General features: G+C 49.6%; 1 protein-coding gene across 1 annotated transcript; it reads left to right on the forward strand.

Moving 5' to 3' along the window:
• Nucleotides 1-2239: 2239 nt before the first annotated feature.
• BMP7 (bone morphogenetic protein 7) lies at nucleotides 2240-87634 on the forward strand. Its single transcript, XM_065921742.1, has 7 exons — nucleotides 2240-3186; nucleotides 35920-36112; nucleotides 59886-60034; nucleotides 76819-77016; nucleotides 81908-81984; nucleotides 83822-83932; nucleotides 85622-87634. The coding sequence occupies exons 1-7, from the start codon at nucleotides 2769-2771 to the stop codon at nucleotides 85769-85771; spliced, it is 1296 nt and encodes a 431-aa protein (XP_065777814.1). The 5' UTR covers nucleotides 2240-2768; the 3' UTR covers nucleotides 85772-87634.
• The last annotated feature ends 55709 nt before the right edge of the window (nucleotides 87635-143343 follow it).

Below are 143343 nucleotides of genomic sequence, written 5' to 3' on the forward strand. Positions count from 1 at the left end.
ACGGTGCCCATCTGGGGCACTCCCCCTGGACCCTCCCACATGCCCCGTGGGAGTGTGCTGTGTCCTGCCTGAGAGAATCCATGGCCGAGCACTGCTTCCCCTCCCACCCCCAAACCACATGCAATGTTCCTGCTTTGTCTCCCCTGACCTGGAAGCCAGCTTCGTGGTGGAGGCCACCGTGTGAGCTTGCTCTCTCCTGTCCCCTCCAGCCCAGCACTGTGCTGGCACCAGGATGGGCCTCATAACTCACAGGGCCCAGTGCAAAATGAAATCAGGGCCCCTTTGTTCATAGATCATGAAGAGCTGCAATATGGAAACGGGAAAGCTTTAAGACACGTGTGAGACCCTTCCTACCAAGTCACATGACCATGAAGCCCACCCTGCCTGACCCTCAGGAAGTACTCAACAAACCTTTGTTGGAAAAAACAAGTTGATGGACGAATGCAGGTGGAGCACCTTACTGACAGGTGGGCAGAGGCACAGTCCTGGGCCAGGGGGCCCGGGACCTATTCCATCTCGCAGCCTGGGGCCTGTGTAACAAAGCCAGGATGCCACTTGAATGGCTAGGACCTGCAATCTTGTGTTTCTCTTCTCCTTACTTGGCCTCCGCCTTGCCTACCTCCACCCATGTGGCCCCTCACGCTGCCATCTTGTCCAAAAGCCCCCAAAGAGGGCTGCATGGTAGAACCACCTCTCCTTCAGAAAACTCAGAAGATCAGGTTCCTTTTGATCAGTCCTGTAGCTTTCTGCCTCCCCAAAGTGAGGTTTAGCCAGACCCTTCCCCTCAAAGGAAACCATTGTCCCCAGACTCAGCCCTTTACCTTTCATCCCAGACTCCCTATGGTCACCCTTCACCTAGCCCATCACCTGGGAACCACTGATTTGTGGGTTTGCCCTAGTCGCTCAGACGGTAAAGAACCTGACTGCATTGCGGGAGACCCAGGTTCAATCCCTGGATTGGGAAGATCCCCTGGAGAAGGGAATGGCTACCCACTCCAGTATTCTTGCCTGGAGAATCCCATGGACAGAGAAGCCTGGTGGGCTACAGTCCATGGGGTCACAACGATTCCGACACGACTCAGCAACTGACACACTCCTTGGGGCAGGAAAGGATGGAGGTGAGATTGAACTTGACCCATGGTGCTGCCATTCTGGGTCAAGAGTGATTTTGCTCCTGGTTTTACAGGTGAAGAAACTGAGGCTCCAAAGAGCAGTAGTTCACTCAAGGTCCCACCACAGTTCTGAGTCGTGTGGGGTGCCAGTGAGCCACGCTCAGTGTGAGCTGGGCCCCAAGTGGGCAACTGAGTGTCATCTGTGGGATGAATGAATGAGGGGAAGGAAGAAGGAAGGCCAGGAGTGTGTGACAAGGTTTATGGCTCAAGGTTTATGGCCAGGCCAGCTAGTCTCAGAAGTGGGGAGGAATTCTCTAGCCCACAAAATTTCAATCACTCAACAATCATGACTGTGTAGCAACAGTGGCTTCCAGGCCCTGGGTTCAAGGGCATCTGAGAGAGCACGGGCCTGGGCCCCCGGGGAGCTCCCTGGCTAGTGGGGAGACAGGACAATAAAAACAGGACAAATAACTCAAACAGTCATTCCAGACAGGGGAGGGAGGAGGAGTTAAAGAAAACAGGTGTGTGGGGATCAGGAGAGGAAGGAACCTTATCTGCGCCGGTCTGGGAGGAAGTGGCACCTGAGTGGCACCTGGAGGTGGAGGGCTGGCCGGATGGCTGGGGTGGGGACAGAGACAAGTAAGGAAGAGGGTTCAGGCAGAAAGACTGGCAAGTACAAAGACAAACTGGCAACAACTTCAGGGAAGGATCAGCGTGTCTGGAGTAAATGGAAGGGGCAAGAGGGGAGAAGGGCTCAGGTGCCACCTCCTCCAGGAAGTCTTCCTCATCCCCGAGCTTCCTCTGCTCTCCTCTAGCTTGTTCCACCGCAGCGCGAATCCCACGGGTCCCGCTCAGGCCTCCTACCCTGCCTGGACCGCGAGTCCGGAGAAGGCAGGGCCAGCTCGGATTCCTCTCTCCGCATCCCCGCGGCGTCCGGCCGGGCGCTGGGCACCCAGCGCGCACTCAGTAAATATTTGTAGAGCGCACTAGAAGGAATGAATGAACCCATTGGGCGCCGCTGGGGGGAAGGCGGGGCCGAGGGCAGGTGGGAGGCCGCGGGCGCGGGAGGGGCCCTTGGAAGCCCGTCCTCCTCCCCCTCCTCCTCCTCCTCCCAGGCCCCAGCGCGTACCACTCTAAGGCTCCTGAGGCGGCCTCTCGTGCGATCAAGGGCGCGCGGGGCTGGGCGAGCGACCTGAGGCCCCTGCTCTGAGCGCCGGAGTTCGGAAGAGGGTGGGTCCCTGCCGCTCAAGAGCAAGAGCGCGAGAGGAGGCAGAGGAAGGAGCGCCCGCTCGCCAGCCGCCTCGCCGCCTCCCCGGCACTCGCTCTCCCGGCTCCTGGGTTTGCTGGCTGCTCCTCCCACCCGCGCCCGCCTCCTCGCTTGCTCTCTTGCTCGCTCGAGCCGGCTTTCCAGCCCCGCGGTGCGCCCGGGCGAGTGCGGGGCGAGGGGCCCCGGGGCCAGCGCCGAGCCGGGGGCGGGGGTCCAGGCAGAGCGCAGCGGGTCGGGGAGGGGCCATGTCCGGCGCGGGCGCAGCGGGACCCATCTGCAGCAAGTGACCGAGCGGCGTGGACGGCCGCCTGCCCCCCTCTGCCACCTGGGGCGGCGCGGGGCCCCGGTGCCGGGTGCCCGGAGCCCGGGTCGCGCGTAGAGCCGGCGCGATGCACATGCGCTCGCTGCGCGCCGCGGCGCCGCACAGCTTCGTGGCGCTCTGGGCGCCGCTGTTCCTTCTGCGCTCCGCCCTGGCCGACTTCAGCCTGGACAACGAGGTGCACTCGAGCTTTATCCACCGGCGCCTCCGCAGTCAGGAGCGCCGAGAGATGCAGCGCGAGATCCTCTCCATCTTGGGCTTGCCCCATCGCCCGCGCCCCCACCTCCAGGGCAAGCACAACTCGGCGCCCATGTTCATGCTGGACCTGTACAATGCCATGGCGGTGGAGGAGGGCGGCGGGCCCGACGGCCAGGGCTTCTCCTACCCCTACAAGGCCGTCTTCAGTACCCAGGGCCCCCCTCTGGCCAGCCTGCAAGATAGCCACTTCCTCACCGACGCCGACATGGTCATGAGCTTCGTCAACCTCGGTGAGTGGAGGCGGGAGGGAGGGGGTGCGCGTCTGGGTCAGGAGTCGCTTTGGGACAGGGAGGGGGCTGCTTCTTACATCCAGCCCGCCCATCTCTCCACTCTTGGTCGTTAGCGAAACTGCAGCGCTTGGCCAAGGGTCTCCCACCCCCCTGCCTTAGTGAACCCCTAGCCGCGCGCGCCGCAGGTAGGGCGAGCAGTGCTCATCTGGCCTGTGGGAGTTTGGGGGGAATAAGGACCGGTCTGAAGCCCTCTCTGGGTTAAATCGGTGGCCGCACCTCTGGGGCAGGAGGCGCCGGGCGGGCCGCGGCTCAGTTCAAAGCGCGGGGCTCGGTCATGTGAGCCGTGCCCGGCCGGCTCGGCCCGCGCTACCTGGATTTAAAGGGCCCTGCTCCGCGAAGCTGCCTTCCCGCCCTTTCTGAGCCCCTCTCTGCTCTGCCCGGCCCTGGCATCGCGGGCGTTGCCTCCCATCCCGGCCCTGGCTAGCCCTACCTGTCTCCTCCCGGTGCGCCCGCCAAAGCGTGCAGCGCGCCCCGGGCGCCTCGGGGGCCCCTTTCCTGACCGCTGGGCTTCCCGCTCGCTCTCAGCTCTCCTAGCTGGAGCTGGGGGAAGAAACATGGCCATTGCGACCTTTCTATTTTAAATATTTAATGATAGGTTCCGGACCGGCAGAATCCATTTTCAGCGTTTATCACGTGTGGCGCGCAAACCATGGCTTTCGGCTAATGGGTGGCGAGGGATCTCCCAGCAGACGCCGCCGGGGTAGGCTAGGGGACCCGGCTTCTGACCAGAGCCCCGACGGCCCCGGGGATCCGAGGCTGACGCTGCGGGGGTGGGGAGGGGGGCGCGGTGCTCCCCTTCCATCTGTGCACGCACAGTCCCCAGGCTTGCTCAAACTAACCCCCGACTGCGCGGTGTAGGGCTGATGATCAAATATTTGGTTTCTGAGATAACACGCCCCGATAGCGCTGTTTCCTGAGCCGCTTTCATTCTACATGTGTAACTTGCTGCGAAAATACGTACGAAGTCAAGACAGCAAACTCACGCCCACCGGCGCTGTGTCAACAGGGAAATAATGGTCCTAAAGCCCCTCGCGGGGCACCCGGGGCATGGATGGAGGGCGGCGGGAAGCGCGGATCAACCTTAGCGCTTCTTGCACCAGATAAGGTCCCTGGAGTTCCCGGGACGCCATTGTCTGTCCTTAATAATAGCCCCAAATCAAATAGTGAAACGAGTTTCAAGGAGAGCAAGGGGTGGGAGGTTTAGATGCCAAAGTGACTTCAAGAAAGTTTAAATTATACTAGGCAGCTTGTTAGAATGAGGCAACCCCATATGTCCTGATTTAGAACCATCTCCAAGATGTATGAGGTGGAAAAAAGCAAGGTGCAGATCAGTGAGGTTACATACCTGCGGTATATCATCCCTTCCCACTGGGAAAGACACCCTGAACTGGAAATAGATTTCACTGGGGGGCGGGCTGGGGGGCTGCCCTGGCGGGGTGCGGCAGGGCAGAACTGGGTTGGGGCCTTAGGGATTGGGAGTTAAGGCCAGATTTTTTTCATTGTCTGTACTTCTGTCTGTGTGATTTTTTTGCCCCCCCTCAATGTGTATTTGTGACCTATACCAGAAACTAAAGAAAAATCCCAAATATGTACATATAAATACATAAGTTAAAGCAGAGCTCTGTAGCCATCCTGAAGCCAGGGGTTAACCAGGGTCCTTTCTCTGGCTGGGGATTTATGGTATCTTTTCTGTTCTGTTGGGTACCGGCGACTCTTGGTGAAGGCAGCAGGTCCCGATGGTGGCCTTCAGAGCCTGGCTGAGGTCATTCGAAAGGTATTTGTAAGCCCCGGTTTCTGTGGAGGGCTCTGCAAACCCAGTGCTTTAGAAAGGACCCTACTACTTACGGATCAGCAGCCTGGCCAGACCCGGGCTCCCCCCATGCCAGAAAAGGACCAGGTTGTCAACTGGACACCCCTGGGAAACTCGGGGCAGGGCTGTTTGCTCCCCCGTGGCGGTGGGGAGCAAGCTGGAACTTGTTTGGGAAGGCCACAGCTGGGTGGTTTTCCTTCTCTGGCTGTACACACACCTTTCAACCCGTTAGCCACATTTCTTTCATCTTGAAAGGACAAAGACTGGCTTGTCTGAGCCTCTTAATCAGTCGGGCTGGCTTTGGGCTTTGTGGGACAGTCCTGACTTTCTCAGGTCTTGCTTTCTGGAACATCACTCCAAATTAGATGGCAGAGTGGCTTTTAACAGAGTGCCCTGACCTTGTTTTCTTTCTTTCTCGGCCCCTAAAACTCGAGGTAATTAGTTGGATGAAGACCTGGACGGCAGTTGGGCAAGACGCTTCCTGTAGATGTTTCTATGGTTGCCCTTTAATTTCTGCTCCGTAGCAGCATGGGAACAAACCTCTGATTCCTTCTGTTCTGTGGGGGTTCCGAGATTCTGCTCAGGAGGGGCTGGGGTAGCAGTGGGGTTGGCGGGAGGCATGTAGGAGACCTGCTTGGAAGCTGAGAGAAAACACACGATTTTTCCTTGGATTGAAGTTCATATTGACCTGTAACATACAAAGTTTTCTAAAGGAGTGTGTTTAATCTCACACTTTACCTAAAAGTGAGAAAATGTCATTTGTTCATATGCAGCTACCTCTTGTTATCATGCAGGGGATCCGAGGGGTCCGTTGGGGATTGTCGACAGAGACCTTGAAGGCAGACTGACCTTCTCCACCACCCGATCCTTGCCCCAAAGCTCCCTCCTCCTTCCACCACCCTCTTCTCCCTCACTGCATACCCCTGCTGTCCTGCAGTGCTTGGAGGATTCAGCCTGAATTCTGAAGGCTTTTGCAGACCTGGTACATTTCTTCTTCCCTCCGTCTGCAGCCAGACTGGTTTTTGTTCCTGCAAGTCATACTCCTCAGAATTCAAGCTTTTTGCCAGGCTGGAGTGGGATCTAAACTAGAGAGGGAACCAGAGGAGGATTTATGACAAAACCAGGTGCTGAGAATGAGGACCTCAGACCGCACCTTGTGACAAAGACCAGCCTGTACAATAAAGCCCGTGTAACGCTAGCTGAGCTGCCAGACGGAGACTCGCATCTTCCCAGCCTGGGCCTCTTAAGTTCAATGGCGAGATTTGTAAACTGGTTTGGATTAACAAGCCCCCAACTCCTCTGTGTAGACTTAATTTTGGAATTCAAAACAGGCTACCCTCTCTTAAATTGTCCCCAGGCAATGTGAGTTCTGCAAACCGAATCTGGCTATAGCTGCCCCCCCACCCTCTTTCTTTGGAGAAATTCAGCAACTTTTTCTGGAATCTTCTAAAGAAACCCCTGGCACTGGGGGTGTGCGGTACACGTCTGTCTCTGGTCCGGGTTATGAAGGAAACAAATTTGTTTCATCTTGGAAGTTAAGGTTGAAAAAAAAAAGGAAGTTGGGAACCTGTCCTTATTGGGCTCAGGGTCTAGAAGTGGCTTTTGTTAATGTAGCTGAGGCACAGGGAGAAGGCCGTTCCGTTTTACTTTTATTTTATACCATCTGGCGATCCTTTTTGTTGACAAGTGTTTGGCATTAAGATCTCTCCTTTTGCCCCTTCAGAACAGGCCCTACCACTGTAGAGTATTAGAAAAAGATTCAGTTACAGTTTAAAAATTTCCTTCAGGGAGTGCTTGCCGAGGGAGCACGGGCTGCAGGCACTCGCAGCTGTAACCTGGCTTGTGTTAAAATTTGGAAAGGGCTGTCCCGCATTCCAGCGCTCAAGTGCCGGCCCTCACTGGTGAGCAGCCAGAGGTTAATATAGATGTCACCCAGCCTTCCCTCCTTCTCTCTTTCTCTCTTTTCTGCACAGCGCCCTCGCTATAGGAGCGCACCAACAGCTGTGTTTTCAGTAACCCTTTCAACATCACTTCTTTTAAACCTCATTTTCCTGCTTATATAAATCAAAGATCTTCTCTCCCACCCTCCTCCCAAGGATATATGTGACCCAGATTTGAACTTTTTGGATCGTCTTTGTAGTTCCCTTCTGGAATCAGAGCAGGTTAAGGCCAAGCCCTGGATGCCAGCTCGCGTGGCTGTTTGTGGTTTTGATTCCAGAGTGGTTGATTCCAGAGTTGTCACTCGGTTGCGGGGTGGCCCTTGGAGGGGCTGAGAGAGGAGACCTGGAGAAGCAGACGGGGGTTCTCTGTGTGCACAGAGAGAGGAAACAGCTTCTGAGATGCAGCTCCTGTGAGCTCTGGGTCGGGGCCTTCCATCGCGTCGCTGCCTGTCAAGCCTCTGCCGAGATAAACACAGCTGGTCCGCGATCCCTTGACCACCGGCGTGCCTGCGATGTGAGCGAATATCACATGTCCGCTGAACTCAGAGAGAGTGATGACTTCATTCCAGGGAGAGCCTCATCTAAGTTGATTGATCACCCCTATCGCTTTAATATCATCCCCTCCTCCATTGGGTAAGGTCATATTTGGCCCATTGCGAGAATCAGAGTGTCCTAACACTCTCCCCGTCTCCACCCTTCCCCAGCCTGCCCGTCCATTTTAACCAGCTGGAGATTTTGAATGGAGAGCCCTTTGGACCAGGTGGCTGACCCTGTTCATTTTTTGGTGACCACCTCTTCAGACCTTGCTGGGGGCTGTCAGCGTGGCTGGTTTGTGGTGGGGGATGCTGGAGTGCTTCGCTTTAATTTGCTCTGGCAGTGTCACCGGGGTTAGGGCGCAGGCAGGGATGTGTGGGACCTGTCATGTTATTGTCAGAAGGAATGTGAGGATTAGCCTTTAAAACATGGCAGTGGGAGAACACTGCAGCTGTGTACACTTATTATAGAAGATTTAAGTCCCACTGGTAAAATCAATATATTGAATTGCTTGACCCTCTGCTTTTAATTAGTTTCAATCAAATGCGCCGGTGTCATTTTGCCTCCTCTCGCCTTCCTGGGGTGAGGAAATACCAATATTTACATAGAAACTGTTAATTTGTGGTGCAAAGGAGAATGCATTTAGCTTTGCACACCCAAATTGCTCCGACGATGTGAAGGATACCAGATCAGCGTGGAGGCGAGCGGCGATGTCACCTGGGTGTGGGACCGGCCACATCAGGGATGTTTGCTGGCTGACTCCAGGATGTGCTCGCAGGTGCCTGGACCCGCAAGCGCAGCGTGAAGGTGTGAGTCTTTCAAGAAGCTAAAGGCTGACTCCGCAAGCCAGACATGCCGCGATTCACCCCTGCCCCCGTCATCTAAAATCTTTTCTCTTAAACATTCTTACAGAACTGTGAAGCGGAGCGGCCACTGCCTTCCTGGTTGTTTTGAGTCTGTTCTCCCAGCCTGCTGGGTCCTTTGTACCGGGCAGCTCAAGGCACAGTACTTTATTTATTCCAGAGCTTCAGAGGCTTTTCTTTCCAATTCCTGAAACAGTTTATAGAGGAAGGGGGGTGCTTTCGCTGCAAATGATCCCATGTACAACCACAGCTATTATGTGAACCGTTCGGTATTAGTTGTGTGTTCAGCTGCAGTTGAATTCTGGGTTTTGCAGCAAATGGCATTTGACAAATATTACTTGACAAAAAATGTGACTCGATATTTCTTAATGTGGAACAGATACTTCCCAGTTAACCTTCTGTGGGGAAAAGTTGCCCAAACCCGACGTGAAATGGCAATGTAGATGAATACCAGGGCTGCCTCTGTGTGTTCCCCCCCTTCTCCAAAGTGGAGTGTTTATGATTTGGGGGGATATTAGCAGTGCATGAAGCTTGACACTTATTTATGTGGAACTCAGAGTAGCATGTGCGATGCTGTCCTTTCAACATTTGTGTCGGGAGGCATTGCTGGGAGCCGAGAAAAGCCTTAGCTGATCCGAGTGGAGTGGATTGAATTAATGACAACTCTGAGAGCACCAGTTTTAGGGTAATTGCTTTATTGTTTTGGAGCCAGGGTGCTTATAATCTGGTTCCTGTACAAACATGTTTAACGTGTGTTAATGCATTTGCAAACCAGAGCCTCTCAGCACAACGCTGCTTTTCATTAATTGATGTCGGTAGCATGGTACAGTATTTCAAAGAGCTGGCCAAGTATAAACTGTGTTTCCAATTTCCTTCCTTTCCTGTGTTTGGAATGCCAATGTTAATTTGTTCCCATGCAGGAGCAGGGGCTGCCAACTGCGGCTTTCTATAAAGGGCTTCACGGTGAAGGCTTCCAGCCCTCACTGATGCTTGGGGCTGCCTGGCCAAGTTTCCTGACACTTTGCAGCTAATTCTGGGTGATATATGGAGTGGGGGGCTGGGGGGCTTCACTGCCCTGTAGCGGAAGTTCCCGGTGACAGCAGAGGGTGTGACTTGGCGAGAGAGAACGGCACGGCATCCACACTGATTGTCTTTAGACACAGCTTAAACCCCTGTGTCTGTTTCCACTATGGTTGCATTTTAGCTGTGTGACCTTGAGCAAGTTACTTAATGTCTCTGAGTTTGTTTCTTCATTTTAGAAAGCTGGATAGGCATTTCCTCCACAGACCCTCATAAAGACAAAATCAAATCTCGTATGGGTAGAGTCTGGTACACAGTAGGTGCACAATAAATGGTGAACCTTGTTTCTGTTTTGGTGGCCAGCTCACCATTCACGTTGGTATAGTAGTCCAAATTTCAGTTTTTAAGTACTTGATCTTAAAATACCAAGATTAAGCCAAGATTAAGCCACCCATATTTTTTTAGAGATATGAGGAAAATGGCCCTAAAGATGTACATCTTTGTGTACACCTATATACCCCTCACACATTCATTTTCTTCTTTAGAGATCAGTGAAATTGGAGCACCCCAGACTTATCTATGAGGATATGTAGAGTCTAATGCTGGGGCTTCCCAGATGGCTTCTGCCAGTGCAGGAGACCCTGGTTTGATCCCTGGGTTGAAAAGATCCCCTGGAGAAGGAAATGACAACTCACTCCAGTATTCTTGCCTATGAAATCCCATGGACAGAGGAACCTGGCGGGTTACAGTCCATGAGGTCACAAAGAGCCAGACACGACTGACTGAGCACACACACAGAGCCTAATGCTGACTTGCTCTAGATTTTAGCATTGATGGCTATTTAAAAATTTTCCTCCTAGGGCACCTGAAACTTGATTGAGGGCTGCACAGGAATTGTCTGCACTGTCCTTGCAACATTCCTGTAAATCGAAAATTATTCCAAAATAAAAACTTTTTTATTTCAAAAACTCACATTACTGACATATTTCTTCCCATCCCTTCCTGGAAAGCGGTCAAAGTACAAATTGTCTTTTCCTTCGAGGGAGTGACAAGCCGAAAGCATTCATTAACAGACCGGTGCAACTTCCCCACTTTTTATGGGAGCAGGTGCAAGGCTGCCCCCACCCCATTCCCCCACCTAGGGTTGGGATAACAAATCCCCAAGTGGATTCAGTGTGTTTGGAAGCCTCTGGAGATCAGTGGATGGCAGAAATCTCCAGGGGCTGAGATGCAGGGTGGGCTTTCTCATCCAAGTTTTCCCATAAATTCTCTTCAGCTCTTTCCACACCATTTGAAAACTCTTGACTTAGCGAGTATTAAGGTTTCCCACATCTTTGAGGTCACGTGTTATTCTTTCACTTCTTTATCTCCCCAGAGTAGCTTTCAAGTTTCAATCTTCTGTTGTCTGGCTTAATTAAATTTGGCTGTGAATAAAAACTTGCAGTGTTTCCAAAATTGCGGACTTGCATGTTTTTAAATGTTGAAGTTAGGCCTGTACCATCTTGTAATGCCAGCCTCTCTCCTGCTTTCATGTAGTTTGGAAAAAAAAAAAAAAGAACCCAGGCACTTGGCATGGCCGTCCACCTAGAATGGTCCCTGTGCTCGTCTGTCCAGTAGTTTAACCACACACTCAAAGGCAGGCGGGTTATCTGTGGTTTCGATGACTTGTGTTCTGGCCTTCGATAAAGGACTCTCCTCTTGACTGTTTTCTCAGGCATTCTTCCTAGCCTGCTCTTGCCTTGCCCTGCAGAATTCTCATGGCGCAGAAAGTGTTCAGACATCGGCAGTTTGTGTGCATGAAAGATGTAGAGCTGTTCTAAGGCAGTGTCTTCTGAGTGTGTGTGTGTGTTTTAATATTTATTTATTTGGCTGCGCTGGGTCTTAGTGCAGCATGTGGGATCTAATTCCCTGACCAGGGATCAAACCCAGGCCCCCTGAATTGCAAGTACAGAGTCTTAGTCACTGGACCACCAGGAAAGTCCCCCTGAATGTTTTTTAATACTGAATCCCTACTAACAGATCTTTGAGTACACACCCAAAGTAGAAATAGATCATATAATTACTCCTGTTTTAGGGTGGTTTGTACTTTATAAAACAAAGACTAAAAGAGAAATCTAAGTAGGAGGCACTAAAGATAAAGAAATACAAAATTCTGATGTTCATTAATACACATTTTAACTAATGCATCATTAGTAATTAGTGCAAAGATTGCAAGTTTAATTCATTAGCAAGACAAATGTAATTTTTGCTACCACTAAAATTTTCAACGTGATGGAGTTTGGTCTTTCAAAACTTGCAGTTTAGCAGTTTGGAGGCAGCAAGCTAAAGGTCTGGGCCTAAATTTTGATTATTTTGATCCTTTGTCTAGTCGGCATCAAGAGTTCACAAAGAACCCCACGAATCTTGGTAGCTTGAAACCACAGAGCCTTGTTGGTTCTCTTGTTATGGGTGTGTTGTGGGTTGGCAGGGTGCTGTGCACATCACCTGGGAGGGAGGATGCTCAGGACTCCAGGCTGATAGAGCTGCCACCCTCTTGAATGCCACCCTCTTGAATGTCACCAGTTATAGTACCAAAGGGAAAGATAGCATGGCTTGTCCATGGGCTTTTCATTATTCCAGATGGAAGCAACATGGGTGCTTCTGCCTACATTTCATTGGTCAGAGCCTGTCACATGGCCAGACCTGACCCAAAGTGGCAGGAAATGACAGTCCCACCCCAAGCTTGGAAAGAGAGAACTGGGAAATGGCACTTATGATGAGCACACTGTTGTAAGTGAAGGTGCTCTAACCAGATGAAATTATGGGACCGGAGCAGGTGAAATGTTGGCTGCCTTACTGAAACAAGGTCTGTATTTTTCAATCTCATCCACCAGTTATGCAGAGATTTTTTGAATCCACATCTTCCCTGACATCCCTCAGTTCTTGAAACTTAGTTGAGATTATGCTGTTTCCCGCCCCGTGTCCCACTGGATCCCTCTTACCTACCCTAAATCCTTGCACCCCGTTTTGGAGAACAGTGTTTCTGGAAGCGTCCTGATCACTGAAGTATTCACGTGGTTGGACAAGAATAACCACTTCTCTCCCTTCTCTTGTAAAATGACTCGCCTCTTTAGGACCTGTCTTTCAGCAAAAGCACGCTTCAGCTGCCCTTGGGTTCACTAGCCAGAGAATCAAGGAGCCTGACTCTCCTCTTGGCTCAAGAGGTTCTTGCCCTCCTGGCTGGTATTTGTCCAGGCTCTGTGCAGGTGACTGACTTGTCATGAAGTCCGGCTTTTCCTTCAGAGGCACCTCCTTGTGCAGGCAGGGTCTCCAGACAGGGTCTTGCAAAGCTGAATCTAGAAACTAAATTTCAGAGACTCCTTCATTATCTAAATGCATCGCTGAAATAAATCATAGTGATAACGTGGGAGGGTTGAGATCTTTCTGTAGCGCTAATGGATTTATAACAGCCTCCCTTATCAGGTTCCACTCTCTCTGGTTCTGCATAGCAAGTCGTATCAATCCCATTTTAAGGAGGAAGAGGCTAAAGGACCCCGAATTTACAGAGCTCATAAGTGGTGAGGTTGGCCTTTGAATCCAGCTCTTGCTGAATGTAAACCCATTCACGCTTTCTTCCGGGGGCTCAGTGGAGGTGTGTGAAGGGCGGAGATGGAGCATAAGGGCAGTGGTGATGAGACCACCAGAACAGCCTCCCAGCCCTTGACCTTGACTTTGTGGTTCTGTGCTCTGAAGAGGAAGATAAAGATAAGCAACTCACACCTTCCCCTTCGTTCTCCACCCTGCTGTGGAAACCCCCCTCTGTTCCGTCTCTGTGCATTAAGAATTATTGACAGGGTCAAGGGCCCTGAGTGCCTATGTGCTGCAGTTCCTATATGCACCCCACAACCCACTGATGGGAAAATTCCAGAGGCAGCTAGGGGCCGATATTTTAATAGCAATACCTCAAGACACAGTGTGGAAAGGAGGAGGTAGTTTTTACCACATGTACGGAAATAAATATTGCATACTGATTGTAATAGCATCAAATCAGCATCAGTCTAAATGTCCTTGAGCGGCAGATTGGAGAAATAAATTTGTGATAAATTTATTTATACATGTGTAATGAAACAGAAGGGAAATGCAAGAACTCCTTTTTTTATGTATCAACTTAGACTCAAAACAGAGTGTCAAGAGAGAGAAGGCCAGTTGTATACGAGGATGTTTAGCGTGTAAGCATTCCTCATGGTGTCACAATGGACACACACAAGATCACTGGATAATACTGTCTATAATTGTTGGGCAAATGCATATATGGTAACATTATGGAAACACGGCCACAGAACTCACACCAGCCACCTTTAGGGAGACAGGAAAGGGATGGGATTGGGGAGAAATTTTAAATAAACTTCAACTGTTTTGGTTGTTTCCTTTATGTTAATAATAAGACTGGACTCCCCCTGCCAAAAAAAGAAAAGTAATATTGGATTTCCCTGGTGTCCAGTGGTAGCCAATGCAGGGGACAGAGGTTCGATCCCTGGTCTGGGAAGATTCTACATGCTGCGGGGCAGCTAAGCCCGTGCCCCACAACTACTGAGCCAGTACTCTAGGGCCCGCGTGCCACAACTATTGGGCCCACAAGCCACAACTATGCCTTCACACTGTAGCGCCTGAGCTCTGCAACAGGAGAAGCTGACTCTATGAGAAGTCCATACACCTCAGCTAGAGAGTAGCCCCTGCTCTCCACAACTAGAGAAAGACTGCCCAGCCAGAAAGACCCAATGTGGCCAGAAATAAGTAAATAAATAATTTTTAGAAGCAATTTAAAAAAATGTGTTTTAATAATAAGAAACCATTGGGAAGTGCAGTGTGGTATTCTGGATTGGATCTTGGAACAGAACAAGGACAATAATGGAAAAACTGATGCAATCTGAAAAAAAATTGGGAGTCTAGTTAATAGTAATCCATCCATGTTAAATTCTTAGGTTTGACAAGTGTCCCATAGTTATGGAAGATGTGAATCTTGAGGGAAGCTGATTGAGTATGCACGAGAACTTTACACTGTCTTTGCAACTTTTCTATAAGTCTAAAGTTTTTCTAAAACAAGAAGTTTACAGGGGAAAAAAGGAAGCAACCATGATATTGACTCCTGCTAATTCTTGGTTGTTTGAAGGCAGGAGGAGAAGGGGGCAACAGAGGATGAGATGGTTGGATGGCGTCACAGACTCAGTGGACATGAGTTTGAGCAAACTCGGGGAGAAAGTGGAGTTTCGGGGAAGGACAGGGAAGCCTGGTGTGCTGCAGTCCATGGGGTTGCAAAGAGTCGGAGACAGCTTAGTGACTGAACAGCAAGTTTTTAATTGTGGGTACCTAGATATTAGTTATGTTTTCCTCACATTCAGGGCTTCCTTGGTGGTTCAGCACCAAGGAAGAATCTGCCTGCAATACAGGAGACATGGGTTTGATCCATGGATCAGGAAAATCCCCTGGAGAGGGGGATACCGGCAACCCACTCTAGTATTCTCACCTGGAGAATTCCATGGACAGAGGAGCTTGGCGGGCTACAGCCCATGGTTTTGCAAAGAGTCAGGCACAATTTAGTGACTAAACCACCACCATCCTCTGCATTCTTCTCTGTGATTACATTTCTCCAAGCCCCAGTGAACCAGAAACCTCTCCCACTGGATACAGAAGAGTCCTCGCTGGAAGCTCAGCCCTGAGGTGGCTCTTGGTGTGGACCCAGGGAGCTGTCTTAGAGTGTGCTCCGGATATCACGCACCGAAGACCAACAACTCATCAATCCACAGAACCATTAACCCGACGGTGCCTCAGCCAGCAAATGAAAGCCCCACGTGGCAGTGTCCTGAGACCTCTAAAACTCTCTCTGTCTCCCTTCGAGGGATGCCCTGTGTAAAGCAGTCCTCTGTTTATAAGCAAGAAAGGGTGTGGGAGGGTGGGACAGATCAGGTCTTTCAACGCTCTTCTTGGTCCTGAACTTTGTGAAATGCACCTCGCCGCCCACCCCCCTGCCCTCCCCCCACATCTTCCCCTTCTCAGGTTCCTTTTTCTCACTGACTTGACCTAACATTTATCGAGGGAGAAGCCTTTAAAAATGGCAGTAGGGGCCTCAGAACCTTCCAGGGCTAGTAAATGTTTATAGGGTGGAGGCACTGGTTGGTCATTTCCTTTAGGAGGAAACAATAAATGAAGCTACTTGCCTTATACCTACTTACCCCAGAGCTCTTAATTGTCTTAATATACTGGTGGGGGGATGGGGAAAGGGGATCCAGAAATCTCTGGGTCTCATGTGCCTCAAACACCTTAGGAACTTGGAAGCGGCCTTTTCAGGTAGCTTTAGAGCCGAGTTTCCAGCCTCGGCACTGCTGACGTTTTCAGCTCACTCTTCCCTGTTGGGAGGAGGGTGTCCTGTGTGCTGTAGTAGAATATTGAGAAGCATCGCTGAGCCCTACATGCAAGCTGCCAGAAGTTGTGACAACCAGCATGTTTCCAAACATCTTTCGGAGGCGCCCTGCGGGAAATGGCCCCCGATTGAGAACCACTGGTTTAGGCTTGATGTTGTTGGTTTAGTCACTAAGTCGTGTCCGACTCTTTTGCGACCCTCTGGACTGTAGCCCACCAGGCTCCTCTGTCCTTGGGATTTCCCAGGCAAGAATACTGGAGTGGGTTGCCTTTTCCTCCTCCAGGAGATCTTCCTGACCCAGGGGATCGAACCTGTGTCTCCTGCATTGGCAGACGGATTATTTACCACTGAACCAACCAGGGAAGCCCTGGTTTAGGGTACCTTTCCTCAAACTCGGAAATTGGCTTGGGAACTTTTGCTTCAAACCTATCTGCCCGTGGCGATGAGTTAGGGCAGGACTGATGGATTATTTTCCAGTTAAAGGAAGACAGATTGCAATCAAAATGTGAGCCCTGTTCTGGGATCCCAGCTCTGCCTGGATTTGAAACACCCTGGAGACAAAAAGAGGTCAGATCTTTAAAGTCTCCCGGGAGCCAAAATATTTTTATAGCACCTTCTGCCCAATGATACTAAAAAATGATTGAACACACACTTAAAACTGGTCTCTCTTAGTTTCCTTTCCCCAACTTTGCTCTGGAGGAAATAGGGCAAAACTCTCTCTCTTGCGGTTTCCCTGGTGGCTCAGATAGGTGAGGAATCTGCCTTACCATCTGGCTTACCAGTACTGGAGACCTGGGTTTGATCCCTGGGTTGGGAAGATCCCTTGCAGGAGAGCATGCAACCCACACCAGTATTCTTGCCTGGATAATCCCATGGACTGAGGAGCATGGCAGACTACATACAGTCCATGGGGTCGCAAAGAGTCAGACATGACTGAGTGACTTTCGCTATTCATTACTCTCTCCCTTACCTTGTTTCCCTCCAGCAGGTAACTTGCCAGGGGCAAGGGGTTGCCGGGAGCACAGAAGCTGCAGTTTCTATTTCTCAAGACAGTGCAGAGCTGCAGTAAATCAAGTGGGGAGACCTGCTAATTTTTGTGCAGCCTGTGAGCAAAAATGACTTGCTCATTTTTTAAAAAAGAGTGGTAAAAGAAGACTATTCCATGATGTGGAAATGAGATGAAATTCAGGCTCCAGTATCTATAAAGCTTAATTGGGCCTCGTTTTGTTTGCGTCTTGTCTATGGCTGTTTTCATACTCCATCCACCGAGTTGAGTGGTTGCTACAGAGATGGCACAGTCTAAAGCCTAGAATATTTTTTATCTGGCCCATTATAGAAGTTTACTGACTCCTGCTTTAGAACATCAATAACCCTCTTCCTGGGGAAAGGTAACTAGTAAAAAAGGAAAAACCCTGAGTTTTATCTACCTCCTTTGTTTTCTGTGGACATCCAGTGATGCACAGATACCCTTTCTCTTCCAGGATGTTGGAGGGTCTCCTCCAAGTTTGAACAAACTCTTAGTTAAACAGATTGCTCCTTTGAACACTTTCTGGCATCTCTCATGTGGGGCGTGCATGCATACATGCTAAGTCCCTTCAGTTGTGTCCAGCTCTTTGCAACCCTATGGACTGTAGCCTCGATAGCCAGGCTCCTCTGTCCAAGGGATTCTCCAGGCAAGAATACTGGAGTGGGTTGCCATGCCCTCCTCCAGGGGAATCTTCTCGACCGAGGAATTGAACCCTTGTCTCTTACATCTCCTGTGTCGGCAGGCAGGTTCTTTACTTCTAGTGCCACCTGGGAAGCCCCTCGGGGGGGCGGGCATCATGAATTCCCATCAAGGAGATCAAGTAGACTGCACAGCTTTTCCTAAATTTGCTTTGTTCCAGCAGCCCCCTCCCCATCCTCTTTTTTTTTTAAATATCCTAAAACATCTCAGGTGGTAGCCAAGACTAGCTCTGGGGTCGGACACAAGTTAAATCCCACCTCTGCTACTTGTTAGCTCTGTGACCTTGGGCGGGTTATTAGACTCTAGGTCCCCATTTCCTCCTCTGGGTTCGTGTTGGCGCCTGCCTCCCGGGCTGCTTGGAGGATCTGTCCCCTCCAAGGTGCAGGGGGGGCAGTGGGGAGCTGAGCACAGTGCACCCAGGGCAGCAGGTGACCCATACGTAACATTAGCGGCTGGTAGCGATGCTGTTACTTACCAGGCCAAAACTCAGACCGCTCTGGAGCTGGCCGGCCCGTGCAGGTCCTTCTGCTCCTTTGCCTGGCATGTGGGGTGGTGGGATGCACCGCCGCCTTCTTCTGGGGGTGGGAACTGCGTAGACACGTATCCCACCTGCTGAGCGCTGTGGGACCTGGGGTCAGGTGGTCCTCCCTTGCCTGGATGCCCTGTGAAGTGCAAAGCTGGTCTCTGTTGACTGAGCACGAGGCAAACCAGGAATCTGGCCTTCTTATTACGGATCCTGTTATACTAGAAAGTTGCCTCTTGCTGATGGTAATCAGTGTTTATAGATGCGGAGTTTGAAGGAAACACCCGATGGTCAGGACTAGCTTTTGGTAAGCCCTCCAGCTTAGGACACAAACACGACTATGGACAGGCCTATTTTAAAAAATGAATAATAAGGCTTTTATGGTAAAATTATACCTTTTTTTCTGAACTCTGTGTCAGACTTAGTGGCATTTCCTGTGTGTGTGCTAAGTTGCTTTAGTTGTGTTTGACTCTTTGCGACCCCATGGACTGTAGCCCGCCAGGCTCCTTTGTCCATGGAATTTTCCAGGCAGGAGTACTGGAGTGGTCTCCTCCAGGGGATCTTCCTGACCCAGTGATCAAACCCGCATCTCTTATGCCTCCTACATTGGCAGGTGAGTTCTTTCCCACTAGCTCCACCTGGGAAGCCCAGCATTTCCTTGTCTCACCTCATTTTTTGAGGTGATTGACATTTCTCCACCTGAAGTGAGGACCTACCCATATACTGGTCACTCATCAAATAGCACGATTTCCACATTTATTCTTATGTGTGAGGAAATTGAGGCTTGGGGGTGACAAGTCACTTGCCCAGCTTTGGGGACAGCAGGCCTGCCTGGCTTGGAGTCCCAGGTAAAGGTGTGTGACCTCATGCGAGTGACTGAAGCACTCAGGTGCTCCGGGCCCCAGCTTCTGTCTTAGTTGCCTTGGGCTCCCAGAACAGAACAGCACTGCCTGGGGAGCCGAAGCATCACATACTTATTTCTCACAGGTTTGGAGGTCCAAGATCAGGGTGCCTGCTTGGCTGGGTTCTGTTCTGTCTCTGGCTTGTAGACGGCTGCCCTCTGGCTGTGTCCTCCCAAGATGGAGAGAGAGCTCAGGTCTCTTCCTTTTTCTATACGGGCTGTCGTGAGGATCTGGGAAGAGAGCTGAGCATGGTGCCCACCGGGCAGCAGGGGCCCCACACGTAACATTAGTGGCTGGTAGCGATGCTGTCACTGGCCTTTCTTCCCAGCCCTTCATGACCTCAGCTAAACCTCATCATGGCCCAAAGACCCCACCTCCTAACACTCTTCTGTTGAAGGTTGGGGTTCCACATATGAATTTAGGGGGCACCCAGGGCTTCCCATATGGTGCTAGTGGTAAAGAATCTTGTTGCCAATGCAGGAGATGCAGGAGACCCGGGTTCAATCCCTGAGTTGGGAAGATCCCCTGGAGGAGGAAACAGCAACCCACTCCAGGATTCTTGCCTGGAAGATTCCATGGACAGAGGAGCCCTGGCAGGCTTTAGTCCATGGGATCGAAAAGAGCCAGACACAACTGAACATGCATACATGCATGTCAATTTAGTTCATAGTAGTTTCTCTCTTACGTGGGCTTAGGGCCCAGGGCATCAGGGATTAAATGGGATGAAGGCAACGATCTCTCAGTAAATGGGGGCTGCTCCTGGGACTACCTTTGGAGCCCAGACTGGCTGCAGAATGTCTTCATGGTCTTTCTGTGATGGCCTGATGGCCTGATTGGTCCTCATTGTGGATGCCTGTCATTTCCTCTCCAGGTCCAACTTAGTCCAAACATTGAAGACTCTGCATTTTCCTAAGTGGGCTTCCCTGGTGGCTCTGTGATAAAGAATCCGCCTGCCAGTGCAAGAGATGTGGGTTCAATCCCTAGGTTGGGAAGATTGCCTGGAGGAGGAAATGGCAACCCATTCCAGTATTCTTGCTTGAAAAATCCCATGGACTTAAGAGCCTGGTGGGTTACAATCCATGGGATCCCAAAGAGTTGGACAGGACTGAGCAACTGAGTACATTCACCTAAGTAGTTTCACATTTGAAAAACTATATATTATTTATTCATCTCCCATTATAGATTTTGTCAAGGCCTAGACATTTTGAAAGTGTGATGCTGCATTTGCCCTTTTGTAGGGGCTAGGCTGAAGGTAGTGGGTCAGATAGAAAATGGGCAGAATGAAAATTACCCTTGGAATTCCTTAGGAAGATGCCAGTTTGGAGATGGACACACTCTGTATGTTAAGTCCCTACTGCTGGGTTTTCTTCCAGCACTGGGATAGATCGTGCATTGGGATAGACTGTGCTTCTTCCATGGCACATGAGATGACACAAGTAGCTTTAGTGTAGTAAACACTAGCACCACTAGCACCTCTTGCATGAATAGGAAGTACTGCAAGATATATGCCTCCCAAAGGCTACTCCTTGCTTCTGTGGATAGGAGTGATGTCTCTTTTAGGACTTGTTCTAAGTCACAATACACCTGCCTAACAGTGGCTTCAGCTTTGAAAGCATATCAGTATCTCCTATAACAGCAAGTCTTCAGTGACGTGATTCCAAGTTTGGGGTAGCAGCTCAGTGATATCATCCAGGAATCCGTGAACTTTCCTCCTTGCCTTCACCATCCTCAGATACCTTATGGCTTACCTCACAGTTACAAGATGGCTGCTGCAGCCCCAGACATCACATCTTCATCTACTCCCACATGCAAGGCAAGAGAAAGGGGGAGGGCCCAAAGAGCTCTCCTTGCTTGCCAGTCTCCTGGCTTTCCCTAGAAGACGTCTCTGTAAGTCCCCTGGCCCAAACTGGTTCACAACGCCTGATCTTGCTGCAAGGAAGGATGGAAAGGTATGACACTGGCTTCTGGCCCACACAGTAAGAGGGAAAGTGTATTGGAAGTGTTCATTGGGTAACCACATTCAAATATTAATGATCTAAGTTGTTTATCTCTCCCTCTTTGTTTTTTCTATCTCTCCCTCTTTGTTTTCTGGGTTTACACAGGTTATTTGCACATGATTTGACTCAACTCTGCCCTAGGCACAGAAAAATTGGAACCCTAAACTGGTTGCTTCCCAAGTGGCACAGCGGTCAGAAATCTGCCTGCCAATGCAAGAGACTCAAGAGATAGGGATTCAATCCCTGGGTCAGGAAGATCCCCTGGAGAAAGAAATGGCAACCACTCCAGTATTCTTGCCTGAAAAATTCCACAGACAGAGGAACCTGGCAGGCTATAGTCCATAGGGTCACAAAGAGTCAAACACAACTGAGCATACGCTCAATATATTGCTTCCATATTTAACAAACTGGTTGCAAAGTCTCCATATAATAGTGTGCCATGGTGAATATATACAGAAAGTGGGTTGCATGTTGGCATTAATTCAACCAGACTCTTTGTAGCCTTTGGAGAGACTAGTTTCTCTTTAAACTCAAACCTGTGAGTAGGTGCACCTCTCTCCCTGACTTTGAAGACTCTGTGGGATTCTGGCCAACAGCCAGTTGTTTGCTGAAAATAAAAACTACTTTATCACCATCTCCTTAGACTAGTAGCAAAGGTCTTGAAAGTGATCTGAGATGGTCAGCATCATTGTCCCCTGGAAGGAAGCAGAGGCCAGGTAGGGTTTGGGCTGAGTTCTGCTTGTGGGCTAGGAGGCTTCTATCTCCTTCTGGAAAGATGATGAGCAGATCAAGATACTTAAGACATTTTAAGAATCTGTGTCATTGTTTATGAGCCGATGGTGGAGAGCTGCTTGGACCCAAGGCCTGCCCATCCTGGTTGAAACCCTGTTTGTATCCTGAAAGCCTGTAAGAACTATTTCCAGTAAGTGGGTTCTGGGCACATGGGTTACTTCTGCTTGTTTCCAAGAGAGATGGAAATGAGAGACCTCTGGTTGGAAGAGACGATCAGGGGGAAAGGATGTAGAGATATTTTCAGAAATTGTTTCTGGGCAGTGTGTGTTTGGTGTGAATAACATTATATGCAACAGAATTCTTTGGTTGCAGACAAAAAATATATCTTCAAACTAGTTTAAGGACAGTAAAAAGAAAATCGATGCGTGCCTAAGACTTGAGATGACTGATGCTGAAGGTGAAGCTCCAATACTTTGACCATCTGATGCAAAGAGCTGACTCACTAGAAAAGACCTTGATGCTGGAAAAGATTGAGGGCAGGAGGAGAAGGGGGAGACAGAGAATGAGATAGTTGGATAACATCACCGAGGCAATGAACATGAGATTGAGCAAGCTCCTGGAGACAGTGAAGGACAGGGAAGCCTGGTGTGCTGCAATTCATGGGGTTCCAAAGAGTCAGACTTAGTGACTGAACAACAAGACTTTGGAAAGGACATAACAGCAACAGATCCTTAGAGAGTCCAGAGGTTATTCACTCTATGTCCATCATCTCTGCACTGAATAGCTTCCCTGTGACCTCTCTGCCTCACAGTATTCCCCTGGTAGCCTGCCTACTGGGAGAAAGATGCCACCCACACCAACTTGTATTTATGGCTCTCTGGCTAGCCACATATTTGCCTTACCAGCTTCCCTAGTGGGTTGGAATGGCCATGAGATGCTGGTCTAACCAGTGAGAGACAAGAGGAAATCTGCTGGGAGTAGAAAGGGGTGGGAGGTGGTTTTGAAAAATATGTTGCTTCCTGGTGAGTGACAGATAAACAAAGAAAACACTCTATCCTTTTTTGCCTTTTCTTACCTTGAATGTGGTCCTGTAAAGATGGGATGTTTGGAGCCATGGCAGCCATCTTGTGGCCCTTAGGCAACAAGCCTAAGGACATCAACATGCAGACAATGGCAGAGCAAAAAGATAGAAGAAACTTGAGTTCCTGAGGACTCAATTGAGCTACTGCACCCAATTAAAATTCCTGGTTAGGGACTCTTAGACAGCTTGAATTACATGTTCACTCATGAATCAGTCGGGTCTAGAAGGTAGACCATGCTACATAAATAAAGTTTCTGAGAGTTACCCTTTGGCCCTTTGTGGCCGGATTGGGGAGTTGGAAGCGTGTATACTATCCAATTATTGCTTAGTCATAAAATTAATAATAATCTTAGTAGCTAACATTTGTCAACGGTGCTAAGCACCCTTTATCCTCTTGGCCTATATTGCTTATTTAATTCCCATAAGAGCCTTTTCAGGTGAGGGCTATGACTATCCCCCCTATTTTGGAGACTAGAAAACTGAGCACAGAGAAGCATCAGCTGGCCCAGAAAGTGTATTTGAATTTGGGAGTCCAGTTACTTAATCTTGATCCTGAGCTGCACCTCAGGCTTCGAGGATGGGTTTAGAACAAGTGAATAAACAGCTTTGCTGTCGTAGGGTCACAGATCAGGGCAGTAGGATGCCACACAAGCATTTCCCAATTATTTGCTTTGGTAAAATCTTCCATTTCTTTGATTATTGATGCTTCTGAAACCAAGAAGTCTTAAAATTGATGAAGGTGGGGAGTTCCCTGGTGGTCCAGTGACTGAGACTCCATGCTTCCAATGCAGGGAGCCTAGATTCAATCCCTGGTCAGGAAACTAGATTCCACATGCTGCAACTAAGAGTTCAAATGCCACAACTAAAGATCCTGAGCTGCAACTAAGACTTGGCACAGCCAAATAAAAAAAAATTGATAAACATGTTAGTGTCTTTTCCCCAAAGAGTTGGTATGAAATTAATCACACGTCTTAAATTAGGGGAACTATGGTGACAAATATTTCTTGAGTAGAACTGGAGATGGATATAGCCAGCTGATACATATTATTAACAAAATTTTATTGAAGTGTAACATGTGTACTGCTGCTGCTGCTGCTGCTCAGTCGCTTCAGTCGTGTCCGACCCTGTGCGACCCCATAGACGGCAGCCCACCAGGCTCCCCCATCCCGGGGATTCTCCAGGCAAGAGTACTGGAGTGGGTCGCCAATGCCTTCTCCAGTGCATGAAAGCGAAAAGTGAAAGTGAAGTCGCTCAGTCATGTCAGACTCTTTGCGACCCCATGGACTGCAGCCTACCAGGCTCCTCCTTCCATGGGATTTTCCAGGCAAGAGTACTGGAGTGGGGTGCCATTGCCTTCTCCAAACATGTGTACAGAAGTGCACAAATCTAGAAGAGTTACGAATTTTCACAAAGTGAGATACTTTCAGACACTCAGGTGTCTGAGTACCAACGCCCAGATGCAAGAAACAGAACGTGACTAGCTGCCAGAAGCCCTGTGGCACCCTCACTCATGGGCAGCTGCTGTCCTATGCTCTAGTGCCATAGACTAGTTTCGCCTGTTTTAAATCTTTATCCATTTGATTGCACAGTAGTCAGTCAGTCTTGTCTGACTTTTTGTGATCCCATAGACTGTAGCCGGTCATGCTCCTGTGTCCGTGGGACTGGAGTGGGTTGCCATTCCCTTCTCCATGGGATCTTCCTGACCCAGGGATCAAACCCAGATCTCCTGCATTGCAGGCAGATTCTTTACCCTCTGAGCCACCAGGGAAGCCCTGTCATACTTCTTAAATCCTACTAATCATTCCCATTGAGTTGGAAAGATGACCCCTATTCAGACCTGATTCATGTAAACTGGACACTCACATTGGAAATCTGTTTGCAGTTACATTCAACAGACGACTCACACTGTAATTTCAGAACCATTGTTTGGTTTGATCTCTGATTCTCCCTCACTTACCAGAAATAGTTTCAAGGGACAGCAATGCAGTTTTCAGGGTGTTTTGATAGTTCAGCTTGGGAAGACAAGTTTAGTTTGTTAAAATGTGAGCATGAAATGAATGGTCTTTTTTTTTTTTTTAAGATTTTAAAAAATGTGAACCATTTTTAAAGTTGTTATTGAATTTGTCACAATATTGTTTCTGTTTTTTGTGTTTTGGTTTTCTGGCCATGAGGCATGTGGGAGCTTAGCTCCCTGACCAGGGATTGAACCCATAACCCCTACACGGGAAGGTGAAGTCTTAACCATTGGACCACCAGGGAAGTCCTCTGAATGAGGGTTTTGGTTTGCTGGCTCCTGCCAGACTCCGCCTGCTGATCCCCTGGACTGGCTTCTGCACGTCTCTTGATTGTCCTATTTGCAGAAATGGAAGCCGATGCCTCGATAATGAGAGTTTTGCTCCAAGTATGTGGGGTTTTAGAGAAGACTCTTATTTTGAAAGGGAGATGGGAGCCCAGCATGAAGGAAACGCAGAACAATCTCTTCCTTAGCTGCACCTGCACTGCTCAGGCCTAATGAGTTTAGGTTGATGGAACCCAGACCTCAGGAAGGATTATAAATTCTCATTTGATTTGATTTGCCTCTAAAATACCTTAAACCAGCTGTGCCTGCCCAGCTGACCCAGGAGTCTCTGGCTGCTTTGGGGGAAGGTCTGGGCAGGCACCCTCCTGTCCTGGGGGAGGGGGGCGCGGGCTCCCGTGGTTCCTCTCCCACCCCAGCCACTCCTGGGGCCTGCTCTAGTCTGGCATGTATCCCTGCCGTGTCCCATGATTGCTGGCCTCTGTCTCCTTGCATTCTCACCACGGCCCCATAACTGGGGGCCTCTTTGTGTCCCCATCTTATTGAAGGGGAAGCTAAGCCTCCTGGAGATGGGTTCGCAGGTCCCAAGTCACTGCTGGCAGAACCCAAGTCTGAACCCAAGCTGTCAGGCCCCATCTCAGCCCCAATTCTCTGCTGCTTCTCCAGCTGAGCAAGGCCACGAGGGGCTTTTCTACCCTCCTAAGGGAGCCCAGCTTCCCTGGTGGCTTAGTGGTAAAGAGTCTGCCTGCCAATGCAGGAGACGCAGGAGACGCAGGAGACACGGGTTCAATCCCTGGGTGGGAAAGATCCCCTGGAGAAGGAAAGAGCAACGCACTCCACTATTCTTGTCTGGGAAATCGCATAGACAGAGGAGCCTGGCAGGCTACAGTCCCTGGCGTTGCAAAGAGTCAAACATGACTGAGCGACTGAGGATGCATGCACGCAAGGGAGCCCAAAGGGAAAATTTCCCAAGATTGTTCACTAAGAGGACTTCCCTGGTGGTCCAGTGGCTAAGACTCTATGCTCCCAACGCAGGGGACCTGGGTTTAATCCCTGGTCAGGAAACTGGAACCCACATGCTGCAACTAAAGATCAAAGATCTTGTGTGCTGCAACTAAGATCCAGCACAGCAAATAAATATTTTTTTTAAAAAAACTTGTTCACTAAGATACTTGAGAACTTGCCAAGTGTCAGACAAGTGAGTGTGGTGGTTGGAACAGCAGAGAACAACAAAATAGTCACAGTTAACATCATTCAAGACTTTCCTATGCTCCAAGGACTCCTCAGGCGATCTCTATTCTAGAAGTTCTCAAAGTGGGTTCCTTGGACCGGCACCATCAGCATCTCCTGAGAGCCTGTTAGAAATGCACGTTCTTGGGCCCCACCCCAGATCTCCCGTGTTCGAAAGACTGGGAGTCAGTCCAGCAGTCTGTGTTTTAACAAGCTCCCCGGTGTTTCTGGAACACACTGAAGCTTAAGGATCCGTGGTCTGTTTTAATCCTATGCCAACCTAGTGAAGTCAGGGTTACTCTCCTCATCCTCACATTTGACAGATGAAGAGTAACTTGCCCAAGTGCTCCATGGGTGACAGAGCCTGGATTCAAACCCCATCCTGGCTCCACGTTCAAGCTTCGTACGCCCTGTGCCTTCTCCCAGGTCTTACTCTAGGAATCAAAAGCTAGAAGACAGTTAATAAACAGGTCAACAGGCCAATCAATCACAAACGCAGAGCATGAATTCCTAGGAGGGAAATGAACAGGATGGGAGGGGAGGAGGTGTTCAGGGAGGGTGAATGGCCCGCTCAGTGGAGGGGAGGGGATCTCAGTGCTGTGCCCCTGCCCCCGTGACCCTGCCCCGTGCCCTGAACTTGGTGGGTCTGATGATTATCCAGCCTCAAGTCACTCACCAAGTGACAAGTTCCCAGGTGGCCCTGTGACCGGGGCAGGGTCATCATGCCTGTTTTTCAGACAGAACTGAGATCCTGGGACCCATCTGTGTCCACTCCAGGCCTCTCCCATAGCTCTGGAATTAAGTTCCCCCATGCATGTGTGCTAAGTTGCCTCAGTCATATTTGACTCTCTGCGAGTCTGTGGACTGTAGCCCTCCAGGCTCCGCTGTCCATGGGATTCTCCAGGCAAAAATGCTGGAGTGGATTGCCATGCCCTTCTCTAGGGGAGTCTTTCTGACCCAATAATGGAACTCTCGTCTCTTGCATCTTCTGCATTGCAGGCAGATTCTTTACTGCTGAGCCACGGGGGAAGCCCAAGTTCTCCCTACTTCCATGCAATCTCTCACCCTGGGAACTCTCTAAGGAGCAACCTCTGGTGTATCTCTGAGAACATGTATTTGACCCTTATTAGTGATAAGCTCTATATTGTCATGCTGCTATCAGAAGCCAGCTCACTGATGCCACAGAACCATGCTATCCAATTGAAAGTTCCACCATGATTGAACTTTTCTGTATCTGCTGTCCAGTATGGGTGCCCCTGGGCACAGGGGGCTGTTTCCATTTAAACCAATTACTCTGAAAGAAATGTAAACACTGCCACACCAGCCACATTGCAAGTACCCAGTATATACATGTCATTAGTGGCTACCATACTGAACAGTGAAGGTGTAGAATTCAAGTTTAGGTTGAACCACATATAGGTCAAAATCGATAGAAATTTCCCAACTCTTTATGGTACAACCTAATAGAAGTGAAGATTTTCCTGGTGGCTCAGAGGGTAAAGACTGTGTGCAATGTGGAAGACCTGGGTTCAGTACCCTGGTTGGGAAGATCCCCTGGAGAAGGGAATGGCAACCCACTGCAGCATTCTTGCCTGGAGAACTCCATGGACAGAGGAGCCTGGTGGGCTACAGTCCATGGGGCTGCAAAGAGTGCAACAAGACTGAGTAACTGACACACACACACAACAGAAGTGAAAGGGAACTTCAGAACAATTAAATCCTTTCCTTTGTTACAGAGGGAAGAACTGAGGTCCACTGAGCCTGAGGTTCCACCTAGACAGATGAGAGCCCAGTTGGGACTGAAACCAAGATTTCATGAGGCTTGTGTGTCTGTTAGCTCCGGGATTCTCAACTCCGTCTGGTTGGCAGTTGGGGCTGGACCATCCCCTGTAGTTCAGAGGATGTTTAGCAATGTCCCTGGCCACTACCTTCAGCTGCCAGTAGCACACACTCCCTAAATTGTTACAGGGGATGAATGGGGGGAAGAATGCAGGCATTCATTGCCCAATAGCCCTCGGGGAGGGTAAGGGTAGGACAAAATTGCCCCAGGCTGAGAATCACTAGTTTAGTCGAAATAGTAACTAGTTTCCATTCTTTCCCTTCATTTTCAATTAGACAAGGATGGAGAGGGAGTGGAGACCTAGAGATCCCTGAGGGTGGGTTCTCCCCTGGGGAGATGGGGTACTCATGGGGGATGGGTGTCTGCCTTAGTTTACAGTGGAAAGGTCGATGGAAGCTTATAGCCCTTTTTTCTCTGCAGCTCTACCAGCGTCTGGGGCTTTTTAGGCAAACAACTGGCTTCAGCCCTAGAGATAATTAAACCCATCTTTTCTCCTTCTCTCCACCCCATCCCCTAAACCCTTTGGTCCATTCAATTCACAATGATAACATTGTTCGAGCAACAGCGCACACATGTTGACACCGGCGTGTTTAATCTTGCGGTACAGTGATTCCCTGCCCCACCCCCACCCCACATCTGTGCGGCTGCCACGCTTATGACAAAAAGCCTGGCCGCCAGTGGGCTCGCCTCCGCGCCCCCCGTCCTGGGATGCGGCCCCCGGCATCTAACAAGGAGGCAGTGTCTCTGAAGACCCTCTCGGAGCGCCCGGCGCTGGGGCTCCAGGTGGTCCTATTGGCAGCCAAAGCATTTGGTGGAAAGTTCGAGAGTTGAAGAGGCGGTTCAGGGGAGACAATGCTGCTTGTGTGCCCTCTGCCAGGCGGGGCCCGCCTCCTGATTTGGGGGGCTGGGGAGGGATGATGGGGAGACGGGTTAATGCTACCCTACCTTCAAGCTGTCAGCCTCCCTTGGGGTGACTCTGGCATGAGCGAGATTTACAAAGAGGGACCTGAGCAGGATGCAGTCTTCACTCTGAATTTAGCTTTTAAGGAGATTACTGTTGTGATCATGTCATGTGTGTTGAGAGCTTGAAGTATACTTCAGGGAGGTCTTTTTTCTTAATTTTAATTTTTTGGTCATACTGTGCAGCATGAAGGATCTCAGTTTCCCAACCAAAGATCGAACTTGCGCCCCCTGCAACGGAAGCTCGGATTCTTAACCACGGGACTGCCAGGGGAGTCCCAGGGGTGTCATTTTTTTTTTTTTTTATCGTCTCCATGGCTAAGAGGGTGGCAGTGGTTCCTGGCATGAGGGAGAGAGTGTGGCTGAATGGGGAAGTATTCAGACCAGCTGTGTGGCCATAGGCAAGCAACATTACCACTCTGAGCCTCAGTGTCCTCATCTGTAAAATGGACACAATACATGTGCTTACTTCTGAGCAGGGAGTTTATAAGAATTTGAGGAAATGTGTGTATGTGTGACATGTGATGTTGCATTCAGGCCAGTGGGAGGGCTTTTATACTGGTGACCATCTACCTCCCATCATTAAGACAACTACTATCAAAGCAGATCATCAGAAAATAAAGTGTTGGTGAGAGAATGTGGAAACATTAGAACCCTTGTGTGTTGTTGGTGCCTGCGAGAGTGCTCAATCACTGAGTTGTGTCCTACTCTGAGACCCGTAGACTGTAGCCCGCTAGGCTGCTCCGTCCATGGGATTCCTCAGGCAAGAATACTGGAGCGGGTTGCCATTTCCTCCTCTGGGGGGATCTTCCTGACCCAGGGATCGAACCGATGTCTCCTATATCTCCTGTGTTGTAGATGGATTCTTTACTGCTGAGCCACGGGGGAAGCCCTGCATTTTTACCATGGTTAAAAATAAAAATTTAAAAATGATGGCTCTTACCTAGCTTGGGATTTGGGTGAGTATCAGAGTTATAATCCAAGTGAGCTTTTATCAGTTTCTCTCCTCTAGCAGGTCATCAGGGCTCTCTCCCTCATATTGGGCAGTCAAGAAATTCTTGTAGAATAAATATAGTGGGGGGGGTGGAGCAGCAAGGAGACCTCAAAATATTTTTGTGGCAGTGTTTATCATTTTAGACTTTTACGCGATATTGCTTTTCACTGTGTTTAGGACCCTCTCCTCTCTTCTTGTGTAAGAGCAGCAGAGTGTATCAATGCTCGTGTTATTAAGAGAGCATTCTCCTGTAATGTTCGTTGCTATGCCTGTTCACTTCGCCAGAGCTCCCGATTTATGGTATGCCTCTGGCGGCTTTTTCAAGCTCCTTAATCTTGTCATGTACATCTTGGAATGAATGAAGAGCCATCATCAAATTTCACATCCTTGAAGCTGCAGCACCGTAAATCACTGGTGACAGCAGCCATGGTAACATCAGCTCCAGTGAAGCTGGCGTGTGCCAAAGTCTTTGGAATGGATCACATCCCCCTAGGACAGGAAGGAGATGGGGTTGAAAGTATCAGAGTGAAATCGGGTTCGGGGGTAGGGAAACTGGGCCAGGGGATCCTAAGCCGTCAGGGGTCTTTGAAAACTCAGCTTTAGTTTCTGGTTATATTGTGGACTTTGGTTCTGCTGGTTCTCAGAGCCTTTTGAAAGGGGTTCAAGGGTCTGCCCCCGGCCCATAACTGGAGCTCTGTGGTCCAGACTGAGCTCCTGCATGAGGAACAGACTTCTGATGCTGGACTTGCAGTTTTTACTTGGAAAGTATCCCTTTGCTTGTACAGTTTTGGGTCCCCTCTCATAGATGAGCGGCATCTTAGGGAACAGTGAGAGGATCGCATAGTCTGGAAAGTTAACTAAGCTTTTTCTAAAAACCATAAAGTTTTTGGAAGGAGCAGCTGGGCCATTAACTTGATTACTACTGTTTATCAAGTCTTCTTAGCCCTGGTGGGGAGAGCTGCTCAAGGAGGGAATGGAAGCAGCCTTGTATGGGCGGACCATCCCCCCCCGCCCCCCCCCCCCCACACTGCTCCATGATGCAAATGTCTCTCATGTGCAGCTGGCCACAGTCATTTTGCCTTTTCTGCATGGCTGTCTTGACCATGACCATTGCTTGGGGTCTCTGAGCGGCTGATGACCAAATCCCGTGAATGGTCACCCTGCCCCTGTTATCCGAGTCTGGCCACAGGCTGGTCATCTTATCTTGCCTATCTCTAGTCCTGCTTCTTTCCCTGGACTGAGCTCTTCCCATAGTTGTGTTCTCCATCTCTCATGCAATAAGTGGTCTGAGGCCACTACATTTTTCTCTTGTGTGTGCCTTTCTCCCACAAAATGTGATCCATAAAAGCAATTCAATAGTCCCCAATTGGACTCTCAAACCTCCAGTCAACTCTCCCACTTGGATTTCCTGCAGGTCACCTCGAGTTCCTGTCTGCCTCCACAGGTGTTTTCTTCCTTCCTGCTTCACCTGTGGGATTCTTCCTCCTGGTTACATCCACTGCTGGCATTACTGGCCACCAGGCACTCCAGGCTAGCACTCGGCGGCCCTTCTCCATGCCCGTTTCTTCAAAATGCTTACCTTTGACCAATCTTTGATTTCTGTGCATTCCCAGTCCTGCTTCAAGGTGTTTACCCCATAGAACTGTGTTCACCAAAAAGCAAGAATGTTCATCCTGGCTCCAATTGTGATGGTCCCAGAGTGTAAACTACCCAGATGCCTGTAGAAAAGTCAGCTGTGGCCTGTCCATTCAGTGACATCCAGTACGGCAGCTGAATGAGTGACTTGCTGCTCCACGCAGCCACAAAGCAGGTGGGGGGCACACACGGTTGATCAAAGGACGCAGATGCAGGTGGGGAAACCCCAAGTGGGCAAAGTGAATCTGTGCTGTCGGGTGTTTGCATGGCGGTCACCTTTGGGGACAAGTGAGGGTCTGGTATTAGGGAGGGGCCCTGCGGGGTGTCTTTGGTGCTAGTCGTAAATGTGCTGTGCTGTGCTCTGGGGGCGTTTGCGTTGAGAAAATTCACATTACTTCATGAACACTTAGGGCCTGTGTGCTTTACTGCGTGTATGCTATTTTTAAAAATTGTTGACTAAGACTAGTGGGGAATTACACGAAGATCAATATATTGAATCCAGTAGACTAATGGAGCCCTACTAGGCGTCAGGCTGTGCAGGACAGTGGAGGTTCAGGATCGAGACAGTTACTGCCCCTGGCCCCCGAGCTGGTCAGGGGGTCAGCTTGTGCTTATACATTATCCACATCTGAAGAAAGCAGCTTTCACAGTGGATGGCCACCTGGACACCCCCACTATTACTTGGACATGTTTCTTGCCCGTCCATTTCCAGCTGTGTATATAATTGGGCAGGTTTTGTGGGTGGCTCAGATGGTAAAGAATCTGCCTGCAATGCAAGAGACCCTGGGTGGATCCCTGGGTCAGGAAGATCCCCTGGAGGAGAAAATGGCAACCCACTCCAGTATTCTTGCCTGGAGAATCCCATGGACAGAGGAGTCTGGGGAGCTCCAGTCCATGGGGTCACAAAGAGTTGGACATGACTGAGTGACTAAAGCTATACTATATGTAATTGGGCTTGGTCGTTTTGCTCAGAACTGCCTTGGTTGCAAAGGACAGCCACCTGACTCTAATTAACTTACAAGGGTCCTGTTGGAAGGATCTTCCTGGGCTCACAAATTAGAAGGACTGAAACCCTGAACTTCAGGAAGCGTGGGGACCACCAGGCCAGGGGATTGAACCTGGAAGGCATCCCCCTCAATTCTGAACTCTGTCCTCCCCATCCAGAATCTTCTTTCTCACAAACCAGCTTTCTCTGTGGGGCAGTGTTGATGAGTGTCTGCCCAGGACATTGCATCCTTAGAGTTCAAGGCAGAGAAAACAAACAGGACTCTTTCCCACCAGGTACCAGTAAATAAAAGAAATCCTGTGTTTGGCCCAGTGAAGGGCTCGTTCTCTCCCATCCCCCAGCTCTGGAGAAGGGGGTCATGGGACAAGATGGTGGCTCCCTTGGGACCATGTGGCTTGATTGGAAGAGCCATGATGAGGCTCTCCAAGAGAAAGAGATGGTGTGGATGTGGCACCTTCCGGTGACATCACAGTGAGCTGTGTCCCGACACGAAATGATCCTCTAGGGAGCAGGAGAAATGCTATATCTTCTATATTTTTTCTCACGTGTATAAGAATATCTACACATCCTATCCCTTCTTCAGTGGATCTTCCTGACCCAGGGATCGAACCAGGGTCTCCTGCATTGCAGGCGGATTCTTTACCATCTGAGCTATGAGGGAAGCTCCATAAGGATGCATGGTATCTGTTTATCTTCGTGTGTTATTACGTATTGACGATGCATATTGTATTGGTGTGCTTGGTCGCTCAGTCGTGTCTGACTCTTTGTGACCCCATGGATTGTAGCCCGCCAGGCTCCTCTGTCCATGGGATTCTCCAGGCAAGAATACCGGAGTGGGTTGCCATGCCCTCCTCAAGGGGATCTTCTCGATCCAGGGATCAAACCCAGGTCTCCCACATTGCAGATGGATTCTTTAGAGCCAACAGGGAAGCCCATAGTATGTGTATATCAGGGTGTGCATACCCCTAATTTTTAGTGTGTTAAATATTGTTCTATTCTGAATACTTCCACTTAGGTACCTTGTAAATGTTTGCTGCCCTCTGCAAGTCAGCAACATGAGCTGCTTTTGGTTATCATAATCCACTTGTGCAGAGGACACTAATTTAGCGAGGGGCACACTTGTATGTTTTGTGTGACTGTAAATGGGAGGAGAAACCCCAGATGCTAGGAGGAGGCACCACAGATGCTGAGAGGAGGCACCCCAGATGCTGAGAGGAAGCACCCCAGATGCTGAGTGGAGGCACCCCAGATGCTGAGATGAGGCACCCCAGATGCTGAGAGGAGGAACCCCAGATGCTGAGAGGAGGAACCCCAGATGCTGAGAGGGGCAAGACACTCCTGAGTGATGCCTGGGGATCAGACTTGACCTGAATGTGGGGCAGAGGTCTTGGCTGACATGGCAGAGGATCGAGAGAGGAGATAACCCAGCTGAGGGGCCTCCTTTTCTTCTACCCTTTATTGACAGCTCAGAATTTCCCCTTCCAGGGCCAATTTTGGGGTAATTATTTCAGGCTTTTGTCAAAGGACAGTATAATTAATTGGCTTTGGGGACCATCATGAGGCTGGTTACTGTCAGGATGGTTTTTCCATAATCCAATTTCTTTGGATTTGTCTTTTGGTCTCAGGGATTTGGATCCTTTTAATCTTTTGAAGGCGAAAGTTCTATGTTCACGTGTGTGAGCTCTCTGAGTCAGTGGTGTTTTGGAATACAAAGGGCTGTGGGAGAAAAAAAAAACTGGATTCCTATATTCTGGGTTTCCTTAGGTAGCTTTTCTCAATGGACTCAGGGACATATCAACTCTGGACATTTATTTTAACTCAAGTCTTGGGTCATCAACTACAGTGATTTAACAACAGAGTGTAAAGACAAAATTTTCTCCCTAAAAGAACAATTTTCTCCCTAACAGTTTCTCCTGCCCTAACAGTTTAGTGGTGACTGTTAAACTGTCTTGATCCCTGAGGTTGATATTGGGTAGATTTCACACTGTGGAGTGGTTTCCATATAAAATGGAAAGCTTGAGAAGATAAGATTTGGGATTTGGTTTGAACTTTGAATTAGTCACTGCTCTTCTTTTAAGAAATGACTATTCTGACTTTGATAAATCACCAGATTCTGTGGGTTTCAGGAAGAATAGAATAATGTCATGGTTCATGCCTCTCATTATCTTAAAATAATTGATGAAAGAAATTCTCTTAGAAAGTCATCCCAAGGATCCTAAAGAAGTTTAGTTGGACAATTTATTCATTTATCTTTTTAAAAAAGAAGGCTTATAACCCTGGCATCTTAACTGTCTTAGCAGTTAAAATGTGTTTTGTTTTGAACATTAAAAAAGTATATACACCTGCTGCAGCAAACTGTATTTGTGATTGTATGTCTGTTTTCTTACTTCATTGCCTGTGATTTTAGTGATTGTACCTGTGTTAATATCATGCTTATTCAAACATTTCTTTTCCATTTGATCTATTGTAATTTTTTCAAATAACACTATCCTAACTGAACCATGTAAATACTTGCATGCACATTTTATTTCTTTTATGGTGATTGTTTCTCTCAAAGCTCATTTGAGAGGCTCTGTAACTATGACAAACACAGTTATTTTCCATTTGCCTGGCTCTGTCCTAAATGCCGCCTCCTGTGATCTTCCCTATGAGAAAAGGCCAGTGTTAACCCTGGAGGAAGGGGCACACACAGTGGTCAAGTAACTTGGCTAAGATCTCAATAGGCACAATTAATACTTGGACTCAGGCCACCTGGCTCCTGGGAGTATAAAGGTTAAGAGTGTGGGTTTCAGAGTTCAGCTACTCACCTAACTTGTGACCTTGGGCAAGTTAACTGGCCTTCTTGAGCCTCAGTTTCCTCATCTGTAAAATGGGGCTAAATCCTGCCTCCATGTTCTATCATGTGATGGCCAAGAGTGCTCAGTGTGAGACCCATCACAGAGCACACGATGGGCAAACATATATTATTGTACTTCTGGGGTCTTCAGCTGTCTTCATTTGAAAACTGGGGGTCCACACCCCCATTCTCAGCTTGGCCTGGCCTGGAACAGGCAGTCATCACCGGGGGTTGCTGGTTACGGGCAGGTCTCTATCAAGCATAGGCATAATGCTTGGACTCTGAGCTGGAGAGTGAAACCCAGTCACTAATGAACTCTTGGTGCCCATGTGTGTTTCCTTCCCTTCCCAGTGGAACATGACAAAGAATTCTTCCACCCACGCTACCACCATCGGGAGTTCCGGTTTGATCTCTCCAAGATCCCAGAAGGGGAGGCCGTGACTGCAGCTGAGTTCCGCATTTACAAGGACTACATCCGGGAACACTTCCACAATGAGACATTCCGGATCAGTGTCTACCAGGTGTTGCAAGAGCACTTGGGCAGGTGGGTACCATCCTGGGGCCTGGGCGGGGTCCTGAGCTCCTCCTGAGAGGAGGCATGGGCTGTCGTGGCTACTTCCCATGTTATTCTTGCTGTTGTTCAATCACTCAATTGTGTCCGACTCTTTGCGAATCCATGGCCTGCAGCACCAGGCCTCAGGCTTCTCTGTCCTTTACTATCTCCTGGAGATTGCTCAAATTCATATCCATTGAGTTGGTGATGCCATCCAACCATCTTGTCCTCTCTTGCCCCCTTCTCCTCCTGCCCTTGATTTCTCCCAGCATCAAGGTCTTTTCTAATGAGTCGACTCTTCACATTAGGTGACCAGAGTATTAGAGCTTCAGCATCAGTTCTTCCAATGAATATTCAGGATTGATTTCCTTTAGGATTGACTGGGGGAGCACCAACCACATGCCAGGCTATGTAACTTTTTTAGAGAAAGTGTATGGTGTAGGTTGGGCATCCCTGGTAGCTCAGTGGCAAAGAATCCACCTGCCAATGCAGGAGACATGGGTTCAGTCTGTGGGTCAGGAAGATCCCCTGGAGAAGGAAATGGCAATCCACTCCAGTGTTCTTGCCTGGGAAATCCCATGGACAGAGGAGCCTGGCGGGCTACAGTCTACGGGATTACAAAGAATCGGACACGACTTAGTGACTAAACAGCAACAATGGTGTATGTCGCCATTTCTTAAAACTATCACCATCAGCAGGTTGCATTAGAAATAGGGACAGCCAGGGGAGCCTGGGGTTGTGTGGCCCCCTACGGATATTTATGGATCGTCTGGGTCATTGTGTCTTTAGGGGGATGAAGAAGAGGAAGAAGCATTTTTGACAGTCTGCCTATCTCCCACGCATCACTGAAACCCAACACGTGATGTAAGGCCACCAATGAAAGTGGCTGTTTGTAATGAAATGTTTAGGGGATAAAAACCCACAAATGAAAAATAAACAGGCAGAGAACTCTTAGCCTTCCAAGAATCTTGAGGTCAGGAACCGGAAGCTTCTGTTGAAAGACTTTAATTTCTTGAGACCTTTTAGTTTTGTTTCAAAGTCCTCCAAGGGGTGAGAAGGCTAAGAGAATGAGCTGGAACATTCCCCTAACAGGGACATTCTGAAGTTCGGAGGTGGACGCGACCCAGGTTGTGCTACCCGGTGGCTGACTGTTTGGACATCTTGGGATGTCAGACCTCTCCCTCCCTACCACTCATCATAACTAATGGAAGGAAGACAGTGTGGGTGCCTCCCTTCTGCTGGACTGTCCTGGCCTCTTCAGTGGGAAAGGGAACCTGTTAGCACATTTGACTTGGCAAGCACTCTCACTTGGGGGGTCATCTTAAATACTAGAAAGCCAAGTTTTTCTTGAGTGTTTCCAGTGTTTTGCCTTAGTTAACTGTCTCTGACCCCAGTTTCTTGAGTTCTTTCAAATCAGCAAGTTTATTTGTGCATTTAAATATTTTTACAAATAGTATCTCATCATGCAGTGTCTCCTGCACCTACATCTATCACTAAACCTTGATGATCTTGACAGTGAAACTTGTCAATCCTTCCACACCACTACCCGGGGGTATCCTTGTTCTTATCATCACCATGCATCTCCCATCGTGCAGGTTGTGCTAGAAGGTATTTAGCCAATTGCCTGTGCGCACATGCTGAGCTCTCAATTTTTATGAATTATAAACAGCGTGGCCTGTGTGGCCGACACTTGCCTATCAGTCAGATACAGTTCTAGAAACAGAATTGTGGGGTCGAGGGCCCACATGTCAGTAACTCTGATAGATTTGACTGAACTGTTCTCTTTGGAGGTTATGTCAGTTTATACTCCCACCAGCCACACAGAGGAAGCCTGTGGCCCTATGGACTCCTGAACATGGTCTTATCAAACCATTCTGGTCTTTGTCAGTCTGTTTGATGGGTGACAAATGGCATCTCAGTGTGGACTATATCTGCATTTAATCCCCACTTCTCTGCACTTTCCTGTGCTGCCTCCCTGCTGGAGAGGATGGCAGACCCTTCCAGCAGGGAGGGAATGTGGGTGTGGTTCCGGGCAGGCAGCGACAGCCTTGGCAGTCACCTCCAAACCTTGCTGAAGGCCCTCAGAGGCCCCAGTTAACCCTGGCAGGCCGGACCCCGGCTCCCAGACCCAATTACAACAAGAAGCATTGACTTCATTCCCCAAGGGTGACATATGTTTGCTCTGTACGCTCACAAAGCCTCTGGGGCTCTTGAACAAGAGCATATGTTTGACTTTCTTTTTTTTTTTTTTTTAGTGAAGGCTGATGTACTGGGGCAAGGCAGGTACCCAGAGGCTATTGGTTAATGGCACTCTATCAGTCCATTTGTGCAAACCTTGAGCCCAGCTCACGCTCTGGGCTTTCTGGCAGGCTCCCCAAACCGGCCTCAGAAACCTCCATCAAGAGGTTTAACCTCAGGAATGTGGCTGCCCCAACTGGGTTTGGCTGAGCAGGACTGAAAGGGTTGATTGGTGTCGCCTGGGTGGCTCTTCCTCTAAGATCTACAGGCAGGAATGTGCTCCCCCTCCCTGGCCGGGTCGTTGGGGTCAGCTGGGATGCTACTGATGTGGGTGGAGCTTGTTTCAGGACTGGAGTGTCCTCAGGCACTGCCCCTGACGTGAGAAGCACCCCAACTAGCACCCTAAGCACCTGTGGTGCTTGTTCCCTCCGGACCACGTGCTGGGAAGAGCAGCAGAGACTCAGTGATGGCGAGGCGAGGCGGGTGGGCACGAGCTTCCCCCGCAGGACACAGAGGCCACTGCATTTGGAGAGATCTATGGGAGCCCAGCCACTCGCTTATTCAACCACCGCTATTAAACCACTGGGATAAATCAGCCCAGCTCATGGGGGCAGGGACCTACCTTGTCTCAAAGCTGGGCAATTTTTTATTTTCGATTTTTTTTTTTTTAATGTGGCTGATGGTATTTTTTTTTTTTGAAGTCTTTATTGAACTTGTTACAATATTGCTTCTGTTTTATGTTTTGTTTTGTTTGGGCCATGAGTCATGTGGGATCTTAAGTCCCAGAGCAGGGACTGAACTGTCACCCTCTGCACTGGAAGGCAAAGTCTTACCCAGTGGACCACCAGGGAAGTCCCTGTCGAGCATTTTTAAATGCCCTCACAAAGCGCCACACATGGGGTGGCTGGGAACAATAGAAATGTGCTCTCTCACAGAGCTGGGGGCCGGAAGTCTGAACTCCGGGTGGCAGCAGGGCCGTGCTCCCTCTAACATCTGCAGGAACGGATCCTTCTTTCCTCTTCCAGCTTCTGGAAGAGGCTGGCTGTTGACTGCGTCCCTGACTCTCAGCCGCGCTGCTCTGGTCTTGCCTCTGTTGTCACATGGCTCTGCGTGCCCTCTGCGTGCCTCTCTCTCTCTGATAAAGAGACCAGTCATCTTGGCTGAGGGGCTGCCCTGCTTCAGCATGGCTTCATTACTTACCTAATTACATTCATAAAGACCCTAATTCCAGAGAAGGTCCCAATCAGAGGTCCCGTGGTAGGACTGGTGTGTATGTTTGTAGGAGATACAGTTCCATCCATAATGGGGTGAAGAAGATGGGCAGTCAACAAGTTAGCAAATAAGTAGACCCACTGGCCTGATAAGGCAATTTGTGTTCCTAGATGGCTTGTTGAGCTGGGGATGTTTGAATGACTAGAAGGATCTGAACTGTAGGGGCCACCGTCCTGAGGTGGAGACAAGCAAGCGTGGGTTGTTGGAAGGACAGAAGGGAGGCAATGATGCCAGGGAGGGGCGGGCCACCAGGTCCTCGCTTAGATGAAACACAAGCCTTTGGCTTCCACAGTGGTTGTTGGCAGCTCCTCGTCTTTCTGCCTGTGTCAACCTGCTGTCTTCGTGGGCACTGTCGTAGTTTGAAGTGGCCACCTCCTCACCCCTGCCTGAGATCTGTGGGGTGAATCCGGAGGCCCAGGAAAGAGAGAAGGCCTGAGTTCCTGTGGTTGGAAAAGGAATGGGCAGGACAGCTGTCAGTGACTCTGTGGCCAGCGTGGCAGGTCATCTTGATGAGCAGCTCAGCCATAGGCCATCTCTGGGGATGCTTAGCCCAGCGCTGGGTTCCTGCCTCAGAGGCCTTTGGGCTTTGCTGGGAGACCAAGTTTCCTATCAGCAAGTGTTTGAGCAGCTGCTGTGTGTTGGGCAGTGGTGGACGTGACCGGACCCCAGTCCCTGCCCCTCAAGGAGGTGACATTCAAACAGAGGAGGCAACATAGGATGATGCAGCAGGTGCAAAGTATAATGTAGAGCAGGGAGTGGACAGAGGCAGCCAGCGGGCAGGAGGGGCTGCTTGCTTTGGACTTCCAAACTTCTTATCCGTAGTACTTGAAAGAAAGAAGCAAGGCCCTCATTCTCCAAAAGATAAAAGGTTAAAAATTGTTTTTAAAAAAATTATTGACTTTTTTTCTAGGTGGGTTTTGTTTTTGAATCCAGAATCAAAACAATTCTATGACCTAATTCTCCAGGTGGGAAAGCTCAGTTCTTTAAAGTGTAGATTTGGGACTTCCCTGGCAGTCCAGTGGTTAAGACTGTGCTTCCACTGCAGGCAGCATGGGTTCCAGCCCTGATTGGGGAACTAAGATCCTGGATGCTGCAAGGCATGGCCAAACAAACAAACAAACAAACAGAAAACAACAACCAGAGTATAGATTTGAATCCCGACACTCCGTATCAGCGTGGCCTTGGGAAGTAGTAACCCCTCAGAGGCTCAGCTTCCTCCTCTGTACGATGGGGATGATAACTGAACCTACCTTCCAGGGTTGTGGTGAGGATAAAGGGAGCTGACAAATTTACTCTGAATATAGTAAGTGCTCAGTGAAGGTTTAACAGATATTAGAAGCATCACCATCACTGTCACCATCCTCACCACCATCACCACTACCACCCTCACCACCTTCACCACTACCATCCTCACCACCTTTATAATCCTCACCACCATCACCACTACCACCCTCACCACCTTCACCACTACCATCCTCACCAGCATCACCATCCTCACCACCCTCATCATCTTCACCATCAACACCACTACCATCATAACCACCATCACCACCATCACCATCCTCACCACCTTCATAATCCTCACCACCATCACCACTACCACCCTCACCACCTTCACCACTACCATCCTCACCACCATCACCATCCTCACCACCCTCATCATCTTCACCATCATCACTACTACCATCATCACCACCATCACCACCATCACCATCCTTACCACCTTCATAATCCTCACCATCACCACCACTACCATCCTCACCACCATCACCATCATCACCACCACTGCCACCCTCACCACCATCACCACTACCATCCTCACCACCATCACCACCATCACCACCACTGCCATCTTCACCACCATCACCATCATCACCACCACTACCACCCTCACCACCATCACCACTACCATCCTCACCACCATCATCACTACCGTCATCACCTTCACTGCCGGGAATGCAGAGACCTGCTTAGGAAAGCGAAGGACTCCAGGTTTTGGGGGTGGGACTGCCATTTCCCTCTATGCTAAATCCCTTAACTCTGCAGTGTCTGATGGGGATGAAGGCCTGAGCTTGCTTGGAAGTGGAGCCCTCATTTGCTTTTCCCCAACCTGGGTCGTGCATCCTCTTCAAGCTGAAGGCCTTTGACTGATCTGACCCTGAGAGAAGCCCTGTTCCCGCCGCCCGCCACCTCACTGTGTAGCTGCCTGCTCCCTCTGCTAAGGGAGTCGTGGCCTCCCTGACACAGACCGCCCAGCTGCGTGGAGCTTGGAGCTGGGACATCTGGCGAGGCTCTGCCTGAGCTCCAGGAAAGCCCTCGGGGTGCTGGGGATTAGCCGGCTTTGGGTCGGCCTCAGCATCTCTCCCCCTGTGGCAGCCACTTTCCACAGAGTCCTCTTGATCTCTTGGAATCCAGATTAAATTCCGATAATGAGCCGAGCTGGAGGCCTTCCATGGCCCTCGGGCTCAGCTTGCAGCTGGAGAAGCGTGTTGGGGCCGCCCTTGGCCTGCTGTAGGGAGAGTGGGGGCAGAGAAGCAGGTCTGGGGAAGGTGGCCTTGGCTTCAGAGGCCTTGCTGGGGAAGAGGTGTGGCGGGAGGTGCTAAGGGATTAGAGTCTTGCCCTCCTTTTCTGAACCCTGGACCAGGGGCTGGGCAGTGGGGCTCAGCTTTCAGGAGCTGGTCCCACTTCTCTCCCTTTTGGCTCTAGCTTTGGTTCCAACTCAGGGCGAAGGTGTTGGTCCCGAAAGCTCACAGGTTTCATTTGTGGAACTTGGACGTTTTCCAGCCTTCCCCTTCCCCTCCCCTCTCCTTGTGGGTCCACACTTTGTCCCCGCAGCGCTGCCCCACCTGTAGGAGATGCAGCTGGTCAGTGAGACACGGGGGGCAGCCGGCCAGCAGAATCCCCTCATGGGGACTCCGTCACTGCCAAAGTCAAGATGAAACTGGCAGCTGGATAAAAAATGTCCCTCGGTGTGTCTCAGGGACTTTGGCTGCCAGGAGGGTGACCTCAGAGGGACACGGTGAAAATGCATGTTCCAAGTCAGATGGCTGGGGTGCGGCCTGAGCTTCTGTGTGTCTGACAAGCTCCCAGGGGAAGCGATGCACAGAACTGGGAGAGGAACTGCTGGGGGAGAGGACGTCCCACTGTTTGGGGGGTGGGAGTTGGGTGTGGGCGGAACACTGCAGTCTCCATGCCCCGGGGCAGCCCCAGGGTGCTGGGTCATCAGACCCTTCCCAAGTCTGTCGTGTCAGGACTTGGTAAGGAGACTGCTTCTTATCTGACTTCAGTCACTGTGAGCAGTGGACAGAGGGACACGGTCGCATTGCAGGGCGCTTCACCTTCATTGAGGACCTTGGAGATGACCCTGCAGCGACTTGATATCCCCATTTCCCAGGTGTAGCGACTGGCTTAGAGAGGGGAGGTTATTTACCTGAGACCCCACAGCTCCAACAGGGCAGACCTGGGACTCAGCCTCAGGTCTCTTGGATTCCAGGGCTCGCGTTCTTGGTCACAGCAGCACCCTGGAGGAAAGAGGCTCAAACAGGGTGACTCCAAGTTCCCGGCTGTGGTCCTGACCCTTGGCTGTTCATTAGAATCACCTGCATAACCAGGCCTCCCAGGCAGCTCAGTGGTAAAGAATCCGCCTACCGATGCAGGAGACGCAGGTTCGATCCCTGGGTCAGGAAGATCCCCTGGAGGAGGAAATGGCAACTCAATCCAGTATTTTTGCCTGGAAAATTCCATGGAGAGAGGAGCCCTGTTCATGGGGTCGCAGAGTATGTTAACACTCAGTCGTGTACTGAGTATGCACAGTAGCAATAGCCGTAACCTGACTCTGGCTACAGTGGGGTTTGGGGTGCAGCTGGGCGTCAGGATTTTTTAAACTCCCAGGTGGTTCACTGGGTAGCCCAAGCTGAGAACAGTTGTCTGAGCTCTCTCTTCTCCCTCCTCTGTGGGCCGTCACACGTGCCCAGGAGAGCAAGTGGGAGAGACTCCAGGCCCCCAGACTCGTTCTCTTTGCTTGGTCTCTCAGAGAAGACTGTCCCCCTCCCGAGTGTGGCTCAGGCCCTGGTTGACAGCTCAGTGGCACAGGGGCAGGGGCAGGCTGAGTGGAGAGGTCCTGTCGGGCTCTGGTTGTAGAGGCTTCCAGGAGCTCCTGAAGTTTTCTTGCTCCCACAGAGGGCCTACGTGCCTGGTTCTGCGTCTCCTGGCTCTCACCTCGCACCACAGCACCTCCGCCCCAGGGCGTGAGCTCTGGTTTTGAGCTATTTTCTTGGGAGTTGCTGGTTCAGCTCCCCAGAGGGCAAAGAGGGAGCACTGGCTATCCAGGCATGGCTGGAATGTCCTAGAAAGTCAGGGGACAGTGGCCTGGTCCAGGGCACCCAGGCACTCCTGGTCGCCTTTCTCCAGGCCCCCCTCCAAATCCCTGCACAGAGCAGCTTCAGCAGGACCCAGGGGCCCTCAGAGTCTACTCACGTGCCTAAAGGGATTGTGCTGGAAAAAACCTGCATCCAGCGGTCCCCCTGCTGAGTGGACACCAAGCTCGGTCCAGCTGAAGTTGTGCTGGTCAATCGCAGTTGGCCTGCCTTGCTCTGCAGCCCGGGACCACTTGTCTGTTGGCCCTCTGTCATGTGGGCTAGGGCAAATGTGGGCCTTGATGTCTTTTAAAATCTTTGTGTCTTCCATTTCCTTTTGTAACTCATCCCCAAACTGGCTTCACAGGGGAAGACACAAGTCAGTGGTGGCAAATTCTTTGCATCTAGTGCTTCCAAGTTGCCCCCACCCTCTCTTAAGTCCTCATGACATCCTCAAGACATCTTATTCTCCCATTTTGTGGATGGGGCATAGAGAGGTCAGATGACCTTCCCGAGGCCACACACTAAATGTGGAATTCAAAACCAGGCATCAAGTAAAATTTCACGTGCTAGGTCCACCCCCTCCCCCCGACGTCCTCCACCCCCCCCCACCCTCCCCAGAATTCTGATGTAACACGTCCGAGTATCCCCAGAGTGGACTTGTTCCCTGTTCTTTCCTGCTTCTTTGAGGATCTGAGGGACCTTGTGGGAATCCTGTCATCTGTTCAGTGTGGGTGGAGACTCCTGCCCTGCCTCCTCTCCCAGGACGATGCTTTGCTGGTGTGGGAGTCCCCAGAGTGAGCAGGTGGCAGCTGAGACACCTTTCTGGGAGAGAAGATTACAGATAGAGATGCTGAGGAACCTTTGTAAGGAGTTTCTTCTCTGCCTTGTTCCTGTCACTGCATGGATTGAATGCTTAATGAATGTGAAGGTCAAGGTGATCAAGTGTCCCATGAGGCAGCCCCTTGCAGACCCACCTCATAGAAAGGGCTGCTTCTTTACATCTTGTTTGTTTGGCCGATGCCTTCTGAATTCGCCATGTAATCTGCACGCTCCGGTCTGGCTAACACCTCTCGGAACTGAGGGAGTTGTCTGTCTTTGCCCGACGGTGACGATGACAAAGCTGATTGCTCAGAGCTCGCAGTGTGCTGTCACTGTCCTCCCATCCCAAGCCCCTAAGGGAAGTACCACCATTCACCCCATTTTGCAGGCCAGGGAACTGAGGCGCAGAAGCAGGTTAGGGATTAAGGAAAGGACATTTGTATCTGTCCCTGATCATATCTGGTTTTCCTCCTTGGCTGGTGGATACACACATCCCTTTCTCTTCATGGCAATCCTAGGAATTGGGTAATGGGAGGGAAACATTTTCTGCACAAGGAAACTGAGACCGAGAAGACAATAGAGCTGCCCCGCTTGTCTCAGAGATGCTGTCTGGACAGTCAGTGAAGACCAGGGGCTTGGGATCCGCATGGACTTGGGTGACTCATGAGCCCCCATGAGCCTCACTGGGCCTCAGTCAAGATCTGAGGGGGAGTGTGGAGACCATCGTGGTGGCTCAAGAGCAGAGCCAGAGACAAACTCTCCATGAGGACAGGCATCTGGTGTGCTTTGCTCGTTGTTCCATCTTTTGTGCTTGGAACCTGGCGTACAGTAGGTGCTCAGCAAGACACATAAGCATGAATGGAGCTAGAGGGATCTAGCCTCCTAGCCATGGGCTTCCTGAATGGACTAATGGTAGCAACCTTTTTCACGAGGAGTCTTAGCACCAGGCGCAGGGGCTGGCACAAGGCTATGTGAAACAGGTACCTGCTGGCGTCCCTCTCTCACTTCCCGAGCCTCTAGCCTTGGGCTCATCCATCCTCGCAAACCTTCCAGTGCGTTCTCTCTTCCAGAACTGAAACCCGAGAACACCTCTCTTGCAATCTTCCTTCAGCATCTGAGCCCAATTTCCAAAAAGTGAAAATTGCCCATAATTATAATACTTTTCGATCCCAGGGAAGTTTCCCTGTGATGATTATAATTATATTATTTTGAGTTAGTGTGCCAGTGGGTACCCAAGGGTGTGTTGGTTCTTGTTTGCAAGTAGGGGACATGTCAGCCTGTGTGCCCTGGCCCCGGGTTCCCTATGCTGGAATGAATTTTGGAAGAATGGGCTTCAGTATTGGGGGCTGGCTGTATAACTTGATCCCGGTGCTTTAATTCCAAAAGCACTTCATACTTGGACCTCTGCTCGTCTATAGGAGTCTGTTTTTCCAAATGTATTAACATCTGTGTTTCATATCAGGGCCTGTAATTGCTTTAGCCTTTTTGGCAGGAGACAGAGAGAATTAATATTTTTCAATTTGGTCATGAGCGGTCATCTGTAGCTGGGAAGAAAAGTGCCTGCTCAGATGTGAACTCAGCAAGGATGGGAAATGCAGGCTCACCAGGAAAGGGATGTTTTAAAGGAGTCACCATGACTAAGGAAGCCCTTGGTTATTTCAAGTTCAGGGTGGAAGTTGGCACTTGGGTAGATGCTCAGAGTACTTCCAAACATTGGCTCCTCCTTTGTCTTCCAACTGCCAGCCCGCAACAGCACCATTTTCTTCTTTTCCCTCTATAGTACCCAGGGCTTTGGGCATTTGGAGGCAATTGGAGGAGCGGATCTTCCCTGGTGGTCCAGTGGTTAAGACTTCGCCCTCCACTGCAGGGGGTATGGTTCAATCCCTGGTCGGGGAGCTAAGATCTTCCACGCATATGCATGTGTGACAAGTTGCTTCAGTCATGTCTGACTCTTTGTGACCCCGGGGGACTGTAGCCTGACAGGCTCCTTTGTCCTGAATTTCCCAGTCAAGAATACCGGAGTGGGTTGCCATGTCCTCCTTCAGGGGATCTTCCCCATCCAGGGACTGAACCTGCATCTCTTGCCTCTCCTGTACTGGCAGATGGATTCTTTACCATTGTGCCACCTGGGAAGCCCAACCACGTACATGAGTTTGGTGCATTTGCTGTATTTAAGGAACCAATGTTGATGCATTATTATTATGAACTGAAGTCAATAACTGACCCAGATTTTCTTGGCTTTTACTCAGTGTCCTTCTGCTCTAGGTCATCACGTGATGTTTGGTCATCACGTCTCCTTAGGCACCTCTTGCCTGTGGATTTCTTATACCTTGCTTTTTCCTGGTGACCTTGACAATCAGTCAGCTTTAGACAGAGCATTTAACCATAATTCTCTGCTACTGTTGCTTGTCTGTCTCAACCTTACCTCTTTCAAAATCCAACTTGACACCCGTATCCTCCAAACCTGCACACAGGTGGTCAAGATCGCCGGGTCCTCAGCCTGTGGCCTCTGGGGCCTTCAACCATTGCACCCCTGGTGCCTGACACACATGCTGTGGTTCCTCTTCTTGAGTGAAAACTCAAGATGATGAGATGATGAGAGCCTTTAAGGGAGTAGGATTTTAAATTTTGGGGGCTCTTCCTCAGAGCCTAGCTAGGGACTTTTTAAAGATGACACTTGGGTCCAAAAGCAGATGTCTCATTTCCCCTTGATGCTGTGGGTAAGGGATTTGGGCTTAATCTTTGGCTCCAGGGTTGGGTCCACAGGCTGGGGGAATGGGGGTGCGGGATGGTTTGTGAGTCAGGTTTTCAGGTGGGACAAAGGTTCAAAGGAGCAGCTCCCAGAGAAGCCAGTCCTTGTTGAAGGAAGAAAACTAGGGTGTCTCCTTGGAGAGCATCTTCCAGCAGAGCCCTTGGAGAACGTCTCCCAGCATTACACATGTAGGGCGGGCTTCCCTCACATGTCAGTTGGTAAAGAATCTGCCTGCAATGCAGGAGACCCCGATTCAATTCCTGGGTTGGGAAGAGCCCCTGGAGAAGGGAAAGGCTACCCACTCCAGTACTCTTGGGCTTCCCCTTGTGGCTCAGCTGGTAAAGAACCTGTCTGCAGTGAGGGAGACCTGGGTTCAATCCCTGGGTTGGGAAGATCCCCTGGAGAAGGGAAAGGCTACCCACTGCAGTATTCTGGCCTGAAGAATTTCATGGACTGTACAGCCCATGTACAGTCTTTTGGGGTCACAAAAGTCAGACATGACTGAGAGACCTTTACATGTGCAGGGGTCGGGGCACATCCCTCCTCCTTCCTAGGAGAAGAATCCATGAGGTCCGTAGTCTTGATTCCTATAAGAGGGACCACCCACTGGCTTCCCCTTCATCCCTGGGTCTTCTCTCCAAGGCCCCACGCCCACAGGCACCCCTACAGATCATCACGGGGACGGAATTCCTGGCTGCCCAGGATGGGCACACCTGCTGTGTTGACCTCACCAGTTGTGACCTGGGACAAGGCCTCCATCCTTCCTCCCTGTGACGGCTGGCTGGAGCCACAGTCTAGACGCTTCTGCTTGGCACTGCCCTCTCCTGCCCCAGGGCTTTCTCTGACCCCAGGATGCATGCAACCCACTGTGGAGTCAAGCCCCTGGTGCATCCTTCCGTCACAGGTGGTCAAGGGCAAGTGGATATTGACTCTAGCCTCCTCATGCCCCAGGAAGTAGCATGCAGAGCTGTGTTCAGACAGCATCCGGGGGGCCTGGCGGGTGTGAGCCCCAGATCCCCACAGCTCCATATTTTGACCTTTTTCCATCCCTGCCACACTTCCCACCCCCTTCCTGGTGGTTCCTGGGGTCACTTCTCAGACAAACCACTTGCATTCAAGCCTTTGACTCAGGATCTTCTCCTGAAAGAAAGAAAGAAAGTGAAGTCACTCAGTCGTGTCTGACTCTTTGTGACCCCATGGATTATAGCCTACCAGGCTCTTCTGTCCATGGGGTTTTCCAGACAAGCATACTGGAGTGGGTTGCCATTTCTTCCTCCAGGGGAATCTTCCCAACCCAGAGATCGGACCCGGGTCTCCCGCATTGTGGGCAGACGCTTTACCATTTATCTTCTCCTAGGGGAGGGACAAAATATAACAGAGGACAAGTGTGCCCACCTGGTAAGGCTGGCAGGAGTGCAATGGCATAAGACACGTGTGATACCGGGTACAGCGGGTGTGTCCTCAGGGTGTGTCCTCAGGGGGTGTCCTGCCTGCTTCCTGTCACCTCTCTGCTTTGAGGAGCCGCAGTCTCAGCACCCCTCCCTCCTCTACATCGGGCTATTCGGATCTGGTCTTTGTTTTTGAAAACCTGGACTGTGGTCCTCACAACACTTGCTCTGTCTGCAAACTCCATTGCTGAGTTCATTTCCTTTTTCCCAGCTTCTTCCCAGCTTCTCTTAACTTTTTTGCGTCTGGGTTTGGAATCTTAAAACAGCCTGTGGTTCTTTTTTTTTTTGAAAAAAAAAAAGGTAGGAAAGATGACCCAATATGAGTGTGTTTGTTTATTCCTTGAGTGTGTGCGTGAAGGAGGCTGAATTTACCTTGTGCTATTTCGGGCTGGAGCTGGAGGCTGGAGGAAATGGAGCAACCGGGGAAAGTCTAGAAAGATGAGTCGTCTCGCCCGCCCACCCCCGGGATGCCAGACGCAGGCAGCTGCCTGGCGTGTGGGATTTCCCGTCTCAGAGCTCCACGACATGCCCCACAAGGCCTGGTTGTTCTGGGAGCACCCAGGGGCCTTCATGTCTCACCTCCGAGTTCTGAAATCCCCAGCATAGCTCACTTCTCAGTGTTTGGTTTCTTTAGGGATCATACCCAGGATGAACAGAATTCCAGACCACCAGTTTTCTGGGAATTCTGTGGTCCAAACCCTGGAATCTTAAATAAGCAGGAACAAGAGTTGGGTCCCAAAGTAAACTGGAGGTTGACTTTCTTCCTGGTCGAGGTCCCCTGCCTGTCTGTGTCCTCTGGGTTTCTCCTGACAACATGCAGATCAAGGAACTGACCTTGACCAAGGGCTGAGGGCACAGAAGTGGAGGAGGTAAAGCCTAGGCGGCCAGGCAGCCTCCACCTGGGGTGGGCAACTACCCAGGCAGGCCCCGTGCAAGGTGGGGGCCATGGAGGTGCCTGGGCACGGACCAGCCTGTGTGACCAGGCAGCCTGGTGCCCATGAGCTGAAATAGGACTCCCGGTGGGTGTGGAATGGATGGTGGGTCTCTGGAATCTCTGGAGGCACTTGTGTGGGTGCATGCTCAGTTGCTCAGTCGTGTCCGACCCCATGGACTGTAGCCTACCAGGCTCCTCTGTCCATGGAATTTCCGGCACAACGGCACAATAATACTAGAGTGAGTTGCCGTTTCCTCCTTCAGGGGATCTTCCCAACCCAGGAATCAAGCCCGTGTCTCCTTCACTGCAGGCGGATTCTTTACTGATTTCCCACAAGAGAAGCCCAGAGGCACTCAAATCATTAGAAACAACATTCACTCTTCCTTTTTTTTTTTTAGTAACATAAAACTACAGAAAGTGACACCAGAAACCCTCCTTGCCTGAAAAGAAACTCCGATTAGCAGCACATTCATTCAAAGGTCTTTGAGACCTACTGTGTGCTGTGCTGGTTGCTAGATCCTGGGGCTCCAACAGAGGTGAGCAAAGCAGGACTGGTTCCTGCCACTGAGGAGCTTACAGTGTGCTGGGGTGAGAGGAAAACCTGAGAACCATACGAGCACATTTCAGCTCCAACCTGAGTGCTGGAAAGGAGAGGATGTGAGGCTGGATGAGGATGCGCCCATCAGGCAGGAGCCTCACTGGGGGATTGCAGGGTGTCCAGGTGTGACAGGGGAAAAAGGACAGGGAACAGTGTTCCAGGCAGTGGGAACAGCATGGACCATGGCCTGGAGTGGGTGGAGTCTGGCCCAGATGAAAGCTTGAAAGGAGGCTGGGGTGTTTGGAGCCCTGGGGGGCAGACAGAAGAACACTGGGGTGGGAGCAGGAGTTGGAGGGGCATGGGGACCAGACCCCCCCAGAGCCTATAGGAAGGGTGACAAAATGCCCCCCTGTTCCCACCTGGAGTTAACAGTGCCTCCTTTCTCTCCCCAGTGTTTCCCAGTTTGGGAACATCCTCTCCTTTTTCATGAAACACAGCGGGGAATTTGGCTTTTTTATTCTAAGAGCTAATAAAGGGCTTAGGGCAGGGTGGTGATCTGTTCAGAATGGAGGTTCTGAAGGCCCAGCAAGGCTACTGGGGATGGAAGCAGGGAGGGACCAGAAAGGTGGAAAGAGGATGCTGAGATTCCTTTAGGTGGCTGCTCTCCCTCCAACCCAGGAGCTCTGTAAGCTCCCCTGAGCCTCACTCTCCTGCCTGTGAAAGGGGCCAACAGGACTTGCCTCTTAGGTATTGTGGGGTTCAATGGGCCGTTTCCATGCCAGGCCTGTTCTAAGTCTACCGCCTCTTGGAGGGGCAGAACAATGTGGTTGTGAGTGAGCTCTGCTGTACCCTAGAGCCTTGAGCCTTCAGCTCCATGCAGGCACCTCAACTATCTCAGTTAATGCATCCTTAGAATAGTCCTCATCATTATCCCCACTTTACAAACAAAAGAGCCTTCCCAGGGTCACTCTGCGGGTGATTTGATTTCAACTTTCCTAGGACCCAAAGCCTTTCGCCACATTCCTACATCCCTGACCTCCTCAGAGTATGATCTACCCTGGGGAGAATCTTGAGCTCCACTTAGATCTCCTGGCTATTTTCTCCAGCTGGTAGCTATATCCCATTTTTAGTTCCAGTCCTCATTGCTGTCCACCACAGGCCCCCATGATCTGCATGTGTACGTAAGTTCAGAGCCTCTGCAAGCACTCTCCATGGCGAGAGGAGACAGTGCTTTGCAGCAGGATCTCTTAGTTCAGTCACTCAGTCATGTCCAACTCTTTGCCACCCCATGGACTGAAGCACTCCAGGCTTCCCTGTCCATCACCAGTTCCCAAAGCTTGCTCAAACTCATGTTCATTGAGTTGATGATACCATCCAACCATCTCATCCTCTGTTGTCCCATTCTCCTGCCTTCAATCTTTCCAGCATCAGGGTCTTTTCCGGTGACTCAGTTCTTCCCTTCAGGTGGCCAAAGTATTGGAGTTTCAGCTTCAGCATCAGTCCTTCCAATGAATATTCAGGACTGGTTTCCTTTAGGATTGACTGGTTGGAGACTCTCAAGAGTCTCCCTGCAACACCACAGTTCAAAAACATCAATTCTTCAGCGCTCAGCTTTCTTTATAGTCCCAAGAAGTATATATAGTTTGTTTATAGTCAAGGATCTCTCAGAGCCTTTCAAGAGCTGATGTGCATCGTGAAATCTCTTAGTGCTTTCTGGTGCTTTCTTTTGGTGCTTTCTGGTCTGGAACTTTGTGATCTTCAACCTGTTCATTTTCCTCTCTCGATACTTTATTTGTGGGAGACAGTTTCTGAGAGCTTGGCAAACTGCAAATCCATCCTCTTGCAAATGGGGCAGCGGAGACCCAGACCTTAATGACTGCTGATCTGCATCCTGACTTTGATAACATAGGCCTCTAGGGCTCTGGGAAGGAGTGTTCTTGACCCTCCTGTGAATGCCCTGGTAGGTGGATGGGGAAGGGAAAAGAGGAGGGAGACAGACAGACAGACAGTCCTGGGGTGGGGAAGCTGTGGGCTGGTGACTCGTGCTCTGGCTGCGGGAGGATATTGTGCTTTAGTGTGTGTATTTTTCCACCTTTCTCCCCAAATGACTTAATTTTAGGCTTCCTGTATAGGCGCAGCCTTAAGAAATAAAAAAGTTTAAAAAAAGCCTTGGACCTCCCTGACTTCATCTTCCCGTCCTGGGGTCACCAGGGACTGTCTGGGTGACTTGGAAGAAAGATGGGGCATTCCCTGAAGCCCAGTGGGGTGCTGGGATCTGGGCTGGGTCCTCCCCTGCCTGGAGGGGCACTCCCAGGACTGAGAGCCTCAGGGCGGCCACGCCCCACTTCCTCTGTGGGCTCCTTTGATCTCCTTCCTGCTTCCCTGCAGGGCTGGTGTTTGCCGGCTGGGCTGACTCCAGGTGCCTGGTGGCGGGGCTGCTGCCTTCCCAACCTGACTCACCCTTAGCAGCGCCGTGGCCTGCTGCCCCTCCATGACATCGAGTTAGTCTGGGAAAGCTCTGGCCTCTCCATCGCTCACTGCCTTCTGAGGAGTGTTCTCGAGGCCCAGAAACCATTTACAACATGCAAGGTTTTAAAGGTAAAATGTCCAGCCCTGCAGTTTCCCAAAGAGCCATAGGGTGAGGGTGAGGGTGAGGGTGAGGGTGAGGATCAGAGCAGGGCTGAGGGAGAGTCTATGTTCTGTGCTTAGTTGCTCGGCCGTGTCTGACTCTTTGTGAACCCCATGGACTGTAGCCCGCCAAGCTCCTCTGTCCATGGGGTTCTCCAGACAAGAATACTGGAGTGGGGATCTTCCCAACCCAGGGATCAAACCTGAGTTTTCTGCATTGGCAGGTAGATTCTTTACCACTGAGCCACCTGGGAAGCCTTAGGGAGAGTCTACCCAAAGCCATTTGTTTCCATTCCCTGCTTAAAACTCTTGCCAGCCGCCCAGCTCTCCCAGCATCAGAACCTTCCTGTGGCCAGAGGCCGCCCTGCAGGTTCGTGCCACCGCCCACCCCTGTGCTTATTACCAAGCTCCCGCAACCCCTTCATGGTTGCCTCTCTCAGGAGACTTTGCACATTCTGTTCCCTCTGTTGGAACACACTTCCTGCCCTGGGCTACATCAGCCCTGCTCACCCTTCTGGCCTCCCTCAGGAGACACTTTTCAAGGAATGACCTCCCTGGACAGCCTCATCCCTCGAATCTGATGCTTTCCTTTGTCTTGCTCACCCTGAGGGTCCTTCCTCAGGGTTTACTTGTCCTCAGGTGGGATGCACTCACAGCCCCTGGACCGTAGTTCGTGCTCCTGCCTGCAGAGCCTGGGGGCCAGAGGAATCCTCAGGCTTCCCATCCAGCCAGTTTCAGGCTTGTGTTCCCAGGAGCTAAGTGTGTGCAAAGTGTTAATGATTTCTCCGAGGCCCTGGTCGGAGCGGTTGGCATCTTGCATCCTGCGTGGGGCTCTACTGCTCCAGAAATGGGTCGTGGGCGAAGGCCCTCCTTGAGATCACAGTCTCTAAATAGTCTCTAAGGAACCACAGGGCAGAAAAAAAAAGCCGGGAAGGGGCAGAAAGAAAAGGACTTTCCACCTTCCCACGCTGGAGATTTTAAAATACCCACTTTTCCGTCATGGTAGGACTTTCCAGAGGGAGGTGGGTTGAGATGCTGGAAACTGGGTCAGGTGATGGTATGGGCTTCCTCCTGCTTCCCCCTGTGGGTTAAATTTCAGCTCTCTCCTGGGTGTCCCTGGGAGGGGGAGCCTACAAGCCCCAGCAGTACTCTGACCCCAGTGAAAAGTGAAGGTGTTAGGTAGGCAGTCAATTTCAGACTCTTTATGACCCCAGGGACCATAGCCCACCAGGCTCCTCTGTCCATGGAATTCTCCAGGCAAGAAAACTGGAGTGGATTGCCATTCTCTTCTCCAGGGGATCTTCCTGACCCAGGAATCGAACTCAGATCTCCTGTATGACAAGCAGACTCTTTGCCATCTGAGCCACCAGGGAAATCCACGGTGTCCCCAGGCCGGTGGTTAAATATTGACACCCCTCCCCACCACAGAATTGGGATCACTGGTGGTTTGTGCCTCACACAGAGCAAGGATTTGGGGGAGCCTGGGTTTCAGGAAGGGAGAAGTCTGCTTTCGGGGTCTCCCGATGTTTCTTTCGTTGGAAGGTTAAGTTTGTTTCCCAGCCCGGCTGCCTCTGTGAGCCTGGAGGAGTGGGCAGAACTGTCCCCACCCCAAAGAGGAGGTGAAGCCAGGCCAGCCACCGTGCCGGGGTTTGCTCCACTGACCCAGTAAAACATGAAAATATGCAAACTTGTACTGTCTCACTTCTTTCAGAAACAGATGGTGCTTGCTGACTTGAGCCAATGTTGATTTGTGTGTAGAGGAGAGAAACACCCTTCACAAGGAACTGTTGCTGCAGCTCCGGAGAATTTGTGTTTAGGTTCCCTACATATAGGTGTGTCAGCTTAGAAAAAGTTGTTAGCATCATGACACTGTGCTCTATATTTTGAACTTAGCTTGGCTTTATTCACTTTTTAAAATATGGCTTCACTGAGATATAATTCACATACCATCATCTAGTCAACCTTGTAAAACGTATTATTCATTAGTTTTTAGTATATTCAGAGTTGTGTTGTTTAAGGGGCTTTCCCAGTGGTTCAGTAGTAAAGAATTCGCCTGCCAATGCAGGAGACACAGTGACGCTAGTTCGATCCCTGGGTCAGGAAGATTCCCTGGAGTAGGAAATGGCAACCCACTCCAGTGTTCCATGGGGTTGCAAAGAGCTGGATAGGACTTAGCGACTAAACAACAAACAGCAGTGGCTAATGATGTTGACCCTCTGTTTGTGTCTTTACTGGCCATTTGTGTATCTTTAAAGAAATGTCTGTTCAAATTGGCCTCCTCCATCTTTGGAATCAGGCTAGCTTTACAATATAGCGTCTCAATTTGCCTCTTGGGTTTTCTTGACCAGTTTGTATATGAAGCAATTTTCTCTTAATAATTTGGTGAACTTGGTAAAAATACATATCAAACCATCTGGGTATGGATTGGGGAAGGTGTTTTACTCCTATTTCAATTCACTAGTACATATTGAGTAACTTGACTCGAATTTTCTATTTCTTTTTTTCTTAACCAGTGTTCGCATATTATATTTTCCCAGAAATTTGCAAATTACACATCCTGTTTATGACACCTTCTTACTTAATACCTTATATCCCCCTTGTCAACAAGTACATCCTTTGATGGAGCTGTGAAGCTCTGGGATGTGCTCTCTGTTCTCACATGTCTGTCCCTCTCAGTGGATGGTTAGTTGTCCGTTTTTCTGTTCTGAACAGCGTGACTGTTGTTTGGGTTCTATCTCTGTGGTGAACAAGCCACCCACAACGCAGTGGCTAGAACAACAGTCGTTTAATTGCTCAGGAATTTGGGCAGGGCTCAGCCGGGCAGTTTTTCTACTCTTGATAGTGTCTGTTGCAGTCCCCAGTAAAGCTGGGAGCTTGGCTGGGGCCGGAACGCCCTAGATGCACCTCCCATGAGGGCTGGTTTGGTTTCTTTCTTTTTCTCCCCTCGTAGGCCCTCCTGCTCCACAGCCTCTGCCCTGTTCCCCTTCTGTGCCTTCTCTCTCCCCAGTAGAGGAGTCAGGGTTGCCAGTCCAGTGGGCAGCAGAGCAGATCCGAGATGCCTTTTGTGTTCTTGCCCTGGACATGGCAGGGCCTCCTTCCCACTGGTCCACAGCGAGTCAGATGGTCACTGCAGCTGTGAGAGGTGTGAGCAGACTTCCCAATTTACGAGAGCGCTGCACATGGGGAGGGAGAGGAGGAATTGTTGATGGCATGTTTGCAGACAATGCACCACTGTGAACATCCTGATACACTTTGATGAATGTTGGCGTCAAAGGTGAACGCTGTTTGAGTGGATATGTGGTCTGTTGTTCTGGGGATCTTAGGAAATCACATAAGGACTGGGACCAGGATAAAGTCCCCATCCTAGAATTTCTTACTGTCTAGCAGGGACTGTGCACCAACACTGGCATGACTTGGAGTAACTATAGCAATGCTCCAAGAGCCTTGGGAGTTTGTCCTTAGAGTAATCTTCCCTCAGCTCCCTCACCTGCTGCAGGAGAGGGCATTCTGGCCATTTTACAGAGGAGGAAACTGAGGCTCTGCAGTCAACTGGCTTGCCCTACTTGCTTCCTGCATTCCCTGCTGCCTGGACTTCATCCCATGCCCCTTCTCTAATATTTTCTCTGCTCCCCACAATGTTGTGACAATAACATGCATCGTGCAGAACTGAACAACCTCCTGATCTCTTGCCCCCTTGGTGAGAGGGTGAGCTAAGGAGGTGACGAGGCTTAAGTGCCCAAGTCCTCAGGTCACGCTTCCAGCACTGTGTCCTAGTTCTCTCACTTATAAGGTTTATCAATGTGGACTTTTGGCCTCCCCTCACTAAACCTCACTCTACTCATGTATAAAATGGGAACAATAACCTGATTGTTGGAGATCAGGGAGCTGGTGCACAGAACGCACCTAGATTCTCAGCAGTGGCAAAGGGGAGAGAGGGCATTTAGGTTCCCTGAAATCCAGGTGGCATTAGTGGCAAAGAATCCGCCTGCCAGTTGAGAAGCTGTAAGACACGAGTTCAGCCCTTGGGTTGGGAAGATCTCCTGGAGAAGGGCATGGCAACCCACTCCAGTATCCTTGCCTGGAGACTCCATGGACAGAGGAACCTGATGGGCCACTGTCCACGGGGTTGCAAAGTGTCGGACAGGACTGAGGTGACTTGGCACACACAGGGTCCCCACCCTGACTGTCCAGGTTCTGCTCTCACCTGGGCTGAGTCAGGGGGGGTCGGTGTGTTTGTGGTGAATACACATGTCACAAAGGGCTTGTTCCTTCCTCCTGGTGGAAGAGCCATTGTGTTCTAATAAGATGCTCCAGGTGGTGTCGAGAAATTCGCACTTTCCCAGCCATCTGTCTGGACATGGATGCTGAGTGATTTCTTACTTGTCCTGTTCATGGGGCCAACCTGGGGCTGAGCCCTCTGTCTCAAAGCAGAGCCTGTATGAGCACCCCACTCTCCCGCCTCGACAGGGCTGTCCTGTCCCAATGCCTTCCACGAAGGCTTGGCTCTTCCCAGAAAGGCTGGAACACATGGCGAACCAGGACTCAGGGGAGGGAGACTGCGCTCGCATGCACGTTGATTCACTATGAGTCAACACTCGCCTGTAACATCTGGCCCTCAGTGTCCCGGCTGTAATAAGAGAACGTTTAGTATCGTTTGGCAAAGCGCTCTCTCTCCAGAGGTCTGAATCTGTTCCCTGAGTTACTATTCATTGTTTTACTGTCCATCAGGGCCTATCCGGATATCTGGTCACATTTTCCTGCAAATAACAATGTTCTGGCAAAGACGCCACCCAGGTTGATGACTTCTGTGCTGCAGTGTGGAGGTTTCCTGCTGGGGCCCTGGGAGCCTGAGCGAGTGAGGGGGTTGTTTCGGAGTGTGTTTCTTCTCTCATCTGTTAATTGTTGAGAGCAGCGAGCTGGTTCGTTGACAGTCTTGATAACTCTCCATAGCTAGGAAAGCCATCAAGGCAAATTGGAGATGAAGACAGTGGAAATTCTCACTTGGAATCTGTGTGAACATCCTTCTCCAAGTCAATTTTGAAGCTACATCTGAAAGGGCCCCTGGGAAAAAAATAGAAGTAAATGGGTCACAGAAGACTGTCTCCTTATCTTAATTCAGTTTGGCCGTGAAAGTTAAACAGCATCCTCAAAATGTTCTGTGGCTCTAAAAAGTCTTCCTTGCTCCTCTGATCTCTCTGTATTACAGAGGCAGTGAATGTCCTACAGTCACAAGAGACTGTGGTTTGGCTGACTAAGAGACAAGGCACCATCTTGTCTTGTGGCTCTGCTTCTTGTCCATGAGCTTGGAAGTCGTATCTCAGTCACATGCATGGTGGTGGTGGTTTAGTTGCTCAGTCGTGTCTGGTTCTTTGCAACCCTGTGGATGGTAGCCTGCCAGGCTCCTCTGTCCATGGCATTTCCCAGGCAAGAATCCTGGAGTGGGTTGCCATTTCCTTCTTCAGGGGATCTTCCTGACCCAGGGATTGAACCTGGATTTCCTCCATTGCAGGCAGATTCTTTACCAACTGAGCCATGTAATTTCCCAGGAAAATTAGATTCCCCCCAGTATGAAAAAGATTGTCAATACCTTGGAGCAGGAACTGGTTGGATGCTGTTCATCACTGTACCCACTGCCTGGTACAGTATAGGAGCTCAGATGTACTAACTGACTGTCAAAGGACTCAAAACATTTGTTTTGAATTCTTGTAATTGAAAGTTGCAAAAGGGACATTATGATATCTTATATACTAGAATTCTACTGTCTAGGAATGTAAAAATGCTTTCATCCATCCATCCATCTTTCTTCTATTCATCCATCGTTCACCATCATCCATCCTTTCATCCATCTTCCATCTATCCAACCCACCATCCACCTTCATCCATTCACCCTTCATCTGTACGAGGTCAATTGTGGTTTTAACCATTTTGCTACTACAAGTCTGAGGAAGAGAACTAAAGTACTCCCTCTACTAATGATGTTAGTCTGGGGGTCCACTTCCTAATGCTTGGTGGCCTCATGAAGAAATTATATAGTGTGGAAATGAGGAGCATCTCTGCACTGGTGCTCAGTTGCCAGTGCTGAAGCCCCTGGTCTAGCATCTTCCTGGCTAAGTGACCTTGGGCGAGTCATGGTTTTATCATGGATCCATCAGAGATGGTAACACCCCCACAATTTAGTGTTGTAAGAACTGAACGAGACAACATGTGTAGAGCCCTTGGGACAGTGCCTGGCAGGTGGTGAATAAGTGAACAAGGGTGAACTTCTGTCCCCTGAGACTTCTAGCATCATGGAGATGGCGAGATTCCTGCCTTGCTGTGCTCTGTCCCACTGGTATCCCCTCAACATAGATGTGGTTGTTCATTCACTCAGGCGTGTCTGACTCTCTGCGATCTCCTGGACTGTAGCACACCAGGCTTCCCTGTCTTTCACATCTCCCGGAGCTTGCTCAAACCCATGTCCATTGAGTCAGTGATGCCATCCAACCGTCTCATCCTCTGTCACCCCCAACAAATCTGAAGGGCACGTCTGTCTCCTAGCAGCTGCTTGTCTCCTCTGTGTATCTCTTTACCCCCGTTCTGCACTCTGTCTCCCATCAGGGGTCTCCATGGCTGGATCTTGGTCAGATGAACGCACTTTGTCGGGAGAGAGACTGGCAGACCCCCTGCCAGCTCCCCCACTCACAAAGTCCTCCCACGCACCAGTGGCTGACTGACTGATGGGGGTGACCGAGCCACGACCTGCTGACCTGGAGCCTGCGTCTCTCTCCTCTCTTGCAGGGAGTCCGACCTGTTCCTGCTCGACAGCCGCACCCTCTGGGCCTCAGAGGAGGGCTGGCTCGTTTTTGACATCACGGCCACCAGCAACCACTGGGTGGTCAACCCGCGGCACAACCTGGGCCTGCAGTTGTCGGTGGAGACTCTGGACGGTAAGCCCCCGGCCAGCACCCAGCACGTGCTGATGCAGCCCGCAACTGTAGATCCCGGGGGGATCTCAACTCATGTCTATTAGGACCAAGTTTCCTCTGCTCCCTCCCTCATCAGCACTTCCCGTCCAGCCTTCTAATCCAAATAAAAGCAGTCCCTACCCCTTTTTCATATGGCATTTATACTGTTGGCCAAAGCTGGGTTGGGTAAGGCCTCATTGCTCCAAGTGTGGCTTCAGAGCAGCACAGGTTGCCCCCCCGGCCCCCGCCATTAGAAACGCACTCTCTGGTCCATCCCAGGCCTGCCCTATCTGAACCTGCACTTCAGCTGAGCCCCTAGTGATGCTCGCACATGCAACATCTGAGCTGTGCTGATGCAGGCCCCTCAAACTCAGGACACAGGACATCCTGGGATGTCCTGGGCTGTGTAGGATGTTTCATGGTATCCCTGGCCTCTCCCCACTAGAAGCCAGTAGCCTCCCCCACTTGTGACATGAAAAATGTCTCCAGATATTGTCAGATGTCCCCTGCAGGGCAAAATCACCCCAGTGAAGGACACTGCACTGGTGTGAGGCCTGAACCCCCTTCCAAGAGACTGAATGTAGTGCCGAATCCTGAATACTTGGAGAACCTACTGTTTGCCCTCCCCCAGAACCTCTCCCACATGCCATGGCCCTGTTTTCTGAGAAGGGCAGACAGGGAGGCAAGAGGAGCAGTAGGGTGGGCCCGGCTGTGTCAATTTCTCCTTCCACAAAGTCTATTTCTTATGAAGTGGGGTGGTTTTAGGATGTGTGATGTCTTCCTTACACCAGTTTTTAAAAAGTTATATTTCAGTGTGTTATGTTGTGTCAGTTACTCAGTTGTGTCCAACTCTTTGTGACCCCCATGGACTGTAGCCCACCAGGCTCCTCTGTCCATGGGATTCTCCAGGCGAGAATACTGGAGTGGGTTGCCATGCCCTTCTCTAGGCGATCTTCCCGACCCAGGGATTGAACCTGGGTCTTCAGCATTGCAGGAGGGTTCTTTACCGTCTGAGACGCTAGGGAAGCCCATATATTAGTACAGGTATTAAACAATGCATGTTCCAGGCTCAAAGTTTAAGTTCCAGATGTGTGCAACGCTGAATAGTTTCCCTCTGACGTCCTTCCTCCAGCTTCTGCATTCCGCCTCCCAGAAGCAGCTATGTCTGAGTTATTGAGTACTTCCCTTGTGACTCAGCTGCAATTTGGGAGACCTGGGTTTAGTCCCTGGGTTGGGAAGATCACCTAGAGAAGGGAAAGGCTACCCACTCCAGTATTCTGGCCTGGAGAATTCCATGGACTGTATAGTCCACGGGGTTGCAAGGAGTTGGACACGACTGAGCTACTTTCACTTCTTTTCAAGGATGACTTCTGGGTATCTAAGCCATTAAATGTATAGAGTCTGCTTTTTCCTCCCCCGCCCAAATACTGGCGTAGTCTATACAGTGTCCTTCACCTTGCTTTTTTCACCTGACAGTGTATCTCGGAGGCTGGTCTTTTTCCACCATTAAAGAGCTTCCTGTTCTTTAAAGGCTGTTGTGTGTTTGTGTGCATGTGGAGCGAATGTAGCCCTACTGCTCTCTCACTGTGTGACTGTGGACAATTTCCCTAATGTCCCAGAGCCTCCGTTCCTCATCTCCAACACTCAGGTAATGAAAGGGCCTGGGCCATTGGGTTATTCTGAGGTTGAGTGAATTAATACAGAACAGTTTTAAAAATCATGTCCTAAGGTACATAGGAATCCCCTGGGCTTCCTGTGAAAATGCAGATTCTGGTTCAGCAGGTCTGGGGCAAAGAGGAGGCTGTGGTCCAAACGCCCACCGCCCCCCTCCAAGCGATGTAGAGGCTGCTAGTCCCCAGACTGTGCTTTGAGTAGTGAGGACTGAGAAGAGGACTCAGCTCATAATACACATGCCCTAGAAGTTGTTACTACCACCAAAAGTGACTCATCCAGTCCCCCCGTGATGAATGTCTAGAGTTTCCGGTCTTTCAGTCTTACAGACCGGGCTGCAGTCCATATGTCCTTGGACCCTTGAGTGAGTGTAACTCCAGGAACAGTTCCTAAACATGACCTTGTCTGCCTGTAGTTTTGATCAGTATTGTCAATTTACCCTCCTGAGAGGTCATTCCATTTGCACGAGGGCACTGGTGCCCCGTCTTTGTTGGAACGAAGATGCTCAGTCATTCAGTCGTATCCAACTCTGTGTGGCCCCATGGACTGTAGCCTGTCAGGCTCCTCTGCCCTTAGAATTTTCCAGGCAAGAATACTGGTGTGGTATATCCTCCTCCAGGGAATCTTCCCGACCCAGAGATCAAACATGCATCTCCCGCACTGCAGGCGTATTCTTCACCAGCTCTCAAACTTATCTGTCTTGGCTAATCCAATAGATGACACGGGATCTCATAGTTTTGCTTTGCTTTTCTCTCCTCTATGCGAGGCTGAGCCCTTCCTCTAAATTTGTCGTTTCTTCCTTGTCCGTCTCCTCTGTCCATTGCTTGCAGAGGGTGTTGAGCATTCTCTGCTTTACATTTTAGGGACATTTTTGTGATCTGAGCTGTAAATATTGTTCCAGTTTTTAGTTTTTCTTTGTACTGTGGTTAATGCTGGGTTTTGCCAAGTAGACTTAGGCAGCGTAGATACATTTTGTAATTTTTTCTCCAGAATTATCTATGGTCACGTGCTGCATGGGAACTGTCACAGAGTTTAGGGCCACGTTTGTCTTCTTTCCAGTCTAGTCTTGCTACTGATGGTTTCCCCCAAGCTTCCCTCCCCCACCAAACCTTCCACTTTCTGTGCCCCTAACACTTTTTAGTGGGGTCCTAGAAGGTACTGTAGTTTCCCATTGTTCCATACCTGATTGCCAAATTATGCACGGTGGACCAAATTCAGCCTCCAGCCTGTTCTGGGGTGCCTGTGAGCTAAGAATTGTTTTCAAATTTTTTAATGGCTGAGAAAAATTTTAAAAAGAAGACTATTTTGTGACACACAAGATTATATGAGATTTACAGTTTGGTGTCCATAAATAAAGTTTTAGTATTCCACAGTCACACTAACTGGTTTATGCATCACCTGAGCCTGCTTTTGTGCTGTAACAACAGATTTGAGTAGTTGTGACAGCGACACTATGGCTCAGAAAGCTGAAAATATTATTTTCAGAAATGTTGTTTACAGAAGGAGTTTGCCATGACCAGAATTTCTCAAACTGTGTTCTATGAAGAATCATGATCAGTTACGTGCAAGAAAGGCTAGGCTGGATGAACTAAGCAGGTTTCACTGCAGGACTTCTCAGAGCCTTTATTTTGCCGATGTCCATTGTGAATCTCCTGATAGGGTCAATAGCATTCCAAACTTGTTTGGATTCCAAATAAGTTTGGACGAATTCCAAACTTATTTGGCAATAGGTTCATTCAGCTCTTCTTTGTCCTTAAAAGTCCCTGTGGAACATATTGGGGATGGGGCACCCATGAGGCTGAGGGAGACCTGATTGCTGTCTTCAGAGTGATCTTTTCCCTGAACTTATGGATATGGGTTTGACCTGCTAACTTGACCTCAGTGGATCTGGTGCTCCTCTGTCCTGCCTACCCTTCTGGCTCGGGATAGCTTAGGTTTGGTTTTTCTCTTAAGTGACACTCAACCCAATCAAGCCTGCCAACCCCTTTCTCCCCCACACCCAGGGTCTTTGTCCCCCACCTTTTGCCGAGGCTCGGCATTTATTGAGGTGTCACGGCCTGATGGTTGGAGCCTGGGCTCGGGAGCTGGCTAAACTCCCCGGGTTTGAGTCCCAGCTCTGCTGTTTCTAGCCACATGACCCAGGGTGAGTCACTTAATGTCCCTCCTCTGGAAAATGGGGTTAATAATAGCTTCCACCTCTCAGGGTGGTTGTGAAGGATTAGATGAGCTCATGCGAGTGAAAAGCTTAATTGCCTAACATGTGGTAGCTACTAAGCACAAAGTAAGTGCTTTCTGCCATTGTCTCCTATAATCCTCACCATTCCCATTTGGGTGGATGCTATTATTAGCATCTCCATGGGACAGGTGAGGGAATTGAGGCCCCTGAGGGGTGTTGAGTCTCCATATTCCATCAGCTGCCTCCATGCCAGAGGAGTATAGCCTAGTGGCCGCAAGATGATGCCTAGAGTTAGGGTAAGGGTCCGATGCCAGGCCCCTGACTTGCTGCCTCCCCTCCTCCCCTCCTAATGGGGCCCTGGGACCTCACTTGTCCAGGTGCTGTGCATGCTGAGGCAGCAAATTTGGTCCAGTTGCCCGAGTCAAGGAAGGCCCACCCACCCACACCATCTGGGAGGGACAGAGTATTCAGTGGCCAGCTGGGCATGTGAGTTTTTGGATCTTTGAAGGGGGGATGAGATAAGAAGTGAGAGAGCCCAGCATTTCTGAGACCATAGGCTCCTGGCTGGGAAACTTCTCCTCCAAGGGTTTCCTTCTGCATCAGAATCCCCGGGGTGGCAGGCACATTGAACATACAGATTCCCAGGCTCCACCCCCCAGACCCTCTGACGGCGAGTCCCCGAAGATGGGCCCAGGAATCTGCCTTTTCTCACAAGCTCCTCAGTAATTTGGGATCTGGCCCAATGATAAGATTCTGGTGAAGTCATGCCCCGTGTTTGGGGGTACACTGTTTATAAGATGGTGCTCAGGCTGGCCACGTCTAAACGTGAGTTCACACCTTTTCATGTTGGATGCCTACACAGGAGAAAGACCAGCAGGGCCTGCTGGGGAGTCCGTGGATGCTGGGGTCCACGTGATGGGCAGATTAGTGGGCAAATACTGTGTGCCAGCCCTGTGTGGCCTGTGGAGACAGCCTGGTCCCTGCCCTGGGACCACCTGCTAGCCGTAACATGAACTCAGTGAGGGTCGCTGCCTTGGACAGCACTTGGAGAGGACGAGTTCCAGGGCCGTGGCACCCGGGCCCAGCTCCCAGTGCCCCATCTGGGAGGAGAGGGGACGGGGCCCTGAGCTAGGCTTGCAGTGTCTTACAGTGAGCTCACTTTCATCCTTGTGAAGTACAGGGGTTACAGACCTCCTTTCCTGATATTTGGTGCAAGGTGAGGTGAGCCTGGGTCTCTAAATGCCGCCTGAGACCACCCAGGAAGCATGTATCTGTTTCCTCTTCCTCCAGCTGCGGCCATCCTGTCGGAGAGTGTTCACAGCTGGGGCCTCCACCAGCCAGCATGCCCTTGCGGGAGAAGCCCATAAACCCCTCGGGCACCTGGGGCTCATCAGGAACCAAGTGGGGAGCCTCATCTCGTCTCCGAGGATGGGATGCTGCGGGAAAGAGGGCTGGTGTCTGCTGTCCCTCCTTGCACAGACAAGCACAGGAAGCCCCTCCCTTGCCCCAGTCACACAGGCTGGACAACCCCTACCCACCAGGGGTGGTGGGAGAGAGGAGAAGAGGCCCCCTGAGTGGAGGGAACCCTGGCACTAGAGTGGAGGGCCTGCCAGTTGGCAAGGAGGCTGTCCAGGCGGTGCTGCTGAGAGCTGAACCCTCACAGCCTGCCTGGACCAGGGGGTCTCATGCAGGAGCAGAAGGGGGTCAGGCCTGCAGCTCCTGCATTGACTCCAGGGCCCAGGAGCCTGGTGCTCCAGGAGGTGGCCTCATGTGATCTTGGGAGTTTAGTCCAACCTCCTGATGCCATGTCCCTTGTTCCTCGGGCATGATTATGGCTGGGAGGAAGAAAAGAGTGAATTCATGTAAAATGCTGAGCCCTGGGCCAGCACGCTGTCCGCGGAATGACGTCACCAGCGGCCACACCTGTGGGCAGTGTGTTATTAACAAGCTTCTGCTGGGTGAACAGCTGGACATCTGGACCGAGCCTGGGACCCTAAAGCGTCTTGGTTTCTGCCTGGCTGTCCTCTCCAAATCCCCTTTCCTGAGAAGAGTTTGAAAAAGGACCCAGAAGACAGTGGGTTTCCCACAGGACAAACTAGAGGAGCCAGTGTCACTGAAATGGCCAGGGGTCCTCCCTCCATTCAAAAATATTAAAAATTAGGTTTATAACCATCTGGGTATAATGATGAATATAATCCTAGCTGTATTAAAAATGAAAACATTGTCTCCAGTCCTAAAAACTCCATGTTTTGTGTTCTGATTTTAAGAGATATTAGAATGTTTTCCTGGGTCCCTAAAAGTACCGTGGGCCCAGCCACGGGGCCCGATGGACAAGTCAGCCCAGGACCTGCATGCCAACCTGGGGAGTGATGATGAACCCTCTCCCAGCACCTGGTGGTCAGAACCAGCTTCCTACAGTCAAGGGCCTCTTGGCCCACATTGAAAACACATTTATTCACTCAACAGACATCTGTGTGGAGCTCTGATGGGCCAGGGGACTATCGCAGACACTGCTCCAGCTTGAACAAGATGAAGTTTCTGCTCCCATCCTGAGGACGGCTCAGGGGGGGTTCCAGCACATGGCATTCCTGATATTGCCTCCCACTGCCAAACAGCGGCGCAGTGAATACTGATCTGGACTGGAGACTCTTACATCTTTGCAGACACAGAAGCACCTACTCCTTTGTTCCCAAGACAAGGGCTCCAGCCTCTTGTCCTTACTTACAGGATCCTCCTCCTCTCCCTTGTCTGCTTAAGAAATCACTGACGGCTCAGGAGGGCAGCACTGATCAGCCCCGGCTCCCTGACCCAAGAATATAATCTGAGGGTCTCAGTTCCCCTCTCAGACTCTCTCGTAGGGGACCTCCAGCTTCCTGACCCTCCCAGAGCTCCAAGACCAGAAGGGCCCCTTCTTTTCCCACCCACCCACCTCTGCCTTCGGGTGGCAGACTCGGGCTTGTGCTGGACTTCTGTGTGCAGAGAGGGCCTCGGGCTTCTCTCCAGGGCCGCAAGAGTACATATCCCTATTCTTGATCATCCCAGATGGGATCAAATGGGATTGTGAGGCACTTAAAGGATTGAGGGCATATGCCGTGCAAGTGTGGCGCCTGCTGCAGCAGCTGGGGACAGCCCCGGGAGTGAGCTGATCGCCCACGGAGGCTGAAGAGAATAAGCCCCATCAAGCTGAGGTCAGAGAGCAGTCCACCCGAGGCACAGCTGGCTCCCAGGTGCCTTCGCCCTTGCGATTGCTTCACATCCTGTTTGTTCAGAAGCCAGAGCGAGAGAGCCGAGGAGGAGGCGGCCTTGATGACCAGGAGGCTGGGATGGGTCCCTCCAGGGCTGGTGGGCACTGGCAGCTGGGGTGGCCTTGGGAAATCGGGGCGAGGAGATGTCACAAACATTAACTGTGTTCCCACTGGTCACTTAGGCCTTGGTCCATCAAGAGAAGTGGCTGGAATTAATGTGTTTTGCACAATGAAGGAGGAGCATTCTTATGCTCTGGGACTCTGAGGGGCACCTGATAGCTGTATGCCTGGAAAACAAAGAAGCCACAAGAAAACCAAAATGCCCCCACTCTCTGCAGTTGAGCTGCACCCCATCCTCTCCTGGGTGGCCCATCTTGTGCTTCTCGTCGGCTCCTGGGCTCTTCTGGGCTGGTAGTGCCATTTATTCTCAGGCCACTGGGACCTGCCAGCCATGGCCAGATGCTCTGGCTCATCCCTGGTCCTCAACGCACTTTCCAGAGTCCAACATCCTTGCCCACCTGGCCCGCCTTTTGTAAGGACCTCCCCTTCGAGCCTCCATGGATCCCTCCTACTCCTGGAGGCCCCAGAGGTGGTCTGTGTCCATGCCTGGGCAATCTCTCCTTTCTGCTTTTCCAGCCACTTGCACTCAGCGAAGGCTCAGCGGTCAAGTTTGTAGCCTCCAGTCAGCTTTCTTCATCTGTAAATGGAGTAGCTAGTAGTCAGTGGGCTTCTCTGTTGGTTCAGACGGGAAAGAATCAGCCTGCAATGCTGGAGACCAGGTTCAATCCCTGGGTTGGGAAGATCCCCTGGTATGGCAACCCACTCCAGTATTCTTGCCTGGAGAATCCCCATGGACAGAGAAGCCTGGCGGGCTACAGTCCATGGGATTGAAAGGAGTCGGACACGACTGAGTGACAAAGCACAGCCCAGCACAGTGGTCCGTAGTCCTGCCAGAGGAGCCGTACGCAGAATGGGCTCTGCACAGCGCCTGGCACGAGGCACGTGCTCAATAATCTGCTGTGAACCAGCAATGGGTAGAGCCCACTCTTCCAGGAACCCTTTCCTTGGCAGATAATAGACAGTAAAGGCATCTTATCTCACAGGGACATTTTATGGTTTTCTTTACAAGTCTAGAGTTACATGGATCTGGGTCAATTAGTCCAGAGATCAGCAAACTCTTTCTGTAAATGCCAGATGATAAATGTTTTAGTTTTGTGGGTCAGACACTCTCTGTGAGGTTCCTCAACTTGGTCATTAGAGTGGCAGTAAATATATGTGCTAAAGCAGATGGTAAAAGTGTGCATGGATGTGCAAGGCTTTGTTCCAGCAAAACTGTATTTTCAAAAAGATGCAGAGGGCTGGATTTGGCCCATGGACTTTAGTTGGCCACCCCTGGTTAGTGTTAGCAGCGGACCCAGCCCTGCCAGGGAAGCAGAACTGCTCTGTAGTCTCCCCGGCCTCTCCAGATGGCAGGCGGGATGATGCCGGCCCTGATGGACTCTGAGAGTGTGCAAAGAGTGTGGGGAATGGGCAACAAGAAGGACTGCACCTCTGTTTCACATCACAGAAATGAAGATGTAGGTCTACACAAAACCTGTCCTTGAACGTCTCATGACGCTTGTGCTCACCTACGCTGGAGACAGCCCACGTGTTCTTCAGCTGCTGACCAGGTCACTAGACTTCGTGCATCCACACTATGGACCGTGAAACTCATGGCACCATGAGAGCATCTCAGAGACACGTGGGTTGAAATCAGCTGGCACAGAAAACTAGGCGTGCCTGTATATGAAATATCTAGAAAGTGCAAACCTGTAGGGATGCAAACAGGTCAGTCATCGCCGGAGTCTGGGAGTCAGGGAAGGGAGTGACAAGAAAGCAGAGTTTCTCCTCCTTGGCACTGTTGGCATTTTCTGTGTGTTTTTTGGAGTGGAGATGTCCTGTGTGCTGTCAGATGTTTAGCAGCATCTCTGGCCTCCACCCACTCCATGCCAGTAGCATCCTTTGCCCCAAGTTGTAAAAACTGCCGCTGTCCCCTGGAGGGGGCAGACTCACCCCTGGTTGGACGCACTGAGATTAAGTAGCACAAGGGGATTCTTTGGGGTGTGGGCACTGCCCTGTATCCTGATAGAAGTGATGCTGAGAAGAACCCATACACACATTAAAACCGACCTGTTTACCAAAAGAAGGTCAATTTTTGTTGTTCAGTCACTCAGTCACGTTAGACTCTTTGCAACCCCATGAACTGTTAACACATCAGGCTTCCCTGTCCTTCACCATTTCCCGGCATTTGTTCAAATTCATGTCCATTGAGTCAGTGATACCATCCAACCATCTCATCCTCTGTTGCCCCCTTCTCCTCCTGCCCTCAACCTTTCCCAGCATCAGGGTCTTTTCCAATGAGTTGGCTCCGTATCAGGTGGCCAAAATATTGGAGCCTATACATTAATTTGAAAACAAAAATATAAGAAAAGCCAAAAGGTAGAAACAGAATACCCCATAGACAGGCAAGCCATGAATTCTTCTAAGGATGAAGAAATCAGCAATTGGCAGTGTTACCTACCTGTTGGGTGGGTAGGAGGCCTTCCCACTGTGGTTGTTACAGTCTATGGCGGGGTCAGTCACCATCACATGCCAGGAAAGACTTTCTATCTTGACTAAAGGAGCGTGTCTTGGCAGATAAAACACAGATGCCTGGTTCAATGTGAATTTCAGATAAACAGCAAATCACTGCATAATATAAGTATGTCCCATGTATTGCAAACATTATTCATTTATTTGAAATTCAAATTTAACTGAACATCTTGTACTTTTATTTGCAAAATCTGATAACCCCATCCTTGGGCAAATCTTCAGGTTTTTTTTCTCCTTCTTTTTTTAAACCTATTAACTCTTGTCTAAGGCTTCCCAGGTGGCTCAGTAGTAAAGAATTCACCTGTCGATGCAGCAAACACAGGTTTCATCCCTGGGTCGGGAAGATCCTCTGGAGGAGGAAATCGCCTGAAAAATCCCATGGGCAGAAGAGCCTGGCAGGCTACAGTTTCTGGGGTCCAAGTTGGACCCCACTGTGTGACTGAGCACGAGCATGAACACTTGTCTAGAATATAAATCCTTTTCAGCTTTCCCAAAGATACAGACCTATGTTAAAATAAGATGCGTCTCTTTTGCCTAGATGAATGTCACCCAGCTCAATCCCTCTGCCTAATACGTTTGGCTTGGCTCTGTATTCAGTGTGGTTTGCCCTGGACATTTAGAGACAAATAAAACAAATACTTGCAAGTGCTAAGTGAAGCCCATATATTGTAACATCATAAAATGAAAAGGAATTCCTCTCCCAGCCAACCCACGCGTCCTCTCCCCCAATATAACCTTTCTCTGCCCTTTGTGGGGATATTAAAACAAAAATAAACTTTATGTATGTACATATCCACATATGTTGGTATATGCTTTAACTTTCTTTGCTCCCTTGTGGAATCACACTGTATCATGTTCTGCCTGTCACTTGGCAGCCCTTCCTTCTGTCCGTCTCATGAGAGCCTAGACCTGTCTTGTTCCTGTCGGAACACCCCTCTACCCCCGGGCACAGAGCTGTGCTGGGCTCGGGACATGTGGGCGCCAGGGATATTTGTAAATAGATGAGTGGATTTTTTAGATGGCTGGTTGGTACTCCATGCCGTGGCCCCCATCCAATTGTCCTGCTTTAACAAAGCATCACATCGTCTCTGTGTTGCCTGACTTACTTTCAGGAGGGTATACATAACTGCTGGCTCTCAACCTGGGACATTTTGCCTCCCAGGGGACACGTGGCCAGGTCTGCAAACATGTCGGGGATGCATTTTGGGAACAGCCAAGTATGCGGCCAACACATCCTACAATGCCCACGACAGTGCCCCAGAGAACCATCAGCCCAAATGCCCAGTGCTGGGTGGAGAGGCAGCTGCATGTGCAATCACCTTCTTGGTGAATGTGCTTGTTTTCTCCCCAAAGTATGATCCCAACTATCAAATATGCGCATGGGTATGAAGAGAAAAGACTAGAAGGAAAGGCTCAAACTACTTACAGAATTACAGACTTAGCAAACTTTGGGGTATGAATTTTGGAAAAATCCCTTTAACTGGACTAGGGTTTTTTCATGCACTGTACAATGCAGTGAAAAGGTAAAAGTTTCAACATGTGAATGCTGGGTGGGTTCAGTACAACATGCTTAAGTACGACCCTACCACAGATGGCATACTGGTCAGGATCTAGCTGCCTACACAGATGGGCAGTCCGAGGGCTGGTGACTAGTCCTGCCTCTGATCTCTCCTGCCTGTGGGCAGAGTTTTGGTGAAACATGCTTTGGGTCCCATCTGAGAGCTCTAGCCTGTGTGGGGACAGTGGGCGCAAGGGACCATCCCTGACCTGAGTTGCTGATTATTCGTAGGAGCACAATGTGTATTCAGGGCCCAGAGAGGCCGCCCTGAGCACTGTGGGGATCCAGGGGAGGGCATGGTGGGTGGGGGCTTGTTTCTGGACCCCCTCTTGGCTTTCCCTGTCCCCACTCCATCTGCTCCCCACACACCAGCCCCAGTGGGCCTCTTAGCACAGAACTCTGGCCCTGCCACATCCTCTGGGGCTGCTGTCACACCTAGAACATGACCCCCAGCCCCCACTGAGACATGTGACTCACCACTGACCAGTCCCCCCTCATCCCTGAGCGCACCCCCCTCTCTGGTCAGCGCATGGCGGCTGCCACCTTGTTCGGTGCTATACCCAGCAGCAGCCCAGCACAGTGCCTGGCACACAGTGGGGGCTCCATGAATCATTGTAGATTGAACTACTAAATGGATAAGCAAGTTGTTTGTTCAAACCTGGGACGGAAGAGGACAAGGCAAAGGGATTTGCAGATGCAAGACCCCCTCAGTGGCCACAAGAGATGAGATCAACATGCATTTCATTGACAAGGAAAGATGTCCACAGTACGTTGCTCCCAAACCATTTTTTTTGTGAAACAGCAAGGACAGCACATCACTAGGTCGTGTTTTCATAACCTCCCACCCTAACAGGAAGAAAAGCTATGACAAACCTAGACAGTGTATTAAAAAGCAGAGACATCACTTTGATGACAAAGATCCGTATAGTCCAGTTTTCCTAGTAATCATGTACCAGTGTGAGAGTTGGACCATAAAGAAGGCTGAGTGCTGAAGAATTGATGCTTTCGAACCACGGTGCTAGAGAAGACTCTTGAGAGTCGCTTAGACAGGAAAGAGATCAAGACAGTCACTCCTAAAGGAAATCAACCCTGAATACTCATTGGAAGGACTGATACTGAAGCTCCAATACTTTGGCTACTTGAGGTGAAGAGCCGACTCATTGGAAAAGACCCTGATGCTGGGAAAGATTGAAAGCAAAAAAAGAAGGGTGCGACAGAGGATGAGATGGTTAGACAGCATCACCGACTCAATGGACATGAATCTTAGCAAATGCCAAAAGATAGTGAAGGACAGGGGAGCTTGGCGTGCTGCAGACCATGGGGTCACAAAGAGTCGGACATTGACTTAGCGACTGAACAACAATCCAAGAGGAAGCCAGGGGATGGACGCAGTTCAGAGTTCATTCCTCATTCTTCCCAGTGCCCAGGGTCACATAGTTGATGTTTCAAGGAACACCAGGGAGGTGAAGAGGAGTCTGGGAGAGAGCTGTCTCCTCCCCCACCCCTTGGCTCTTTGAGGTGTGGCCCTGAGCGAAGGGGGCCTCTAAGCTCATGTCAGCCTCCACCCAGTGTTGGGGAACCTTGACCTCTTTTTAGCACACGGCGCAGCCCAGGAGGGAGGCTGGGGTACTTGCAGCTCTGGGACACGCTGATGTCACAGCTGAGAACTTGACCTTTGGCTCCAACAGAACAGGGTTCAGATCCTGGCTCCACCACCGACCTGTTGCAAGGCCTTCATAGTGTAATCTTTCTTCTCTTTATAAAGTGACATCATGATATCTGCTCCGTGGGGCCATGTAGAGGGTTGGATGGACTGTGAGTGCTCCATCCACTGTTGGCATGGGAGGCATTTGTTCATTTAGCAAATGGTCATTAAATCCATGAGTGCTAGGCACTGTGATAGGCATCCTTATACTATTTATTAACAAAAACTGTCTCCCAGCATTCAGTGGATGGATCATTCCTACCCCTGTTTTTTAAAAATTAATGAATTAATTTATGTATTATTTATTTTTTACCTGCTACATGCAGTCTTTCTTTAGTTGTGGCCAGTGGGGGCTACTGTTCGTTTTGGTGCTGGGGCTTCTCATTGCAGTAGTTTTTCTTCTTGCAGAGCACAGGCTATAGAGCGAGGTGGCTTCAGTAGTTGTGGTGTGGGCTTAGTTTCTCTGAGGGATGTGAAATATTCCCAGACCAAGGATCAAACCAATTTCCCTTGCATTGGTAGGTGGGTTCTTTACCATTGGACCACCAGGGAAGTCCTCATTCTTTTTTTTTTTTTTTTTGTACTTAAAAAAATTAACTTCTGACCCATAACATGGAATTCACCATCTAGTGGTTTTTAGCACATTCACCTTCTTGTATAGTCATTGCACTGTCTAGTGGTCTTCCTCAGAAGTGACTTCCTGTCCATTAGTGCTCACCCCATGCCCTTCCTTCCCCAGGCTCCCGGAAACCATAAATTTACTTTCTGTTTCTATGGATTTACCTATTCTGGACATTTCGTATGAATGAAATCATATAATATGTGATGTTTTGTGACTAGTTTCTTTCACATAGCATAACATTTTCAAAGTTCATTCATGCTGTAACATGGATCCATACTTCTTTTTTTTTTTAATGGAGAATAATATTCCTTTGTATGGATACACCACATTTTATTTATCCATTCACTAGCTAATGGACATTTGGGTTGTTTCCACATTCTGGCTGTTATGAATAATGCTGCTGTGAACAGTTGTGAACCTATGTTTTTAGTTCTCTTGGGTATATACTTAGGGGTGGAATTGCTGGGTCGTATGAGAATTCTGTGTATAACTCTTTGAGGAACTGCCAAGCTGTTTTTCAAAATACCTGCAACATTTTTATAACCCCAACAGCAGCATATGAAGGTTCTACTCGCTCCACATCCTCACCAGTATTTGTTTTTTGTCCGCCTTTATTTTAGCCATCCTAGTGGGAGCAAAGTGACATTTCACTGTAGTTTTCCATACTCCTGTTTTTTGTTGAAGCTGAATGTCTGTTGTGGTGACACAGCTTTTACCTTGAAAGCCTTAATCTTTTCTCATATTTGGTGACAGAGGGGGAATAATCCATACCCACCCTCTGAGTGCCTGTGCCTGCCAGGCCCAGGATAACTTGCTACCCTGTTCCCTGGTTCCCAAGCCTCTAAAAAAGGGGACCAAGAAAAACCCCTTGATGGCAACTCAGACTAAACAATCAAAGAGGTTTATTCATTTGGGTGATTGGGGCAAGAATCCGGTCAGCTTCAGAACTGGTTTGATCCAGTGGCTCAGTGATATCACCAGAAATCTGCTTTTCTCTCTGCTCTTCCTTCCACCAGCTCAGCCCCATTTGATGATGTAGTCCACCTATGGTTGCCAGATGGTGGCTGTTTCTGGGTTCTCCTTCCGCCCTCAATGCTCTCCAGGGAAAGAGAAGGTTGCTGTGAACCCTACACTTGGAAACTTCCATTCATTGGCTCAATTGGGTCACTTTAACCAATGACTATGGCTGGAGGGTTGGTTGCTGAGTATTAGAATACAGGCCCTGCCTGCTAAGGTCAGGCTGGAATCAGTTTAAGGCACAGCTGCCTAAATAAAAATTGAGTTGAGTAGCAAGAAATGGGGTGGGGGAGAGAGGGCATGGATGAGACAATTGGCATTGCCCCTGTTTCACAGAGGAGGAAATAGAGGCCCCAGCATGCAGCTTCCTCATAGGCTGGTCACCAGCAGATGTGAGTTTCAGCCACCTGGAGACCCCCTTCCCTCTGTCTTCCCACTTCTCAGCTGAGGCTATGGGACCCTGGACCTGGCTATACTGCCAGTGGCCAAAGGGAGCCAGACACCCTCCCTCAGAGGTGCAGTGACTGCATTTAGTGGATCTGAAACAGCATCAGGTTTTCAGGGAGGCATTTTTATTTTGCCCTAACAGCCTTCCGGGGGAGGGGGGTGGTGTACAGTTCCTAGGGGCTCGACTTTAATGGTTTCTTTTATAGAATCATTCAAATTATAGATGAGTGAACTCGAGGAAACCCTGCTAAAGAATGCAGGAAAGCTGGTATTAAGAGGGACTAAGGTGAAGTAGTGGTGGGTGGGGGAGCTGTTTTGAACATTTGCTGTAATACAGCTAACGCAAATGCCCCTGATGCTGAGCTGGTCCTTGGGTGTCTGGGTTTGTGGACATCAGGCCCATCTAGAGAGCTCCAAGGGAAGTTGATTCCAGAGTGACTGGGCCCAATGCCTTTGCTGGTCTCCAACCCCTCTCACCAAACTTGCAGGGACCATATCTATCGTGGTTAAGCAGCCTGCCCTGGTTTCAAATTCAGCTCCCTCACTTCCAAGCTCGTTGTCCTTGGGCAAGTTTTCAGCCTTGAGCTGTTTTGTCTTCTTGCTTTATCTTCCTTTGGAATACTTATCACCACTGGACATGGTAGTAGTTATTGACCGGGGGGAACTTCTGCAGAAATTAACACTTGTGGCTGGCAATTTGTTATGTAAGTGAATACTGAGATGTCTCCGATCAATTAACATTGGAGTGACAACACATTTTAATACGTCTCTGGTCAATAATGAGTTAAGTATATATTGACCAATGGCCTCATTGTTGCTGCAGCTGGTAGCCTGTTCTTAGCCCCCATCACTCTGGACCCATCCGCAGAGTACAGAACACCATGACTGCCTCACCCGCCTTCTCACCCAGTATCCAGGGTCTTCAGTTCTCTTGGCGTCCCTCTTCCTCTTGTTCTGGCTTCCTTCGGATCCTTTGCCACTGGGCGGTGCTTGTGTGCAGCCTCTGCTGCATTCCCCAGACCTCTCAGATGGAGACAGGGCCCCTGGGCTCAGCCCTCACATTGCTTGTCTGATCTCCTGGACCACTGTCCTGAGCTGGCATCTAATCTAATGAGCACTTCCGGTGAGCAGAGGTCTGCTGGGAGCATCTGGGCGTCGAATGGCAGAGGCCGGATGTGAACCCAGGAAGGTGGGCCCAGGGCCAGAGCATGTCCTGCCTCCAAGGCCATCTCTCCTGCTGGTGAAGTGGATTCCAGATGTGGCTGGGCCCAGGTGAAGAGGGATGGGGAGTCAGACCAGGACTCAGAGGTTCCACTGCCTGCCCACCTCCCCCTCCCTTTTCCCTTGGGCGTCAGGTGGGGGTTTCAGTCGGGAGCCGCTGAGTCACACTGTGTCACACCCCTCCCGGCTCCGTTTGTCTCTGCGCACACATCACCACGGGCTCCCTGCCCTGCATGATTCCTGCCTGCCTTCCCCACCAGTGTGCACGCCCAGAGGCCAGGGAGTTCTCTCTGTGACTCCTACTGTGTTCCAATTTCCTAGGACAACCCGGTGTAGAGTCAGAGCTGAGGCCATGCTTATGATGAAGGAGTGGCGAGTACATGGACAGACATTGTGAGGTTCAGCTAACATGACATCTGTTCAGCCCTTCCCACTAACCACCTGTTCTGTGCATTTGACTGCTTCCCGTATAGGGCAGAGCATCAACCCCAAGTTGGCAGGCCTGATCGGGCGGCAGGGGCCCCAGAACAAGCAGCCCTTCATGGTGGCCTTCTTCAAGGCCACTGAAGTCCACCTCCGCAGCACCCGCTCCACAGGAGGCAAGCAGCGCAGCCAGAATCGCTCCAAGACGCCCAAGAACCAGGAAGCCCTGCGGGTGGCCAATGTCGCAGGTACGCCGGGGTGGAGGGTTTACTCCATGGACCCCGAGGAGCCCACAGGGAGCCCCCTGAAGGACCCTAGCCGGGGGTGGCTCAACATCCATGCATGTGCTCCACAGATGGTTCTGGAACCCAGGCAGCAGGAAGCACCACCCGCAGAATCCCTTCCTGCCCAGAGCTCTTCATTGTGTAAATTGTGTCATAAATTCATTTCGAAATGCAAGTAGCAGAACATGAGTGTCACAGGATGCCAAATCATGTGAAATTTCTTAACAAACAAAACAAGAACTACAAATAAAAGAAGGAGAACTATGAAAACATACACGGAAGGAAGACTTCACCCCATCGTCATGAGGAAGGGAGGGAGAAAAAGTGAGGGGGAGTTGCTGTATCTTTAATTTTATTTCTTCAAGTGAAATGCATTTGAAACCCATGGCAAACTTTAACACTTGCGGAACATGGGTGGTAAGATTTTCTTGTAGAGCCTTCCCAGCTCTGGGTTCATCATGACCTGGAAAAGGCCTGGGATTGGTGGGAGGAAGTGTGGAAGGGAGTGTGGGAGTGTTTAGAAGGGTGAGGGGGTGTGGCAGAGCAGCCCCCACCCTAAGATCCACATATATTGTCAATAGCTTCTTCTGCCTTACCTGGAAGGTCATTTCCAGAATTTTTAAATTGCTGTTCATTTTCCTTTCCAGGGAAAAGCAAAAATACAGTTACTGTGATTGGTGATGTTTTTTAAGAGCAGGGCGCCCTGCCAGATGGACTCCAGTGAGTCTGTGTGGTTCCAGAGTTTGTACGAAGAGATTTTGTAAGAATTCTTTTCTGGCAGGTGCATCCACTCTTTTTTAGGCTTGCTCAAGTGGAATCTGATCCCCCAAATTAAAAAAGCAACAAAATCTCTTCATTTGTATTTTAAGCATGCTCTATGCCAGGTTCTTGGGGGTTGGGGTTCAACAGCGAAAGCCCAGCTATGGCCCACAGCAAGGTGGGCAGAAGGGGGCTGTCATTCACAGGCACACTGATCACAGCTCTGGGAGCCAGGAGATGGTGACGAGGGACCCTTTAGGGGGTGGTTCAGAGGAGACTTCTTCAGGGGCAAACTGGTGCCCCCAAGGTCAGGCTGGGTGGGCTGGAGACCAGCACTCCAGACAGTGGGACCCGTAAGTGGAGGGAGTTTTCATGGCAGCTTTGGCAGGCGGTGGAGGGCAGGCCACGTGGCTGGGACAGGGAGGGTGCGGCTGGGGAGTGAGCAGAGTCAAGTGTCCTCTTGGGAGCCACATCGTGAGTTTGAATTTCATCCAAAGCAAATTTGGAGGCCTTTGCAGGGTTTTAAGCTGTGATGTGGGGTGGGGTTGATAAGCAGCTCATTCTGGCTGCTCTGAGAATGGTGGGAAGCAGGGTGGGGTGCTTGGGGAGGGTCAGAGCAGGGAGACTTGTTAGAGGCTTTTCCATGTCAGGCAGGCAGGAAGTGCTGGCAAATGTCAGCCTTGCAAAATCTCACATGTCTCAGAGGTCTGTCAGGTGTAGTGGTCTAACCAAGGTAATGAAAGGGGAGGGACTGCCCTCAAAGTCTTAGAATTGCACACCCAGCTTCCCTCACCACATCCTTACCAAACCGCCATCGTCTTCACTTACATAGCTCCCAGGACGGGGCCCTCACTACCATACATGACAGTTCTACCTTGGCCAAGATCTGCTTTCTTGCTCTAGATTTCTACTTCCTGGTCCTGTTTGAAGTTCACTTAAATCCTGCCTGGAAGTTTAATTTAAAAAAGAAATACCAAAGCCTGGGCCCCACCACAGTCTTAAAAAACCAGAATCTCGCAGGGTGTGTTTGCCTGCACGTGCCTGTTGAAAGTGCTTTACCTCCTCCCATAATGGCTTCCCAGATGGCGCAGTGGTAAGGAATCTGCCTGCCAATGCAGGAGACACAGGTTCAATTCCTGGGTCGGGAAGATCCCCTGGGGGAGGAAATAACAACCCATTCCAGTATTCTTGTCTGGAAGATTCCCATGGACAGAGAGGAGCACAGTGGGCTTGCGTCCATGGGATCACAAAGAGTCGGACACGACTGAGCCCCTGAGCGCACACACACACCTCCCGGGATGGGCTGAGAACCCGGCCGCAGGGGCACACAAGTAGAAGCCTGCCTCCCGTGGGAGCCCTGTGTGTGCTGGAGGGACTGGACATGTTCTGCCGACCAGCCTTGCCCCCCAAAGGCCTTCAGCTGCTCCTCAGACTGTGTGGTTTGGGGTGAGAAGCTGGGATCCTCACTCCCCTTCCATTTCCTTCTCCCACCCCCATTTGGACCCAGCTCCCTGTCATTAGGCATCTTCACCAGATGACCCGTAGGGGTGGGTGCTGAGTCCAGGCAGCTGCTCGGGCGAGGCTTGCGGAGGTGGGTGAAGCAGCTCCTGCTTGCCTGCCCGCTGCAGCTGGGGGTGGGTGGGGCAGGGCAGGAGGGCAGGCCAGCTGGGAGTCCACTTCTTGAGCATCTCTGCTTCCTTTTCCTTGTCTTTCTGTTAAGAAGAGGTCAGAGTGAATAGGAGTTCTGACCACTTCCTCCCAGAGCAGCCTCCCATAATGCATTCCAGGGGAGCCTGAAGGAGCCAGGTGTCTGGGGTCCCTGAGGGCAGAGCCAGGGCCCAGCCCACACTGACATACCCACAACTAGCTTCAGGAGCTGCTCATGGCCTTGGCCTGTGGGGCCTTGGGCTTCAACATTAAGCCAAATGTCACTGCCTTGTTTTCAGGGCTGGGGAAACTGGCACTGAGGCCCCTACTCGCCATTCCTCTCCTCGTGGCAGACATTGCTAATCAATTACAGCACTTTCTTCCCAGTGAGCCTGCACGTACCTTCAGATTCTTCTTTACTCAGGGCACCAAACAGCCAGCAATGTTGGTCCTCAACACACAGCTTCTTTGCCACACCCCTGGCCCAGGCTAAAGTGCTCAGACCTTTGTCTTGTTCAGGCTCCTTCACACGGCGTCACAGCTGAGGTTGCTCCCGTCTCTCCCCTCTCCGTTCCGCCTGTCTACAGGGAAGGAGGGGAAGAAGGCTTGCGGGGTTTCTGCCTGGGGTCACAGGCGTGGTCACAGCGATGGAGGCCTTCCTGGATTTCTGCTGTGTCTGTGCCTTCCAGGTAGCACAGTGAATGGTCCAGGAGGTTGCTGGGTTCACCTCTGATGGGTCCCTTGGCCTTGACGTTTGTACATGAATGAGCACCAGGCCCTCCAGCAGCCCTGCTACCCTGCTTGTAGCCCTGCTACAAGAACCAGCTTGTGTTCTCTCTCTCCTTCAGCCCTCAGGTTAGGTCCTGAGGTGAGGAAGAGGGGCCCATGACTCCCATTCCTGCTCCATCCTCCCTAACCTCCCTCACCCCCAGCGGCGGAGCTCAGTGCAGAGCTTTCCCCTCCTCGCTGCCAACGGCCGACGCCTGCACTGCCTCCGCATTCCCGTCCTTCTGCCCTCCACCACTCCTGTCCTGGTTCTTGCTGACTTCTAACCCTCCTCTCCGTCCCACTCCATCTTCATCCTGGAATCTCCTACCTGGCCCACCATCTCACTTCCTCTGAAGGCTCTTGGTTGGCACCCACAGCACGGAGCCCCCAGCACATTCTTCCTGTCCTTCTCTCCTCCCTTAGTTCCTCCTCGATGCTCATCTGGATGAAACGTAATTGGTGTTTACTCATTTGATTATCATCTGCCCCCCTTGCTGGAAGATAAGCCCCTCGATGCTTCATTCACACTTGTAGCTCCAGTGCCCAAACCAGTATCTGCAAACCCATAGATGCTCTGTAACAATTTGTGTGAAGGAACAAACACATAAATGAATGAATGACATGCTGGTAATGAGGGCCCGAGACACCCGAAGGCCGGTGCTCCCTGCCCCCCTCATTGGGATCATCTCACTGGTTCTGAGTGTTTCCTAGGGGCCAGGATCCCTCCCTCCTAGAAACTTACAGGCCATTCTGTCATAATCAATTGTCATTTCCTCACTGGTTTGTACATTTTTTAAAATGTCTTCTCTCAACTCTAGATATAAAGATGTGTGTAAAATTAGGAATATTCAAAAAAGCCAATAGAAAGCCCGTGGGACGTTTTAGATGGAAGAGAGATAGATTGTGGTTAAGAAAAAAAAAAATGAATCCCTCTTGCTTCTGGGTACAGGGAAGATTATGCAGTAGCAGCAGAGTGTGTGTGTGTGTCACGGAGAAAGGGAGACAGAGAGAGAGAGAGAGAGACAGGAGAGAGACAGAGGAACAGATATTCCTACATGTTTACAAGTGCTCAGTTCCAAACCCCAAATTCCTACCAATGCTACATACTTCTGGAAAACCCCAGTGCATAATTTTCGTTCCTCAGAGAAACCTCAGTGTTGTGTTTTTCTGAAAGGTCAATGGGACTTGACTTTTTGCCCTCTCATGTCTTCTCGGTGGTGGGGGCTTTGTCCCAGGCCCTGTGTGTGCCTCCTCCTGCCTCCCTCCATGGGGCTGAGCATCTTGAGGCGTGAGGCTGAGTGGAAGCAGCACACCACCCCCCCCACCCCGCCCCATTCAGGCTCTCCCAGCCGGTATGATGGGGTGCAGATGGAGATGGATTCCCACACGGAATCTGGGCAGAAGTCAGCAACCAAACCAGAGAAAACAGTGTGCATAGGAGGATCCAGAGATAGCTGCGAACTAAGACTGTATGAGAGATGGGGGCTTTGGTACCTCCCCAATGGAGGCCATTTGCAGGGGGTAGAAATGAGTTTTGAGGCTACAGATGCTTGAACGACTTTTGTGTCCAGCTCCCAAAGTTTGCTTGGGATCGCGCCACTGCCTTAGACTGAGGAAGCGTTAATACCTGTGTTTCCTCTTCCTCCCCACGGTACTGCACCTCTGCTCCCCATCACTGCAGAAAACAGCAGCAGCGACCAGAGGCAGGCATGTAAGAAGCACGAGCTATACGTCAGCTTCCGGGACCTGGGCTGGCAGGTAAGGGGGAGGGTGGCTGGATCTGCCCCGGTGTCGGGAGCCTCTGGTATGGGCTTCCCTGTGTTCCCCACCATGGCTCTGGGACTGGGTCCCCTATGTGCAGTGAGCCGTCCTTCTCATCTCTTGAGATTCTAGCTGTTTAGTCCGTAAGTCGTGTCCAGCGCTTTTGAAACCCCATGGAATGTAGCCCGTCAGGCTCCTCTGTCCATGGGATTTCCCAGGCAAGAATACTGGAGTGGGTTGCCATTTTCTCCTCCAGGGGATCTTCCCGACCAGGGACTGAACCTGTGTCTCCTGCATTGACAGGTAGATTCTTTACCACTGAGCCACCTGGGAAGCCTCGTGTCCTAGCTAGAGGCTGCAGGGATGCCTCATGAAACCCAGGAGCAAAAGCCTGGTTTCTGCTAGAGACTCGGGCTAGAACCAGAAACCCAAACACTGTGGACTGTGAACCTCATTCTCCACGTGAACCCCACTGGCATCCTGCACTGGCTGCTTCCCTCAGATATGGCCAAGTTTGTGTGCTGGAATCCAGCCACCTGGAGGGTGAGCCCCCACCCTCTGTGGTGTCTGTCTGCCCCTCCTTCCCCCATCTGTGATTCAGATTCCCAGGGAAGGGGCTGATTGGCCCCGCTTAGGCCAGGTGCTGGTTCCTGAACCAATCAGGTATTGTAGGGCTGGGATCATGTCTTAGGACCATGGCTGACCCCCTCTGGAACCATTTAGCTGAAGCAGGGCAAAGGGCAAGAGATGAATCCTAGAAAAAAGATTATCTCAACTGTTGATGAGCTTCTATGACCTCCTGGGCCCTTTTCTAGGCATTGGAGATGCAGCCTTGGGCATAGCAAGGTGCCTGCCTTCATGAAGCCCAAATATCCCTGGAGAGGGTGTTGTCATGAGATCACCAGGGCCACTGGTCTTGTTGTTCTCCCCTCACAGAATTTGTACTTCCGTGGGAGGGTCCAGATTCTTTCCAGGGAATTGTGTTCCCAGATGCGCCCCTCAGGGCTCTTGTGCCCACAGACAGCTTGGAGCCCTCCTGGGATTCTGTCCTCACTCTTAGGATAACATCCATGGTCTTAGGGGTTGTTCACATTCTAGTGTGGAATGGAGCCCCAGGTGCACCTGAGTCCCTGAGGGGTGTATTTGTTGCTACAGCAAGATTTCTGTGCTGACCTGACCACGAGCATCCTTTGTTGAGTTGCACAGTGTATCAGGCACTGTGCTGGGTGAAGCGAGGTCTGAAGGCTTTGTTAACAGACCGCCCATGTGCTACCACACAGCAGGGGTAAGACTGATACCCCTGGTCACCTCTGTCTGTGCCACCTTCCAGTGAAGAGCCAGTGTCCATTCTGGGCTCAGCCCAGCCCCCCTGGTTTTTCCCTCATTTTTACTGTCTGTTGGAATAAGGGCTTCACAGCTGGCTCAGTGGGTGAAGAATCTGCCTGCAGTGCAGGAGAAGTGGGTTCAATCCCCAGGTCGGGAAGGTCCCCTGGTGGAGGGCATGGAAACCCACTCCAGTATTCTTGTCTGGAGAGTCCCATGGACAGAGGAGCCTGGCGGGCTACAGTCCATAGTGTCTCAGAGTCTGAAGCAACTGAGTGCTAACGCACTGAACCAAGAAAGGCTGCCTCCTGTTTCTTCTGCCTCTGCAGGAGCCCCAGCTGCCCAGAAGGAGGTGGGCTATGCCTTTGACCTCTAGGCGCTTCGGAGTCGGGCCCACAGGAGGAGGGTTTCATCCTGGAGGGTGGGACCCTGCAGTTCCCACTCTCCGGGTGTTCTGACCACGCCCCTCACCTGACCACGCCCCATCAGGCTCTCTGATCTCTCCCTGCAGGACTGGATCATTGCACCCGAAGGCTATGCCGCCTACTACTGTGAGGGGGAGTGCGCCTTCCCTCTGAATTCCTACATGAACGCCACCAACCACGCCATTGTGCAGACGCTGGTGAGTGTGGCCTGCGCGCCGTCCGGGCCTCATGCCCCTCCAAGCTGGGGCCACAGCAGGTTTCTGACACGTCATGAGTTTTGGAGCCCTGGGCCCTGTTGCTTTGTTGGGACTTCCTCCATAAAAAGTATGTTTAACAGCATATAAGTATAATCATTGTGTATGATCTTCAACCTGAAAGTGCATTTATTTCTCCTAGTTTTAAAAGCAGCTAGAATGGTTTCATGGGCTCCTAAAAGTATCATGGATAAACATCACTATGCCTAAGGGCAGTTGTCCTGGCTTTGCCTCAGTCTGTGTTGTTCCTGGTAGTCAGCATCCACCTCTGTAAGCTTCCCCCATCCCCTGCTCCACAACATCTGGTCTTCCTACAGGTAAGGCAGGCTTGAGAGTATGTCCTCTCCCAGAGTTCAGGTCTTTGCCTCCTAGCCTTGAACTTCATGGCTCAGCCATTCAAGGGTGTTTATTGAGGCAGAATCATGTAATATAGCCTAGACTCGTACCATCCAATATGGTACCCACTTTTATATGTGGCTCTTGAATACTTAAATGTGGCAATCTCAGTTGAGATGTTTTGCAACTATAAAATACACACTGAGTTTTGAAGCCTTAGTATAAAAAAATGTAAAATATCTCATTCATGACTTCTTATGTTAAGTATATATTGAAGTGATAATAGCTTTGAAATGCAGGGTTAAATTATATTATTTAAATTTATTTTACCTGTTTTTTTCATTTTGTAGACTGTAGCTACTAGAACATTTTAAATTACACTTGTGATTTGCATTTGTTTTTCTTGGACAGGACAGGCCTGGTCCAGAGGCCAGCAATCTTTTTCTGAGAACAGCCAGATAGTAAATATTTTTAACTTTAAGAGTCATAAGTTTCTGTTGCAGCTATTCACTTCTGCTGTTATAATGCAGAAGCAGCCACAAACTCTGTGTGTTGAATGGGTGTGGCTGTGTGCCAACAAAACTTTATTCATAAAAACATGTGGCAGAGCAGGGTTTGACCTGCAGGCCAACCCTTGTCTGGCCCAGGGGTTCTCAACTTGGGGCAGTTTTGCCTCCCAGGGGATATTTGACAATGTCTGACTTCCTCGGTGGCTCAGCGGTAAAGAATTCACCTGCAATGCAAAAGCTGCAGGAGACCTGGGTTTGATCCCTGGGTCAGGAAGATTCCCTGGAGGAGGGCACGGCAACCCACTCCAGTATTCACGCCTGGAGAATCCCATGGACAGAAGAGCCTGGTGGGCTACAGTCCAAGGGTCGCAAAGAGTCAGAGGCGACTGAAGCAACTTGGCATGCACGTACAGAGACATTTTTAGTTGTCACAGTTGAGGGGTTGGGGTGGAGTGCCTTTGACTTCTAGAAGTGGAGCCCAGGGATGCTGTCAAACATCCTGGAATGTCAAAGAGGACAGCCTAGTGAGGGAGAATGACCCGGGCCCCAGTGTCTTCCTAGCTGTATGCCGTGTAACCCTGTATGCTCTGCTTCTCTATTCTGTAAGTCCAGGATAACCCCAGAACTGAGTTAGTTAGCCATCAAGTGCCTAGAACCGGGAGTGCCCAGTGAGTGTCCCCAGTGGGGATTCTGTCCCAGCAGTACCTGTTCCTTACAGAAACATGGAGGCCAGGGAGCAGGGACTCTCCAGGTCTCACCACCACCACCGTTTCGGGGTGTGTTCCAGGTACACTTCATCAACCCGGAAACGGTGCCCAAGCCTTGCTGTGCTCCCACTCAGCTCAATGCCATCTCCGTGCTCTACTTCGATGACAGCTCCAACGTCATCCTGAAGAAATACAGAAACATGGTTGTCCGGGCTTGTGGCTGCCACTAGCTCTTCCTGGAAGTCACACGCTTCCGGGTCACGTTTTTCTGGATCCTGGGTCTCTCACCGTCCAGCACCTCCCACTGCCTCGGCGAGGAGCCAGCAGACCACCTGCATTTTGTGAGGCCTTCCCGTTCCCTCTCCCCAACCATAATGCTGTTAGGAGTGTTAAGGAATTTGAGAGGCAGATGGCTTTTGATCCGTTTTTCATCAGCATCCTACGGACAAGATCGTACAAGCTGCTGCAGGCAAAACCTAACAGGAAAAATATATATATATCAAGAAAAATTGCTGGGCCCCGATCTCTGGCTGTGAAGTCTCAGCCGTGTACCGACTCGTTCCCAGGGGTAATTACGACACCCTTCAGCCTGGCCACCAGCAGCGGGAGGAAGGGGGTGTGGCCAGGGGTGGGCACGCTCTTGTTTGTGCGAGAGGAAGACCAACGCAGAAGTCCCTGTAATAAATGTCACAATAAAACGAATGAATGAAAATGGTTAGGATGGTACAGATATATTTTCCTAAATGATTTATCCCCATTTCTTGGTTTACTCTGATTTCATAAACAGAAGCTGTGGCTGGCGGGGGGAATGGAGGCCCCCTTTCTGTGCCATTCCAGTTTCATTCTGAGGCTTACCCAGGCCCACTGTTTATGTAGACTCACCCCAAAGCCAAGATTTGGCCAGCGAAGGAGAGGGAAAATTTCTCCTTGGAGTTGCGAGTGTGTTGACCTTGAAGGATAAATAGGTTCCATCGTTCAGCCGGGTGCCTGGTAGCAGAAATTAAGATGAGTGTGAAGCACTGGCAGACATTTGGAGTTAGTTTTCCGACTCTCCCTCCAGTAGGAAGTCAGTGAGAGGTGGCAGTCAGAGGAGAAAAGCAGTCAGGACAAAACTTGCAGCTCAATCCTAAGTTAGGGCCACCATAGCTCTATTTTAAGAAGCACACTAGCTCTTAACAGGGGTGGGTGGGCAGGAGGGTCATCCGTCCCCCAGGCAGACTCCTTTATTGGCCATTGATAGCAGCATCCTAGAGTCTGGGCTCTGACGAGGGCCTCTGTAATCACTGGGTTTCATTCGCAGACCCCTATGGGAGGACCCTGGAAGCAAGGGAAAGATGACACAGTCATCTGTGTCTGTTGGGAGCAGGATGTGCAGTTATGCATCTCAAATGGAAGGCTGAGGAAGCTTTCTTGAGAGTGTCCTGACTGGAAGGTACCATTTCTGATGTGGCCCTTGGCACACACCTCACTCACCTTAGCCAGAAGGTCCCCAGCCTCCAGCTGCACCATGGGCCCTGGAGACCACCAGGCTGTCTGTGAACAAAGAACAGGGTTATCCAGGTGACGCCTGCAGCCCCTCGGATCTGGTCTAGTGAAGAACTGTCTCTCCATGTTGATTAAGTTGGTTCCTGGAAAAACGGGGCCCTGTTTTAATTTTCTTTTTTCTTCTTCAGTAGCTTGGGCTGCAGCCTTCACTCTGCCTTGTCAATGGGGAAGAGTTGCTGTTTTTGTTACATTTTGTTTTGTCTGTTGACAGATCTGGGGATTTGGCGTGATTCCCTCTTGCTGCAAGCTTTTACACCACCTACACCCCTAGCATCATTTGTACACTGAAACCTGTAAATAGCTGTTACAAAACAAAGAAATTATTTATGTCCATCTGAAACTCATTTTAGACCCTCTCCAATCCCTTGTTCAGGACAACAAGCTTGCTTTCCTCCAACCTGTTTATTTTCTTATTTAAGACTATTTATTAAATGGTCAGACCGATGTACCTTCAGCCATTGCATAGAGCAGTCCTCAGAGAAAATGCTGTATATAGACAAAATAAAAAGGGTTTTGACTTTGCAATAAAAGGAGACATTTGGTTCTGGTTTTGGGCCTGTGTATGTCTGTGTTGTTTTTTCTCTCAATGCCTAGATATTGGAGTTCTCTTGGTCTGCCGAGAAGTCTTTGCCTTGGCCTCCACCATTAACACGCTGTTTATCATCCAGGCCTGGGGGAGAAAGGGACGCTCATCAGTATTCGGTACAGCTGTGTGGGGCTCCGGGCAGGAGAGATGGAACCAAACAACAAATGCGAATTTGGTAGGCTTGACTACAAAGATCCTTGATTGAATTACAGTGCAGCTGTCAGCAGCTGTTTCAAAGAGGCAGGGGGTAAATTAGCTGTGTTTACTGCACATAGTTGAAAGATTTAGTCATCCCAATAAAACAGAGGCACAAGAAAGAAAAAGAAATAGTAATGGGGGCAGGGGGAGTGTACACCCAAAACTTTAAAGCGGCACAGGCCCCAGAGCCCAGCATTGTCCAGTGCAAATTATTTCAGCGGTTTGGGGGCTGCTGTTGGCTCCCAACTTGAGCCATGGATGGCCCCCAACAGGCCTGGCGAAGGCAGCCAGGGGCCCGCTGTGCACGCAGCAGCCCGCAGCCATGCAGTGTGGAGCAGCCGCTCGGGTCCCTTCCCGCTTTGAAGTGCACGCTGAGGTCACCTGATGGATGTTAGAATCTGGGCCCATTCCCTGGCCGGGCTGCCTGCTCTTTCCCTGTTGCCTCAAATGAAGCAGCCGCTCCTAACAAGTTCCAGCCCCTGGTTTCCAAACCCTCTTGTCATTGTCCCGATGCGTGATCCAGCTTTTGTTCTGTTTCCAGGCTGGAGACCAGAGCCGCACACCAGAGGGCCAGATGCGGCCTGCAGACGTGTCTTATTCCTCCTGCGTGCATGGTGTTTATACATTTTTTTAAAGTGAATTCGTTGCCAACACGTTTTTGAAAATCAGAAGGCTGGGGTGAAAAAAATCTCAAATTTGGGCTTCTCCTGAGCAGTTGGCAGATCTGGCCTCTCTCAGGCCCCGTTCTTGCGTGGCGGCTCCTGGCTGGAGCCCAAGCGCAGTTGTGGCTGCAGTCTTCACTGCTCCCTGTTGTCTAGCTCAGGAAGGTGCGAACGTCAGCTGCTGTTTTTAAAAGTGTAGGTTATCTATTGATGTGTGCCCACGTCTCTATTAAGAGTAGGAAAGTAGAAGCTGGACTGAGGGCTTCCCCGATGGTCCAGTGGTTAAGAATCTGCCTGCCCATGCCGAGGACATCGATTTGATCCCTGGTCCGAGAAGATTCCATATGCCATGGGGCAACTAAGCCCGTGCCCCACAACTACTGAGCCTGTGCTCTAGAGCCCAGGCACTGCAACTGCTGAGACTTCAGGCCACAACTACTGAAGCCCGTGCACGCTGGAGGCCCTGCTTTGCAAATGAAGCCACCTCAATGAGAAGCCCTCGCAGCAACTGGAGAGTAGCCCTCACTTGCTGCAACTGGAGAAAGCCCATGCAGCAAGAAAGACTCAGCAGCCAAAATTAAATAAATAAGTAGTTTTTTAAAAAAGGTGGACCGAGCGAGCTGCACTTCAGGGGGAAGAGGACAAGCCTTTGCTCCTCTCTGGCTCACTTTTCCCATAGACTGCCAGTTGGATCCCCACAGGCAGGTGTCTCTAGCTGAAGTGCCACAGGTGACATCATCTTTGGCCTGCACTTTACTCCCTCCTGGTTCCCACCTCTCTTGCTCATTGTCACCTTGAAGCCTCATCTCCTCGTTCCGCTCACTGAGCACCTGTGTCAGGGACCATGGCTACCACCACTTGGCGTGATGTTATCAGTGGCCATTCCAAGAGGGCACAAAGAGGTGAAGGTGTTTACTCAACGTCACCAGCTAATAATTGCAGGGCTTGGGACCCAACACCTAGGCTTGACCCTATGTTTATCTTAGAGCCTCCTACATCTGTTCGTGAAGTGTGGGGATACCTGGCCCCCATCCCTGACTCTCCAAATGACCTTCCCCAGTTCCCTACATCTGTCCCTGAATGCACGCTGAGTTCCTGAACCACAAGCTCAGGTTTTGGGTCTCCTTCCCACTTCCAAGTGGCTTGAGGGACTTCATCTGTGAATGTGATGTTGAACCTTTAGCTTCCCCCACTGGCTGGGCCCAGTAGCCCCACCTGCTATATGGTGTAGCTTGCCTGACCTGATTTCTACTTCCTTACCTGGTGATGACAATGTATGGACCTCACTGGAAGGCTGGGAGGGTTAGCACTGGTCGTGGGGCCACCTGCTCAGAAAATTCTCACATGTACATGTTGAGTCCTTCCCTCTGTTCATGTCTTTTGGAGAAGTTGAATGTATCAGGCTGCTGTCACAAAGGATGATAGAAATGTGTCCTCACCATTCTGAAATGTGTCCTCACCATTCTGAAAGGTTGTAAGTGTCAGCCAGGTGTCAGCAGGGCCGTGCTCCCTACAGATGCTTCAGGGAAGGCACCTGCTGTGTTTATTCCAGCTTCGGTGGCTACCGACGTCCTTGGCTTGTGGCTCCACCTCTCCAGTCTCTGCCACTGTCTTCACATGGCTTCTCTGTGTTTCCATGTCCTTCCTTCCTCTATGTGTCTCTTAGAAGGACACTTGTCTCTGGGTTGAGGATTCACCCACATAATCCAGGATGATCTCGCCTTGAGATCTTTACTTACGTCTGCAACGACCTTTCTCCCAAGTCAGGTCACATTCCAACATCCTGGGGATTAGGATGCGGATGTGTGTTTTGAGGGGACCAACATTCAGCACTCATCATGAAGCTGCCTGTCCCTCTCCTGAGACCTTGACTTGCTTTCCTGCTGCATAATTTGGGTATCCTGGCCGGCCTCTGTGGTCCTCACTGTGCCCCCAGAGGCCGTGAGTGCTGCTGGGCGAGCCTTGCAGCTCCTTCCTTGCCCCATGACTGGAAGGGGGTTGTCGGAGCCCATCCCAGCTTCCCCACCACCCCCCACATCACAAGCCTTCACCCAGGCATGCTGGACCCCGATGCAGCACAGGGAAAAGGCTGGTCAGCTGTGGTGGGGAGGGAAGAGTATAAACAAAAATGGCCAAACCACAGTTCCCTTTGCAGGCACAAAGGTGTCTCTGAGGGCAGCACAGGCATCCTTTTTGGCCAGAAGCCTTCATTCGCTCACTCACTAGTTCCTTGTGTGTCCTCTGCGTACCGGGCAGCGGACACTGGAGTTACAGGAGCTTAGCACAGCCTCTGCTTAGGGAAGCATGTGTCCTCCCGGGGCACAGGAAACCAATAGCGTCTGGCCCCACAGCACGGCCACCTGGGCTTCTTCCTCCAAACAAAATAACACAGGTTTTCTATTATGACTCTGTTGGTATCAAGATGAATATAAACCAGGATGCATCATGTTTTTATCTTCTCCTTAAAAAAAATCTTAAAATATTTTTGCAGGCTCCTAAGAGTACCGTGAGTACCAAGCACAGTGTCTACTATGCCTCCCATTTAGTGGTGAGTAATAACGAGCAGGGGCTTCCTGGTGGCTCAGTGGTAAAGAGTCCGCCTGCAATGCAGGAGATGCATGTTCCATCCCTGGGTTGGGAAGATCCCCTGGAGAAGGAAATGGCAAAGCACTCCACTATTCTTGCCTGGGAAATCCTATGGACAGAGGAGCCTGGTGGGGTACAGTTCACGGGGTCACAAAGAGTCAGACAGGACCCAGCAACTAAAAATGATGAGCAAAGGAAGGGAGGGTGGTGTTGGCGGCCAGGCTCTCAGAAAGGGTGGTCAGGGAAAGGCGATGGGGTCACCATGGGGTAGAGTATTTTTGCCTGAAGAATTGGCATGTGCAAAGGTCCTGAGGAAGGACTCACTTGCCAAGCTGGAGGAACAGCAAGGAAGCCAGAGCAGAGTGAGTCAGGCAGCAATGAAGGCAGCAAGGTAAAGGTTTGAAAGCTGCAAAAGGGCCTGGCGACAAGGTCATAGAATGTGCCGAGAGCAAGAGAGGACATGATAGGAAGACCGGGGCAGGGGCTTGGGTAAAGCAATACGGGAGGGCTTCCAGGAGAAAGTGGCATTTTAATCTTTCCTGCCCCAGGTGAGCCTCTTCCTGCTCCTCATATGCAGAGGCTGGAGGTGGGGTGAACACTCAGACCTCTCTATCTTACTTTGGAGATGGAAGTGGCACCTGGTCAAGGTGACATACAGAGGCAGCTGAGAATAGGCTCAATCACCACCCCTGGGAGAAGACCTTGGCTGCCTTCTTACAAGTGTTTATTTGAGAAGGGGTGAATTCTCATCACACAGAGGGAGTGTGTGCTGGGCAGAGGGGCCTGGGGTCAGCGCCAGCTCAAAGTCTAGCTCCCTTATTTAATCAGCTGCAGGGTCTTCCCCCTTGTGCAACCTCCCCTGCCGTCTCCCAGGACCCAGGCCTTCTTGGAGCCCCAGGTTGGAGGCCATCCATCTTTTTCAGGGATGTTCACAGTGACCTCTTCCAGACATGGTGTCCTCTGCCTGTGGATCAGGTCCTCCTGGCTCACATCCCTCCAGAATTCTGGCACTGGCCTCTCTTGGTCTTAGATTTGAGGAAATAAAAATAGAAGGGGAAAAACACGGAGCTCTCCAAAGTCTCTGGAGTCATGACAGCTGTTTGGACAGAGGCGAAGTGCACCTGGGCCAGGCTGGCAGTGCCTTCTGCCCTGACGCTGGGTCCTTCCGACCCGCCCCATCTTGGCTATGACTCTCTGGTGGCAGAGGAGGTGGCCAAGTGGAGCTGGATCTCAAGCCCCCCTCCCCCCCCCACTCCATGGAATTCAGGCCCGGGGCTGGTCCTACCTCAGGGCTGCAAGCATGGCAGTGTGGCCATAGTCATGTCCTAGCACCAGTGGCCAGTGCTGTAAGATGGTATCAGCTACCCCCAGGGAGGGCATGTGGCCTGGGTGGCCGCCCGGGGCTCTGAGTGCTTCCATGTTGCCCTTGGTTGCTCTGGGTCCCCAAGCTTCCATAGCTGGCCCCATGTTCAGTGGACAGAGTGAGAACCTAGGAGTACTGCCCCGTGTCTGATTCATCCTCTGCCACTATCATTGTTCAACAAAGATGTCTGGGACATCTATGCATCTCTTTACAACTCTCTCCAGCCCTCCTCCTTGCCTCTTTCAGGGATCCTGTGGTTACGTCGGGTTCACCCACACAACCCAGGAAGTCTCCCCATCTCAACATCCTCAATCCTTTGCAAGGCGGGACATAATAAAAGATAAATATTTGGGTTTTGCGCTCTGGTTCCTGGCACACAGCTTCTAAAAGGCTTGGAATTTCCTGAATGATGGGAAGAATAGGAAGTTTAGGTTTTTCATAACTGGCTCCTTTCAGCCCTACCTGAGTTTATGCAAATGAGTTAGCTAGACTGAGCAAAGGAAAGGACCCTGTGATTGGGGGGTTGGAGCTCTCAGCCTCGCCCCTGACCTGGAGGAGGGGCTGGAGAGCTTCCAAGTGAGTGAGTTCATGGAGGTGCTGGGAAGGTGGCAATTTAGGAGGCCTGGGGGCTGTGTGCTCCTTCCCCGCCATCTTCTTATCCCGAGCATATCTTTCACGTGACTGATCCTGAGCTGTATCCTTTATAACAAACAGGTAGTAGTAAGTAAAGTACCTTGCTGAGTTCTGTAGCCCAGCGGTCTCAAAATTTTTTGGCACTAGGGACCAACTTCACGGAAGACAGTTTTTCCATGGACTGAGGTGTGTGATGGTTTCAAGATGATTCAAGCACATTACATTTATTGTGCACTATATTTCTAATCTAATGCTGCCCCTGATCTGACACGAGGTACCAATCTGTGGGCCGGAGATTGGGGACCCCTGCAAAAGCTATTCCAGCAAATTATTGAACCCAAAGAGGGGGCTGTGAAAATCCCTGATTTATAGCCAGTTGGTCAGAAGTACAGGTGACAACCTGGGGTTTCTGACTGGTGCCTGAATCTTTAAACTCTGGGGTCTGTGCTCTCTCTGGGGAGATAGTGTTGCAATTGAATTGAATTGTTGATATCCAGAGATTTGGACAATAAAGAAGCCTGAGCACTGAAGAATTGATGCTTTTGAATTGTGGTGCTGGAGAAGACTTGAGAGACAATTGGACAGTAAGAAGATCAAATCAGTCAATCCTAAAGGAAATCAACCCTGAATATTCATTGGAAGGACTGATGCTGAAACTGAAGCTCCAAGACTTTGGTCATCTGATGTGAAGAGCCAGTTCATTGGAAAAGACTGATGCTAGGAAAGATGGAGGGCAGGAGGAGAGGGAGACAACAGAGGATGAGATGGTTGGATGGCATCACTGGCTCAATGGACATGAGTTTGAGCAAACTCTGGGAGATAGTGAAGGACAGGGAAGCCTGGCACGCTGCAGTCCATGCAATCACAAAGAGTTGGACACGACAGTGGTTGAACAGCAAGAGTTTTGGAGAACTGGTTGATGTAGGGAGAAACCACCCCAGCCCTTCATACATTTGGTGTCAGAAGTATTGTGAGAGAAAGTAGTTGATACAAACCAACATATATCACACCTTCTATAAGGTGATATATTTGCAGCTTCCAGTAGGGCCTGGCCATCTTTGGGGGGTGTCATCAGCCTCCTGTAACCCCTGCTAACCACCCCTACCCTCACACACTCCACTCCAGTTGCACCACCCCACTTGCCAGTCTCCACATGCCAAGTGTGCATTCCTGCCTTTGCACTGGCTGTACCCACTCCCCACCACCCCCACCACTCAGCCATGAAAGTTGTTCTTCCAGACAGCTGCAGGCTGTTGCCTAAGCTCCTTCAGGTCATTGTCCCAAATCAACTTGCCTGCTAGCCTCCTCTGATCCCTGCAGGTGACTTGCAGTCTCTGCCCTGGCCCTCCCTGTCTTTTTTCCTGCTTGCTTTCTCTCTATAAAGCTCATCGCCACCTGATGAACTGAATGCTTCCCTTATTTATGTGGCTGTTGTCCATCTTGGTCTCTAGAGGACAAGGGGCTTTATCTTTTGGTTGCTGCAGTGTCCCCCATGCCCAACCCAAGGCTTGACACACAGCAAAGCTTCCTTGATGTGGTTTGGTGAATAAATGTCTTTAGTGTTGTTAATAAGCCTGGAATCAGGAGACTTGGGTTCTGTTCCTGGGAAGCGAGGGCTTTAACCCTAGCCCCTGGGGCCTTGCCACTCAGATCAAGAGATTGGGGGCTCTCTGTCGGTTCCACCTGACTGTCTTCTTTGGCATTTGGTGACAATTTGGGATCATCCATGAGATGTTTTCTCAGGAGTACCCAGGAGCATGTGTTAATGGAGCATTGAAAGTGACCCTCTGATTTTCATCCCCAACCCTGTAGTTTCTTCCTCTCTTCCTGCTCTGGGAAAAGAAGGGACTGGGGGAGATTAAGAAGGATGACTCTAACCTCAGATTCATCTTCTTCCAAACTTGTGTCATTATTTAATGCCATGAGCTGACTAACAGACTAAATAATTTCCAAGAAAAGCTTGTGCTTGTGTGTGGGGTGGGAGTGAGGGACAGTGGGGGCTGAAGGTGGGGGTGAGATGTTGTCACAACTTGCTCAGAGGCCTGTGTCCTTGTCCTTGACGCGTGCGTGTACATGTCCAATTTATTGGAGTTATAGAAATGCTGAATAAAAATGGTTTGGGTAGTTAAAGCCAACAGAGAAACTACATATCTGAGCTCTGACCCTTCTAACTGAATCCAGATCCAGTCGACTTCAGGATGTTTTTGCAGAAATCATCTTAGGCCTTTTGTCCAGCCCTGAGTTTGGGAGCAATGGCTTTGCCACTCCACCTGGCAACCCACTTGGCCTCTGGGTAGGGGGTGAGGCCATCCAGGAGGAGATGGAGAGTTGCTCTAAGCAAATGCCATTCCCGAGTGTCTTTGGGGAGAATGACTTTCCAGCTCAGTGGAGCCTCTCCAGCCCTTCAAACAAGCACTGGTCTTTGTTCCATTCTTGTTCTATGTGTTGATGAAGGCAAGGATGACAGATGACCCGGGCCTCCATCCCAGCCTGTCCTTCTGAGTGGTCCCTAAAATAATACCATTAGTGGGGCCTAGTGGAGGCTCCTTATCTTCAGAGGAGCCTGGTGATAACCCTGAGTGGGGCTTCTCAGATGCTCAGGGCCAAGACGGGGCAGCGGCTATGACCTTGATGGGGTCTTTGCTTCCCGGGGGCCCAGTGACATTCCAGGGGTATAAATAGTCCGGTGGGCTGGAGGCCTGCATGTGTAAGCATGACATCATCAGAGTCTGTCATGCCATGCCTGGTCTGTGACACCCACAGAGAGTCATGTGTGTATAGAGACCTGCCACAGCTCCTGCCCACATAACCTCAGCCAGACAGGGCCTGTGAGTGCCAGGGATGCAGGGAGGACTCATCTAGGTGGCATTTCTTCCCAGCCTTTGCCCAGCTGCAACCTCCCGTCCCTACCATTGGCTATGGGGTGCTCACCGTCAATGTCATTCCTTAAGCCTTTCTCTGGCTTAAGACTTAAGCCATTCCTTAAGTCTTTCTACGACTCATCCTCAGAATGCTCCTTTGGTTAACAGTGATTAGTCCTGAGCTGAGATTTGAAAATAAAGAAATGCATATGGGAAAAGGTAAAACATCACCCACCAATTCTGTGCTCTCCTCTCCCTAGATATAAACAAGCCCATGCTCTCCTCTCCCTGGATATAAACACTGCACACACTTCCATACCTCTGTTCTGTGGACAGAGGTCTGACCAGTTCTTTCAACATCCAGTCCTTACAAGGACTGCTTGAGCTTCAGCTCGGCCTCTGTGCCAGGCATTGTTCTGGAAACAGGGTACAGAGCAGGAGGAAGATGGATAGCCTCCTGTTCTCCTATGCTTGCAGGCGAGGAGGCAAAGTAGAGACAACACAATCAACCAATGGAGGCAGGTAAGCAAGTGACAACCCACCAGCCAAAGAAAGCAACCCCCAGAGAGACAGTGATGGGGTCCATGGAGAATTCATGGGGCTGTGATGATGACATTTCAGTTGAGATGGGATTATGGGGGGTCACTATCAGCCTGGTCCCCACAAGCCTTGGACAAGGGAAACATGATCAAGATTATGCACATGTAGTTATTTTCAGTTTAGCTATGCAGGATATTCACAATATGAACAAAAAGTGAGTCTCTGCATCTGAAATCAATCAAGCAATAGTATCATGATCCTTAGAGGTGCCCTTCCCATCATCACCCCACCTCCCAGAGTAATCATTGCCTGAAACGCTCACTCCACAGGTTGGTTTTGCCAGTTTTGGAAAGTTATACAAACAAAATAGTATAATACTTGTTCCACAACACTGGCCTCTTTTTCTCAACATTATGACTCAGCCATCTTGCTGTGCGTAGTTGTAGTTTCTTTCATTTTCGTCGCTGTATAATATTGAATTGTGTGACCACAGCAAATTTGTTTATCCATCCTACTGTTGATGGGCATTTGGTAGTTTCCAGTTTCTGTTTAATTAGAAAATGCTGCTGTGAACGCTGTTAACTTTGGTGGGTCTCCCACTAGGAGTGGACTAGCAGAGCTGGGTCACGGGATCTGTGAATCATCTGCTCTGGCTGATTCTACCAGGTGACTGAAGCTATGTTCTCCTCACCAATGGGTAAGAATCCCATTCACTTTGCTCAGTGGGTCCCATCCCATTGGGAAGCCCGCCGGATCTGTCGTGAACTCTGGTTCCATCAGGACAGCTGTGGGAAGGAGAGTGATGTATTTATTGATTTAGGATTTATAGATGGACTGCTTCCCAAAAAAGGGTTTGTTGGGAAGCTTAACAAAAAACTTAAATGCACGAAAAATAGGAAGATTTAAAATAAAATTGGAGTAAGAGGGTTTTTTTGTTTTTTGTTTTTTTTTAAAGGTAGGGACATTAACAGTGGCAGACACCTGGCATGGGCTGACACACGAATGTTTGAGGGGCCGCCTTGTGGGATCTGAGCGAGATGCTGACCCCAAGGAAGGCAGGGCAGAAAGACAGAAAGCCTGGCCTCTTGCAGGGGTGACCAACCGTCCCAGTGTGCCTGAGACAGACAGCTTTCTCTGGAGTGTGAATACTTCTGGACTAAAACTGAAAACGCCCCAAATTGAGTTGCATAGCCATCCTAGCCCTTGGTGACATCACTTGAGCTTCGGAATCCAGCTGTGCTTGAAAGCAGACCACCCCGCCACCACCCCCTGTTTTGCAGATGTATACAAAATCAATTCCTTTTCTTCCTTTCGTTACCCATAGAAAACTCTCCTTCTATTACTTATTAAATTTAGCTTCTGTTTGTGCAGAGGTAAATAAAGAGCTAACCTATAATACCAGGTTTATAATAAAGATCAGCTGTGATCTACCCACCTCTTCAGCACTGGCTCTTACCTGCAGTGGGGATACAGATGAATTGAATACTCATCACATTGAATTTTGTTGTTATGGGGACGTGGGCACCTTAAATCTGGACATTAGTGCCTTCTAGAAGAAACTACTCTTTCTTTTTACTCTTTTAGCTCTTTCTTCTCATATATGAAATTGAAAATGAAAAGTGTCAGTCACTCAGTCATGTCTGACTCTTTGCGACCCCTTGGACTGTAGCCCGCCAGCCTCCTCTGTCCACAGAATTATCCAGGCAAGAATACTGGAGTGGGTTGCCATTTCCTCCTCCAGGGGATCTTCCTAACCCAGGGATCGAACTCACTTCCCCTACATTGGCAGGCAAATTTTTTACCACTGAGCCTGTGAAGCCCTTCTTTGGATTTACGAAAAAGTAGTGTGAAAGTGTCAGTCAATCAGTCATGTCTGACTCTTTGTGACCCCATGGGCTGTAGCCCGCCAAGTTTCCTCTGTCCATAGAATTCTCAGGCAAGAAAACTGGAGTGGGTTGACATTCCCTTCTCCAGGGGATCTTCCCAACCCAGAGATCAAACCCAGATCTCCTGCATTACAAGCAGATTCTTTACCATCTGAGTCACACCTTTATTTAAAATTTAATTTTACCTTTTTAGCACAGTTTATGGATGGAGCAAAGAAAAACATATGTTCAGTTCCCTGGGTTCACCAGGAATAGGGTGACCAAATCATTCTGCTTTGGCCAGGATGTTCTTGGTTTTAAAACTGGAAGTCCTGCATCCCAGGAAATCCCTGAGTCCTGGAAAAACTGTCTTTCTCCAGCTGCAGCTTTGAAGTCTTCTGCACCCTGTCAATTGTCTGAATTCATCTGAGTTTGATGTTCCCTGAACAGCCACTGAAAGTGCTCTGGCTTGGCCAGACGGTGGTCCTCACGGCCTCAGAGGATGACGCGGACTGAATCACTCACATCACAGACAGTCACAAGTGTCTGGAGAAGTCCCTGTATTTCTGGAAACCCCAAAGATAAACGGCAGGCATGACTATCATTACTGAAATTGCTGGCTGTGGCGGAGACGTGCAGGTCCAGTGGCCTCCCGGAGGCTCAGCCCCCGCCTGCACAACCTCTGTAATTACGAGAGAGCATTTTAAATTGTTCCAGTCCAAACAAGACTTGGAAATGCAGAGAGCAGGCTGGTCATTAGGGCTGGAGATGAACAGTCTCCATGGAAGAGCCTGGAAGGGCTTACTCACAACCTAGCAGAGCTGGAAGTGGTGTTCTCACTGTGTCTAGAGCAACAGCCTGTGTAGACGGAAGGGGAGTCAGCAGGTCTTCCTCTGCACCCCAGTCTCATCCCTGGGCATGGACACAGGGAAGGTGCCTTTTTGCTTGGTCACTGCTACTCTGTAAGTGGCTTCCCTGGTGGCTTGGCGATAAAGAATCCATCTGCCATGCAGGAGACGCAGGAGATACGGGTTCAATCCCTGGATCGGGAGGATCCTCTGGAGAGGGGCATGGCAACTACTGCAGTATTCTTGCCTGGAGAGTTCCATGGACAGAGGAGCCTGGCAGGCTACAGGGTCATAAGGAGTCCGACATGACCAAAGTGATTGACCACACACATATGTACACTCTACTCCACCAACTACACATGCATTTGGATAAACTAGCATTTAAAATTAAAAAGTAAATATTTGTATGATGAGTTGAGCTTAGCAGTCACTCACGCCTTAGAGTAAGTTAACTTCCATGAAGAGTGAGGAAAGTGTAACACAAGGCAATAGGTAGAGGGCAGGCAGAAGGGTGACTGGTGGGGAAAATGGACCAAAATGTGTGCCTTGGTGGTGGATACCCCTCTGACTGAGTGCCACCACCACCCATTTATTGGCTGTGTTATCTGGCTTCCCTGAGCCTCAGTTTCCTTATCTGCAAAATGGATATAATTGTTAGCATCTACCGCATAATGCTGATTAGAAAACTAAAAAGAAAAATAAATATCATGTGCTCCACACATTGGAGTATGGAACATCATAAGTACATGATGACTGGTGTTATTATTGCTGTTATTACAGTTATCAGGCTTATCATTCTTCGAGGACCCGCCTGACTCAAGGTGGAAATTATCCCCACCCCAGTGTAGATTGCCACCACTTGAGACGGTAGGTACAGGAAAGAGCAGGTCCTTAGCCAACCTTCAGCCAAGTGAGACCACAGGTAATTGGAATTCAGCTGATCAGCCTGCCCATTAGCCAGATCCTGCTTCCCCCAGTACTGACATGTCGACACCCAGTAACAAATGAGGACCAAGCAAGGACTTGCCCAGCAGGTCCTGTGGGAGGGAAGAGGCTGGCCAGTATGGAAGCTTGTGTACCTGCCTCCATCCCCCAAGGTGATGCTCCAGACTTTGTAACAGCACAGGTGTTACAAGGTACTCCAATCAGGCTTCCTGGGTCCTGACCACAGAGGAGAACCAGACCAGAGTATCACAGCAAGATTCCAACATCAAGGGGTCATGGAGAAAATTTCTGATTATTTGAGCTTTTTTTGTTTTTTTCCACCCAGGGTCCTTCCCAGAGAAGCATTGTGGCACATCCTTGCATTCCTTCATTTGTCCAACAGACAGCATGCTGGACTCCCAGTCTCAAAGGAGCCAAAAGAGCTGACACTTTCCTGGGGGGGTGCTTACAAGTCCAAGGTCATCACATCACCATCTGAGGAACGAACTCCTTAGTTCTTGTTGATGTGAGGGAGGGATCAATGGGGGATTGAGAGAAAGAACGAATGAATGAATGAGCTAAAACGCCGGTTGTGGGTGGGGCAAGTGCAGGTTTGGTGGAAGCCCACGGGGCTTAAGTGCCAGAACTGTCACAACTGCCAAGACTTCCCAAGCTGGGCCAGTCCCTCCCTCTCCACCCCCTTGTGCCTCCTGCTTTGCCAGTTCCTCTGCTTCTATCTATTTTCCCATTTCTATTTCACAGAAACCCAGGAACAGGCTGAGCACTTTACAGAGCAGAAAAGAAGAAGGAAAATATTGAGCAAGCAAAATTTAAAAATCTTCTTTAGTGGTGGTGGTTCTGGGGTGCTTAGGTTAAAGAAGGAGCATTCAAATATTTATTGATTTGTGTCTCTGTCATAAACAGCTGGAAAATATTTTGAGGCATTGCTTATTGTTCCTTTTGCCTTTCCTTCCTGCCTGAAATGTGAGTGTGATGTCTGGAGGTACAGTGGCCATCTTGTAGCTATGAAAGCAGCTACAAACATGCTGATGGGAGGAGAAATGGGAAAAGATAGGAAGAGAATCAAAGGGTCAGAGATGGACACACACAAAAACTGGGGGAAGAGAGAGGGGAAAGAGGGAAAAAGAGAGAGGAGGAGAAGAGATGCCCCCAACTAAGTCACCACAACATAATTGAATGTTGACTCCTCTGGGGAGCCCCATATCTGGGCACCAGTCTCCTCAGCCTGCTGTCATCTGTAGCCTGAACCAAGGCAAGAAAGCTGTTCACCTCCTGATAAGGTCAGAAAGCTGTCCCTGCCCTGGGGAGAGTTTGGAGGGTCCATATCACATGTCTCACCAGACTCCTGATGACCAGTTTCTGCTGCAGATCATAGAATGAAGTCTGCAGCAGGAAGGATTCCTCCTAGTTGGTGTATTTATTCAGAGCTTCTCCCTGGAGGGACTTGGCAGCAGATGTGTATTCCTAAAGATGAAGAATAAAGGGGAGTGGCGCAGGTCCAGCACTCGGACAGCCAGGACTGCGTGTGTGCGTGTGCATGTGAATGTGAGTATGTGAGCGCATGCATGTGAGTGCTGTGCTGTGATCACCAACATAACAGCCACTGTCCAGCACTTTGGAATTTACAAAGCACCTTTTAAGTATAATTAAATATTTCCTGGAGTAGAAAATGGCAAACCACTCCAGCATTCTTGCCTGGAGAATCCCATGGACAGAGGAGCATGATGGGCTACAGTCCATGGAGTCGCAAAGAGTCGGACACAACTGAGTGACTAATGCTTTTAAATATAACATCCATACAACTCACCCATTTAAAGCACACAAGTCAATATTTTGAGTATGTTCACAGAGTTTTGCAATCATCACCACAGTCCTAGCAATTGGTTGAGCTATGGTTTGCGCCCAGGCCCTCTGGATCCACAGCCTACGATCCTAACCTCTGCAGGGCATGCTCCCTCGGGCTCCTTTACTGGCAGTGGTGACCCCCTGACCAACAAGCCTGAGTTCTTAGTGCCCTCCTGGACCTGCCGACATCACTGCTGCCCACGCCTCTGTTCCAGGCTCCATGCCTGCAGATGGAGGTGGCTCTGTGGGGCTTAGGTTTTTATCAGCATGCTGTACACTTCCTCAGCCCCCACCCACTCTGGCCTGGGCTCCCACCACTTTGATGTGGTTCCTGTTTCCCGTCCTGCATCTGCCCTGCACATGGAGGGCCAGGCATCAGAGCCTACCCCCTACTCCCATCCCAACCCATACCCCCTTGGCCACTTCTCCAAAGCTGTTCACAATTCCAGCATCTTCCAGATTCTGTCCTCCTGCCTGGGGCTCTGCATTTGAAGAGGTTGGGGAATCAGGGCTTGCAGGCAGCACCTGGGGAGGCACGGGAAATCCTAGCACCCACATGCTCTTGAGGGAGAAGAACAGAGCTGGTGTTCACTGTGGCTGCAGCCAAAAGTTGCAAGTCGGCAAAGAGCCATTTGAATGTGCCTCTTGTTGCCCTCCCTGGACCCTCCTTCACCGCCCCCAGCCCAGTGTCTAAAGGGACAGCATTCACCCAGTGGGACAGGCAGCACCACACTCAGGCTGTGTGTTGCTAAATATTTTGAAAAACATTTAAAAGTGGAGGTGCTGCGCTGGTGCAGGGCATGAGTCTCTACGGACAATACAGGGCCACGCCGTGCACCCACAGACCCCAGCCACCAGCCACAGGCCGTGGTGGAGGAGTTAGAGCTCTGTGGTCATCGATCAGGGAGCGCCTCCATGTGGGTGCCTGCTGGGTCTGGGTGCCTGGGTTTGAATTCAGTTCCTACTCTCAGGGCTGTGTGGCCATAGCTGGTGACAGAACCCTAAGTCTTCAATTTTGCATCTAAATCTGCTCATGGATAGTATTCTCCTCTCAGGGGTGCTTGAAAGATTAAAAACTAGACAGTATATTCTGTTAGCACTCAGCATAGAGTCAGTACTCAAAAACCATAGTGTTGCATACAGATTTAAAATAAACAGGGATATCTGTGCTGATGTGTGACCTCCTTTTTTGTTGTGGTTTTAGATTTTTTTGTTTTGTTTTGATGTGAACCACTTTTTAGTCCTTATTCAATTTGTTACAAGACTACTTCTGCTATATATATATATACATATATATTTGCCATGAGGCATGTGAGATCTTAGCTCCCTGACCATGAATGATGAAAGTACCTACTCACAGGTTTGTTGTGAATCAAGTGCAATGATGAATATAAAGGCAGAGAGTAAATAATAAATAAACCTCTCTGGCTTTACAGTCAGAAAGAGCTGGACTGGCTCCCAGACCAGCCAATTCCCTACACCAAGTCAGCCCACCTGTCCGAGCCTCCGTTTCCTTATCTAAAAAAATGTGAAGGGGGAGAGAGGCGGGAGGGGGGATCGGGATGGGGAACACATGTAAATCCTTGGCTGATTCATGTCAATGTATGGCAAAAACCACTACAATATTGTAAAGTAATTAGCCTTCAACTACTAAAAATAAATGAAAAAAAAAATGTGAAGGATGGAAAAGGAAATGGCAACCCACTCCAGCATTCTTGCCTAGAAAAATCCCACAGACAGAGCAGCTTGGTAGGCTATAGTCCGTGGGATTGTAAAGAGTCAGACACAGCTTATCTACTAAACAACGGTGTGCTGTCTATTCAAAGGTAAACCATGTAGTATATTATGATTACTTTGTCTTTTCCAGTGTATCCTGTTTTTCCTGGAGTGAAATGATTTTTCGGTGTTTTATGTTGGTTGAATTTTCTATATACTTCACAGTAATTCGAATCCAAACACTTATTTATTTAAGTCTCCTTTCAAGATCTTCAGGGACATTGGGTGTTTCGTTAAGCTTGTCTTCTTGAAGATATCACTCCTGGAGATTTCTCTAAGAAGATGGGTTCAGTGTTCTCTTGGCCTGGGTCCCCTGTGTCTTCAGGATTCTTTCTGATTCCGTCTTGTGTTGAACCTTCTGAATCTTGGACCCCCTGTAAGTATTCATTTGATTCAAATGTCCTCTACCTCATTTTTTGGGAGAGGACATTCTTCAGCAGTTTCCAAATAGGCATTTGGGAGAAAAGGAAAAAAAAAAAAAGTGAGAGAAGATAGTGTTTTATCTGAGAATAAACATAAGTCAGACGGTGCTGCACTAACCTGCTCACTGATGCTATTGGTTCAGGGTCACTGTCACTGTTCATCAGTCCTCAGCTTCCTGGGATGGCTCAGTTGAGGCCCACAGGGTCCCCATCACTCAGGTTCCTGGGACGGCACAGCCCAGGGCTACCGAGGCTCAACCTTCCCTCCCAGGGTTAAATTGATTAAAGCTGAGTGCCACTCTGTTAGGGTATCATGCCATCATTGCATTTACTTATGTTAAAAATAACCTTGAAAGGTTAAAGCATGTGGACCATTAATCATGTGGACTTTTTGAAAAATATACTTGCCTTTAAAAATCATTTGGCATGCCAGAAAGAGCAGATTACTTTTAGAATGAAATAAAAATTAAACCAAAAGGATATAAAAGTTAACAGAAATAAATGAGCATTTGTGTCATTTGATCTGTGTGCACTTTTTCCCAAACCTCCTTTATGACAGGCAGGGGAGTCCAGTGGTTATGGCCTCATGGCCTGCTTTCAAATCCCAACCCTAACGCTTACTACTGAGTGATCTTGGGCAAGTTTACACCATGAAATTTTCCATTTGTCAAGTGGGCTTAAGACTTTATCTAGCATAGTATTAGCACATGACCCAGAGATTTCACTCCTAAATTTCATACCCAAGAGAATTGTAAGCAGGTGTTCAAACAAAAACTTGTATGTGAGTATTCATAGCAGCATTATTCACAATAGCCAAAAGGGGGAAACTACCCAAACATTCATCAACTGATGAATGGATGAACAAAATATGCCATATCCATACAATGGAATATTATTCAGTGATGAAAATGAGGGAAGCATTGATACCTGCTACAACATGGATGAATCTTGGAGCCAAGATGCCAATTGAAAGAACCTAGACACAAAAAGTCACATATTGTATGACTCCATTTATAGAAATTGTCCAAAATGGGCAAATCCACACAGGCAGAAAGTAGACTAGTGGTTGTCAAGACTGGGGGGTGGGGAATAAAGAATGACTTCTTTATGAGTATGAGGTCTCTCTTTGGAGAGATGAAGATGTCTGGCCTTAGACAGTGGTGATGGCTGCACAAAACTGTGAATGCATGAAAAGCCACTGAACTGCATGCTTTAAAATGGTTAAAGCTCTGAATTTTGTTAAGTGAACTCTACCCAATAAAAAACCAAAATGAACAATATTTACCTCCAAAGAGCTGGGACTGGGATGAAATAGCAGTCAGGAAGCATTTGCATAGTGCCTGGCATAGAACCAGAACTAGCTGAACTTAGCTTCCTGGAAGTAAATGATAAGACTTGCACAGTTCCAGAATCTTCTATTCTCACCATCCAGCCTAAATATCCCACTCAAGCAAGCTGATGATCTGTCCTGGATCTTGGAAGCTGAACAAAAGCCCTCTCCATGAACCACTCCCATTCAGTTTACATGGCACCTGAGGACCCAAAGAAATGAAGGCCACGGAGGGCAATTGCAGGGCAACACCCTGATGCTGGGAGTGATTGAAGGCAGGAGGAGAAGGGGGCGACAGAAGACAAGATGATTGGATGGCATCACCAAATCAACGAATATGAGTTTGAGCAAGCTCCAGGAGATGGTGAAGGACAGGGAAGCCTGGTGAGCTGCAGTCCAAGGGGTCACGATAAGTTGGACACAACTTGAGTGCTGAACAACAGCAACTGCAATAGAAGGGAATAACTTGGAACAGTGGTGCATCCTTCTTCATGAAGACCAACTCGGGAAAAACAGAAGTCTTCCGTGTGGCACTTCCCCCCATCTAATAGCGAACATTTTTAAAGTGTGTGCCATAGAAATTACTCTGACGTTCAATACTGTTTTGAACAACAGCATAGTCAAGCCAGTTTGGGAACCAGAATGACTGAGGTCAAATCCTGCCTCTGAGGCAGAGGCTATGGAGCCTCAGGCAAGTGGCTTGACCTCTCTTGCCTCAGAGTCCTCTTCTATCCCTACCTGATTGGATGGTGGTGAGGATTATATGCAAAGTCCTCAGGCCCATGTCTGGTATGATATGAAGACTCTATAAACATTTGCTCTTATTAGTCGTATGAGACTAATATGAGAGCTATTCATGAGAAAACAGTCCCCACGTTTTGGCCAACAAAATGTTAATTTCTGGGTAATCTTTAGTAATGCAATAGAGAGACGAATTTCTAGTCCTTAAGTCTAAGATTTGATTTCATGAAATAAGTATGATGGGTCCTCATTAGGACCTAGAGGGTTTCTCAGTCTGAACATGACTGACATTTGGGGTGACTCCTTCCTTGTCGTGGGGGCTGAGTTGGGCCTGGCAGGATGGTAAACATCACTGCTGGCCTCCACCCACTGCACCCTCACCCCCATTTGTGACCCCGAAATGTCTCCAGACATTGCCACGTCCCCTAAGTCACCCTTGGTTGAGAGTCACTGCTATTGAAGGCAAAATAAGAATGAAGTGATATTTATCACATTTTATCATGTTTTTCTCTGCTTCTAGAGAAGCCTTGAGAAATGCTATATCGAGGTGAATTTGCAAAAATCACATGTTATAATAGGTGACTTCTTAGCCCGGTAGAGGCTTAACCCTTGAACCAAGGGTTAAAAAAAAAGCTAGCATCTGGTCCCTGGCATGTAACTGGATATATGACTTGAGATATGTATTTATTACTGCCCTCCCCATATTTTCTCACCAGTCACCTGGAGACAATAGCACATGTCAAGTGTGTTTTCTAGATTTGCAGCCATCTGCTGAGCAAGAGTTCCCTAGACTTAGTCACTCCATCATTTTTACCTGTACCCATAAAATAACCAAATGATTATTTGGCATTTTATATAAATAAACTGTAACCCTGCTTTCTTTTTCTCACTTAAATATCCACCTTAGCCTTGATTTAAGCAGTTCCAGGGCTTCCCAGATTGCGCTAGTGGTAAAGAACCTGCCTGCCAATGCAGGAGACTCAGTTTTGATCCCTGGGTTAGGAAGATCCCCTGGAGGAGGGCATGGCAATCCACTCCAGTATTCTTGCCTGAAGAATCCTATAGACAGAGGAGCCTCATGGGCTACAGTCCATATGGTAGCAAAGATTTGGACACAATTGAAGTGACTTAACACACACATAAGCAATTCTAAGTCACGTTATTGATATGCTTGTTATATTTTCTCCAATATAGTTAAAAGTCAACACAAAAAATCTTAAAGGTCTGTGCCCTACCTAAAACCATCTCACCAGCAGGGGTGTTCAGAACAGCATTCGTGAAACATGGAAATAAACTTGAACAGGTGAAAATTCTTTGCAATATGAAGATCTTATTTTGAATGGAAGATAGAACTTAATTCAAACCAATATTTGATGGAAAAACTAACTTGGAACATTTGACATGAGACTAGTTGCTTTCTTTTCTGCTTGGTGGCCGTTCCTTGCTCCCACTAGAGGGTGGGTCTCTGATGGGGTGTCTGTCTGGGACGGTGACTCTCCTTCCCAAGGCTTCACACCCCAGGAGCTGTTCGGTGGACAAGAAACTCACTCCACGCAGGGGAGCTGAGCCAGCTTTGAAGCCCTCTCTGATGGTCCCTGATCTTCTCCAGAAAACCTCTCATTTGTCTGGGCAGTCACAGCAAATTGATGAATTCGAGAAATTAAAGGGTCTCCATGCAAGATCTGTCATGGTCAGAGGGAGAAAGGAACTCAAGAAGCAGGCTTGCTTGTGCAGAAAGTCAACTCTGTGTGTACTGAGCCTCTCCTGTGTGCCCCTTCGCCCCCATGCTATGGGATTTTTCTAAACATTTTCTAAATCCTAACCTCTAACTCCCCAGAAGCACGGAATGCTGTTGCAAAAACAAAACAAAACAACATTTGTGTGGAGCATCCCGGCCAATGACCTGAACCTGCTCCCCTGATTCCACTGCCCCCACTGTCTCCAACCAGAGTCAGAGAACTTTTTAAAATGAAAATCAAACCTCATTATGCTCCCATTGAAATTCTTCTAGCGGAGCCTCCACCACACTTGACACAGCAAGCCAGGCTCTTGGGGTCCAGAGCCTTCCACATTACGGTCCCTGTTTCTGCACATCTTCTCCCTCCACTCTGTTCCCTTCCTTGCTTCCAGCACCTTCCAGCATCTTGCTGTAGCTCGAACATCCCCAAGCCCTGTCCTGCCTCAGGACCTTTGCATGGGCTTCAGTCGCGGATGGAACATTCTGCCCCTGAGTGTTTGCCTGGCTACTCCCCCTATATGCATTCAGGGCTCAACTCCAGCATCACCTCCTCAGAATGACCTTCCCTGACCACCAATCTTGATCCTTTTAGGGCATATCTCATTCTGTTTGTTCTCTTATTAGCATCATCATGACCTAGAGGGTTTTTAAAAATTAATTTTTATTGGAGTATAGTTGATTTATATTGTGTTAGTTTCTGCAGTACAGCAAATATTCTCATATGGGTCATTACAGAGTATTGAGTGGAGTTCCTTTTGTACAATAGGTTCTTACTAGTTATCTGTTTTATATATGGGCTTTCCTGGTTGCTCAGTGGTACAGAGTCTGCCTGTCAATACAGGAGACATGGGTTCAATCCCTGGGTCAGGAAGATCCTCTGGAGAAGGAAATGGCAATCCATTCCAGTATTCTTGCCTGTGAAATTCTATAGACAGAGGAGCCTGGAGGGTTACAGTCCATGGGGTTGCAAAGAGTCAGACACGACTGAGCGACTAAAACGAACAAGTGCATATATGTCAATCCCATTCTCCTAATTTATCCCTCCTGCCCCTAGCAGCTTTAAAATTATTATTATATCTAAATCTTCTTGCTTCTCTATCTGTTAAAATAGATTTGCTCAGAATGTAAGATCCATAAAGGTAGGAACCTGGTTCTGTTCCCCACTGGAATCTGCATACTCAGCCCAGGCTTTCTGAGTATTTTCAGAATGAACAAATGAAGTCCATTTTGCAGATGAAGAAACTGATCCCCAACTCTTCCCAAAGCTCTGAAGGAGTTTGCTCTGCACTGACTGGGGGCCCCCCTTTCCCAGGCGGTCCCTGGAATCTTCTACTGGAAGATTCCTGTCCCCTCATCAGACAGCTCCCGCACCCTGAGTCTGTCTCTGATTACTGGTTGCTGCCACCCACCCGCAGACTAACAAACGTGGAACAGCTGTGCCGCAGGAAATCGCCTCCAACTCAACCCTGATGCAGCAGGAATGTCTTTACTTAACGTAAATAGGCTTTTAACATTCATTTTATTCTCTTTGTGCAAAATACCTATCATTAATTCTGACTTGCGAGATCAAACGGTTAACAACGTGTTGATCCTAGCTTACTTTCAAGTGATGTATTGTATCATTTCAGAGAGTTATGGGAGGCTGATACTTTCTTTGACAAACACATCCCAGTCCACGAGAGGGGGCGAACCAGCATCCCGTCCCTGGGAAGGAAGCAATTAACAGCTCCACTCCACGGGTTCCAAGCACTGTTGCGTCATGCCTCCATGTTTTATTGAACACTGGCTTTTTCTTTTGCATTCTGTTTTTTTTTTTTTTTCCCAACCAAAGGAAACGAACTTCTCTAATCCATCACCCCAAGCAGCATCAGAGGTAGAGTGGAAAATAAAACGGCTTCTTTGAGCATCACGGAGGCTATTTTCTTCCCTCCATGTTGCCTGGCATGGCTCTACAGGGCTCTTTTGTGATAGACTTTTCTTTCTTCCTTCCAAGGAGGACCTAGTAGCTTTTTAGCTCTTTGAACCCCAAATGCCAATAGTTCCAAGAGAAGAACCCGTATCCAATGTCTCCAGAGTCCAAACGAGTATATGTCAGTGACATTGTCTGGGTATAAGACACTAGGGAATGGTGGGGACTGGGGCAAACTGCAGAACCCAAGCCCAGCCCGAAGGGGCTGCCACTACTCAGAGACACATAAGGGCTATTTTTCAAGAGCCCCTGGAAATCTGCATGTACATGTATATGTGTGTGAGAGCTTAAAACTACCACACAAGCCAAACAAAACCAGAGGGACAATGGCCATCGGTTTACAAGTCCTGCTCTCTAACCAAGCTTCTTAGGTGGGAGCATGTTTGCTCTCCAGATAAAGTCAGCGGTGAAGGATTTGGAAAAGCCACTGAAGAAATGAGGCACGTCCTCTGGGAAAATTAATTTTATTAAAATTTTGCTTCAGGGGAAATTTCTGAAATTACCGATAGACCATTAAAAACATTGTTTTTATGCAAAAACAGACTGAGAAATGTTAGAGAAGAATATAAAAACACAAGTCACTAAAAATCAGACTTCAGAGCTTCCCTGGTGGCTCAGTGGTAAAGAATCTGCCTGCCAATGCAGGAGACAGTGGGTTCGATTCCTGGCCCTGGAAGATCCCACATGCCAAGGAGCACTTAAGCCTGTGTACTACAACTAACTGAGCATAACTACTGTGCTCTAGAGCCCAGGAACTATAACTACTGAGCTCATGTACAACAACTACTGAAGCCCGCATGCCCTAGAGCCTGGTGCTCTGCAACAAGAGAAGTCCCTGCAATGAGAAGCCCTCACATCACAGCTAGAGAGCAGTCCTCACCCACTGCAGTTGGAAAAAGTCTGAGTACAGCAACGAAGACCCAGCACAGCTAAAAATAAATAAATAAAATTATTTTGTAAAAAAAACCTCAGATTTCAAAGAAATTTTGCTTTTGCAGCAGGTGGATATGAGAAGACCTTCCAAGTCCCCAGCTTACGTGCTATTTTCTTCTACCAGTGAACTTGTGAAGTTGCTCAGCCGTGTCCGACTCTTTGCGACCCCATGGACTCTAGCCTACCAGTCTCCTCCATCCATGGAATTTTCCAGACAAGAGTACTGGAGTGGGTTGCCATTTTCTTCTCCAATTTTCTTCTATACCCAGGAACATTTTGATGGCAGCACTGAGAAACTCAGGAGACTAGGTTTGCTCATCTGACGACTGGGTAAAATAATTGATCTTGCCTTTTGGAGTCACTTTGAGGAGTCAACGATAAAGTGTATGAAGTTTCTGGGCACTCAACCTGTCATCCTACCTTCTAACTATCCCTCTGGTGTGCCCAAGTCCCTGTGCTGTTCCCTCATCAGCCACAGAGCATGAGGAAAGTGGGAGATAGTACTCAGAACTTGTCCTGGAGTTGATCTTCTGTCTCCATGAGAATTTTGTGAATTTTAAATGACCCCAGAACAAACAGGGGCCTGACCTGCATCTCATGAGCTTCGCAGCTGGTTTTCTGTATTCCTGGACATTCTCTCCTATTTCCCACCCCTGCAGTTTTCTCTTTCTCTTGGCTGTAGATCCAGGTATTAGACACAACTCCCTCAGTTACTCCCAGCTCATGGCGTGGGCTGACACACAGTAGGAATTCATCGAAATCTGGTGGAAAATAAAGCATACCAAATGAGTTTCCGAATCAGGCCATCTGCTTTCGTGAAAATCATTTCTGGCAGAATTTTGATGAGATTCAAGTATGTTGAGTGATATACAGAACTGTTAAACATACACTCAGTCCATCTTGATTTTTTTTTTTTTTGCTTAACAGTGGGGGTGGAGAAATGACATCCTTCAGGGAAAATAAGTCTTGGAGCTGGAATTTGCAACCTGGGGCCTGCCAGGGCCCAGAAAATGGCCACCGCTGTAACATGAACCCAGCCTGTCAATGTGAGTATGATAGTTTTAACGTTTCCCAAATCTTGCAAAACGTGTGTCCAATTAACCACTACTGAAGGGCCTTATTTATAAAATAATACTTTTGTGGTCAGGTTGCACTTTTTCCATTCATTTCTGGTACACGGGCTCGAGTTGCAGATTCTGCCTGTGATTAATAGACACAAACATCGGATTTCTGCTGGCCTCTGCAGCGCTGGGTGGGGTCTGGCCAGAGCAGCTTTCCATGTAGAACTCAAGAAAGAGACTTCTCCTCTTCTTTTGGCCTCTCCTGCAGAACCCGGGGCCGAGGGAGGATCAAAGAAGTGCTGGACAGGAGGGGTTGTGAACTGTAAGAGGAAAAGTCATTTTTCTTGGATAGGAGTGGGGTCCCACTGCCGTGCGATCCAGGCAGGCCCCTGACACATCCCATTGGCTAATTGGAGGGGGAAGTCTGCAGAATTTTGTGGTATGTGGGAAATAGCTCCCTGGCCCACTCAAGGGTTTGGTTTCCTTTCATAAAGCCAGTTTTATTCCTGTTAATGCTGTGTGCACTGTTGAATTACTTTAATGGAAGCAAAGTTCAGTTGGTGAGGATTTAGAATTTGGAGCTGGCAAGACAGTCAGGGACAGTTTGGTTCAGGGGTGGACAAGCTTTTTCTGCAAAGTACCAGATAATAAGCATTTCCAGCTTTGCAGGCCAGACCATCTTGCATTTACTCAACCTGCTTTTGCAGCCCTGGAAAATATGTAAACAAATGGGTAAGGCTGTTCCAATAAAACTTCATTTACAAAAGCGGGTGGTGGAGTGGAGTTGGCCCACAAACCCTAGTTTGCCAAGCCTGGTTTAGCCCAACAGGAACTGAGATGCACAAATTGAAGCAAGCTGACCACTTCACCCAGGGACTAAGTAAATTCTCTATCAGTCAGTTCATTTCAGTCGCTCAGTAATGTCTAACTCTTTGCAACCCCATGGACTGCAGTATACCAGGCTTCCCTGTCTATCACCAACTCCCAGAGCTTGCTCAAACTCATGTCCACTGAGTCGGTGATGCCATCCAACCATCTCATCCTCTGTCATCCCCTTCTCCTGTCTTCAATCTTTCCCAGCATCAGGATCTTTTCTAATGAATCAATTCTCTGCATCAGGTGGCCAAACTATTGGAGTTTCAGCTTTAGCATCAGTCCTTCCAATTAATATTCAGGGTTGATTTTCTTTAGGATTGACTGGTTGGATCTCCTTGCAGTCCAAGGGACTCTCAAGAGCCATCTTCAACACCACAGTTCAAAAGCATCAATTCTTTGGTGCTCAGCTTTCTTTATAGTCCAACTCTCACATCCACACATGACTACTGGAAAAACCATAGCTTTGACTAGATGGACCTTTGTTGGCAAAGTAATGTCTCTGCTTTTTAATATGCTATCTAGGTTGTTATAGCTTTTCTCCCAAGGAGCAAGTGTCTTTTAATTTCATGGCTGCAATCACCATCTGCAGTGATTTTGGAGCCCCTCTCTATCTATAATGAATGTGAATTTGAGTCTACTGTCTGTGGTGTGCAAGGACGATAACTCTGGTTGAAGTTAATTTCCCTTTCAAGCCCCCTGTTCCAGGGAGTAGAAACCTAACTTGAGGGGTTTGGGCTCCTCCTTTCCCTGGAGCAGAGCTGAGGGGGCCCATCTAGCCCCAAGTGAGTGAGTAGAATCTGATCCTGGTTGTCCTGGGCACTTGCTGAGCCTGCCCCCTTCCCCTCCGCCCTGGGCTCAGCCCTCAAGGGCCATACCTGTGCAGTCTGCATCTTGAGAGCAAAGCCTCTCCAGGGTCCTGGGTCCCTTGGGCCACATCGGCAGAGCAGCCTGAGGGCGCACAGCAAGCTTTCTTTGGATGCTGTGGGGTTTGAAGCCAAAGGAACTCTGTGAAGCTCCCATGCACACCAGACAGAGGTTGCTGAGGCAGCTTCCCCTTGTGTGTCTCAGGATACCAGGACCTGGCTGTTCCCCAAATCCTCTTCTACAAATGATTGGCATAGGTTTTCCTGTGTTCTCAGATCCTCAAAGTAACAGGAGATTCTATTACTCACCTCTACCTAATATCCGGAGTCCTAGGGAAGGGGTGGGCACAGACCTCTTTGTGTTAGCTATTGATGCAACAATGCTGTGTAACATGCAATCCCTAAACTCAGTGACTTTCAGCACAAAGATGGGTGGAATATATCTCAGCTGACCTTGGCTGGGCTCTGTTGGGGTCCGCTTTAGTCTGAGGGTCTGCTGGGCTGGGTTGCAGATCTCAGACTGGGCTCACTCAGCTTCTTGTGCGTTTGCACTGAGGCTCAGACTGAAGGGGCAGCAGCCGATCCTGAGGTTAGTCTCCTCCAGGTGAGTCACTGGGGCACACGTGCTAGCCAAAGCCTGCACACACTTTGAAGGCCACTGCTTGTATCACATCCACACATGTTCACTGGCCCAAGCAAATGACATGGCCAGGTCCATGGTCAACCAAGTCAGGAGGGATACTCTGTCCATAGAGTGCAGGAGAGAGGAGTGATGAATGCTGAACAATAATCCAAATGATTGCAACCGTCACCCATACCTGTTAGAAATGTTTTTACCAGCAAGGAATAGAACACACCTCAATGTAGCTTAAATAAGAGATTTCGTAACCCCACCAATTGTGTGGAGATAGAAGCTTCCAAGACTGGTTTGATGCCTTTTCTTCAGCAATGGCCTCAGCCTGGCCTCCATCTGGCCTATAATCCCCATGCTTGGTTCTGTCTCATGGTGGCAAAATGGCTGCTGAGCTTCCAAGTCAAGCATCCTAGCATGATGGCATTCTGAGCAGGAGAATAAGGCAAGCTCTTTTCCCGCACACCTTGCTCTTATCAGGAAGTTTCACCTTTGCTCTCAGTTCCATGTAGCCCTGACACCCTTGCCCCCTGAGGCCCTTTGTCTCAGGTTTACATTTACAAAGTCTGTGAGTAAAGAGCCATTTGAGATGAGACAAGAGACCAGGAATTGTATCAGCATTTGTTTGTGATAGTTGTTTGTGGATGTTTGCTGATACAATTATATCAGCATTTGTTTGTGGATGCCAACGCCCCAGAGATGCCAATGCCCCAGAACCTGTGAGGGTGGTATGCTGCATGACAAATGCACTTCGAAGACCTGATTAAGGTTATGAATGTTAAGACAAAAGGATTATGCTGGCTTCTCTGGGAGGCTCACTCTAATCCCATGAGCCCTTAAAAGCAGAGAACTTTCCCTGGCCAGAGTCAGATGTGTGGCAGGTGGGAAACCAAAGATCTGAAGCAGGAGAGGAACTTGACCCACCGCCGCTGGAGGGGCCACATACAAAGCACGAGAAAGAACGTGGGCAGACTTGAGGAGCAAACCCCTGCACCCTACTGTCAGCCATGCGGGAGTGGGCACTGCAGCCTGACGGCTACCAGGAGCTGAATTCTGGCAACAACCTGATGAGCTGGAAGCAGTTTCTCCCCCAGAGCCTCCAGGACAACGCTCAGCCCCGCCCAGCCGACACCTGGATTTCGGCCTTTGAGACCTGAGTGGAGGACCAACGCCTGCCTGACACCTGACCTGCCAAAAAACAGCAGCTTGTCAGCAGGAACTGATGTTGTTGTCATCATTCAACTGGTGTGAATTTGTTTGGGGAACAATAGAGAAAATACACAAATGGCGTTTCTCCATCCCACGTCCAGGGCGGCCAAGCGGACAGTCCAGGAGTGACCCTTGACCTCCATGAGGAGGACACAGAGCACATTCTCTAGTGAGTGACCTCTGTCCAGTGATTCTGTCTACTCTATGGCCCAGCGTTTTATAGGATGTGATCTCCATCCCCCTAACTCAGAACCACCTGGGACGATGGTGTCGTGCTCATTCCTGGTCCCACCACACACCTGCCAGTCTGACTCTCAGGGTGGGGCCAGGTGCCAGCCTCCAGTTCCCCAGACTCTAGTTGAGCCCTGAGTTAGGCAGTGTTGGCGGGGTCTCCATCCCAGCTGAGCCAAATCCCCCCGGGGCAAGGCCCTGCCTTCTAACATGTGCGCCTCAGCAGACAGGCATGTACCCCTCTCTGTCCCTATGCCAGGGGACCCCACAACTTTCAACTGCAAACCCTACTTTCTCCAGCTGCTTGGCCTGGCCCAGCAAGTGACTCACTTGGGAGTTTATCCCAACACAGATTAGCTGGGGAGACAGAAATGAGCAGGGTCCTGAGGTGGGTGCATGGGGGTCCATCCTGCTGGGGCCCCCACCCCAGGTGACAGTGTTAGACACGCCTTAGGGTTATCTGGAGAGAAAGACCAGCTCCTTACTCACCTGTCCCCATCCATCATTGCCTGAGAATCGCTCCCAGAGGTCACCTGGCACATCTGAGGGATACCTGCAGGAGCTGTATCAGGACCTTTGGGGTCACGTGCTCAGGAGGCGTGACGGCCAGGAACATGTAGGCGAGGCCATGGCAGCAGTTGCCATAGTCACCATTCATCCCTCCATCACCTCTCTTTGGACAGAAAACAGATGACCTTCCAGGTAAATGAATATAGTTAACATCATTTTTATGACTGCAGAGTATGGCCTCAGAAAATCTGCAATCCCATGCCACTTAACATTTGACTGACTCCATTTTCTCTCTGTGATAAAGAGATTTGCAATAACAGCTTTTTTGGAGGGCCATGCCTTACAAGTTTCTGGAAATTACTCATCGGTTCAAAAAGCAACGTTTTCTCCCTACCCAACCCCATGCATGCGGGTGAGGGTGCGGGCACACACACCCTGCCCCACTTCTTCTGGCTCCCGACTGAATCCGGATGAGAAGCAGCGAAGCTCCTGCAGGTGGGAGTGGATACCTCTGCTCCGGCAGGAAGTGGCAGCTGAACACTCATGGGGCTACAGGAGCTCCAGGCATGGGGGTGGCATGTCTACAAGAAGCTCAAGTAGATTTCCCAAAGCACAACGTCATGCATTTTTTTTTTCTGGTGGGAGTGAAATGGACACCATAAAACTCACCCCATAAAACTCAAGTCTTATAAGAACTGTGACCCTTGGGGGATGAGCAAAACAGTGTTTGAGGGAAGTGCAGACACCTTTGGAGTCGCAGGCCGGCAGGAGCCTTGTTCTTGGCAAGAGGCCTTTGACACAGGGATGGGGCGAATGGGAGAAGTGGGGGTGGTGAAGCTGGCTCTCTTTTACATACAGGATGTATGCAAAAATACATTCTGTGTGTGCTCCATCTTGAACCTTCCTGTGCAAAGTCTTGGTCTGGTCGTCCCTCTGTCTTTCTGCCCTCCCTCTTTCCACCGCTCTGTACAGCTTGGAGGAGCTGGCTCCCTGTATTGCTCCAGAGGATTAGTAGACTGAGCTCCCCAGAAGTTCATCTGCATGAGCTCTTGTTACCAATGGGCGCCTAGCAGACTGAACCTGCCTTCCTTCCACTAGTCTTGAACTTCTGTGATGTCAGATTCACTGGCAGTCCTGGGCATTCCAAGTCCAGGGTAGAAGGTGTTCTGCTGGCACTTATATTCATTCAATCCACAGACTGTTGTTTTCTTAAATATTTTATTTGTTTGTTCACAATAGGTCTTAGTTGCAGCATGTGGGATCTAGTTTCCTGATCAGGATTTGAATCCAGGCCCCCTTCATTGAAGGCATGGAGTTTTAGCCACTGAACCCCCAGGGAAGTCCCACAGACTATTACTGATGGAGTATCTGCTGTGTGCTAACCTCTGGCAAGCTGGGGGCTCAGAGTGAAGCAGAGACAAGCTCTGAATCGCAGTGGTGACTCCCCAGAAGATGAGAGAGAGAGCAAACAAAATAAGCAAACAGGCAAAGAAGGAAACTCTACAGGGTACTAAGGGCCATGCAGCAGGTAAATAGAGCACTGAGGGAAGGAGTAACCAGGAGGGGGATGGTCAGTTGGGGAAGGAAGCTTCCTTCGAGGAGCTGGGGAAACCACAACCCTTCAGGCTCTGGGTGCATTCGGCATATCTGAGGACCGAGAAGACCAGTAAGGCTGTGAGATTTTGGGCGGAAAGAAAAATGACGTGAGGCCAACCAGTGGGCAAAAGACAGGTGGTGGGAAGTCTTGAACTACGGGTGAGGAACCCATGAAAATGGGAAACCTAGGGACTTTCCTGGCAGTCCAGTGGACTGTAAAGAAGTCTGAGCACCAAAGAATTGATGCTTTTGAACTGGGCTGCTGGAGAAGACTCTTGAGAATCCCTGTGACTGCAAGGAGATCAAACCAATCAATCCTAAAGGAAATCAACCCTGAATATTCATTGGAAGGACTGGTGCTGAAGCTGAATCTTCAATCAGCCACCTGATTAAAACAGCCAACTAACTGAAAAAGAGTCTGATGCTTGGGAAAGATTGAAGGCAAAGAGAGAAGGGAGCAGCAGAGGGTGAGATGGTTAGACAGCATCACAGACTTAATGGACATGAATCTGAGCAAACTCCAGGAGACAGTGAGGGACAGGGAAGCCTGGTGTGCTGCAGTCCATGGCTTACAAAGAATCAGACATGACTTAGCACCTGAACAATAACAACAACCAGTGGTTAAGACTTCATCCCTGTTTGGGGAGCTAAGATCCCATATGCCTTGAGCCAAAATACCAAAACATAACACAGAAGCAATATTTTAACAAATTCAATAAAGATCAAAAATGTGCTGTGTGCTATGCTTAGTCACTCAGATATGTCCGACTCTTTGTGATCTCATGGACTGCAGCCCACCAGGTTCCTCTGTCCATGGAATTCTCCAGGCAAGAATACTGGAGTGGGTAGTCATTCCCTTCTCCAGGGGATCTTCCCAACCCAGGGATCAAACCCAAGTCTCCCACACTGCAGGCAGATTCTTTACCATCTGAGCCACGAGGGAAGCCCAACACTACTGCAGTGGGCAGCCTATCCCTTCTCCAGGGGAAACTCCAGATCCAGGAATTGAACTGGGGTCTCCTGCATTGCAAGTGGATTCTTTACCAGCTGAGCTACCTGGGAAGCCCAAAGCCTAAAAGTGGTCCACATTAAAATAAATGAATAAGTAAAATAAAGAATATGGGAAGCCTAGACCTCCCATAGGATGCCTGCCTGCACCCTCTCTCTTGGATGGTGCATGGCTGGCTGGAACCCCAGGAGATCATGGAAGACCACAGTAGGAAAGTCCTGATCACGACTTGGATTGAGAAATGAGCAAGAAGTCAACTTTTCCTGTGTGTATATTTCCAGTGGCTGCTATTGTGAACTACCCAAAACTCAAGGGCCCCAAACAGCACAAATGTATTATTTTCTAGTCCTGGGGATCATAAGTTTGAATATCATGGTGTTGGTTGCCTCCTGGAGGCTCTAAAGAAGAATCTGCTGTCTTTCCAGCTTCTAGAGATGCCTGTGTTTGTGACTTTTGCCTTCACCTGCAAAACCAGGGATGTAGCATCTTCAAGTCTCTCTCATTTCTTTCTGAGTCACATCTTCTTGACTCTGACCCACATGCCTCCCTCTTATAAGGAAACTCAGACCCACCCAGATGATCCAGGCTAATCCATCTCAAGGTCCTTAATCACATCTGTAAGATTCCTTTTGCTGTGTATTATTACTCACAGGTTCTAGGAATTAGGACATGGTGATCTTTGAGGGGCCTTCATTCAGCCTACCACCCTAAATTAAGCCACTGAGGACCGGGGATTATTTGTTACAGCATCGCACAGGGATTACTCTTACTATTGCCCTGGGGTATAAAGTTGACTACCAGTATTGAACATCTTCATCTTCTATTATGCCATGCTCAGACCTGAACACGAATCAAAGAAAAGTGAAATAAACTTCCTTTCCACTTTAGATAGTTTTATTGATTGATTGATTTTTGGCTGTATTGGGTCTTTGTTGCTATGTGGGCTTTCCTCTCATTGTGGTGAGTGGGAGCTGCTTTCTAATTGCTGTGAATGGGCTTCTTGTTGCCGTGGCTTCTCTTTTTGCAGAGCATGGGCTCTAGAGCACCCAGGCTTTAGTAGTTGCAGTTCTCAGGCTCTAGAGCACAGTCTCAGTAGTTGTGGTGCATGAACTTCATTGCTCCAAGGCACTTGGGATCTTCCCTGACCAGGGATCAAATCCATTGTCTCCTGCATTGGCAGGCAGATTCTTGACCCCTGAGCCACCAGGGAAGCCCCAGAAATTCTTCTCTGAGTGGAATGAGGATGTCCACTAGGAGTTGCTCTGTAGAAAATTCCAGTTGCCAACACCTGATGCTAATGGTAAAAGTAGAAAGGACTAAAATTCAGGGGAAATGATCACCTATTCCTACTCAGCTACCAAAAGAAAGAAAGTGAAGTCGCTCAGTCATGTCCGACTGTTTGTGACCCCATGGACTGTAGCCTCCCAGGCTCCTCCCTCCATGGGATTTTCCAGGCAATAGTACTGGAGTGGGTTGCCATTTCCTTCTCCAGGGGATCTTCCCAACCCAGGGATCGAACGCGGGTCTCCTGCATTGTAGACAGACACTTTACTGTAGAGCCACCAGAGTTCAGCTACCAAAAGGCTCAGAGCAATTTACTTTCCCTCAAAGAGCCTCATTTATATATATCCTCTATAAAATAAAGGGTTTCCCTAGGTTCAGAGTCAGAAAACACAGCACTCAGGCTTCCCCGGACCATTCTGTGCCCACCAGAGACATAACCAATCAATCGCAGCAGAGCACTCCCTCTCATTTAATTCAGTTCAGCTCAAACACTTGCTCAATGCAGCACTCCAGGCAGCCACTGCCATTGAAACGGTCTGCCCCCAAGATGAGACCCAGCTGAATTCGGAGGCCTAGACAGCCTTGAAGCTCTATTTTATTTTTTGCATTCTATGAATCTCTGATTATGTGGACAATATAATCTTAGCAGGATGGAGTGGAACCAAACTGTGAAATCTCAGAATGTTTCTTCCAACGATTACGGTGACTCAGCCTCTAGACCCACCTAAAGAAAGCCCCAGGCATCTTTACCTGGGAGGCAGCCCACCCCCACAACCTCTTGTAGCCCAGTTTCTCAATTAACATGTTTCAATTTTCCCTTCCTCTGCTTTGGAGTAGGAAAAGGGCTATTCACTTTAGAGCCATGGAATACAAATAATATTTCTCTTGGAGAATTTTCTCATTCCCAAGGCCATTTTGCTGGATTCCAGGAGTTCACAGACATCACAGGGTATTGTTCAGCTGTATTTCTTAAACCCACAGAGCCCACTGAATATTCATTCACACCCATGGGCTCATATTTGTGTTCTCACTTATTTCAAACCTTCACTCTCCTCCCTCACGGCCACTTTACCTCTTTATACATTCATTTCTCTGGGGTTTTTTTTTTTTTTTTTTGAGATTTTTTTTTAATGTAGACCATTTTAAAAGTCTTTATTGAATTTGTTACAATATTGCTTCTGTTTTATGGTTTGTTTTTTTTTTTGGCCATGAGCCATGTGGGATGTTCACTCTCCAGGATCGAACCTGTACCACCTGCATTGGAAGAATTTTCAACCACTGAACCACCAAGGAATCCCTCATCTCTTCTTTTTGATGATCCCAGTTAAATGGACTCCTGGGACATGGGATGGGCTTCTCTTCCCCAGCAGGACTACTGATCTCTGAAAACTGGTCTTTTCTCTTTCATCTCTACCTATGTGTCATGTAAACATTTTTTGCCCAAGTTTTTCTGCATTTGCTATAATCGTCAGAGTGTTTTATGAAGTGCTGATATTTGAATGTCTGATTTGTTTGAATGTTATATTTTTAAAAAACAGGATCTGACAATCATCAAATCCTACTTACATAATTGGCATTTAAGAAGTTAATTAAGTCAAATTACATAATAGTGGTTTATTACGGGCAGAGGTGCTAGGGGAAGGCTGTCAGCTGAGTGACCTTGGGTAAGTTACTTAATCTACCTGAGCCTCAATTTTATCCAAAAATGAGGATAATAATAGTATCTATTTTTCACAAAATCTGCTAATTATCTCTCACTATGCTTCTCCCCTTCTCACTTAGCAAGAAAACCCTAATTATTACCTGGTCCTACAACCAGCTGGAATAAACACTATCTATTGCAGCTTTTCTTACACCAAAGTCACATGATTGAATTAAGCTAAAAGGGACATAAACTGATATGTTGTGCAACTTCCAGGAAGGGTGCTTAGGGAGGGAGTGTGCCCTTCTTTGTTGCTTCTTCCTCCTTGCTGGCTGGAATTTTATGTAATGGCTGGATCACCAGCAGCCATCCTGGACCATCAGGGTGACCTTAGGAATGGAGGTCACACATGGTAGAACAAGAAGGAAGGAGTGAGGAGTCTACCAATCCCAGCTTTGCCTTGCTTACTTCTGAATTTTTAAATTTTCTCAAAACTGCTGGTAGTTTGAATTTTCTCTCACTTATATTGGGTTTGACCCTTATGGATACATTTACCTCAAAAGCTTATTGTGGAGAGTAAATGGGTTAAGAGTTGTGTGAACAGCTTTAAACGTTTAGTACATGGTCTAGGACAAAGTTAGTATTCAATATATGGTAGTTACTATTCTCATTATTCTTTCAAGGAAAAATAGGGTCACACGCGAGTGCTACGTCTTTCACAAGAGAAACCCAAGCTGATTTGCATGCCGGATACGAGTGTGTATTGCTCTGAATGTGCCCTGACCCATTTGGACCTAGACCCCATATTCTATACTTCATGATCCTACTAGGTTTGCCAGATAAAATAAAGAATTCTCAGATTTCAACTTTAGATCAACGACAAATAATGTTACAGTATGAATATGTTCCAAATGTCATATGTCGTTGTTGTTGTTCAGTCGCTAAGTCACATGAGACATATTTGTACTAAAACATTATTCACTGTTGATCTAAAATTCACTTTTAACTGGGATTCCTGCATTTTTATTTACTAAATCTGACAACCCTAGAACCCACCCCATCTTGGTAGCTGGTTGTTGTTCAGTTGCTCAGTCATGTCCGACTCTTTGCAACATCAGGCTTCCCTGTCCTTCACCATCTCCCAGAGCTTGCTCAAACTCATGTCCGTTGAGTTGGTGATGGCATCCAACCCTCTCATCCTCTGTTGTCCCCTTCTCCTCCTGCCATCAATCTTTCCCAGAATCAGGGTCTTTTCTAATAAGTCGGCTCTTAGCATCAGGTAGCCAAAGTATTAGAGCTTCAACATCAGTCCTTCCAATGAATATTCAGGGTTGATTTCCTTTAAGATTGACTTGTTTGATGTCCTTGCAGTCCAAGGGACTCTCAAGAGTCTTCAACACCACAGGTCAAAAGCTGGAGTAAGGATGGTTACAGATCAGGATCCTGAGGAGCAGACCCTGAAACAGCATTCCTGTGTGGGAGGTTTGCTGGGAGAGTTTTGGGGATGAACACGTATCTAGGAGATGTTGGGTTGTGATGCAGTCACAACAAAGTCCCCACTGACCCCCCAGGGAGCTCTGGAGTTGGATGTCCTATAGAATGGTCACGGACATGGACAATGGGTCTGGACATTTATTCTTTGTCTTCGGCCAGTCATTGGATGCAGGCGACCGCAGAAGGGGCCTGACCTTGGGGGTTGTGGTTGTCAGGGGCTGAAAGTGGTTCCTGGAGAGGGGCTCAGCTAAGAATGATCAGTCATCGGCACCCCAACAGCCCTAAGAGGAGACTCTCAGCGGCACACACTGATATTCCCTACAGGCCTAGACAATTATCTCAGCAGAGGCTGTTGGTGGCCTGGCCACCAGGGTCCTGGTGTCCCTCTGCCTGAGACAGCTATGCCCATCAGGGACACACAGAACTGTTGGTGACAACCAAGCAACCAGATCATTTCAGGGAGTTGAAAAAAGAAGGCTTCAAAAGAGGAGGAGTCTGTGGCCAACGCACAGTGGTGACCCCTTAGGTGAGGGATATGAGAAGCCCATTTCTATGTGGGAACTCCTGTAACCAGGACCCTAGAGTCATCTGGAATCCTGAACAAGCTTCTCAGTCTGTATGCCAGCTCTTACAACTGTTTTCTCCCCTTCTCACTTCCAAGAATATCCTGAAAACAGACCCATCATCTGGAGTGACCTCTGTACACTAAAAGGACTCAGCATTGTAGCCCTAACAGCTGGGCGCTCCCGATGGCCCCGTCTCAGAACAAAGTCTCATAGGAAGAAGCACAGTCCAGGGACCAAAAGTTACTAAAAAGGAACTGATAATCATCGGCATCTAAAAAAGAACATAAAAAAGGGTCCAGGTTACAACCCATAGTCTCATTTCTCAGATTCTCACTTCTTCCCTCCCAACCTCCCGGCCCCTTCTACTGCTCTGGAGCCTCTCACCTGCTTCCAGACATGTCAAACCTGGCTGTGATTAGTCGCTCAGTCGTGTCTGACTCTTTGCGACCCCATGGGCTGTAGCCCGCCAGGCTCCTCTGTCCGTGGGCCTTCTCCAGGCAAGAATACTGGAGTGGTTTGCCATTTCCTCCTCCAGGGTATCTTTCCAACCCAGGGATCAAACCCAGGTCTCTGCAATGCAGATGAATTCTTTACCATCTGTGTCAAATGCTTACATCTCCCCATTCTTCCTTTTTGGTGGCTCTTCATTATGTGGATTGATAGCTTTTCTGGATAGGTGTTAGCCACTTTGGTCCCAGGTCCCTTCGCTTGCCCCATTCTTCAAATTTTCATTCCCAAACATTTGGCAAATACATCATTTTGAATTAATTTGGGGATGTCAGGGTGCAGCAGAAGCAGAAACACTTCCACATCAGTAAATCTTACTCTCACCACAAAGATGATTTTAAAAAAAATCCTACCGTTTATTGAGCAAATACTATGTGTCAGGCCATTTAGTCCTCTTGTAAAATCCCTGATGTGTACAGAATATCTGTATTGAAGTCCAGGCATACTGAACCCTAAAGTCCACCCCATTCTATGCCTCTTTAAGAAACAAACAAAACGAGCAACAACAACAATAGCCTGGGATGACGAGTTTGCAAGAGATTCTTCTGCAGTGCCTGTTAAGGTTTTGATGTACCTCATTTTTCTATCTCTCTTGAGCTACACAGCACCACAAAACCCCAAACAACACAACAAAAACTAAAAACACAAACCAAAAAAATCTCCCAAATGCCAGCCACATTCCAGCATCCCTTTGAAAGGAGAAGCTGTTGTTGTTTTAAGGTAGCTTTCAGTAGACCTCTGTAGTCCATGGGAAACAATCATTTCAGAAACAAGTTCTGAGAGAATCACCTGCCTATTGGTAGACATACGGAATGGTCTGGTGGTGAACATTTTAGCTCTTTGTTGTAGTCACTGTTTCAGACGTTTTGTCGTGGTCACTGTTTTGGCTTTGTCTCAGTCACTGTTTTTGTCTCCTGCTTACCAGGAGACATTTTTTAGAGGCTGAAATTACAGGCACCTTTGCTGGGAAGCAGGATTCCTGGACAGGTGATAGGCACTGGATTAATCTCTGAATCTCAGAAAAAAAGCAGTTCTTTTCTTAGGATTGTTCCCAGTTCTGCACTGAGAGGGCCTTTAGGTATGATGTAGCCTCTTGTTTCTTATTCTGAGGCAACTAGGGTCCTGTGAGATAAGCAGATACTGGCCTGCAGAGATGGTGACTGGCGACCCGTGCACTCCCACCTGGAACACGGCAGCCTGTGGGGCCTCCAGAAAAGCAGGCTCCACCACTGACAGAAGCACCCGGAGTGAATGGCGAGTTCCTGGCCTGACAGACCAAGAGTGAATTCCTGACTCCCTTGGAATGTGGGGCTCCAGGGAGCGAGGAGGGGAGTTATAGAAAAGGAGGCTGGCGTTTCCTTCTAGGGTACGCCATGTGTGTCTAACTCATGGTGGAGTTTGTCCAGGATGGTTAAGAGGTGTGCATGAGGGAATTCCCTAGTGGTCCAGTGGTTAGGACTCAGACCTTTCGCCACCAAGGACCTGGGACCAATACCTGGTTGGGGAACTAAGATCCAACCATAAGCTTTGCAGCATAGACATCAAAAAAAAAAAAAAAAAAAAGGTGTGTGTGTGAGTTTCCATGAGAACATAAATTTTGCTCATTTTGAATATAAATACACATCTCTAATAAAAATGGACATGGGATTTCCTGGATTCCCCCCGTCCAGGTGATACCCAGGGTCTGTGCCCATCTCTGGGCCTTGGCGGCAGTGGATGTCAGGTTCTGCAGTTTGACTGTCAGCCCCTCCCACTGCTTATCCTCTCCCATCTCAGCCTTCCCCCTTCCTGCCCTGTCACCCCACCCAACCCACCCCACAACTCCCAGCTCCAACCCCAACCCCGAAGTTCTGAAGGGCTCTCCCCAGCTTGGGTCCCAGTAATCTCTCACCCGAAGCCACAAAGGCACTCAGAACCCTAACCTTCCATGTGCTTGGAGTCCCCATCAGAAGCCCCTGGGACTCTAAAGACTCCCCCTGAGGCAGCAAGCCGAGCCTCCTCCAGGGCAGGTGTTCAGCAAACACAGCCGTCTCTGCTGGCCACCCTGTGTCCACCTCCTTTCCTTTAGTTCCCAACCGAACTGCCCTCCCGGGTCCCCTATAACTCAGGGTGAAAGATGTGTGTGTGTGGGAACCTTTCACCCCCAGATGGTGATGGAACCCAGCTGGACAGAAGGCAAAGACCGTGGGCTGCACGCATCCTCTATGCTCACAGCTGTGCCTGGCTGCATCCTCAGCCCCCTCCTCCAGGCCAGATCACATCTACACGTGACCACAGGTGCTGAGCATGCAAGGAAGCGAAGCAGGGAGCTGGCAGTGTAAGGGCAGAGGTCACGGTGGTTCAGCCCTTGGAGAGCTCCTATTTCCACGCAGCAAAGGGAGGAGGCCTGGGAGGGAGCCATCAACCCAGGAGACTTGGAATTTAACCTTCAGGGCTGCTAGCGCCTGCCATTCCACTTCACATGTGGGATGATCCCTTCCCAGGCAGGGATGAGCATTCAGCTTCCTGGAGCCCCGTCATCAGGCGGGAAGGGATTCCTGGCTGGGAGTGAAGGGGTCAGAAATGCCAAACCCTCCTGGCCAGGAGCAAAGTGAAAGTGTTAGTTGTTCAGTCGTGTCCGACTCTCTGCGTCCCCATGGACTGTAGCCTTCCAGGCTCCTCTGTCCATGGAGTTCTCCAGGCAAGAATACTGGAGTGGGTAGCCATTCCCTTCTCCAGGGGATCTTTCCAACTCAAGGATTAAACCTGAGTCTCCTGCAATGCAAGTGGATTCTTTACCCTCTGAGCCACCAGGGAAGCAAGCATTTGGGTAAATTTCAGAATCAACTTGTGCCCTTCCACTGGCCTTTGGCGTTCAGCAGGCCCAGCAGAGCACACACGGTAAATAAAGCTCTGAAATAGCAGGACTGGCACTCAAAAATAACATTAAAAATACCATTCAGTGTGGAGGGGCTCAGAATAGATCCAAACTGAAAATACCAGAGATGTTCATAAGAGGGGACATTTTTTAAAAAGTAGCCCAGTCACAAAAGAGAATACCAGCTAATTCTTGGAAACCAGTGATGTGTCTGGTCAGACAATATGGCATTCTTGTCTCTGTAGATCAACGTAGCTGAATATTGGTGACGTCACGCAGTTCAAACGTTGGCCTGTGTTTATATAGAGGTCAACCATAATATAAGTGAAAATGCAGGTACTTAAAGGATAAGCAAATAAGGTCAAGTAGGCTTGTGGCTCCCTGTCTAAGAAATATCTTGGTCCCCCATCTCCACGTCCCCAGCATCCACCTGGTCCTGGGCACCATCCTCTCTCTCCTGGATGACCCCAGCCATCTCCCCTCCCCTCTCCCTGCTGCCAGCCTTGCCAGGTGGACTTTTAAACCCACAGATATGTCCCCATCCAAGCCCTGCCCAAACCCTCGAGGACTCATCTTTGCCCTGAGATGATGTCCAGGGCACAGCGCGAGCAAGTCCACCATCGGCCACCCCGTCTCTAGCTGCTTGTCCTTCCCCAAGGATGCTGTGGTCTGCTGTGCCTCCAGGACTTCCCACACACTGTCCCTGTGTGAAGAGCACAGACCAGACCAGGTAATGACCGTTCATTGAGCATTTACCCCGTGCCAAGCGCAAGTCTAATCCTCATAATGGCTCCATCATCTCTGCTATGAATTTCAGAAAATGGAGGATCGGAGTGGCTCCTGAGTGTAGGTGATGGGAACCCAGGCAACCTGGCTGCGAACCTATGCGCCCAGCCACCTCACAGCCCATGACTCTCCACGGCCGCATCTTCAGCTCCGAGAGTGGGGCCAGGTGAACTGCCGAACCACGCCCTGGAAAGAGTTCTCATCAGCACCTCCTGGGCATTGGGAGGAGTGTGAGGCCCTTGGCCTCAGGCAGGGCGGGATGGGGTGTGGGGATCTGGGTCTGAGTCCAACTCTGCTATTTCCTGGCTGAGGTCCTGGAGCCAATGACCTAGCTGCATTGGGCTTCAGTTTCCCTTTCTGTAAAATGGGAGTTAAAGACAGTACCTCACTGAGGCTGATACTGCGGCTGAGGTGGGGGAAAGAGGGATGATGCAGATAGAATACTGAATGCCTGGCTCACATCAAGTCGAGTCTCAGCAAACTGCAGCTCTTTTTGAATATCATATAGTAACATATATATGTGGAATCTAGAAAAGTGGTGTAGTGTGCTAGTCGCTCAGTCCAACTCTTTGCGACCCTATGGAATATAGTCCACTAGGCTTCTCTGTCCACGGAATTCTCCAGGCAAGAATACTGGAGAGGATTACCATTCCCTTCTCCAGGGGATCTTCCTGACCCAGGGATCAAACCCAGGTCTCCCACATGGCACACAGATTCTTTACTGTCTGAGCTACCAAAAAGTGGTACAGATGATCTTATTTGCAAAGCAGCAATAGAGACACAGGTGTAGCTAACAACTATATGGGTACCAAGGGGAAAGATGGGGGTGATGGTGGGAGGAATTGGGAGACTGGAATTGACACATATGCACTATTGATACTATATGTAAAACAGATAACTAATGAGAACACGGGCTACCCGCTGGCTCAGTGGTAAAGAATCTGCCTGCAATGGTGGAGATGCAGGAGATGTGGGTTTGATCCTTGGGTTGGGAAGATTCTCTGGAGGAGGAAATGGCAACCCACTCCAGTATTCTTGCCTGGAAAATCCCGTGGACAGAGGAGCACCACAGGCTACAGTCCATTAGGTCTCAGAGAGTCAGGCAGAACTGAGCACAAACACAATGAGAACATACTGTATAAACAGGGAACTCGACTCACTGCCCTGTGGTGACCTGATGAGAAGGAAGTCCGGAAGTGAGGGGACACATATTAGAGATACAGACACACACGTATAACTGATTCACTTTTCTGTACAGCAAAAACCAATGCAACATTGTAAAGTAACTATATTCCAATAAGAATTAATTTTTAAAAATTGTAACTGCCCTTGCTGTTTCTATTGTTGTATTAACATCACCATCAAGACCTGTGCAAGAAAGATGAAATGGGGGTCAGAGGGAAGCTGTCTCCAGGAGCCATCTCGCTTTTTCTGGTCCTAGGGTCCCAAAAGTGGAAGCTCCTATATTCTAAAGATTTTTTTCTAGATCAGGAGCAGACCTCATTTGCAGGAGCTGAGTAGCTTTGACCCCTGAAGCCCACTCCCCACAAGGAACCTCGTCTAAGCAAATGCTCAGTACCCAGACACATGCTCACAAGCTCCAGAGCCCAGGCGGGGCTCCTGCCTTGCTAGACCCCACTTTCTAATCCACACGACAGCGAGGGGTGGTGACCACGAGCTGAGAGGACGAGGTGAAGCTCCAGCCTGGTGACCGGCCCCGGTGGGTGGTTGGTAGCTGGGTGCTGTCTGTACCCTGAGACTGGGCCCCACCCTCTAGCCAGGCGGCCCTGGGCACAGCTCATGGCCTCTCTTGGCCGCTCTCGTCGCTGATAGAGGGGGGTGAGTCCTCTTTTCCAGGGCGTGTCTCCCCAGCCTCTCAGCATCAGAATGGAATGAGAACACAGCTTTGTCATCACTCAGGCTGGGCGTGGGCTTCTTCCCCGCGCCTTCCAGCTTCCCGAGGTGTGCCCGAGCCCACGAGAACAATTAGGTCTAATATTTATTGAGTGCTTCTCCTCCAGGCCTCTTCTTCCTCCTCACGGCAACCCTGGCAGTGGGTGGCCTTAACCTCTTCCTGACAATGACCCCTGTGCACATAGAGAGGTTAAGCCATCTGCTCACATCGCGGAGCTGGTGAGAGGCCAGCAGGGCACCCAAGTGACTGAGACCCACCCCATGAACTGATGGGAATGGTTCCGAGTCCCCTGGCCCCTCCAAGCCCTCCACAGGCCCGCAGGCCGGCTCCCCAGCCCTCCACGTCTCTACATTCACTTCCCCAAACTGCCGCCCCACAGCTGCCCCCTCCCCAGCTCTGTGGGGACTGGGAGGGGGCACTTAGATCACGGGGAGGTGCCGCCCCACAGCCAGGGGCCTCACCCCAAAGCAGCTCTGGGGACCTTGCCGGCCCTTTGTCAGCCTCACACACTCATTAAGCCGGGTTGAACCAAAGGTCAGGGTTTACTGCAATCCAGAAAGATCCTTGCTGCTCAGTCCAGCCCAGACACCAGCCCTGTGAAAGGGCTCTGGGCTCTCCCTGACATTTCCACAGAAGTTTTTACGACTCGGTGGCTGAAAGAATCAGAGCCGGGCCAAGAGATGCTCTTGGCTCCCTGTGAACCGGCAGCGAACTGGCCCACTGGCCGGGAACCTCCAGGGCTGTGGCGGCATGAGCCCGGCAGGGGCCCTGTGGCTCTTCCCTTGGCTGCACAGAGTCAAGTGTGTCCAGCAAAGGAATGAGAGGACGCAGCAGAAGGCAGGGGCAGGGAGACCTCGCCAAAGGAAGGATTTCCCGGAGTGATCGGACCTGGAACATGAGTGATGTGTGTTGGAGGTTCTCCTGCAGACAGAGGTGCAGAGAGAGTCCCAGGGCAGGTTCTCAAATTCCTCCTCCTCGCAGTAGATTTTTTAAATGGCCCCATTCCCCACCACTCCCTCTAGCCTCACCCTTTGCTGTGACGGGGTGGCACCTCCCACTAACAAGTGGGGTCTGTCATGCGTCCTGGAATCTGGGCTGGCTCGTGACTAGCTTTGGACAAGTCTTATGCATGCGGCTCCAGCCCTAGGCCCTGAGAGACCTGGCACACTTCCACTCTGCCTCTTGGATGCCTTTCTCTGCTGGGATACACGCTGGAGCTGGCCACCTGGAGGATGAGAGATGGGGAGGGGTGGGCAGGTACCTGGCACCCTTCTCACACCAGCCACACACCTAGGGAAAGAGTAGGGGGAGCTTGAGTCTGGATGATATAGTCAGAGCCCCTGGATCAAGCTGTATGTATATCAGTATACTTCCTGATACCTCAATTAGCCAGGAAAACATCTCCCTTTGTCCTTCCCTAACCCAGCATGTGCAGGGTTTTTGTCATTGGCCCAGAAAGGCCAAGATACTCGCATGAGGTCACACAGCAAATCATGTCTGAGTCAGGACTGGACATGAAGATGAAGAGTCCCAGTTTAGGATTCCTTCCTCTTCCTTGTAGTGAGGCAGGTCAGCTGGCCTTGTTCCCACCCCTAAGCATATTTTATGTGAATGTCCATGAACTTGAGAAGCAAAAGGAGACAGAGGTCAGGGTTTCAAAGCAATTAGGCTGGATTCTTACGAGACTGTGCGAAGCGGTCTGGTCCAGGTGGACCTTGGAGTCCCACACTAGGGAATTCTGGATCTGAGAGCCTCTGATTGGGGCTGAAGACGGAAACAACAGACTTGTGGCTACCTCTTGGGTTCATGTCTTATTGGTCATGACACTTATGCTCCATAAACATCTGTCTTCACTTTTAAACTGGCATATACCAATGTCACTCACGGAGTCATTGACTAACGTGTATTGAGCAGCTACTATATGCCTGGCACTCTGCTGAGCAGTGGAATTCAGGATGCACAAGAGGGCAGAACCCCAGTGTGGTGCTTACAGCCTGGGGGGTCTCTCAGGGTTGATGCGAAGGTTAAATGAAGACCACACACAACCAGAGGAGTTTGTGCAGGGTGGAGGGGGCGTGGAACTCTGCATCTCAATTATGGGGGCTGTTTCATTACTGTGTTTGTCAAAAGTACATTTACTAACAAAACAAAACTCTACATTTACTACATATAAATTCTAGCTCAGTAAATAAAAGATATGAAGTTTCATTAAAAAAACACAAACAAAAAATGGAGAACATCTTTCCTTCCCGCTATAGGAGTAAGGCTTATTTTGCAAGTGAAGGAGAAAAGCTTTACATACAATGAAAGATGGACTCATTAAACAAAAAATTCAAAACAGAGTCAGTCAGGTGGATATTCGGGGAAACAAAATCCCTAGTGGAGTGAGCAGCTGTGCAAAGGCCCTGGGGCAGCAATGTGCTCACTATGTTCCAAGCACAGCAATGGCTGGGTGGAGCAGAGTGCTGGGAGGTGTATCAGAGATGCAGCAGGAAAGTCGAGTCATAAGGACACTGGCCCAAGGATAGGACGTCAGAGTTTATTCTGAGCCAGATGGGAGCCACGAGTTGAGGTGTGAGAGTGCCATGACCAGGGAGGCCCCTTCACCCGGCAGGCTCCATTCACCGAGAAGAATGCGCGTGGTGCTGTGTTATAAGCAGCCGTGAACACCAGGCCAGGGATTGCTTGTGAACAGAAGCATTTAGCCCCATGTCAGAGTCACCCAAACTTCCTTCCCACCTGCAGAGTTTTCCACCTTGGGGAAACAACACCAGGGCCGTTATTTGGAGGATTGCTTTCCTTTTTCTCTAACAACATAAAACGCTGACAAGTGAGAAGGACCCACCTATGTCCAGACCCACCTGTCCGTATCTCAACCGGGATCACCTGCCATGAAACTGGAGACCAGAGACAGGGCCCCACATCAGACGGACGTCTTGGAGCCTTGGCATGATACGTGGCCATATTTGCCAACAAGTTAAAAAAAAAAAAAATGATGTTTTGCATGATCCAGGATTTACACGGTGCAGTCTTGGAGGTGTCACCTTTCTCCCTTTTTCTATCTCAGCAATCATCTTAAATTCTACTCAAAACAAAGAACTCCCTGTTGGCAGTTAATCCTCAAAGGGGAAGCTTTGTTTGAGACTAAAAAAACCTCTTTCAACTATGTTGGCAAGGAGCTGGCATTCCTCGTGCCAACCCGGCCTGGTATGCCCAGCTCCGACTGCAAGCCTGCATTTGGGAGCTTAAGTTCATTTTTTCTTCCCACCCCTTGCAAGGAGAGCTCTGTGTCACACAACCCATTTGTGGAGCAGGTAGAAGCGGATGAAAGTGGAATTAGGACAAAAACAGGAAGGAAAGCAAGGGAGGGGGAAGGGGTCTTGGGGTGCACTGGGGGAAGGGAGACCGAGGACAGTGGGGAGCCTGGGGCCTCGGGGGGCTTCCTTCCAGTCCAATGGATTCGTGAAAGGATCTGCTTTTGTATTAGTTTTCAGGGCTGCATAATGAATGGTTACAGATGGCGGCTTGAAACAGCACCACCTATTTGCTCTCATTTCTGTAGGGCTGGAGTTCACAGTATAACCAGAGCCCCCTCTCAAGGTCTCCCAGGCTGAACTCGAGGTATCAGTCAGCCTATCTTCTTCTTAGAAGCTCTCATTTCTTCTTCCAGCATGCAGGGTTGTAGCAAGATCCATCTCTGATGGTGGAAGGACTCAAGCCCTGTGTTCTCACCGGCCGTCAGTCCCATCCTGGAGCCTTGGCCCCTTCTGCTTTCAAAGCTGCCAATGGAGACTCTCCTATGTGTTAAATTCCTTATACATGTTGTTCAGGAAAGATCTTGTCTCTTTCCAGGATTCATCTGGTCTGATCAGGCCCACTGAGAACCAGCTCCTTTCTTAAGGTCGTGCTAAGCTGCTTCAGTCGTGTCTGATTCTCTGCAGCCCCATGGGCTGTAGCCCGAGGCTTCTCTGTCCAGGGGATTCTCCAGGCAAGAATACTGGAGAGGGTTGTCATTTCCTCCTCCAGGGGATCTTCCTGACTCAGAGATCAAACCCACATCCCTTATGTCTCCTGCTTTGCAGGTGGGTTCTTTACCACTAGTACCACCTGGGGAGCGCTTCTTAAGGTCACTTCTTAAGGCCTATTAACATATCTGTCCACAGGCCCAGCTCCTGATGCCGACGACTATGCTAGGGGTCATCCTAGAATTCTGCCTGCTCGCTCTTTCTTCATGGTCGTTAGTGGACTTTCAGGGGCACTTGCCGATGCCAGGCCTCAGAAGCACCAGAAAGCCTCAAACTCTATATCAAGGCGGGGAGCTGGGGGCTGAGACTGGGAATCAGATGGACAGGGGCATGAATCTTAGCTCTTGATCACACAACTGTCCCTTAGGGTGGAATGGGTTATGCTGTGGTAACAAACAGTCCCACATCTAAATAACTCAGACTACAAGGTGTACCTCTCATCCATAACACGTGCCCATCGCAGAGCAGCAGAGGGACAGTGCTCACCATGGGCACCCAGGGACCCAGGCAGACAGAGCAGCCACCCTCTCAGTTGTGACCAGTAGCCAAATGGGAGGCAAAAGGGGATACAGCCAAAGCAAATAGCCTGGCCACATCCCACCCCGAGAAGGCAGGGAGGTCTCACAGAAACAGTGAGCTGGGTTGTTTTTGAACAGCCCTCTTGAAATGGGCAGGTACTCTTTGATGCTTTTCACCTGTATCTGAGCCTCAGTTTTCTCATCTGTAAAATGGACGCAAGAGTGCAGACTACAGAGGTGAGGATAAACAGGCACTGACGGCTTGACAGAACAAGGGCCACTCGTGAACTTGTCTGCTCCCCTTGGGTTGGGCGGTATGAACATTTCCACTTTATCTGGAGGAAACTAAGGCCCAGAGAAGTGAAGGTCACACACAGGCAAGTGGTGGGTTTGAATTCAGGTCGACCTGACTTCGGGCTTCCCAGGTGGCGCTAGTGGTAAAGAACCTGCCTGCCAAAGCAGGAGACAGAAGGAGATTGACCTATCGATCCCAGGGTTGGGAAGATCCCCTGGAGGAGGAAATGACAACCCACTTCAGTATTCTTGCCTGGAGAATCCCATGGACAGAGGAGCCTGGTGGGTTATGGTCCACAGGGTGCACAGAGTCAGATATGACTAAAATGACTTAGGGTCGCACGCAGGCATGACCTGACCTCAATGCCCTCTGTCTACACCCTCCCCTAGGAGCCCCTTATTTGACTTTCAGCTCCTGCCTCCAGGCTTCTTAGATCAACGCCTCAAGATCAACACCTTCTTAGATCAGGTCTCAAGGCATGATTTCTTTCTATCCTCTCCATGCAGAGATCTAGTCAACCACCACCCCTGACCTGAACAGCAGTTTGATTGACTTCCTTTTTTATCCTGAACTGCTGGTTCCTAAGAGACTCGCTTTATAACACTCTGCCAAGTTCGCATGGCTGGGATTTACCCCAGAAATCACTTAAGCCAGGGATAGTTTCCATCAGGAAGGGAGAGTGTGTCTACTGGGTGCTGATGGTAGGTCTCTTCAGCTATCATCCATCCTTCAAAAGCCCAATGGGAATTTCACACTATCTGTGATGACATTTACCACGATTTAAAATGTTGTGATACGTGTATGCGTATGGTTGAATCCCTTTGTTGTTCACCTGAAACTATCACAACATTGTTAATCTGCTGTATCCCAATACAAAATTAAAAGTTAAAAATAAAATAATAAGTTGCACCAGGGACTGTGGGTAGGGATGGGGGTAGGAGAAGAAACGGGGAGTGACTGCTAGTGGGTACAGGCATTATTTGTGGGGAGTGATGAAAGTTCTGGATTTAGATGGTGGTGAGAGTTGCACAGCCTTGTCAACATGCTAAAAACCACTAATTTATATTTTAAAATGATGTATATTATAGTATGTGAATTATGTCTCAATTAAGAAATGTCATTTTGCTGGTTTCTGCCATACATCAACAGAAACCAACAAAATTCTGTAAAGCAATTATCCTTCAATGAAAATAATAGAAATGTCATCTTGCTTGGTAATACAGCCTATTTCACAGTTGGTAGAGTCATAAATCCACTCTTTTTCTGTGCAGTGTTCATTTCCCTGTTTTTTTCCATGTTGAAAGTGTCCCATTTTTCCTGAGAAATTGCCCTTCCACCACTGACTTTGGCCACCAAAAAAAAAAAAAAAGAGCAAAGGACTTGACATTTCTCCAAAGAAGATATACACATGGTCAATGGGCACATGAAAAGACACTCAACATCACCTGTCATTAGGGAAATGGTTATCTTTTGGTTGTTGAGTGGTAGGAGTTCTTTACATATTCTGGATACTAGATGTCTATTCAATGATTAACTTCAAAATTTGGTCGACCAATGTTTAGAACTGATAAGGAAAAAACTTGAATGTGCCTGCTCCTGCAGTTGGATGGTCATTATGATAGGCTGAAAAGAGGGAGGTTGGGGTCCCTCCAGGCTGCAGCACAGGACCCTTGTAAAAGCCAGGATGTGACCCTCATGCTTTGTCTTTTTTAAAACCTTTAGATACTAATGTTATGAATATCTGTGTTACTGACTTTCGGATTTGTTTGAAAAAGGACTAAATTATTACAGAAACAGTCAAAGTTCCATTTCCCCTCCTTAATCCCATGCCCGTGGCTCCATTAGGAATTATTGTTATTTAAAGCCACCTTCCTGAGGAATTCGAGGCTGTTCATAAGAGAAAAGTGCTCAAAGCGTTAGCCTCTCAGTCATGTCCAACTCTTTGTGACCCCATGGACTGTAACCCACCGGACTCCTCTGCCTAAGGGATTCTCCAGACAAGAATACTGAAGTGGATTGCCATTCGCTTCTCCAGGGCATCTTCCTGACCCAGGGAGATCACATTGGCAGGCAGACTACCATCTGAGCCACTAGGTAAGCCCATAAGAGAAAATACAGATACAATTAAATGCTGACTGAGTGAACGTCAGAACAGGTGATAAACTTGCTTGAGCTCACCCTTCTTGTTCCTGAGCTCTTAAGAGGTCACCCAAATTCTGTCACCCATCAAGGCGCCATATCCCCTCTTCTGCTCGGTGGAGAATGGCCAGGACATTACCTTAATGTCAGGAAGGAAATGGTCACAGATGGGTGTAACCTACTCATGGTTGGGAGGGCATGGTGGTCAACTTGGCCCACCAAACAGGGCTCAAGAAAAAGGAAATTATGCCACTGGAGGAAAGTGGAGGGGGAGGGTTACACTGAGAGAGACGTCTGACAGAAAAACAGATACCGTACTATATCGCTTCTTGTTCTAAGTCACTTCAGTCATGTCTAACCCTTTGCAATCCTAAGGACTGTAGCCTGCTAGGTTCCTCTGTCCATGGAATTCTCCAGGCAAGAATACTAGAGTGGGTTGTCATTCCCTTCTCCAGGGGATCTTTCCAACCCAGGGATCAAACTCAAGTCTCCTGCATTGCAGGCAGATTCTTAACAGTCTGAGCTACCAGGGAAGCCCTATGTGGAATCTAAAAAAATGATAGTCATATAGTGAAATGGACAAACTAGTAGCTTACAAGTGGGTGGAGGGAAGGGGAGAGTGGTGTAAGAGGTACACACTATCAGGTGTGAAATCATCTAAAAGGATAGCCTGTATAACATGGGGGATAGAGCCAATATATTATAGTAAGGGTCAGTGGAATCTAACCTTAGAAATTATAAATCTCTAGACTATACATACAGCTGTCAGTTCAGTTCAGTTCAGTTGCTCAGTCGTGTCTGACTCTGCGACCCCATGGACTGCAACATGCCAGACCTCCCTGTCCATCACCAACTCCCAGAGTTTACTCACACTCATGTCCATTGAGTCGGTGATGCCATCCAACCATCTCATCCTCTGTCATCCTCTTCTTCTCCCACTTTCTATCTTTCCCAGCATCAGGGTCTTTTCAAATGAATCAGTTCTTCGCATCAGGTGGCAAAGTATTGGAGTTTCAGCTTCAACATCAGTCCTCCCAAAGAATATTCAGGACTAATTTCCTTAAGGATGGACTGGTTGAATCTCCTTGCAGTCCAAGGGACCCTCAAGAGTTTTCTCCAACACCACAGTTCAAAAGCATCAATCCTTTGACGCTCAGCTTTCTTTACAGTCAAACTCTCACATCCATACATGACTAAAAAATCATATCCTTGACTAGATGGACCTTTGCTGGCAAAGTAATGTTTCTGCTTTTTAATATGCTGTCTAGGTTGGTCATAACTTTTCTTCCAAGGAGTAAGTATCTTTTAACTTCATGGCTGCAGTCACCATCTGCAGTGATTTTGAAACCCAGACCTGTAGCTTCCATAAGATTGTCGAGCAGGCTTTACTTCAGTAAAGAAAAAACAACAACAACTACTGTGGACAAGATCTCCATGATTGATTTAAATTTTCCTGTGGCTGCCTTGAAATTTTTATTAATTGCATACTCAATCCTGTCCATTTAGGGTTGCTTGACATAAAACATAATAATACAAGACTTCCAGTTGCATGTGACTTCTAAACAATGAATACTTTTAAAAATATGTCCCATGCAATTTGTGGGACAAACTTATCCTAAAGAGTTATTTGCCATTCATCTGAAATCCAGATGTAACTGTGCATCCTGTATTTTACCTGCTAGCCTGTGCCTATCCCCTCCACGTGACAAGAGGAGTATGACTAGGACACAGCAGCTGGAGTCAGATCTGGGTTCTTGCACTTAACATGACACTGTGGGATGAACTGAGACGACAAGATTTGTCTTCTCTGTAAATTTGGTTCTAAGGAAAAATATGTGCAGGTACCTTGCACGGGGAAAAGACCAGGGTCCCCGTTTTTCGTGAGATGTTTCTGCTCCAAACCTCAGGGCAGAAGGGGAGGCTGAGGCTGAGGCCAACCTCTGAGTCTGGCTTTGCCCTCGCCAAGACTTTGGGGCTTCCTCCAGCCATAACTTTGTTAGAGAATCTGGGGTTCCAGGGGGCAGAGGAGGGGGGAAGAATATTGGGAGAGAAAACACACTTATATTGAGTGTCCACATGCCAGGCTACTAGTCGAGTCCCCAGGGTGCAAAGATGAGCAAGAGAAATCATGCAGTCGGCGAGCTTCCCAAGCTGTGAAGGGCACACGACCCACGGATGCTGCTGACACGTAGAGTGTGATGCTGAGCGGCGGGGGCCAGGCCTGAGATTCCGTCATTCTGACAACCTGGGCGCTGGATGCTGCTGGTGCCAGACCACACGCTGAGCAGCCAGGGGCTGTGTCATGTAGGGGATGACAGGGTGGAAATTTGGTCTTGGGGGCAAAATTGAGTCGGCCAACCCATCTTGCCCTCACTTGTGAGAAGCTGTCACTTGATCTGAGCAGTGTGTGTGTGTGCTCACTCAATCTTTCCAATTCTTTGTGACCCCATGGACTGCAGCCTGCCAGGCTCCTCTGTCCTTGGGATTCTCCAGGCAAGAATACTAGAGTGGGTTGCCATGCCCTCTTCCAGGGGGTATTCCCGACTCAGGGATTGAACTCGTGTCTCCTGCACTGGCAGGCAGATTCTTTAAAACTGAGCCCCCTGGGAAGCCCCCCGATCTGAGCAGAAAGAACTTTAACTCTGATGAGGAGCCTGGAGTGGGAGGGATTTTTCTGGGGGGAGATGAGGGATTGCAGCCCCAGACTGGGGTGCTGACCGAGCTGGACGAGGGCCTTGGTGTCTGTGCTGATGATGATGATGGTGTCTCACCATCAGCAGAGGCCATTAGGCCCTGCCCTCCTGTGTCCCCGGTCACTCACTAGGATCTGGCCACACAGCAGACAGTAAACGAGGACAGCGTGTTGTCACTAAGCGCCTGGCATCCACACGCAAAGGCAAGGCACCCTGCACCCTGCTGTCCCCTCTGACCACCCTCCAGGATGGGGCAGGAGGTGGGGACTGATTCTTTGATGTGGAGCTGCTCCCAGCAGTTACCCAGACGACCCGCTCGTGAAATCAAATATAAAGGGTTGGGAGACTTTTATGGGGGGCTTTTCTGCTTCCAGCAAATTCCAGGGCAAGATTTTACAATCCCTTGATTCCAAGTCTCCTCTTGCCCCTTATTCCCCGGTGTCTGAAAGGAAGGAGGTGGGCTTCCGCAGAGGGTGGGGGTCACAGAGGTGAGGGTGGAGGTCTCAGGTGGCCACCTGAGAACCCAGGGAAGAAGTAGGGGAGCTGGATGAGGGGTGGGCAGGGAGCCCGGAGATCAGGGCTGAGCTCCTTAGCAGTCTCGGGTCAGGTGGGCTCCAGCCAGTGTCCCGGGAGCCACACTGGGCCCCCTGGTTCTCCGCCAAGGCCTGGACTCAGTGCATAGTGAAGGGAAACTTGAGAGGCCCGTGGACACGGCATTTCCATGAGGGACTTCAGAAGACGTCCACGAACTCTTCACAGGACACCTGGCAGCCTGTTCTCCCTGCAGGATAATGCGGGATGGCCCAGGGTGGATTGGAGAGATGCAGAAATGTGCGTGGAGACCAGAGACGAAGGTTGAGTGGGGAGATTGCCCAGAGACAGGTGCAGTGCTGGTGGGACTCACAGACAGGTGGAGACAGCATGCCAGCTTGAAGGGACAATGATGGACAGAAGGAAAAAAAAAAAAAAGATGGACAGAAGGACAGAGAAATACACATGGAGAGGCAGACATAGGGACAGTGGAGAGAGACAAGGTGAAACGGCAGAGAGACAGAGAGGGAGGGAGATGAAGAGATGGAGAGAGAGCGAGACAGAGAGGGAGCAGAGGGACAGAAACAGCAGCATAGGGAGGCCAAGTTTCAAGGAGAAAACGAGAACGCGAGAAAGGAAAAAACATGTTGTAGGACTTCCCCATCTGGACCGTGTTAGGGTATGGAGTCTTCTGTAAGCTCTGCGGGCGGCTCACGGGCCACCGGGCCGCGGACCCCGAGGAGGACCGGGGAGACGGTCCCCCCCGCGCTCGCCCAGGGCGGATGGGGGCCGCAGCCCTCTCTGCGGGTCCGCCGGGCAGTTGCTCTCGTGCTGTCACGTCTGCTGTTGGTGTCAGGGACCGTGTGTGCAGACGGACTCGGCTCTGGAGGTCACTGCTTGGCTGGAGCCCAGCTCTGCCACCTAGTTGCCAGGGCCAGGCCCAGGCGCTCCCCAAGCCCTGGTGTCCCTCCCGTGGGAGGAGGATCTAACAGTGCCCACCACCCGGGGCCACCATGGAGGCCAGGTGAGCGACGGCCACCCTGCCACCCGGGGTCCCCTGGCAGGCTTGTAGATCTGGGCTCAGCACGGTGGGAGGCCACGGAGGGGCCCAGGCCAGGCTCTCCAGGGTGCCTGGTGTCACCTGAGCAACCTCTGGGGAAAGGGTGTGTGTGTAAGTATGAGTGTGAGATGTGTGTGTGAGAGAGTATGTGTGTGAGTGTGAGGTGTGTGAGTGTGTGTTTGTGTAAGTGTGTGTAGGTGTGTGTGGGTGGGAGGGTGTATGTGTGTGTGGACCTGTGTGTGGGGGGTGTGAGTGTCTGTGAGTGTGAGGGGTGCGTGTGAGTGATTGAGGTGTGTGTATGTGTGTGTGTGTGAGTGTGAGGGGTGTGTGACTGAGGTGTGTGTATGTGTGTGTGTCAGTGTGAGGGGTGTGTGTGACTGAGGTGTGTGTGTGTGTGAGTGTGAGGGGTGTGTGTGACTGAGGTGTGTGTGTGTGAGGGGTGTGTGTGAGTGATTGAGGTGTGTGTATATGTGTGTGAGTGTGAAGGGTGTGTGTGACTGAGGTGTGTGTGTGTGTGTGTGTGTGTGTGTGTGTGTGAGGGATGTGTGTGTGTGAGGGGTGTGTGTGTGTGAGTGGCTGAGGTGTGTGTATGTGTGTGTGTGTGAGGGGTGTGTGTGTGACTGAGGTGTGTGTATGTGTGTGTGTGTGTGTGAGGGGTGTGTGTGAGTGATTGAGGTGTGTGTATGTGTATGCGTGAGTATGAGGGGGGTGTGTGTGTGAGTGACTGAGGTGTGTGTATGTGTGTGAGGGGTGTGTGTGACTGAGGTGTGTGTGTGGGGGGTGTGTGCGAGTGACTGAGGTGTGTGTGTGTGTGTGTGAATGTGAGGGGTGTGTGTGTGTGAGGGGTGTGTGTGAGTGACTGAGGTGTGTGTATGTGTGTGTGTGAGTGTGAGGGGTGTGTGTGACTGAGGTGTGTGTATGTGTGTGTGTGTGAGGGATGTGTGTGTGTGAGGGGTGTGTGTGAGTGATTGGGGTGTGTGTATGTGTATGTGTGAGTATGAGGGGTGTCTGTGTGTATGTGTATGTGTGAGTATGAGGGGTGTGTGTGTGTGTGAGTGACTGAGTTGTGTGTATGTGTGTGTGTGAGTATGAGGGATGTGTGTAAGAGTGAGGTGTGAGTGAGAGTGAGGTGTGCGTGTGTGTGTGTGTGTGTGTGTGTAAGAAGCACCATGTCTGGGCAGTCAGGCTTTGGGGTCATCCCATCCCAGGATCCTTAACTTGCTCACATCTGCACAGACCCTTGTGAGGTGCAGGGTGGCATACCCACAGGGTCCAGGGGTGAGGACAGAGACCTCTCCCTCACCACTCCCCTCCCAATCTTCAGCCTCTGAGACCCTAAAACTGGTCCTGCCTTCTGGGGTTGTGCTCCTGGGGGTTGTGCATCTGCACAGCCATGCCCTCGGGAACTGGCTGGGAGTGTGAGGACCCCCAGGGCGCTGGAGGTTGGCATGTGGACTCTGCTACCCGCCCACCATGGAACGGGGCACCCTCTGTGCAGGGCCAGAGTACCACCGCTGCCTGCCCCAGAGGGCGGGAGGGCTGGCGGTGATCAGGCAAAGCCTCAGCTCTGGCCCCAGTCAAGGCCAGGAGGGTCTCTGCTGTGCATGCGTCAGGGACACTGGCCGTCTGAATGGGGCCCTGGGCTGGCAGCTCTGCCTCTGGCTCCCAGCGGGGTCGCCTCCCTTACGGAAGCGTTTGCTGCCCTCTGCTGGTCACAAGGAGGTCCGCCGGGCTCCCCGTGGCTCCTGGCGGCTGCGTCTCCCATTGGTTCCTCACCTTAGGTGGGCTCAAGCTTGTGGCCCTGTGAGCTACTGTCAGTTCTGCAGAGTCCCTGCGGTGAGGTGGCCCAAACACAAACAACCTGGACTCTTTTCTTTGGGCCAGAAAGACCACAGGCTAGTAGGACCTTCTCGTCTCGGTCCAGCGGTCCTGTAGCCTCGCACCTACCTGCTGACATTCTAGAGCCACTCGGACCTGGGCACCAACCTTGGTTAAGCCACTTCTTGGCTGTGTGCCATTGGGTAAATTACTTAACCTCTCCAAGTCTCAGTCTCTTCTGAGAAATGGAATTAATATCTACCTTGTAGTGTTGGAGCAATATATATTAGATAATATGTC

Source organism: Muntiacus reevesi, chromosome 2, assembly GCF_963930625.1.
Source record: "Muntiacus reevesi chromosome 2, mMunRee1.1, whole genome shotgun sequence".
NCBI classification, from domain to species: domain Eukaryota; kingdom Metazoa; phylum Chordata; class Mammalia; order Artiodactyla; family Cervidae; genus Muntiacus; species Muntiacus reevesi.

Bases quoted from the DNA above. Each gene is read 5' to 3' on its own strand.
- BMP7 (XM_065921742.1), top strand. From the start codon at position 2,769: ATGCACATGCGCTCGCTGCGCGCCGCGGCGCCGCACAGCTTCGTGGCG. The intron at 60,035-76,818 runs GTAAGCCCCCGG...CTTCCCGTATAG, and splicing joins GTCGGTGGAGACTCTGGACG to GGCAGAGCATCAACCCCAAG. The intron at 77,017-81,907 runs GTACGCCGGGGT...CCATCACTGCAG, and splicing joins GCGGGTGGCCAATGTCGCAG to AAAACAGCAGCAGCGACCAG.